At 42.1% G+C, this 144,179-nt stretch overlaps 12 protein-coding genes and 1 pseudogene across 12 annotated transcripts in view; 4 read left to right on the top strand and 9 right to left on the bottom strand.

The window, feature by feature from the left end:
• LOC130884315 (olfactory receptor 2A12-like) overlaps window positions 1–255 on the top strand; it is a 963-nt gene extending 708 nt beyond the window's left edge. The window contains exon 1 of the mRNA XM_057785427.1: window positions 1–255. This exon is cut by the window's left edge and continues 708 nt beyond it. Within this exon, the coding sequence (XP_057641410.1) occupies window positions 1–255 (255 nt within the window).
• Window positions 256–13,103: 12,848 nt separating this feature from the next.
• On the top strand, window positions 13,104–14,063 carry LOC130883974 (olfactory receptor 2A12-like). Its single transcript, XM_057784846.1, has one exon. The coding sequence runs from the start codon at window positions 13,119–13,121 to the stop codon at window positions 14,061–14,063; it is 945 nt and encodes a 314-aa protein (XP_057640829.1). The 5' UTR covers window positions 13,104–13,118.
• Window positions 14,064–22,648: 8,585 nt separating this feature from the next.
• Window positions 22,649–23,596, top strand: LOC130884007 (olfactory receptor 2B6-like). The gene has a single exon (XM_057784905.1). The coding sequence runs from the start codon at window positions 22,649–22,651 to the stop codon at window positions 23,594–23,596; it is 948 nt and encodes a 315-aa protein (XP_057640888.1).
• Window positions 23,597–31,516: 7,920 nt separating this feature from the next.
• LOC130883990 (olfactory receptor 2G3-like) lies at window positions 31,517–32,464 on the top strand. Its single transcript, XM_057784878.1, has one exon. The coding sequence runs from the start codon at window positions 31,517–31,519 to the stop codon at window positions 32,462–32,464; it is 948 nt and encodes a 315-aa protein (XP_057640861.1).
• A 4,699-nt stretch (window positions 32,465–37,163) lies between these two features.
• Window positions 37,164–38,126, bottom strand: LOC130884314 (olfactory receptor 2A12-like). Its single transcript, XM_057785426.1, has one exon. It carries the CDS (start codon window positions 38,109–38,111, stop codon window positions 37,164–37,166), a length of 948 nt encoding a protein of 315 aa, XP_057641409.1. The 5' UTR covers window positions 38,112–38,126.
• A 9,659-nt stretch (window positions 38,127–47,785) lies between these two features.
• LOC130884313 (olfactory receptor-like protein COR9) lies at window positions 47,786–48,801 on the bottom strand (annotated as a pseudogene).
• Window positions 48,802–52,844: 4,043 nt separating this feature from the next.
• LOC130883980 (olfactory receptor 2A12-like) lies at window positions 52,845–53,792 on the bottom strand. The gene has a single exon (XM_057784862.1). The coding sequence runs from the start codon at window positions 53,790–53,792 to the stop codon at window positions 52,845–52,847; it is 948 nt and encodes a 315-aa protein (XP_057640845.1).
• Window positions 53,793–69,862: 16,070 nt separating this feature from the next.
• Window positions 69,863–70,850, bottom strand: LOC130884016 (olfactory receptor 2A12-like). Its single transcript, XM_057784917.1, has one exon. It carries the CDS (start codon window positions 70,805–70,807, stop codon window positions 69,863–69,865), a length of 945 nt encoding a protein of 314 aa, XP_057640900.1. The 5' UTR covers window positions 70,808–70,850.
• Window positions 70,851–82,965: 12,115 nt separating this feature from the next.
• LOC130884002 (olfactory receptor 2A12-like) lies at window positions 82,966–83,953 on the bottom strand. Its single transcript, XM_057784898.1, has one exon. The coding sequence runs from the start codon at window positions 83,908–83,910 to the stop codon at window positions 82,966–82,968; it is 945 nt and encodes a 314-aa protein (XP_057640881.1). The 5' UTR covers window positions 83,911–83,953.
• Window positions 83,954–93,898: 9,945 nt separating this feature from the next.
• LOC130884312 (olfactory receptor 2D3-like) lies at window positions 93,899–94,858 on the bottom strand. The gene has a single exon (XM_057785425.1). The coding sequence runs from the start codon at window positions 94,841–94,843 to the stop codon at window positions 93,899–93,901; it is 945 nt and encodes a 314-aa protein (XP_057641408.1). The 5' UTR covers window positions 94,844–94,858.
• Window positions 94,859–109,314: 14,456 nt separating this feature from the next.
• LOC130884311 (olfactory receptor 2A12-like) lies at window positions 109,315–110,262 on the bottom strand. Its single transcript, XM_057785424.1, has one exon. It carries the CDS (start codon window positions 110,260–110,262, stop codon window positions 109,315–109,317), a length of 948 nt encoding a protein of 315 aa, XP_057641407.1.
• A 9,253-nt stretch (window positions 110,263–119,515) lies between these two features.
• On the bottom strand, window positions 119,516–120,478 carry LOC130884310 (olfactory receptor 2A12-like). The gene has a single exon (XM_057785423.1). It carries the CDS (start codon window positions 120,461–120,463, stop codon window positions 119,516–119,518), a length of 948 nt encoding a protein of 315 aa, XP_057641406.1. The 5' UTR covers window positions 120,464–120,478.
• A 10,488-nt stretch (window positions 120,479–130,966) lies between these two features.
• On the bottom strand, window positions 130,967–131,926 carry LOC130884009 (olfactory receptor 2A12-like). The gene has a single exon (XM_057784908.1). It carries the CDS (start codon window positions 131,909–131,911, stop codon window positions 130,967–130,969), a length of 945 nt encoding a protein of 314 aa, XP_057640891.1. The 5' UTR covers window positions 131,912–131,926.
• Window positions 131,927–144,179: the final 12,253 nt, after the last annotated feature.

Raw genomic sequence — 144,179 nt, 5'->3', positions numbered from 1 at the left:
AAATCCACCCAAGCCCGCTGCAAGGCGTTCTCTACCTGTGCTTCCCACCTGACTGTGGTCTCATTCTTCTATGGTCCAGGCACTTACATCTACATGAGGCCCAACTCCAGCTATTCCCCCGAGCGAGACAAGCAGATTTCACTCTTTTACAATGCCTTTAGTGCCTTGCTAAACCCAATAGTCTACAGTCTGAGGAACAAGGACATCAAGAGGGCATTTCTCAAGGTGATGGCACATGGTAGGGTGGACTTGTGAACCAGGATCCAGGAGACGTTGGAGTGGATTATCCACTTTTTTGGTAAAGGGACAGAATCTTAATTTTATTTAGCTGTCTGTGCATTTGACAAACATAGTACGTGGTAACTGGGACAAACCAATGTGAAACCAGGGTGACTATCTTGATTTACAGGCTACACAAATATATAATTCCTAACATGTCAGTAATCTTACTGGGTTATAAGTGTAAATAATCATTTGTTGTTCATGCTTGTAGCTGTGGGTTAGGAGTGACATTCTTTTCTCTCACATCCATCCTGAAGGAGGAACCTTATGTCCAACATGTCATCCTAGAACAGAAGGAAAGGAACAGTGGGCAAACTCACTATGACTGAGCTTCTCAAGAATGGCCTGTGTCTCTTTCTGCACATTCTCTCAGCCAAAAAGTAGTATGATTCAGCCTAACATCAGCAGGTGGGAAGTTTTGTTTTGTCTAGAGAGAAGCAATACACATTCTGTGTCCATGGTTTGATGTGTTAGTTTCTTTACTTAGGAATCAGCAAGTCATGTGCATTATGTTCCCATAACATGACAGCATACCTATAAACCAATACAAACATGCTAGCTGTGGATAGCACAGTAGAGACAGCAGAATGCTAAGTAGCACAACATGTGTTGTTAGGACAGAGGTAAGCTGAAAAGAGTGTGAGAGAGAGGTAATACAGCTCAGAGAATGAACTTCACATGTAAATTCAGTGTGGTCTATAGGGAAATCAGATATTGCCTCTTCTGTCAAAAGTGACAATGCTGGCATTGAAGGGAGCAGGGGTCTCATTAGAGCCTTCCCAACTTTTCTCCTCATAGGCAGCCACGAAGGGCATGTCCAGCTGTTGACTGCTGACTGCTGGCTTTCTTTCTACCCTTGGATGGGACTGGATTGCCTACTATCTCTAAAGTACCTCTTAACTGACCAATCAGCAGATTCCTCTATGATTCAGTGACTGAATTATTCTTTCTTAAGGAAGCCTCAGTCCTTCCAGTTCTATTCTGTGGTCAGGTATTTCTAGATAATGAGTACCCTTCATTTATAGTTAATAATCCTTACTATTGTTTACTGTAACATGAAGGCCTGCTTGTTGGGTTTCTGTCCTGCCCAGTTCCCACAGCTGGTAAGTCCCAAAGCAAATCATACAGAAAGTCTACATTAATGATAAGCTGATTGGCCCATTAGCTCAGGCTTCTTATTAACTCTTATAATTTATATTAACCCATTATTCTTATCTATGTTAGCCACATGGCTTGGTACCTTTTTCAGTGGGGCAGGTCACATCCTGCTTCTTCAGTGTCTGGACAGGACTGAGGAGAAAGTTTCCTTCTTCCCAGAATACTCCTGTTCTCATTGCTCTGCCTCTACTTCCTGTCTTGTTGTTCCACCTATACCTCCTGCCTGGCTACTGGCCAATCAGCATTTATTTAAAACATAATTGACAGAATTCAGAATTGTCCTGCACCATTCCCCCCCTTTAAAAAAGAAAAGAAAACAAGAACATCCATAGTCCATTTTTTGGGGAGTGTGGGCATAATATTCCAGGCTACTTCCTGCTGGTTGGGGGTGCCAATAATCTTATGAGGACCTAAAGAAAATTTTGAATTATGATCAAGTACTGACTAGAGTATCCTGTGAGTCTTGATCATCTCAGGCAACAGTCTTGAATCTGTTCTGGACGTAGAACTCAGATATCCAGGGCATCTGTTCCTACTGGAGATTTCTCAGGTGGTCTTCCTTGACCAACCTGATTTTTCTTAACTCAGAATGAATCCACAGCCTCTCATTTCCTGTGGAAACAAAAGCAAAATCTCTTCTCCAAAGGAACATACCTTTTGACTTCAATTTTGAAGTCAAGGTATTTTCAAAATACCGATCTTGGATTAATTTAGCAGCATTTATAAACAAATATCTTTTAGCAGCTGTTGCTCCTTCCTCAGCATTCAAACAATTCAAAGAGAGCATAATAACATACAGTATCCAGATTCTCTGTGTGTTTTCCATCTTTATGCAACTTTATTTTAAACTCTATTTTATTTTTAATTTTTGGCTCTTTGAGACAGGGTTTCTGTGTATCTTTGTCCTGGAACTCACTCAGTAGACCAGGTTGTCCTTGAACTCACAGAGATCCGCCTATCTCTGCCTCCCCAGTGCTGGGATTAAAGGTATGAGCTACCACACCTTGAACTCGCAGAGATCTGTCTGCCTCTGCCTCCCAGGCATTGGGATTAAAGGTGTGTGCTACCAAACCTTGAACTCACAGAGGTCCATCTACCTCTGCCTCCCAAGTGTTGGAATTAAAGGTGTATGCCACCACACCCAATTACTCTCTTTCTTTCTTTCTTTCTTTCTTTCTTTCTTTCTTTCTTTCTTTCTTTTTTATTTATTTTAAGGACTTTAGCCTTTTTCTTTTCTCTCCCAAGTCTGCATATAATTTTAACACACTGTAAACCATTTAGAGGTTTTCTTCATCTTTGAATCTCTCTTTACTGTATATCTCTCTTTTTCTAACCTCATGAGTCTTTAATTTGCTAAGCAATATGGAGAGGATTAAAGCCCATTTCTTAGCTTTCTGAGACTTCAGCCTCATGGTGGAGGTACCAGCAATAGCCATGTTTATTGCCACAACTCTATGGTGTTTCAAGGTCCTTGCCAGCAAGCAAGCTGCAACAGTGTATCCACAACACAACACTCAAATGCTCTCTCTGTAGTTGGACCTCCTGCCTCAAAGAGTCAGAGTTTGCACTGGCAGGATGGCTCAGAAAGCCAGCATTTTAAAAACAGTGCAGCTTTTTCCCTGCTGAAAACCAAAAAGCATGCAGTCAGCTTTTATCAACACCATTTAAGTGTTTCGTGGGAGGACCTTTTAAAAGAGCTACAAGGTTTTGCAGCTAAAGCTGAGTCAGGAAGCCTCTCTCATTTATGAAAGTGCTTGTCTCTAGTAAGCAGAGCAGATCCAAGAAATTGCTGCTATCAATAAGCCATGTTTTACTCTATTCCTTTCTGTCTAGAATTACTGCCCAAGCTTTCTCAGGATTTATGTGGATGCAGTTGTCCACACATTGGCACCATTTGTAAGAAGCAGGATGTGACCTGCCCTGCTGAAAAAGGTACCGAGCCATGTAGCTAACATATATTAGAATAATGGGTTAATATAAGTTATAAGAGCTAATAAGGCCAGGTGGTGGTGGCACATGCCTTTAATCTCAGCACTTGAGAGGCAGAGGCAGGTGGATCTCTGCGAGTTTGAGACCAGCCTGGTCTACAGGAGCTGGTTCCAGGACAGGCTCCAAAACCACAGAGAAAACCTGTCAAAAAAAAAAAAAAAAAAAAAAAAAACAAAAAACAACTAGCAGGCCCTCATGTTACAGTTTACTTATATATTTATTTTTGAGAATTATTCCATATCCTGGGCTAGCCTGAAACATTCCACATTTTGAAGATCATCTTGAATTTTCAATCTTTCTTCCTTCTCTTCCCCAGTGCTGGAATTATAGGATGGGAAACCACACCTGGGAGAAATTTTGCTTCTTTAATGATATCCTTTGTTTTATAAAAGTTTTTACTTTGGTAAAATGCAATTCATATAATTTTTTTTAAAAAAAGACAGATTCTCCTATGTAGCCCTGTCTCTTCTGGAACTCACTATGTAGACAAGGCTAGTATTAAACTCAGAGATCCTCCCATATCTGACCGTGTAGTGCTGGTGTTAAAGGAATTCTCCACTCTACCTGATCAAGCACTTTTATTTCTTGTTATTTTGCAGTAGCTCTAAGAAATTGGTTTTTTTATCCAATGTCATGAAAATTTACTCCTGTTTTTTTTTTTTTTGGTATGGTATGTGGCATAGGAATAATAGGATAAAAGGGTAGATTACTGATTCTACTTTTAAACTAAAAATAAACTATTAATCTCAAATATTTTACACTGGTATGGATTTCTTTATATTGATGCAAATATAAGTCTATTTTTGTTAGAAAATACTATATATGTTTTTACTCTCATTTAAGGTATTGTACCTGTGTAGCTCATATAAAAACGTAATGTAAAGTTCTAGTCCTTGATCGGTATTATTACAAACTATTTAGCATAATTAAGAAATGCAGGTTAGTAGTTAGTTATATTACAATCAAAATTATAGTCATATTAGGTATGTTTTCAAAGTCAAACAGATATAGTTTAGATAGATAGGTGGTCTTCAAACTTTTCAGAGACCTGTATAATATTTAAGATGTTTGAATAAAATAAGGATTTCATGACAGTGAGATACATCTGCTACGACAGTAACAAGCTATTTCAAAAAGGATGATATGCAACAAAAATCTCCATATGGAGTTTGCTTTCATTGTGACAAAGTTAGTCTCTCAGCAAGAAACTGCTCTTGCCTCGACTGTTTAGACCATACTGTCTAGATTGAACAAGCAGCATACAAAAGAGCTTTGGAAAGAAAATGAAGGACAGTCCTTTAAAAATTCCTGCTTTACAGAAAAGCCTATCAGATATTCTAGGCCAGTAGGCTGAATATGAATGCCCCAAGGTTACAGAGGAACCTTGGGAGGCTGTCCAAGCAGCCATCTGTTCCTGTCATTTCTATTGTTTTGGAAGTTGCTGCCTTGCACTTCCTGTTTATTCAGGTAACATTATACTCTGGTGTTTGATGCAGTTTCACACTAGATAGTTACAGTTTTATGGTTTTCTTTGTTACCAAATTCAGAAAAAAAACTTATAAAAGAGATATAAAGTTTATAAGGTTGAGAAACATAAAAGTTAAAATTATTTATCTAAGAAAATGTTTTAAGGTCTAAAAAGATATTTTTAGTTTTATAATACATGTAATAATAGAAAGTAGTTTAGGTATAAAACCTGGACTCACCAAGATAGGATTGATAATGGAATATTTTTTCTGAATTTGCCAAATGCAAATGGACTAGACATTGTGAATGTAATTTTAACTGATAGTTGTTCTTATTATGTATAGTTTTACTGTATTAGAGTTAAAACTATTCTTCTTTATTTAGACAGAAGGGGACATGTTGCATAATATTTAATCACACCACGTGAAAATGTGTCACTGTTTTATTCTGATTGTTTAATAAGGAGCTGAATGAGCAAAAGCTAGGCAGGAGAAGTCGTGTGAGACTCCAGGTAAAGATGGGGACTCTGGGTTATAATCTAACCCATGGGGGATTCACCAGTGAGACACTTAGGAAGTCAGACACAAGGTACTAAGAAAAGGTAACAAGCTGTGTGTCAAAATGTAGATTAATAGAAATGAGTTAATTTACATTATAAGAGCTAGTTGGAAATGAGCATAAGCTAAGGTCAAGCTTCCATAATTAATAAAAACTCTCCATGTCATTATTTGGGAGCTGGCAGTCCCAAAGAAAATCTGACTCGAAAGACTGATTTTAGTTAATTTCATGTCTAGTTAGGTTGGTAACCAAAATAACAGCCACAAGTATGTCTTGCTTACTGTGGTTCATCTTCCATAAAAGAAGGTAAGGTGCCCATTCCTACACAACTATTATTTACTTTTTTAATTTTTATTTTACACACCAATCCCAATTCCCTCTCCTTCTCATCCTCCCACTCCTCCCACCTTCTCACTACCCCACCTCACCCAACATCTACTCCTCAGAGAGGGTGAGGCCTCCCATAACAAGTTAACAAAGTCTGTCACATCGCTTGAGGCAGGACCAAAGTCCTCCCCACTGTATCTAAGCTGAGAAAGGTATCCCTCTTTAAGGAATGGGCTCCAAGGAGCCAGTTCATGCAGTAGGGGTAACTACTGGTTCCACTGCTAGTGGTCCCACCAATTGCCCATGCCACACAACTGTCACCCTCTTTCAGAAGGCCTCATTTGGTCTTATGCTGTTTCCTCAGTTGTCAGTCTGAGATCAGTAAGCTCCCACTACCTCAATTCAGTTGTTTCTGTGAGTTTTACTATCATGGTCTTGACCCCTTTACTTGTAATGTCATTCCTCCCTCTCTATGACTGGACTCCAGGAGATTGGCCCACTGTTTAACTGTTTGCTATTGCCTTGTGGATGGTTTCAAAAGTGAGAAACATGAATTCTTGCACTTTGTAATTATTTTTAAAGATTGTTAGGCCTTATCTTAGTCTCAAGATTACTGTGTGAAGAGACACTATGACCACAACAACACTTTTAGAGGAAGGCATATAGCTGGGTTCCTGCTTACAGCATCAGAGATTTAGTCCATCATTTACCATCATGGCATGGGTATTGTGGCATTCCTGTCACTGGAGAGGTAGCTGGAAGCTACATCTTTATCCACAGACAGAGAGATAGTGATCCTGGCATGGGCTTTTGAAGCCTCAAAGCCTACCTCCAGTGTTGCACTTTCTCCAACAAGGCCATGCCTCCTAATCCTTCTAATCCTTCCAAAGAGCTCCACAGTTTGGTAACTAAGTGTTCAAATATATGAGCCTGTGGGGCCATTGTTAGTCAAACAACTACAGGCCTCTTCAGAGACCCTAGCACTTTTTAATGAACTGGAGAATCCATTTGGCAATTTCAAAAGACTGACTGCTACAATTATGAGAGAGACATATTGAATTTGTGTATCTGTTTAGGGTGCACTGATACCTTAATGATAGAGACTTCTGTTACATGAACCACAGCCTTCAAATGACCTCATAAAATGAATTTAACATATACATACACACAAATTATGGTTATTATATACTTACACACACATTATATAATATATATTTTTTTATTATTTTTATTCTTTTTTAATTAAAATTTCACCTGTCCCCGTTCCCCATTTCCCTCCCCCTCCTCCCAAATATTGCCCCTCCCCCCACTCCCCTTTCCCTATCCCCACTCCTCTTCTCCTCCCCCCACTCCATTCCCCCTCCCTCTCGATACTGAAGAGCAGTACAAATTCCCTGCCCTGCGGGAAGACCAAGGTCCTCCCACTTCTATCTAGGTCCAGGAAGGTGATCGTCCAAACAGGCTAAGCTCCCACAAAGCCAGTTCATGTATTAGGATCGAAACCTAGTGCCATTGTCCTTGGCTTCTCATCAGCCTTCATTGTCCGCCATGCTCAGAGAGTCCAGTTTCAACCCATGCTTATTCAGTCCCAGTCCAGCTGGCCTTGGTGGGCTCCCAATAAATCAGTTCCAATGTCACAGTGGGTGGGTGCACCCCTCGTGGTCCTGACTTCCTTGCTCATGTTCTCCCTCCTTCTGCTCCTCATTTGGACCTTAAGAGCTCAGACCGTTGCTCCAAATTGAGTCTCTGTCTCTATCTCAATCCATCGCCAGATGCAGGTTCTAAGGTGATATGTAAGATATTCATCAGTATAGGATAGGATCATTTCAGGTTCCCTCTCCTCAGTTGCCCAAGGTACCAGCTGGGGACAACTCCCTGGACACTTGCAAGCCCCTCTAGAGTCAAGTCTCTTGCCAACCCTAAGATGGCTCCCTTAGTTAGGATATATACTTCGCTGCTCCCGTATCCATCCTTCCTATATCCTAACCATCCCAATCCCTCAAGCTCCTCCCATCCTCCCCTTCTCACGTTTCTCATCCCATTTCCCCTTAGCCCCAAGCCACCTCACCCGCTAGTTCCCAGTTTTTGCCCAAGAAAAATGTTTTTCTTTTGTTTTACCATACTTTTTTGTCTGATTCTACTCATAATTAAATGAGCACCTGTGTAGTGGTCCATAAATGAGGCATTGTTATCTGGGGGCCACTTAAGCAGTCCCTGGTTGTGAGAGCTGTGGATCTGCTGCCTTCTCTTCCTGAAGCTCACCATACTCACCTGCGGTCTGTGGGTCTTTCTGGTGCAGAATGGAACATCTAGAATTTTACTTCTCCTTCATGCTGACCTCTGGGTTGATCTCATGACCATTGTGAAATTGGCCCAGCTCTGAGGAACAGGAATATTTTTGGTTAGAGCAGAGGTACAGCCATTAGCTTGAACTCACACAATTAAGCATGTCATAGACATGGCAGATTCAGCCTCACCCAAGCAGCAAGTGGCCAGGCCCTGGCAATCATTCTACCATTCACTAAATGGGTAACATTTGTCAAATAACTCAAGTCTTCTGGTTCACTTATCATTATCTGTGCAATGGGCAGGTAGGGCCATGCTTGGGGATCTCTTTGGGCTGCAGTGATTTAAAACACCAGGAGCAGCCAGGATGCTATGTTATGAGACACCCAGAAAGAGAGAAGAACCACCACCAACATTGTTTTATTTTATTTTATTTTTCCTCTGACTTTTTTTTTTCTTTTGCCAAATAACAAACATGCTCTTTATGATACTTTGGGCTTTTTCATATTTCCAAGTTCTGTTCCCACATGTGACGGTTTCTCTGCCACTTTGTTGAAATCCATGTTTAATACAAAGGGTGTGTGTGTCTTTTTCCTTTTTGAGCTCCTCCCTATGATTCCATAATAAAATCTCAGTGACTAAAAACAACAGAGCATGGTAGCTGTGTCATTCCATATGTGACACTCAGTGACTTCTGTCTTTTTCTTGCTGAATCTGTTTCCTTATCAATCCTGGTTAAGAAAACTCTCTGCCTGGATTCGAATGTACTCAGAGCTGATGAGGATCAACAGGAGTGAGGAGATCTGGGGTCAGAGCTGTGGAACAAGGCTTAACAACAGCACTGCAGGGGCCAAGGTGCTTCTGATTAGTGATGATTGCCAATTACTAAGGTGTAAATGCACCCACCATGGCCAATGTCATGGTTGGAATGCATGCCTCTAACAGCAGTTGAGATTACATGTCATTATACAGTGTTTCAACCAGCAAATGCATCACACTAATCAACTGCTAGAACACAGAGCACAGGGAAACAGAGTTGCTCCTCAGGATGTGCTGCCTTTAAAATGCTGTGAGTCAGACTCTAGCCTCAGACATTGTCTTTACTCAGGTGTTATACAGCTAAGCCACAATCTTAAGCACTCTGTCTCTGTTTCCAAAACAATTTATTTGTCATTTCATAATTAACCTTTACTAATGGCTGTGTTCACAGGAATTCTAACCCTTTATCAATCAATCATACGTCACAGGAAGACTTTATATTCCAGTCTTCTCCTTTTGAATCCTTAAGAAACCAAGACACAGACATCAGGCAGGGATGAAGATTCCAAGTCAGGGAACAGTGGCCAGAACTTGTAGCAGGGTGGTGACATCATCACATTTATTTTCTGTTGGGGCCCGTGTGGGTCCAGCACAGATTCCCTAACCGGACTGGAACGGAGTCGCGAGGAATAATTAGACGCAGCTTGGGCCCCAACAATTTTCTAGCCAGCCTAGAAGGGAAGAGATTACTATTGGAATTCCACAAGAGAGCCAATTGAGGCAGAATAACAGCAAATTCAAGAGAACACACTCTAGAGCTTGATACATTTGGACCCAAATTCTTATTTGCATCTAAAAGGCAGGAGCCCCTCGGAGAGTCTTCTCACTGCAATCTCACGGAGATGTCACTGCTGACTCCCATGCTACTATGTCATGGTTGACTGTTTTTATTTTTTATATGTATCAGCATTTTTCCTATACAAACATTCACACATATATACATGCACACACACATATGTACAGCACATGTATGCTTGATCCTTGGGGAGGTCAGAAGAGGGTACTAGATCCTATAGAACTGGAAATATAGATGGTTTGAATTACCATGTCTCTTAAGGAAACCCAACTGAATTCTTTGCAAGATCAGCATTCATCTTTTTCTCATAAGCATCCTCCAACTCCCATTATTGTCATCTCTTCATTAGTACCAGAGGTTCTGGGTAACTTAGATAGAACGTGGCAGAGAAGGGAGGACTAAGATTTCTCCAAAGTAGTTGAGGAAAGAAGAAGACTGTGACTCAAATGTGGACTCATTGAGTGTTAGGACTCAGGGTTTGGGCAGTAAAAGAGGAGTCAGAATGAGAACTTAAGTTTTTGACCTGTGTGTCAGGCAACCAGATTCCTCAATTCGTCTAGAAAAGAGAAAAGTTCACACTCCTCCTCCTACGGGCTGTTTCCTCCTGCTCTATGCCCAAGGGTCTCCTTGTAGTGCTCTTGTCGACAGCATCCAGGGATCATCTTAGTAACCCTACTGGGAACAGAAATGGCCCTCTTCCAGCTCTGCTAGGAAGTTCAGAGAGGAGATATGATCATTAAACCTCAGCATCTGGTCCTACTGGGAATAGGTGATGTTCGAGCTAACCTTTGTTAAGCAGGATTGTACAGGCTGGGGCTGGCCTATTTACAGAGGAGGTGACAGATTCAGTCCCTCAAACTCTACAGCACCTTGGAATGTTTCTGTACATTCAGCTGCCTAGAATCCCATCACTCTGGACTCAGTTGCTTTATGGGGTTTCCTCATAACAGCAAGAAACTGCCACTCAGTGACACAATCCCTGCATTTACAAGTGGTAAGGCAGTCATTGATTTTTTTTTTTATGGGTAGGTTTCAGGCATCTATGGGTCTAGAGATAAAAATTAGTCAAGCATCCATCTCCAGGTCTTCTGTGCATACATCTCAAACTCCCCAGACCTCTTCCCTCATTGGCTGCTTTTCTTCTTTTTTTTTTTTTATCAACCTGTGTCCTTACTTCCTTCTTCCTTTCTCCTGTTTTTAAAGTAATAAATATTTACCGAATGTCTGTCTGTTTTAAGTCATGTTGAGACATAAAGATATGGAGTTCTGAGTTCGAAGATCTCAAGAGAAGCAAAAAGCCATATCCACGAGAGCACAGCGATGGTCAGTGTCTTTGAAGGATACACCACAGCGCAAAGGTCCAGCTTCATGCACTTTGTGGTCAAATAGTGATTTTTTGTTTCATTTACTTTGTTGTGGTGAAGGGGGTAGGTAGTCTGTTGTAACCTAGCTTGACTTAATGTTCTATATAGTGAAGAATATCCTAGGGTCCCTGAACTTAAACCATCCAGATATAAGCATATTATGTATGTTGAAGCTAACATATGTAGATTTTTTTCTTTTTCTGGTCTGAAACTCCATCCTGATATCTTTATCTGTGAGTCCAGCACTCATAGAATTGGGTCACCAACCTGCTGGGACACTGTAAGCAAAATCAAAGATAACTGGGCTGAAAAACCATAAGAAGCAATGGGTGACTAAATTGTATCCACGTACCACAGAAATTACGCCTCAAATTCTGTTTCTTTGAATCCTTCTACTTTCAGTACAGATCAGGGCCTCTCACATTCAAACAGGAAGGAAAATCCCATCAGGAGAGCTACTCTGTGACTAGCCATCCAGCTCTGTCCTAGGAGGGCTCTGGCCTGTGCTGAATCTCAATAGGCTCAACTTGATGGACAATGGACTTTGTCTTCCTCACCTCTTCACTTCAGAGCCTGTAAACCAGCATCAGAAAAGGTGATTGAGAGGCAGGCTCTGATGTCACACCCCCTAATCCTACACTTCCCCCACGCTGGGCTTGCAATCTGAAACAGACTGCTCCAAGCCTTAGGTTGTCACATAGAACACACAGGTGAAAACGCTTCTTTCTGTGAACTGCTGTTTTGTTAAAATAAAGTTAGTGGATCACTGGAGGGAATACATAAATTATCTAAGACAAATATTAGTTGATTTTGTTATTAGCAAGCTTAGGAAATCCCCCATACAGCCACCATCCATCAGAGATCATTTCTCCTTAGTTGTGTGGGATTTCAGTTAACAAGAGAGAGAAAAAGGGTTTGTCCAAGTGTTTTTATTGTCAAAATGATATCAGACTGCCCAGGATTCTTCAGATTGCAACAACCCAGTGAGCAAGAAATGCAGGTTGTATCTTACCTGTGTTAGGGTGGGAGTTTGTAGCACAAGAGGGAAGGATTCCTGGCCTTTCTGAGTCCTGCTGTGGTCACCATTCTGTGGCAGCACTGTGGGAGTGGTGGTTCCCCTCCATGATGAGACGCTAGGGGCATCTTAGTGTATGAGAGTGGCAGAGACACGCAGAATACTGGTAGGGCTTTAATGGGAATATTGTGTATAGAGAGGAGATGGAAGAGACGGTTGTGTGCTGAGGCTAGTCTCCACAGGGAAGGGGGTTTAGTATTTAATGATCTGTGCATCCCACTCAAATTACAGAGCATGGGAGATCATAAAAGGTTTCAGCAGGGGCAAAATAGGAGCAATATAGAAACTTTGAAAAATCACTGCAGTAATCACATGAAGAACTTGCTGAGGGGTGCTTTCTCAGTTGCTTTTACCTTGTTCCTAGAAACATGGTCTCTTAGTTAAATGCAGTCCCTTCATTTCAGCTAGAGTAGATAGCTTTCTTATTCTGGGGATCCCCTGTCTCTCCCTTCCTGAGATGGAATAAAAGTGTGAGACTGCGCACGTCATGTGTTATGTTCAGGTTCTAGGAGTTATGTGAAAAGATTAGCTATTCCTCATTCTCCTGAGAAATTTTTGTCATCAATTTCAGGTAAAGCTAGCCGGGTGGCGGGAAGTGGCCCGCCGGCCGCTCCTACTACTACACATTAGCATCATTTGATAGATGGAGATACTGAGACATTGGGAGGTTCAGTAACTTGAGAAGATGCACAGAAACTGAACAGTGTACTCCGAACCCACATCCCATCTTTTCTTAATTAAATACTACTGTTTTTATTTTATACATATGTGTTTTTGCCTACATACATGCCTGTAACCATGTGTGTGTCTGGCCTGTGGAGGTGAGAGGAGGGAGTCACATTGCCTGGAACTGGAGACACAGACAGTTCTGAGCAATCTGTCCTTGGAACAGCAGTCAGTGCTCTTAACCTTTGCGCCATCTCAATATCCGTTACCTCCCTGTTCTGCCTGTGTCAGGTGACTCTTAGATGAATATGATTCTCTTACAGGCTCCACCATGTGGATGATTCCAGGACACAACCAAACCTGGGTTTCTGAGTTCATTCTGCTTGGCTTCTCCAGTGACCCCACGACCAACAGCATCCTCTTCACTGTGTTCCTTCTCATCTACCTGAGCTCAGTCATGGGCAATGGACTCATCATCCTGCTGATCTGCATGGACACACATCTGCACACTCCCATGTACTTCTTCCTCTGTATACTCGCCATGTTGGATATGGGCTATGTCACTACCACCATGCCCCAGATGTTGGTGCATCTTCTTGCTCACTCTAAGACCATCTCCTTTGTTGGCTGCTGGCTGCAGATGTATGTGTTTGGTGCTCTGGCTTTAACTGAGTGTACCTTGTTTGTTGTCATGGCTTATGACAGATATGTGGCCATTTGCTACCCACTGCATTATACTGTCATCCTCAACTGGGGACTGTGCATACGACTGGCATCTGGGTCTTTAGCTTGTGGTTTCCTCTCTGCTTTGTTACATACATTCTTCACCATGAGTCTACCATATTGTGGACCCAACAAGGTCAACCACTACTTTTGTGAAGGCCCTGCAGTGCTTAGCCTGGCTTGCATGGATACTCACCTCATTGAGATGGTGGACCATGCCTTGAGTGTTTTTATGATTCTTACTCCAATTTCCCTCATTTTAGCCTCCTACATTCATATTGTCATGACAGTTCTCAAGATCAAGTCCAGCCAAGCCCGCTGCAAGGCTTTCTCTACCTGTGCCTCCCACCTGACTGTAGTCACACTCTTCTATGGTCCATCCTCTTACATCTACATGAGACCCAACTCTAGCTTCTCCCCTGAGCGAGACAAGCAGATCTCACTCTTTTACAATGCCTTTACGGCATTGCTCAACCCCATTGTCTACAGTTTGAGGAACAAGGACATCAAGAGGGCATTTCTCAAGGTGATGGCACATGGTAGGGTGGACTAGTGATCCAGGATCCAGGAGACACTGGAGTGGATTATCCACTTTTTGGTAAAGGGACAGAATCTTAATTTTATTTAGCTGTCCTGTGTATTTGACAAACATAGTACTTGGTAACTGGGACAAACCACTGTGAAACTAAGTTGACTATCTTGATTTACAGGCTACACTAAAATATAATTCTGAACACCTCTGTAATCTTACTGTTTTAGAAGTCTAAATAATCATTTGTTGTTCATGCTTGTAGCTGTGGGTTAGGAGTGACCTTCTGTTCTCTCACATCCATCCTGAAGGAGGAACCTTATGTCTAACATGACATCCTAGAACAGAAGGAAAGGAACAGTGGGCAAACTCACTATGACTCAGCTTCTCAAGAATGGCCTGTGTCTCTTTCTACACATTCTCTCAACCAAAAAGTAGTATGATTCAGCCTGACAACAGGATGTGTGAAGTTTTTTTTTTTGTGTGTGTGTGTGTGTGTAGAGAGAAGTAATACATGTTCTGTGTCCATGGTCTGATATGTTGGTTTCTCTACTTAGAAGTGAGCAAGTCATATGCATTACGTATCCTGGTGTAGTTTCCAGAACACAGCAGCATACCTACAAACCAACACAAACATGCTAACTGTGGATAGCATAGTAGAGACAGCAGAAGGCTGAGGCACTATATGCCAAGTAGCACAGCTTGTGTTGTTAGGACAGAGGTAAGCTGATAGATTGTAGAAGAGAGGTAATACATTCAGAGAATGAACTTCACCTGTAAATTCAGTGTGGTCTATAGAGAAACCAGATATTGCCTCTTCTGTCAAAAACGATAATGCTGGCAGTGAAGGGAGCTGGGTCTCATCAGAGCCTTTCCAAATTTTCTCCTATAGGCAGCAGCCAAGGGCATGTCCAACTGTTGACTGCTGACTGCTGGTTCCCTTTCCACCCTTGGATGGGAATAGATTGCCTACCATCTTCAGAGAACTTCTTAACTGGCCAATCAGCAGATTCCTCTATGAATGACCTATTCTTTCTTAAAGAGGCCTCAGGCCTTCCAGTTCTATTCTGTGGTCAGGTATTTCTAGATAATGGGTACCCTTCATTCATAGTTAATAATCCTTACTATTGTTACCTATGTATTTATTTTTGAGAATTCTCATATATCCTGGGCTAGCCTGAAACATTACACATTTTGAAGATTACCTTGAACCTTCAATCTTTTTTCCCTGTCCTCCCCAGTGCTGGGATTATAGCATGGGAAACCACACCTGGGAGAATTTTTGCTTTTTTGATGATATCCTTTGTTTTATAAAAGTCTTTACCTTGATAAAATACAATTCATATACTTTTAAATAAGTCAGATTTCCCCTATGTAGCCCTGTCTCTTCTGGAACTAACTATGTAGACCAGGCTAGCAATAAACTCAGAGTTCCTCCCACATCTGACCTACGAGTGCTGGTGTTATAGGAATTCTCCACTCCACCTGAGCAAGCACTTTTTTAATTTTTCCATTCAAATATTTACACTTCCTTCCCTCCTCCCAATCCCCTCCCACTCCCACACACCCCCTCTTCCCTCTTCCTTCCTGCTTGAGAGAGGGCGGGGAACCCTGCCCTGTGGGAAGTCCAAGGCCCTCCCCCCTACATCCAGGCCTAGGGAGCTGTGCATCCATATAGACTAGGGTCCCAAAAAGCCAGAACATGCCGTAAAAACAAGTCCCAGTGCCTTTATCAATGGCTTCTCAGTCAGCCCCCATTGTCAGCCACAATCAGAGAGTCCGGTTTGATCCCATGCTCATTCAGACCCAGTCCAGCTGGATTTGGTGAGCTCCCATTAGAACAGGCACACTGCCTCAGTTGGTGGACCAACCCCTCTCAGTCCTAACTTCTTTGCTCGTCTTCTCCCTCCTTCTGCCTTTCAACTGGACCTTGGGAGCTCAGTTCGTTGCTCTGATGAGGGTCTCTGTCTCTATCGCCATCTGTCGCCGGACAAAGATTCTATGGTGATATTCGAGATAATCATCAGTGTGATAGTGGGGTAAGGACAGTTCAGGCACCCTCTCCTCTGCTGACCAAGGACCTAGCTGGGAACATCCCCGTGGACTCCTGGGATCCCCTCTAGAGCCAAGTCTCTTGTCAACCCTAAAATGGATCTCTTAATGTAGATATCTTCTTCCCTGCTCCTATATCTGCCCTTCCTCCATCTCCACCCTCCCACTCCCCCAAGCTCTTGCCAGTTTTTCCCTTCTCCCTTCCCTCTCCTCCTCTCCCCTTCCCTCTACCTCACCCCCACCATTGCCCCACCCACATGCTCACAAATTTTGCCCAGCAATCTTGTTTGCTTTCAATTTCCAGGAGGATCTATATATGTTTTTCTTTGAATTCACCTTGTTATTTGGCTTCTCTGGGCTCTGAGCAAGCACTTTTATTTCTTGTTATTTTGAAGTAGATCTAAGAAATTATTTCTTTATCCAATGTCATGAAAATTTACTCCTTTTTTATTTAGATTTTGACCCTTTCTGAATAGTTTTATATGGTATGTAGAAAGGGCCCAGTTACATTCTTTTTCTTGTGAATATCCATGTGTGTGTTTTGACTTTCTCTTCAGACTTTCTTTGACCTCCAGGCCCCAAAGAATAACATGGAGCCATATTGCCCATTATGAAGCTTGGCTCTAAGCTTAGGCTTATTCTCAACCAGCTCTTACAACCTAATTCTATTTATCTAAATTCTGCCACGTGTTTTTTTTTCCTCTCTTCCATTCTGCATGTCTCACTTGCTCCACGTCCTAGCTGGAGTCTCTCTTGTGTACCTACCTTCATCTCAAGTTCCTCTCTTCCCCCAGAAGTCCTGCCTATTCTCTTCTGTCTAGCTATTGGCCATTCAGCTCTTTATGAAATCAACAGTAGGCACCTTACACACAAGGTGAACAAATATCCTGCAACATTTCCTCCTTTTGTCTAAGTAAGTGAAGTGTTTAACTCTAACACAGCAAGAAAAATTATCAAGTAGAAATTACATTCACAATGCCCAGTTCAGTAGTTTTAACATTTGTAGTAATTATTATCTATGCTGTCTTGATGAGTCCAAAGTTTTTTCCCTAAACCACTTCTATCATAACTTGTACTGCCAACCTAAAAATATCTTTTTAGACCTTAGAACATTTTCTTAGAAAAGCATGACTTTTTATGTCCTTCAATCACATAAACTTTACATCTCTTTTGGAAGTTTCTTTTCTAAATTTGGCAACCAAGAAAATGTAGATATAGTTGTCTAGTTATACAAAGGTACTACTACCTAGTCTTTATGCTCCATCAGCGACACTACATGGATAAAATTTTACCTGAGAAAACAGGAAGTGCAGGGAAGCAGCTTCAGCATGGGAGGAATGGGGGAGTGTGGAGGGAGAAGGGGAGAAGGGCAGTAGGGAGAGAACATGAAGGAATAGGATGGTCTAGTTGGGGGAAGGACAGAGAAAGAGAGCAAGGAAAGAGATATCTTGATAGAGGGAGCCTTTACGAGGTTAGATAGAAACCTGGTACTAGGGAAATTCCCAGGAGTACACAAGAGTGATATCATCTAAGACTCTAAGCAATAGCTGAGAGGGTGCCTGAACTGGCCTTTCCCTGTCATCAGGCCATTCCCTGATGATAATTGTCGTCATCAAACCTTCATCCAGTATCTGATGGAAGAGGTACAGAGATCCACACCTAATAACTGGACCAAGCTCCAAGAGTCCAGTTGAAGAGGGGGAGGAATAATAATAAGAGCAAAGAGGTCAAGACCATGATAGGGAAACCCACCAAAACAGTTGACCCGAGCTAATGGGAGCTCCCTGATTCCAGACTAACAGCTGGGGAACCTGCATAGGGCTGAACTTGGTCATCTGAATGTGGGGTTCAGTTGTGAGTCTTGGGCAGCAGGTGGGGCCACTGGCAGAAGTTTCTGTCCTGCTCAGTCCCACAACTTTTCAGTCCCAAATAAACACATGGAGGCTTATATTAATTACAAACTGTTTGGCTTATTGCTTAGGCTTATTACTAACTAGCTTTTATGACTTAAATTTACCCATAATTCTTTTCTATGTTTAACCATGTGGCTTGATACCTTTTATCAGTAAGGCATTCTCATCTTGCTTCCCCTACTTCTGGATAATGACTGCATCTCTGTCTTTCTTCTGATCCCAGAATTCTCTTAGTCTGGTTGCCTTGCCTATACTTTCTGCTTGGCTACTGACCAATCAGCATTTTATTAAACCAATACAAATGACAAATCTTTACAGTGCACAAGAGCATTATCCCACAGCAGTTTTCTCACCTCTAAGATGAGATTTTGGGAAGCATCTAGTTCAAAAATGCTTTTTCTTTGGAAGACCTAAATAGGGCCAAAAGAGTGACTGAAAATTGGGTCCTGGTGTTAGCTCCCTTGTGGTCCTTACCTCCAGGTGCCAAAATGGAGACTTGAGTTTAAGAACAAGTTTCTACATCCCTCCAGGAGTTCTGGACTCCCCTCCAGAGAGTTTCCTACATGATGATTGTACCTATTTGGAATCTTCCTCTGACTAATGGGATCCCTCAGGACTGGAAGGCCCTTGAGATAATACTGGGATCCATCTTGGCTCCAGCCATAGGGACTCTTTGATCCCTGACACCCATGAGCCTCATTAATACAACAGTCAGGGCATCTTCAAGGGAGCTGCTGAGACTCAGTGGCTCTGGAGAGTGACTGAAGTAGGACCCTCTTACAGCCCAGTACCTGGATTCTGGAACTGTCTAAGGCAGTTGTAAGACATGGGTATGAAGCAGAAGTGTACACTGCATCTGGACTCAGGAAGAGAAGATAGGTAAGGAGCTTAAAGATAAGATAAGGCCCTGAAAAGGCAATTCCCACCAGTCTACCATGAACCACTGCCCCAACACTGTGATACATCAGGATGGCACTGGAATACAGAGGTGGATTTTTTTCTCTGTAGCTGTGCACCATCAGGTAAGTTACTCTCTGTCTCGTTCCCCTTTCCTAAACCTTCTGAATAAAAGGAACTTGTAATGATAAACTAATATAATAGTAATAAATATTATTTTGAATACTCTCTTGCAGGCACCACATTAAACAAATTTCCATGTAATGCTTTAGTTAGTTATTATCAACACCCTTTGAGATAGGTTCTGACTTCTAGATGAGGGTAGAAACACAAGGAATTTAGGTAATTTCCCCCAGGCTACTCGGTTAATGATCAGTCAGGACTAGATCCCAGCTCCTGCTCTTTATGACATCCTATCTTTGGTGTAAGGTAGCCAGGTCAGGCCCAGGAAAAAGTTGCTTCTATTGGAGGAGAAGCTCATTTGAGAAATGTAAAAACTTTCAGCATGTTCTTGATAAATTTCTACAAATTTCCACAACATTTGAACAATGCTCAGATCGAACAAGGAGGGACTTAGAAATTCTCTCTGAAGATCACGCTTGAGCAAACCCTTGTATAAAGTGAGAGTGTGGCCCACAGAAAGATAATTTCCAACAGTGGAAACAGAATTCTTAAAAAGTGCAGAAACAGTAGCATTCTTTGAGTGAGGCTCTGCGAAGAGGGTGTGGCTGGAGTAGATGGAGAAGTGAGAAGTGGGAAGTGAGGACTGGGAAGTGTTGAGTGATCTTGAAGCACTCAGGACTTTGGCTTTTCCTGGTGACTCAACAAGCCACTATAGGGCCAGCAAGATGGCTCAGTGGGGAAAGGAGCTTGCTGCTAAGCTTTCTATTCAAGTTGATCCACTAGACCCACTTGGTGGAAAGAGAAAGCTAACTCCTGTGAGTTTTCCTCTGACCTCGCAGGTATGCTGTGGTATGTATGTTACCCCACATAAATGTGCACATGCACACACACACAGAGATAGATAGATAGATAGATAGATAGATAGATAGATAGATAGATAGAGAGAGAGAGAGAGAGAGAGAGATAGATAGATAGATAGATAGATAGATAGATAGATAGATAGATGATAGTAATACTTTTTAAAAGAGGCCACCATAGTAGTGGTGGTTGATACTTTAAAGTCAACATCTATTCTATAGCCCAAATTGGCCCTAAGCTCATGACTCTGCCTCTCAAGTGCTGGGATTGCAGGTGTGTGTGACCTCAGCCAGCTTCACTGGAGGATTTTAATAAGAGGATTTGCATGATGACCTTTTAAACACATTCATCCTAAATAACTGTGTGGAGAGAAGACTGTGGGGAAAGAGGATGAGAAATGGGAGTATTTGGGGGGTACTGCAACACTCCTGGCAGGAAAGGATAACAACTTAGGCAATGGTGGATGAGGTGGATGAGGTGGATGTGGTGGACCTGGTGGACGTGGTAGATGTGATGGATGTGGTGGACGTGGTGGACGTGGTGGATGAGGTGGACGTGGTGGACCTGGTGGATGTGGTGGACGTGGTGGACGTGGTGGACGTGGTGGACATGGTGGATGTGGTGGACATGGTGGACGTGGTGGATGTGGTGGATGTGGTGAGAAGTGATCTTTTTTTCTCATATTTGAAAGACAACCAACAATATTTTCTGATGTGTTGCACATGAAGTGTGAGAGAAAGAGAATGTTTGAAAGACTTTGGGGCTCTCTTGTCATTTTAGTCCCCTCCAAGGATGAAATCACCACTAACCGAGTTGAGAAAGGTGGAGAGAAGAACAGTACTGCAGAGGGCACTAGAAGTGTGGCTTAGGAAATGACATAACATTTTTCATTGCCACCCCAGGGGACATATTAAGAAATCAACTGTATCAATGGATTTAGATGGAACTACATTTCAGACTGATCAGCCTCAAATGGCTGCATTGTGCTAGCAGGTGAGTGTGGATTCAAATTCAGACCCCGACTGACCCCTGTATAGCAACATCTGGCCTCTAACACAAATGCTACCTTCATTTTAGGCTGAATTCTGCCCATGGTTTTATGAAGTGTGATTTTAACCTAAATCAGAAATAATCTGCTTTGTATTTTCTGTGCAGAATCTCAGCTACTGTAATTCTGATCCAGAGTTTGAGGGTTTTATATAAAAGAAACTCTTCATTTCGCAATCTGAAATGTGTGCTTTCTGTCCTCTAACACTACCTAGGTAGGTCAGGCTTTCCACACAATGACATCTAAAGTGGACATGCATTGTATTTGGGATCTCTGTGAAAATGGATGATGCAGGAGATAAACTTCACACAGTGAGAACATAGGACTTGGAGTTTGCTTCCTGGATTTGCCACATACCAGGCTTCAACTTTAATTCTTTGTAAAGGAAAATAGCGGCTCTGACCTCAGTGGGTTGTGGTGACAATCAGATAACATTACGTGAATCATTTATTTTTACAGTAATTCTTGATAAATGGCCATTTCCCCTTTCAGGACCTAGAAAAGATGGAAACAGGGGTGGTGGCATTCTATAGCAGGCATTTAAGAACCAGCAAAGGGAACAGAAAGAAGAAAAAGTTTGGTCAAGAATATCCTCTGTCACTAGGCTGCCAACCTCAAATTAAGGATTGAGTCCATGTTAAAGTGACCTGCAGCCACCCTTCACCTCTTCTGTGAAGAGGCAGAGCTGCCAGGGTCTCCTCACTCTTGCTTAAGGACAGTGTCCAAACCCACAGTGATTCCATTCCCAAGTCCGTGCCTTTCATCTTTTTGAGAAATATTAGAAGTCAGAACACTTCTCTGACTTTCAAAATTAAAGTCCCCGTGGTTATCATTGTGTGTTAATTTGTTCTGCGCACTTGTACTCCTGCAAAAAGGCTTGGGGAGGTAGGACAAGGGACAGCGCTTCAAAAGGAACAGAAGTCAGGGTAGGTTGTTATGTTTTGTTTCATTTGTAAAGTATCAGGGAAATTTTATTAAAAAGCAAATTGACAAGTAATACAGATCAGAAATACAATGTCACTCTTGACAGAGAGCCACACTTGAGGTCATTCAAAGAAGGTCAGAAAGTGTTTTTTCTTAAAAATATATGGCTTATGGGTTCTCTACAGAGTCAGAGAAGAAGAAGGGAGAGGGTTAAACAGGGTGCTAGCGATTTTGCCTTTTTTTTTTTACTTTCCTAGGTCTTCTTCTTCTTCTTCTTCTTCTTCTTCTTCTTCTTCTTCTTCCTCTTCTTCTTCTCCTTCTTCTTCTTCCTCTTCCTCCTCCTCCTTTTCCTTCTTCTTTTTACTTGTTTGTTTTACATTGCATCTTATAGTACCTACTTGTTTTGAAATAATGGCATTAGGGAACAACAGGCATGTCTAGCCTTCTCATTTTGACTGGTTTATGTTGTGCATGTGTGTGCATATGCATGTGTGTGCATATGTATGTGTGTGGCAGGGGTGTGTTCTTCAAAATAAGGCTTTTGTTCTATATAGCATCTCACAGGAACCTTGGTATTTATCGGGGATAGTTAGCTGGATAATCCAAAAAGTCCTTAGTGGAATTTCTACTAGGTACTTAGAGCTAGGCAAGGCCAATTTTGATAGACTACTCTCTGGGCATGGAGAGGTGTGTATTTTATCTTCAACTCCCTATCTATGGATTTCACATAGCATTCTATCATGGAGATTGCAAAGGAGTTAGTCATATGTCCTTCTCTTTTCAGAAGGAAGGCCATGCACAGTAGAGGCTGGAAGAATCACACCTCTGTAACTGAATTTATCCTCCTGGGCTTCTCCAGAAACCCCAGGACTAATTGGATCCTTTTCTTCCTCTTCCTTTTCCTCTACTTATTTACAGTACTGGGCAATGGGCTCATTGTTACCCTGATTAGGATAGACACACGTCTCCACACACCCATGTACTTCTTCCTCAGCATCCTCTCCCTGCTGGACCTCAGCTACGCTACCACAACAGTGCCCCAGATGTTGGCTCATCTAGTAAGCAAGAACAAGACCATCTCTTACACTGGGTGTGTGATCCAGATGTACATTTTCTTGACATTAGGCATCACCGAGACCTGGATTTTTGCAGCTATGGCCTATGACAGATATGTTGCTATATGTTATCCACTCCATTATGGAGTCAAGATGAGCCAGACCCTATGCATAACTCTGGTGGCCAGCTCTGCCCTTTGTGGTCTCATCTGTGCCCTCGTCTACACAGTCTTCGCAATGAATCTTCCTTACTGTGGTCCCAATGAGATCAACCACTTCTTTTGTGAAATTCCTGCTGTATTGAAGTTGGCCTGTGCGGACACATCTCTTAATGACCAAGTGGATTTTATCCTGGGTTTCATCTTGCTTCTTATCCCATTATCCCTCATCCTGGCCTCATATGTTCGTATCTTCATAGCCATTCTAAGGATTCGTTCCACCCAAGGGCGAATGAAGGCCTTCTCCACCTGTGTTTCACACATCACTGTGGTCACCATGTTCTGCATTCCATGCATGGTCATGTACATGCGACCTGGCTCGGAAGCCTCCCCAGATGATGACAAGAAGTTGGCCTTGTTCTATAATGTCATTTCTGCTTTTCTTAACCCCATTATTTACAGCCTCCGGAACAAGGATGTGAAGAAGGCTTTTCTCAAGTTAATTGGAAGGGGTGAGGACACTCAGTAGGCCATGGAGAGAAGCTGTCTGCAGTGCCTCTGGGCTCTTTTGTTTCACTGAGGTTCTTGGAGTGAATGAGAGAGGAGTCTCAGGATGAGGGAGACACAAGAAGAAAAAGCTTTTCACATCCATTTGCTAATGGATTCACTAGAGAAAGACTCAAAGAATTGTGCCCAAGATTAGTCATATCATTGACCTTTCATGACTTTGAAAAAGTCATATTGGTTTGGAACAGTCACCTCATTTCTCTGAAATTTAATTTCCAGCTGTCAAATGTGTTTGGTAATATGCATTGTGTCCAAATGATAGTAACCAATATTACATTTGTGTAACAGTTACTCAGTACTTATGCTTTCTTTTAGGGGTGGTTTTCATTTCCATTTTTCTTTTCTCATCCTCTGCCTCTTCCTCCTCTTTTCCTTGAGCTGGGGTCTCACTACATTGCCTAGGCTGGTTTTGAACTCAAAAGCTTAAGTAATTGGACTCCTGGATATCTGGACCAACAAGATGTGTTCCTCCCTGACTGACTGATAGATATTTATTGTTTTACTTCACATTTGAACTCTAGAGGTGTGTGATATCTCCTTCACACAAATAAAGACACTAAAATACAAAACACTAAATTTTCTAAATGTCATCAAGATGGAAAGCAACACACCTGATGTTTGAACCCAGGGACTAGTTCCAAGGCCCAGGCTCCTATGTATTACAAGACATAACTCTAAAATGTCCAAGAGAGAATCTGAGGCTTGGTTGAGACAATGATTGGCTACAACTGAGGAAAGAAAAAAAGACTTAAGAATATTGCTCTAGTTGGGCAGGATGGGCCATGCCTTTAATCCCAGCACTCCGGAAACAGAGGCAGGTGAATCTCTGTGTATTTTTGAAGCCAGTTTAGTCTACACAGAGAGTTATAGGACAGCCAGAGTTCGATGGTGAGGCCTTGTCTCAGAAAAAAAAAGGGGGGGTCTTATTCTCAGGTAATAACTGCAGGACCAGAACCTCGGAGTCTAGAGCTATGATGAGAAATCAGCCTTTCCTCGCCAGAGTTCTGCAGCTTGAGCTACTAGATTGTGCATCGCAATAGCAACATTTCTATCAATAGCTGGAGAGATGACTCAGTGGGTAGAGCAGTTGTTGCTCTTGCAGCGGACCCAGGTTCAATTCCCAGGACCCCACATGGTGACTCCCAACCATCTGTAACTCCGCTTTCAGGGGATCTGGTGCCCTCTTCTGGCCTCTGAAGGCACTAAGTATGCATGTAGTGCACAAACATGAAAGAAAGCAAAACATTCTTACATATGAAATAAAATAAATAAATCTTTCCTCTATTTTTTCTATTATTCTAGTTTAAAACAAATCATTAAAGTGCTTAGCAAAAAGTAACACAAGCAAATCTTTTAAATTAAGCATTCTTCATATAGACACAAGATTAAATTTAAAAATATCCCAGCTGCTTTTAACTGTTTTGAAAGAAGTTTTGTTTTTTTTTTCCCATGTGCCTTTTATTTTGATTTTTTTCTTATTGATTTTTTTGTTTTGATTTTTTTCGAGTGAGAAATAGCATGAATTTGGATGGGTAGAAAGTTGGATGAGTTGAAAGTAGGATCAAAATATACTGTATAATTTTAAACAATAAAAAATAGAAAAAACTAAAAAAGTTTTGCCTGTAGACCAAGAATGACTGAAAAGTTACAAAAGACCACTAAATGCTAAAGTGTGCTTTGTTCATTAATAGTTTTCTTCAGAAGAGAAAGCAACTGTGGCTTACAGTGCTGCTAATATTCCCCAAGCATTAAAGAACCCTGCTCTCAGGGTGACGTGGGACTTTCAGGGGGAAGTCTCCAGGGCAGGTTTACTGCCTGAGAAACTCAGCCTTGAAGGAGGAAAGCCCTGGAGAAGAGGAGCCTTGGTTTCCAAAAGATAAAAATAGAGTCGTGTGGAGTGCATGCTCATTGTGTTTCTTGGGGACTTATTAAGAAAAATGCTCTGGGGTCATCAGAGGGGCTTGCGAGGGGCATCTGTGGAGACAAAGGGGGATTTCTTCTTAGGATTCTCAAAGCACTGAAAACCCACAGTAGGCCCACTCAATTGTCCCACCTCTCAAGAGGTCCCCTGTGCTTGGGTCATCGACTTCTGAGGTGTCTGTATAAGTGGGGGATACCCACATCCCTCATTTTCCTAATGTCTTTTCACCTATTTATAAAATTGCCTTGTGAGTTTCTCCTGGAAGTTTTCTATTTATTTTCAGATCTTGAAAATTTAAGAACTCATAATACCATTCAGCTCTGGCCTCAGAAGAAAAAAGAACATCAACCTGTGAAATGGAGACTAGATAGCCCAGAGACCCAGGGTAGAACTAAACAATACTGTCCAAAAAAGAAGTCAATGAAATGACTCCTAATGATGTTCTGCTATACACATAGATCAGTGCCTTGCCCAGTTGTCATCAGAGAGACTTTCTCCTGCAGCAGATGGGAGTGTATGCCGAGACCCACAACCAGACATTATGGGGAGAGTGAGTCTAAATGGGGGTCTCCATTGGGTCCTTTTCCTCAGAGCCCGGGGAACCCTGCAGAATAGGGGGAGGAAAGATTGTTGGAGTCAGAGGGGATGGAGGACACCAGGAGAACATGGCCCACAAAATCCACTAAGCAGGGCGCACATGGACTCACAGAGACTGAAGGAGCAAGTATGGGGCCTGTATGGATCTCCACCAAGTACTCTGTGTACATGCTATGGTTGTTAGCGTGGTGTTTCTGTGGGACTCCTAACAGTGAGAGCAGCTGTACCTCTGACTCTTTTGCCTGATCTTGGAACTCTTTTCCTCCTATTGGACTGTCTTGGACAACCTGATATGAGGGTTTTGTCTTGTCTTATTGAATCTTGTTTTGTTCTGTTTGCTTGTTGTCTCCTGGAGGCCTGCTCTTTTCTAAAGAAGAAAGAGAAAGGAAGTGAATCTGGAGGGAGAGGAGAGCTGGACGGGGGGCTGGGAGAAGTGGAAGGAGGGGAAACTGTGTTTGAGATGTATTGTAAGAATATATCTATCTTCAATAAAAAATTTTAAAAAAGAAAGATCAGAAGAAATCTTAGAGTATAGCCTGCATCTTGTCCTTGAATCCCTTGACCAGGAAGAGCTGCTAAGATTTATCAAATACGATTGCATCAAGTGGCTGGGCTCTCTTTTCTCCAGTTCACGGTAGAACAAAAACAAAACAACAGCAACAAAGCAGTTACTTCTTAAAAAAATCATAACCCACTCAAAATTGAGACGGGGGCACGTGAAGGTCATTAGTCAGACCTAAATCACCGCAATTGTGATCTATCCACAGATAACACTGGCTTCCACCCTTATCAAAGAAACTTCCCTTTGTAGCAGTTGGAGGCCATCACAGAAAACCACAACTGGTCAAAATGCATCGAACTTATTGTAGGTTGTCCAGCCCCAGTCAATACACCTACAGTACAAACTCCACACACAAGGCTCAGCGGAACACCGTGGAAGAGGGAGAGGAAAGATTACCAGAACCAGAAACTAGAAAATTGCTGTGTGGTTGTGTCGCAGAATTGACAGGGAAGCTTTGCCCATGATACCTCAATGATATGGCTCCCTGTCTTATTTTTTTTTTAATAGGATCTCTCACTGAACTTCTAGCTCACCCATTGGCTAGGCTGACTGGCCAAGGATCTGTTTGTCTTTGATCCCAGCTGCCAAACATTAGGGTTAGAGATGTGATACCCAGATTTTACACTGATTCCTGGAATCCAAACTCAGGTCCTCCTGCTTGTTCAGCAAACACTTCAACAAGCAAGCCATCTCCCCAGCCCCTATTTTCATGGCTTGTGTGTCTTCTGAACCATGGGATACTCCAGGGCCCAACACAGCCTTTCTAAGCCCCGAGCACACCTTTTCATCACCTTTTCCTGGCACCCAAGCTCCCCGTACTCAAGACCCTTCGCTTTCCCAATCCATTGTCCTTTGGAACCCATGGCATCTTCATAGTCTACCTTGAAATCCAGTTGTGACAAATTTATGACCATTGGATGGATTAAACCCCTTGCAACATCACATCCAGCCTAAATTATATGCATATTTTACCACATCTACCTCATAGTGCTCATATTTGACCCTGTAACTGTCCTATACTGTTATTGCTTCCTTTGGTGTTGCGGACACTGAGGTGCAGAGGGTTGGTGTATGTCAACTATTACCATACTGTTAAGTGGTATAATCAGGATTTGATTTCACGTCTTCCTGGAATTTTGCTCTCATCTAGGGTATTTATCTATTGCCTCGTCTTGGGCCAGGCTTCATGAAGGATCCCTTTTTTGCTTAAGTCATATTCCTCTCCCCGCCTCAGAAAGCCAAAGTATTTCAGGGCTACAAAAATTCAGAACCCAACAAAGCCCAGTGCCCAGGAGAGCGTGATAGAGAGAAGAGACACTGGGGAGGCCGAGCGCAAGTGCCCCGGTGCTTGACCCACACAGCTCCTGAGAAACGTGGTCATTGTTTTTATGATCATGGAAAGCTTCCCCAACGTTTATGTCCAGGCTTCATCCTTACAAGTCTTCCCTGTGTACGAGTGCATGTTCAAACGTATATGCAGGTGCATGTGCCCACATGTATGGAGGCCAGATTGTAACCTTAGCTTGTTACCCAGGTGCTGCCTGTTCTATTTGGAGACATAGTCTCATTGTCCTGGATCTCACCAATAAGGCTAGGCTAGCTGGTGAGCAAACCCTAAAGATCCCACCGTCTCCGCTTCCTTGTCTGCTGAGATTACAAGTGCACGTCACCACGTCTGACTTTTCCATGGATGGGTTCTGGGCATTGAACTGAGCTCCTCATGTTGGTGCAACAAGTTATTTACCTGCTGAGCCACCTCCACAGGCCCTGCCCTTGCATTTCTTAGCCCATGCATTTACTCCACTTGATCTTCACACTGGACGGCAAAGGAGGAAAAGGAAAGGACTTAGCAACAGGGAACTTGGGCTTGGGAGGATCAAGGACGTTGGCTGTAAGACTTTCTGTGTCAAGGGATACTGTGAAATGTGTGCTCCAGGTCTGGGAGGGCTGACGTGGGACCCAGAGGACCTGAAGGCACAGAAGACTCATTAAGGAGCTACAGCTTCCTCTTCCCCGAGGACTAGGATCAGAATGTTAAAGGAAAACCTAGCCCTCTCCTGGCTCAGCCTTCACACAGAGCCTGGGTCAGGTAAGGAAGGGAGAGGGAGAGATAGCTGCCTGAGACTCACAGTCTTCACAGTCCTATTTGATGCACTCCACCTGTCCCCATTGCCCGCACCCCATCCCTCACCCCCACTCCAACCCCATCTGTTTGCGCCACAACTGTCTGCTTCCAATTCCTTTCTCACACCAAGAATTTCCACCCTGGTTTCTATTCTTCCCACTATCTCTGGTCACTGATGCACTGATGTCTCTGTGTGGCTCTCTCTCTCCCTCTCCCTCCCTCCCTCCCTCCCTCCCTCCCTCCCTCCCTCCCTCCCTCCCTCCCTCTCTCTGTCTCTGTCTCTCTCTCTCTCTCTCTCTCTCTCTCTCTCTCTCTCTCTCTTTCTTTGCATATCTTTAGTTGTTGTTTTGTTATTCAGTTACAACAGAGGAAAGTAGAAGGAGGAGGAGGCTGCGTCTGTGGAGATGAAGCTGTGGTCTCCCCCTCAGCGTTCCAGGGTTTGAATTCTTAGATTGAGATATAGGACAAGGGAACTGGTAGTGAAGGGAAAGATGGAGGTGAAAAGTTGCAGTGATGGCTTTAAATAGTGTATTTGAGGTTTTATGAGAGTCAGGAAGCTGGAGGCAGACACTGGAACTAGAAAGAAGCATACAGTGTCATTGGAGGACAGGGAAGTGGCAGCGTGGAGCCTGGCATCCTGCCATTCTCTCTGGGATGCCGCTGGTCTAGGTGGTCATAATTAGGCTGACTCCTTTACCTACCCCTGGTTCTTCTACTGATCTCTCTGTATCACCCTTCTCATTTTTGGTATCATATTCTGATCAGTTTTTTTAAAAAAAAAAACATAGACTGCATTAAGATGCCTAGGAGCTTCTGCAGTAGCTCAGGCACCAGGTTTAGGGGACACTGGAGAACAAGAGAAGGGACAAATGTGGCCAAGTCTTCTCTTCTCCCTTCTGGAGTGTGCTAGAGACTCTCCCACCTCACCATGGGCAGAACTGGCCGCAGGGCATTTTTGCAGGTGGCTATTTAGTTTTCATTGAATCTTTAATGGAGTCCAGAATCCCAGGACAGCTGAGCGCACCTTACAGCGCTCCCAGTAGCGTCATTTTACACTAAGTCTTCCTTCTTGATGTGACTCTCAACTTCATTTCTTGGAACCTCCAAGACTCTCTGGGACCACATGTAAAGGTACATCAGTGTCTCGACAAGACTTGTAGACTTACAGAGTTCTCTGGTTCTGGAATGCTCTTAACCTTTCAGTTCTATAGCAGAAATGTCCCTCTTTGTTTCACCTCTTTCCCACACATCATGGCCTCCAGATCCTTCTTCACAGTCTGTTTTGACTTTTCTTCAGCCTCCTTAAGGTACAGCCCAGGAATGAGAATGCTGTTCAGCATATGATCTGGCTACTGCAGACACAGACCATGGTACCAGATCTGCTCTATCAATATCCTTTCTCAATGATGGAGCCTCATGCTGTCCTTTTGGATTCTCTGTATACTGACTTGGTGCTTCCCAATAACCCGCTGTCTCACCCGGGGCTCACTATGTAGCTCAGGCTGCCCTTGAACTCCCTGTGTAACCCAGACAGCCCTGGAACTCAGCATCTTGTCTCAGGCTTCTGAGTGCTGGAATCACAGGTGTGTGCCACCACGAATGACCAAGGTTGGATGTTTCAGTTTCACGTGTTGCAGGGAGATTTTACACGTGTTCTGTAACATTTTTGGTGTTGGCATCAGTTAGTTGTTTCATCTAGTCAAGGCAAGGCATCTGGTTTTCAATCCCTGGGTCAGATCTTCCTCACTTTGTACACAGGCAGCCAGGAAGAAAGAGCCCTTGAGACTGGGCTGTGAGAATGTGGACCTGAGCTTTCTGACAGCCAGAGTCTCATGCGTCTGTGTCCACCTCATCCTCACCTCTGTCCCTTCATCCCTGTCCTGCTTGACCTGCTACTCAGGAAGCTTGTTATGCCTCACAGTGCTCCCTACATCGCTTCTCTCTCCTTTTGTTATCTCCTCTTTTGTTGTATACATGTTCTATCTCTTTTTCCACTTTAGCTACCTGCCCCCAGGTCTTGTTTCTGACTTCTCATCTCACTCATTTATAATCTAGTCCCCTCTCAGAACCCAGTGCGGTTGACCTCTGAATCAGAGGAGGCAGCTACTGTTCTGTCTTAGGTGAAAGTCAACTTTATAGAGTTCAACAGGGAGACTATCAGGGGATAAGAACAGGAAGAGGCAGAACTGTCGAGTTTGAGTAGCTCATCTAGAAGAAAGTGCCAAAAGCTTCCAGAGGGTCAACAAACACAGTTACAAGTAAAATTTACTAGGACCTTCCCTTGTTTATGAAGTCATACATCCTTCCCACTTCTCCAATGCTCTCAGATGTTCGCATTACCAAAAGAGAGGGCTCTGGATGGGAGACAGGCCTTCAGACAGGAGGGGGAGGGTTCGTCCTCATCCCCACTCTGTAGGCTGCACCAGGGAGATGAGAAGCAGTACAGTGTGTAAGGGTAGGTCCCAGGAGAGGGAAAAGACGGTGGTATTTGGGAGGATGATAAAGGAAAGTAGATGATGTTCTGGGGGCTCTGACTCAGCTAAATATTCCAAATTCAGACCTCAGTCTCCGAACTGACCTCAACCCCAAGGAGAATTAAGGTCTTAGGATAGGTGAAGCACCTACACATGGTCTAAGCTGGACCACTTTGTTCATTTCTTCCTGCAGTGGGAGAAGTATGCAGAGTTTCTCCTTGGAGAACCACAGCTCCGTCGCAGAGTTCATCCTTCTGGGCTTCTCCAGGGACTTCCAAGTTAATGTAATCCTCTTCAATGTCTTCTTTTTCCTCTACCTCTCGACACTTGTGGGCAATGGGCTCATTGTCACCTTGATCTACCTGGACTCCCACCTCCACACACCCATGTATTTCTTCCTCAGCGTCCTTTCCATGCTGGATATGAGCTATGTCACCACCACAGTGCCGCAGATGTTGGTGCATCTTGTCTGCCAGAAGAAAACTATCTCCTATTCAGGGTGTGTGGCTCAGATGTACATCTTTCTGGTGTTGGGCATCACTGAGGGCTGGTTATTTTCCGTCATGGCCTATGACAGATATGTAGCCATTTGCCACCCACTCCGGTACAAAGTTATCATGAGGCCTTGGCTGTGCGGAGCAATGGTGATCTTTTGTGGACTATGGGGCATCAGCTGTTCTCTGGTATATACCGTCTTCACTATGAGGCTGCCCTACTGTGGCCCCAATGAGATCAATCACTTCTTCTGTGAAGTCCCTGCTGTTCTGAAGCTTGCCTGTGCAGACACGTCTCTCAACGACCGAGTAGACTTTATCCTGGGTTTCATCCTTCTCCTGGTACCTCTTTCTTTCATCCTGGCCTCTTACGTCTGTATCTTTGCCACCATTCTGAGAATTCGCTCAGCCCAAGGTCGACTGAAGGCCTTTTCCACCTGTGCCTCCCATATCACGGTGGTCACCATGTTCTGTGGACCTGCCATGTTTATGTACATGAACCCTGGGGCCAATGCTTCCCCAGAGAGGGACAAGAAACTGGCTCTGTTCTACAATGTCATCTCTGCCTTTCTCAACCCCATCATCTACAGCCTGAGAAACAAAGATGTGAAGAGGGCTTTCCTCAAAGTGACAGGCTGGGGGCGAGCCACTGAGTGAGGTCACTAGAACACAGAGGCTGTAACTGGATCCCAAAGAACAGTCTGTGACCCTGACGTCTTATTGCTCCTCATCACATAGGGATGGGCAAGAATCTTTCACTGATGGTTAAGGAAGATGACATGTAAAGGTGGGTTATTGTATGATCTGCTGATATTCCAGAAGGTGGGCTGTTCTCAAGCATCAAGGAATCTACTTGGAGACAGAGTGCCAAGTGTCTGCTTCATTTCTGTTTCCAGGGCCAGCAGAGGCTCTGAATCACGTGAAGAATCATTAACATCTGCTGTTGTGTGACAGTGCCTGATAATGGGGCATATTAAATCAAGTCAGGGTGCTAAGACAAGGTAACTGAATCCATAGCTTTATGCCATTTTATTCAAGAGCAAGAAAAGTCTTCAGAAGGAGGGAAAGTGACCTCACTTCTCCTTTCATGGTGGTAAAATGTCCAAACAGGAACAGCTAAAGGAAGGAAAGGTTCTAGAGTACCATCCATCATGGTGGGTAACTGATGGCAGCAGGAGCCAAGGCAGCTGCTCACATTGTAGGAAGCAGAGGAAAAAGAATGCTTGTTCTCAGCCTGCTATCTCTTTTCATTCAGTACAAAACCTCTACGCGATGGTGCTACCTACAGTTAAGGTGGGTCTTCCCACCTCAGTTAAGCCAATCTAGATAACCTCTCAAGGCATGCCCAGAGGTTTTCTCCTAGGTAATTCCAGATCCCATCAAGCTGACAATATTAAACATCACATTAGGAAGAGGATATAGGGGAGCTGGAGAGATGTCTCAGTGGTTAAGAGCACTGGCTTCTCTTCCACAGGACCCAGGTTCAGTTCCCAGCATCCGTATGGCAGCTCACAACTGTCTGTAATTCCAGTTCCAGGGAACCCAACATCCATAACAAAACACTAATGCACATAAAATAAAAATAAATAAATTTAAAAAGGGAATAGGATATTGGAATTGGTCATTATCAAGGCATCACTGTCCAGGGCCTCAGGATGTGTGAAACCCCAACTCCCTCAGCAGACACTCCGGGTTCACAGTTGATGTTTCACCGGATTATATCATCAGGATTACAAGCTTGTACACTGTAGACTGACACCTTGTCTGTAGAATTGGGATGATGGTAATAATTATAGCAAACACCCACCTTCTGGGACTGTTGTGAGGTTAAGATAGGTAAGGGTCTCTGAATGATGCCTGGCATATTGAATCTCTGTAAAAGCATCACTGTTCTATTCCGTATCTATTCCTACCATCCCACTGTCAAGCAACATCTGAGACTCTCTCAGCCCAGGGAGAGCAGTCACTCTGCTCTTAAGAAAAGAATAGACAACGACAAGCTTAGCATTTGTTTGTGTTCCAGTCTGCTGTGTTTAGTTAGAAACTCACCAATTCAAGTCAATAAAACCCTGAAGAAAACCTGACAGTCCCACAGGTTGTTGCCTGAAGTTACCCTAATAATAACCAATTAGCATTGCTAAGAGATTTCATCATTAATATCCCACTTTTAATAAACCTTTGCTCAAATCTGGATTGAGTAGCAGTGGTGTTATTAAAGTATTTGATTTGAGAAGTTGCCGAGGCAGCAGGAATGGTGGTCGTGCGTATAATCCCAGCACCAAGGAAGCTGGGGTGAGAAGATCGCTGGATATTTTTTTTTCGCAGTATACAACCCCAATTTGTATCCCCATAGAGTCCCTGGCACCTTAAAGGAGGCATAGAGCAGTTTGCTCTAGAGAGTCTTTGGAAACCCTGCTGGACTTCCAGAGACATCTCACTCAGGGAAGCAGGCTGAATTTGAAGATGGTTTTTAAATGACTTTACCATCATTTTTTTTTTTTTGATATTTCAAGACAGGATTTCTCAGTGTAGCCCTGGCTGTCCTAGAACTCACTCTGTAGATCAGGCTGGCCTCGAACTCACAAAGATTCACCTGTCTCTGCCTCCTGGTTAAACGTATTAAACATATGTGCCACTCCCAAATTGCAAGGACAGAGAAAAGTAGTAGAACTGTTAGAGGAGTTGATTGTGTTGCCCACATGAGGGTGATGCCCTGCAAGACGTGGAGAGCTAAGGGATTTAATTAGCCCAGAGGACAGAGGTACTCAGAGTAAAGATGGGGCAGAATCAGGGGACTGCTGGAAAAGAGTGGGAGAGAGGAAATTCAGATCTCAGAGAGGGAAATGTCCTATTTACAAAGGTGCCCATGTAAGAGTGCTTTGATAAAGAGATCATGGATAAAGGGGAACATATTTTACTGGATCCAGGTCAAGATGCTCACCTCCTGTTTCAAAACAAAGCAAAGCAAAGCAAAACACCAGTGCCCAAGAGATGAGCACAAAGAATTAAAAAACCAAGACTTCTTATTCAGTGACTAAAGGATGGAGAAGGGCTCCCGAGATGTAGCTCCGTGGCACAGCACTTGCCCGGCATTCATGAGGCCCTCGGTGTAATCCACAGGACTGAAAAGAGACGAGTGGGCAGTTTGCTCACAAATGAGCTATAGATACACGGGAATGCTGAGTGAGGGAGCGGGAACGGCTTTCGCCAGGGACTAGCTAGAGATCTTCTAGAAGCTTGAGTTTCACCTTTGTAACTTCGTTCCTGCTCTGGGCTTCGAGTACACGGCAGCAAGTAAGATTTCTTAGCCTTAAATTGATGGAACTAGAAAAAGATCATTCTGAGTGAGGTAACCCAGACCCAGGAAGACAAACATGGTATGTACTCACTCATAAGTGGATATTAGGAGTAAAGTATAGGATAACCAAGCTACAATCCAAAGCCCCAGAGAGGCTCACAGATCTACAGTGAAATTGGTTAAGGAGAAGCGCCTGTGTGAATCCACTTTGAAACTAAAACAGCTGAAGTCTGGTGTCTGCAGGACATAGAAATGCATAGGTCACACCCACCTAAGAAAAATCAACCCTTCCTGCTGCTGGTCTGTTGATTTTTTTCCATCTGGGCTCCCAGCCATTAGAGAGTGCTATCTATATGCAGGGAAGATCTTGCTCCTTGGTTGATTGACCCACATGCCCAACATCTGTGGAAGCACCCCAAAGGCACACTGAAAAATATGCTTACAAATTTTCTCGGTGTCTCTCAACCCAGTGACATTGACAGGCAAGATTAGCCATCACCTCTGAGGTCAGCTGGTGACCTGTGCAGCATCTACTGATCATCTCTTTCTCTTCCTTGCTCACTGACAGCTATCTTCTTACCAAGTCCCCACATGGGAGAGAACAGAGAGACAGAGAATGGAGAACACCAGAGTCCAAGCAGGCTTTAGAGTCAGGGTATTAATTTTATTGATTAATAAAGTGAAATCCAAGCGAAGTAATTTGGCCAAAGTCATTCATATACTAACCATGACAGCAAAGTTGAGGTGAGAACCCAGGACCATTAATATCAAGTTTTGTGTCTTTGAGAATACAATGTGCAGTTTACCATATTTGCTCACAAACCACATTGATTTCATACACAAAGTCACATATCTAAGTTTCACAGGTTATACATACTATTGGCTTATTTTTGTGTTGGTAACACATACTGTTTATATACACTACCTTGTTAATATTGCTTGACACTCAACAGTTTCCATTACCATGTCACTTATATGAAACATGGTCAATGTTCCTCATTGCTTTATGTATGATAGTGTTTCTGTGGCACAATGATAGTTTACATTATCTCTAGTCCTTACTGTCCGTGTTGCTTCTAAGTAGGAAGAAAATATCATTGAGTGGTTTGCCCCTAGGGTTGACCACACAACTTGTGGTAATCAAAAGGATGGGTGTAGACAATATGTCACTTTTGAGAAGCCGTGAGTCATGATGAGTTTAGTGCACGCTCCCTTCTTCTGTTATAGAAGAGTGTAGTCCTCATAACAGCTAATGCTTCAGGGTGGGTGCTAGAGAACCTACACTCCCGACCTACAGCTAACAAACAACATGAGCAACAAAAAAACCTTTGCAGTTATAATATGTAGGCAAAAGTTTCTGTCCCACAAGCCACTCATAAGTAACCACATAGAGGATTAATAGTAATTATAAATGCTCAATCCATAGCTCAGGCTTGTTACTAACTTACATTTTAAATTAACCCATATTTCTTATCTATGCTCTGCCACACGGCTTGGTAACTTTTCTCAATATGGCATGCCCATCTGCTTCTGTCTCTCTCTTCTGGTGACTCCAGACTCCACCCTTCTTCCCCCAGCATTATTCTAGTCTGGCTCACCTAGCCAGTCTCTTCCTCCCTAGCTATTGGCCAGTCAGCTTCATTATTAAACCAATTACAGTGATATATATTCACACAATGTAATCGAACATTCCACAGCTATAATCCACAGAGATTATTGAGGATTTTGGTGCTGTACCTTAGTGTAGTCTGTTAACCAAAACAGACACTTTGGTTTCAAGGTGGATTATGTATGTACTAAGAAGGCCAGTTACGTAAATAAAAACACTGTCTCATTCTTTTTATTTTTTTTATTTTTCGAGACAGGGTTTCTCCGTAGCTTTTTTGGTTCCTGTCCTGGAACTAGCTCTTGTAGACCAGGCTGGCCTTGAACTCACAGAGATCCGCCTGCCTCTGCCTCCCGAGTGCTGGGATTAAAGGCGTGCGCCACCACCGCCCGGCTCACTGTCTCATTCTTAAACATTGAATACTCTACCTCCAGCTTCTCCTAGATTCTGGTTCACAAGTTCAGCCTACCATTTGCCATCACCTTGAGAAATGCCCTCTTGATGTCTTTGTTCCTCAGACTGTAGACCACAGGGTTGAGCAAGGCAGTGAAGGTATTATAAAAGAGTGAAATCTGCTTGTCTCGCTCAGGGGAGAAGCTAGAGTTGGGTCTCATGTAGATATAAGAAGCTGGACCATAGAAGAATGTGACCACAGTCAGGTGGGAGGCACAGGTAGAGAAAGCCTTGCAGCGGGCTTGGCTGGACTTTATCTTCATAATTGCCATGACAATATATATATAGGAGGCTGCTATTAGAGAAATTGGGGTAACAACAACAAAAACACTCAATACCAGGTCTACTATCTCAATGAGATGGGTATCCATGCAAGCCAGGCTACGCACTGAAGGGCCTTCACAGAAATAGTGGTTGACGTTGTTGGGTCCACAGTATGGCAGACTCATTGTGAAGAAAGTATGTAACAAAGCAGAGAGGAAACCACAAGCTAAAGACCCAGATGCCAGTCGTATGCACAGTCCCCAGTTGAGGATGACAGTATAACGCAGTGGGTAGCAAATGGCCACATATCTGTCATAAGCCATGACAACAAAGAAGGTGCACTCAGTTATACCCAGGGCACTAAACACATACATCTGCATCCAGCAGCCAGCAAAGGAGATGGTCTTAGAGTGAGCAAGAAGATTCACCAACATCTGGGGCATGGTGGTAGTGACATAACCCATATCCAATACGGCGAGAATACAGAGGAAGAAGTACATGGGAGTGTGCAGCTGTGTGTCCAGGCAGATCAGCAGGATGATGAGCCCATTGCCCATGACTGAGCTCAGGTAGATGAGAAGGAACACAATGAAGAGGATGCTGTTGGTTGTGGGGTCACTGGAGAAGCCAAGCAAGATAAACTCTGAAACCCAGCTTTGGTTCTGCTCTGGAATCATCCACATGGTAAGGCCTGTAAGAGAATCATATTTGTCTATGTGTCACTTGTCACATGCCAGCTACACAGAAAGAAAGGGGAGATACCTTCTGGAAAGATGGCTCAAAGGTTAAGAGCACTGACTGCTGTTGAAGGGGATCAGACAGCTCAGAGTTGTGTGACTCCAGTTCTAAGGCATTTGATTCCATCCTCTGGCCTTCACAGGCAAGACATACACATGGTACACAAACATGCATGTACACAAGTACGCATACACATAAAATAGCAAACAATAGTTTTTAATTGAAAAAAAAGAAAGACCAGGGTATGGGTTCTGAGCACTGTTCAGTTTCTGTGCATTCTTCTCAAGTTACGGAACCTCCCAATGCCTCAATCTCTTCATCAGCCCAATGGGGCCGATGACACTCTTGCCTCTGGATTATGATCAGTATCTAAATCATCTCATATAACTCCTGGAAATGCCATGTAACACACGACATGTGATATGCAGCCTCACACTCTCATTCCAGCTCTAGAAACGCAGAGACATTGGATCTCCACAGTAAGAAGGCTAGCTACACTAGATGAAATGATGGGCACTGGGTTCAACTGAGAGACCCTGCCTCAAAGAACAAGGTGAGTGCAATCGAGGAAGAACCCCAGATCAGTCTCCTACCACACATACAGACACACAGACATACACACTCACACTCTCACACACATACCACAGATACATGCAAAAACGGAGTAAAGAAATAGATGAAGATGACAGAGCAAACATCAGTCACACACAGGCCCTCACACAGGTAGTCCTGTGAGTAATGAAAGAAGGTCATGTGTGCAGTGCACTGGAGACACTGTAGTCTTCCCATGGAATGCTGATGGATCCTGTGGATCTGTGAGGAGATAAGTTATTTCTTCCTTTTTCACTCTTACCTCCCTCTGCATGCAAACAATCAGTTCCAAGTGTGCTGTGGGTTTGTGAGGTAAATCTGTAGCAACCAAATTTGTTTTTTACTTTCATTTTTTTTGAGACAGCATTTCTCTGTGTAACAACTCTGGTTGTCCTGGAACTCATTTTGTAGACCAAGCTGGCCTCAAACTCAAGATATCCTCCTGACTCTGCTTCCTGAGTGCTGGGAATACAAGTGTGCAGCAACACCCTCTGGCTACAACCAATATTTTTCTCCCCTCCCCCCTTTTTTGGTAATTTCTTTTCTTTTCTTTTTAAAATAAAAATAAACCATCTTTTTTCATTTTACATACCAATCCCAATTCCCACTCCCTCCCCTTCATACATCCCCTCCAGCTACCTACCACGCACCCACCAATCTATTCCTCAGAGAAGATAAGGAACATTGCGTTGGAAAAGGTCCAAGGTCCTCCCTGCTTTACCTAGGCTGAGCAAGGTATCCATCCAAAGGGAGTAGGTTTCAAAAAGCCAGCACAAGCAGTAGGGATAAATCCTGGTGCCCAGCCATACAACTCTCACCCACATTTAGAGGGCCTAGTTTGGATCTATGCTGGTTCCTTCCTTGTCCGGCTGGAGTTGGCGAGCTCCCATTAGCTCAGGTAAACTGTTTTAGTAAGTGTTCCCATTATGGTCTTAACCTCTTTGCTCATATTCTCACCCCTCTTACTTTTCAACTGGACTTTGGGAGCTCAGCCCAGTGGGACTAGCAAGAAACCTGGTTCTAGAGAAATTCCCAGAAATTCACAAGGATAACCCCAGATAAGACCCCAAGCAATAGAGAAGAGGGTGACTGAACTGGCCATGCCCTGTGGTCAGATTGATGAATATATAAAATGTTACCATAGAACCTTCATCCATCAACTGATGGATTCAGAGGCAGAGACCAGCAGCAGAGCACTGCAATCAGATTTTTAACATCCAGTCTCATAAATTTATTTATTCTCTTATAGTAAGCAAAGGTAAGATGTCTTCAAGGCAAGCCTTTTCTCTTATGCCACCACCTCCTGCCCCTAACCCAGGCTGAATACATCCTGCATTCTTGTTCACTGGCGATTAGAATCTATGGAATCCTAGAGGGATCTGATACCAGTTTTGATGCCAAACAACATGGACAAAACTTGCTTCTTCTGTTAACTGAGTCCCCATACAACTAAGAAAGAATTATCTCTGTTAAGAGTATGGCTGTATGTGTGATTTCCTAATGTTTGTAATAACAAAAACAAGTAACATTTATTCGGTAGTTTGTATATTCCAGCCATTGTTCCCCTAAATTTAGCTCAGCATCACAACTCACTCAAGGAAGTATTTTTACCTGTGTGTTATAGGTGAACCTACAGCCTGGAGAGGGCAGCTTGTTCCAGATTACAAGGTGTGAGGAAAGTGTGTCTTTAGATGGTTTGTTGCTAGAGCCTGGCTCTCGGTCACCTTCTCTGCTTCTAGCACACAGGCTCTGAAGTGGAAGAGGAGGAAGGCAAAGTCTTCACATCGTCCGTCTAGTTGAACTTTTTGAGACTCAGAACAGGACAGAGCTGAATGATTAGCAATAAACCTGCTCTCCTGAGGCAATTTTCCCTCCTGTCTGAATGTGGGAGGCCCTGGGATATACTGAATGTAGGAGGATCCAAGAAAAGAGGATTTTAGGTGCAATTTCTATGGCATGGGGACACTGCTTAGTGACCCACAGCATTTTATGGTTTCCCAGCCCAGTGATCTCTGACTTTGCGTACAGGGTCCCACCAGGCCAGCTGTGAGCCCAGCAAAACAAACAAGGACTTAAGGATTGAGTTCAAAGCAAGAAAAAGCTACACATGCCAGCCCCAACCTAGGAAGTCAGCATCTGGAAGGTTGAGGATGAGGAGTCCAAGGAAATACTCAACTATATAGTGAGTTTGAGCCCAAATGAGGCTAGAGCAAACTCACACCTTCTCCCCACTCCAAAAACAAAATCATGATTGCTCTGCCCACAAAGTGCATCGAGCTCTGACCCTGTGAGTGGGGAGACTCCTTCAAAGACACTGACCACCACTGCTCTCTCAGGGACATGACTTTCTGCTTCACTTGGGATCTTTGGTCTTAGGATTTCATATTCTTTGTGTGTCAACATGATTATAAACAGAAAAACGGACTATAAATATTTATTACATTAATTAATGAAGAAAGAAAAAAGGAAAGCAAAGATAGAAGGTTGAGAAGAAAGGAAAGAGGAGCAGGAAATGAGGGAAGAGGTCAGGGCAGTTAGATATGTATGGGCAGGGGACCTGGAGATGGAGGGCTGGACTAATGATTATCTCTAGACCCACTTGCCTGAACTCCATCCACAGGTAAAATACCAGGGACCCTCTCACCACTTGTAAATTCAAGGACTGTGTCACTGGGTGTTTCTTACTCCTATGAGGAAGCCCCATAAAGCAGGTGAGTCCAGAGAGCTGGGATTCTAGGTAGCTCAATCTCCAGAAAAACTCCAAAGTGCTGTTTGAGGGAAGGAATTTCTTGCTTCTTATGCAAGTAGACCAGCCCTGACGCCTGAAGATGGCGACTATAAAATCCTGCTTAACAAAGGCAAGCTCAGACATCCTCACCTCTTTCCAGTGGGACCAGATGCTGAGGTTTTATGACACTGCCTCCTCTCTGAACCTCCCCAGAGGAGCTAGGAAAGGACCATTTCTGTTCCCACTAGGGATGCTAAGATGATTCCTGGATACTGTCAACAAGAGAACTACAGGGAAATCCTTGGGGACTAGAGCAGGCAGAGACAACCCACAGTAGGAGGAATGGTGACCTGTTCCCTTTTCTAGACTTATTGGGGGAACAACAGCAGATCAAAGGGGAGAAGGTGGGACATGATCACCTGATAGACAGGTCAAGGTTTTAAATTCTCATTCTGACTCCTCTTTTACTGCCCAAACCCTGAGCCCTGACCCTCAATGAGAGCAGAGTAGAGTCACACTCTTCTTCCTTCCTCAACTACCTTGGGGCAATCAAAGTCCTTCATTCTCTGCTGTGTAATATCTGAGCAAGCTATCTGCTGTGGAATAGTCTTTTTGTACTCTATGCAGATGTGTCATTCAAATTAGTTTAATAAAAAGCTGAATGGCTAAGAACTAGGCAGGATTTTGGGGGCAGAGAGGATGCTGGGAAGAAGAAGGGCAGAGATGTTGAGAGTCAGAGAACAAGAAAGACATGTAAGAGGAGAGGAAAAGAGAGGAGCAGTGTGGTAGCACACAGATTAAAAGATACGGGTTAAGTTATCAGAGCTAGTTAGAAGCAACCTAAGTTATTGGCCAACCTTTCATAATTAATAATGTGTTCATGCCATGATTAGGGAGTTGGCTGAAAAGACAGAAAAAAACTTGCAACAGTTACGCATCCACTCTGGTGCTAATGAAGAGCCAACAGCAAGGGGACCTGAAGGGTGGTTATGAGCAGAAGAGGATTTCCTGCTCTTTCAAAACACCCAGTTTCGTTCCTGGCACTTAGCATGGCAGCTCACAACCATCCATGTCTCCAGTTCTAGAGGATCTGGTGCCCTCTTCTGACCTTCCCAGGGACAAGGAAAGAATGTGCTGTATGTATGTATGTATGTATATGCCTATATATATGTATGCAAGATGCTGATACACATAAACACACTAGTCAACTATAATATAGTAACATGGGAGTCATCAGTGACATCTCTATGACAGTGGAGTGAGAGAACTCTCCAAGGGACTGGTAACTCTTAGATGCAAACAAGAACTTGTGTCCAAATGCATACAACTCTGGAACATGTTCTCTTGAACTTGCTGTCATTCTGCCTTCATTGTATCTCCTGTAGAATTCCAATAGTCACTTCTTCCTTTCTAGGCTGGCTAGAGGAATAAAACGTGATGTCAGCACCCTACAACGAGTACTGGTCAGTGTTATATTTCCAGCCCTGCCTTCTGTCTGTGTCTTGGTTTACTAAGGATTCAGAAGGAGAAAACTGGATGATAATGTCTTCCTGCTGAGAGTGATTGACTGATAAGGAGTCAGAATTCCTGCAAGCTGCTCCTTAAACACAGCCAATACTTAATTACTAAATGACAATTAAATAAATTGTACTGGAAACAAAGCCAGAGTGCCTAGGAATGTGCTCAGCTGTATAGCACCTGTGTAAATAGAATGCTTGAGGCTAGAGTTTGAATCATAGAATTAAAATAAGTAAAGGCAACAAAATCTCTGAACTCTGCACATCCTGATGAGTAATCCCATTTTCCTGTGCTCTGTGCTCTAGCAGGTGTTTAGTGCGATGCATTTGCTGGTTGAAACACTGTATAATAACATGTAATCTCAGCTGCTGTTCAGTGACATGTGTTGTAACCCTGACATTGGCCACCTTTGTAATTGGCAATCAGAACTAATAAGAAGCACCTTGGCCTCTGCAGTGCTGCTGCTAAGCCTTTTTTCCACAGCTCTGATCCCAACTCTACTCACTCCTGTTATTGATCCTCATCAGCTCTGAGAGGCAGTCGAGCCCAACAGAGATTCTTCCAGGTTCAGAGTGAAGCAGACAAAACCCATTAAATGTCACATATAGAAACAGCCACTCTGGTTCTGGTGAGTTTAGTCTTGGATATTTTATTACAGATTATTGGTTGAACCTCAAAAAAGAGAGGCCAATGTGAGTGTACATGCACGTGCATGTGTGTGTGTGCATGCGCACACTCACACACACATCATTTAAGTTAGACATGAAGGTCAGCAACATGTAAGAAAAGCAGTCACATTATAGAGACATGTAAGTCAAGGCCACTCATTCATTTCCTGGCCCCCCCAGACCTGAATAATCATACAGAAACTTGATTAATTTCAATACTATTTGGCCGATGTCTCAGGTGTATTTCTAGCTATCTCTTACATCTTAAAGTAGCCCATTTCTATTATTTTGTATTTTACCACGAGGCTCATTTTTGTTACCTCTTGCTTCTTATATCTCTGTTTGGATTTTTTTGACTGGCTTTACTCTGTTAAGCCATTGACCAAAACAGCTTTATTCATTAACCAATAAAAAACACATATATAGAAGGACATCCCATATCTGGAGCGTTCTTAGAAAAAGTGAAAAAGACCAAAACTCCACAGAAGGTATATATGGGATCTGTCAAAGAAAAAGTGAGAGGAGATTTAAAAATATGGTGATGGAGGAGGGTCATTTGTCTATGTGTTACTTTCATTGGTTAATAAAGAAACTGCATTGGCCCTTTGATAGGACAGAAAATTAGGTAGGTGGAGTAAACAGAACAGGATGCTCTAACCAAAATGCTTCTGCTGCTCAGAGCTGGGCCTACTCCACAATGGTCATGTAATGACTCCAAAAGGTCAGCATAAACATAAAAATCAAACTCTAGAGATTTCATTGTGCACTAGAAGGACCCAAAGGTCTAAAGGAGAAGATAGTGAGCTTGGAGAAAGGAGAAGCCAGCAGATCCACAGTTCTCACAAGCAGGGACTCCTTAATTGGTCCCCAGATGACAATGCCTCATTAAGGGACCATGTGAAAATTGGCTCTTTTGGTGAGATGAGTATTTCAAAAATTTTCTGGTTTTGTATCTGGAGAAGGAAGTGAAGATGACCATGAATAGTGAGAGGATGGCCTGGGAAAGGGGCTGACAGGTGTCTGCAGAGAATGCCATCCCATCCACTTAATTCTTCACATCCTTTCCTCTTGAGGACACCTTTGATGGGGATCCACATGAGACAGAAACATCTTACCATTCTTATCTATCTCTGAGAAGGCTACCCACAGGTCTGTCCATACTCATTCTATCCAATTTTACTATTATATTCCATGGATGTTAATGACCATGTAACCAAGCCATGGCCATCATGTGCTCATCAACATAGACTCTTTCCTGGAAGACATTCCTCTTTCTAAACTAGATGTCATGGATAGTGCTCTGTTTCCTAGAAGGGTTTCTTCTCATTACTGGTTTCAGGCACATCCTGAAACAGGACACAGTACTCTCATGGCCACTGTCATGTGGGGCACACATGTCACACAGAACTGTGTATAAAGTCAGCATGAGTTTGTTCCTTTTCCTTAGTCCTCCCTAGGCATCTGCCCTTGAAGACCACAGGCTCAGGCTTTGGAAGGGATGCATCTGGAGTAGACTATTTGGACCACCTCCTCATGTAACCTACTTGTGCCTTCATGAACTGCTAGAGATATCTCTGTATACACTGATATTTGCTGATGTTAGATTTATGACTCAGTACATTGGTACCCAGTTCATTTTAGACATCAATGAGAAAAAAATAGTGATAAAGGATACAAAAGCATTTCATCCTTTAATATATATATAGTATATCTATATCTATATCTATATCTATATCTATGCATATATACAGTATATATCTATGTACATATATAACACACACACATGTTAGCACCACCTGTTCAAAGACCAGGTAAATTACTAGAATCCTGGGAGTTGTAGTTCTTGGAAAATATCAAAGTCACATGGGAAAATATGGTGCCTGTATTGTTTCTTTCTCAAAAGCCACTACAACAGGTATCCTGTGGTCATTACTGGGAATTCCAGAGATTGGTCCTGACCAAAGTCCATCTTGGTCAGTGTTTAACTAAAGGTTCAAAATTGTACAACTGATTTTTTTCTTGTGGATCTCAGGATTAATATTTGGAAACCCCAGTGAGAAAATAAAGACCATTGCACCCCAAATTCTGGAGCTAGGCTCTTCACTCTGGCTCTGGCAACCTTCCCTTGTCTTGAACAGTCTTGCTGAAAAAAGGAGATAGCAAGAGTGGTTTTGTTTTGTTTTGTTTTGTTTTGTTTTTTGGAGGACTCTTTTTTGGTATGTCATGGGTGCCTTTTTAAAGCTAGCTTCCTATGCCATTTTCTTGTGCCTGGTTTTTGGATTCTGGTTGTGGGGTATTCTATCTGGGAACATGGAGGACCTGTTGAGGTCTGTGCTTCCCCAGTCAGGGCAAAGGGATATGTCCCATGACCCACTGGTAAGTTCTGGTTAATTGAGAATTCAACCAGAACTACCAGATTCTCTGTTCTGATCTTGGAGCCCTGAGGAACCCCTGGTGACATGGGAGGCCAATATGCTTGATGAAGAATGTAATGTCTAGGGCTTGTGGGCAGCTTTGAAAAACCCAAAGTCCCTGAATGGAAGCCAGGAGCTGCTTTACCTCAGGAGCACTGTGCCTGTGGGAATTGGATTCAGGGGCAGTTACAAAGGCACCCCCACCCCGAAATTTCTCTGCACTTTCTGACCATTGAATCTGATGTAATAGAGACTCAAATGTGATTTGGGAATGGATAATATTAGAGTTATTTATGCTGTCCTACTTTATTGAAAGGCTGCCCGTGGAAATTGGTTATGACACCTTTTTTCAGACCCAGGCATGCTTCAAGTCTCTATGTCCATGATAAACAAGTGTGACAGGGAAAAAAAGCAGAACAGCTAAAGAGATTATTGGTTTATACATTTATTGGATATGGTTAAAAATCTGTAATATCTGTAACAAAAGTTAACTTGAACTTCATAACATGGGGTTGAGAGAAGTCTGTGTATAGTTAATCTTAAAGAAACTACATGGCATGATTACACCTGGGATATAAGCAACATGCGGCATGCTACCTTAGGCGGCCATCTTTGCTAGGATTGCAACAGAAGGATATCCTATGGATTCTCTGCCATCTTGATTAAGGGCAACCACGTGGTATGGGCCTGCTAAGGAGACAACAGGTCTGTAAAGATGCTTTAGAACTGGACTAGGATTGTTGTATGATAATTCCTCTCCTGTCTTAAAAATAAGGTTCATGAAAGATGGGATTTAAAAACAATGCTTTTTAAGTTAGGTATTTTAAGCTGTACCTTCATGTGTTCATATACAAAATAATAGCTTGCTGGCAGCCAAACTTTGTAACATAAGTCACCCAGGTGGTATTGGTTTGAGAGATAGGAAATTATCTGTACTGTTGGAGCTTGGTTTTGTCTTGTGCAGGTTATGGTTGTGCTCTGTGTCTTTACTCTTTAAAAAAAGTACTTTATTTTCAGAGATGTTAAACTTCTTTAAGAAGTAAATTTTGGAGTTTTACAGAAAATTTAAACTGAAAAAACTGGATGTTTTTAAGGAACTACTTTTAAATTTATTCATGTGTATAAGGCTATGGGACATTTTAAACTTATAAGTTATTTTATTATAATGTCTTTATTAATATGTGATTTTGAGATTGTCCACTGTATCATTCCTTCTGTTCTAGGGTGACATTCAGGATGAATGTGAAAGTAAAAAGGTCACTCCCAACCTAGAACTACAAACTTGACGAACAGATGAATCTTTGGAGGTATAATCCAGTAAGATTACTGAGATGTTTGGAATTGTACCTTAATGTAGCCTGTCAATCAAGACAGTCACCTTGGTTTCACAGTGGTTTGTCCCAATTATCAAGTACTGTGTTGGTTCAAATGCACAGGGAGGTTCATAAATACAGACACTCCCTTTTCCTTTTTTTTTTTTTTTTTTTTTTTTTTTTTTTTTTTTGGTTTTTCGAGACAGGGTTTCTCTGTGGCTTTGGAGCCTGTCCTGGAACTAGCTCTGTAGACCAGGCTGGTCTCGAACTCACAGAGATCCACCTGCCTCTGCCTCCCGAGTGCTGGGATTAAAGGCGTGCGCCACCATCGCCCGGCTACTCCCTTTTTCTAAAATACTGCACTCTGGCTATTCCTGGATCCTTGTTTTAGTCTACCCTACCGTGCCCTCTCACCTTGAGAAACGCCCTCTTTAATGTCTTTGTTCCTTAGAACGTAGACCACAGGCTTAAGTGAGGCTGTGATGCCATTGTGAAAGAGGAAGATCTGCTTGTCTCACTCAGGGGAGTAGCTGGAGTTGGAGTTCATGTGGATGTCAGTGGCTGGACCATAGAAGAGTGTGACCACAGTCATGTGAGAGACACAGATAGAGAAAGACTTGCAGCAGCCCTGGGTGGACTCAATCTTCAGAATTGCCATGACAATATGAATGTAAGAGGCCACTATTAGAGAAATTGGGGTAACAATCACAAAACACCCAAGACCAGGTCTACCATCTCAATGAGGTGGATATCCATGTAAGCCAGGCTACACACTGAAGGGCCTTCACAGAAGTAGTGGTTGACTTTGTTGGGCCCACACTATGTCAGACTCATGGTGAAGAATATATGTAACAAAACAGAGAGGAAACCACAGACCAAAGACCCAGCTGTTCACTATATGCATAGTCCCCAGTTGAGGATGTCACTATAATGAATTAGGTAGCAAATGGCCACATATCTGTCATAAGCTGTGACAGCAAAGACGGTGCACTGAGTAGTAGCCAGAGCAGAGGCCTTCACAGTGAGTGGAGTTTGCAGAAAGAACAACTTTTATGGATGACCTTGCAGACCTCAGGAACCATACAGGGACCCTTGTGAATGAGTGCACCCAGCAGCTAGCTGCACTAGAGAAATTGAGGGTGTTAAGCAGGTGGCTGGATGTGCAGAGTACTGGTTTCCATGACAATGCCCAAGGCTGCAAATTGAAATGCACCCTAAGCAGTCTAGTCAGAAACTCTCCACCCATGCGTTTCCCAGAACCACCATCTCTCACCAGTCACCTGCTCTTCTCTGCTCCACTCCTCACTCCACTCTTCCCCAGCTCTGTCTCCAGCAGCATAATCAATATAGGTCACTCCTCCCAGGTTCCGATGCAGAGTCCTTCTTAGGTGCTCCACATGCATTGTAACTCTTTAAGGGGGAGATCCTTCATTCACACATCCTGAGTCCCCTGGGAGTCCCAGCATTCAATCCCACATTTTCCCAGTCATTCCTCCTAAAGTCAGCCCTATAATTGGACATTTTTAGTATGATGGTTTTTATTCTTTTGACTCTTTTTGGGTGCCCACCACTTAGTTCCCAAATAAATCACATGGAATCTTATTTTTAGTTATAATTATCTGGCCTTAGCTTGGCTTATTTCTTGCCAGATTTTCTTAACTTATGTATCCTGTCTACCCTTTGCCCTTGGGCTTTTCCTATTCTCTTACTCTGAATTTCTGTGTAACTGGATGACTGGCCCCTGATGTCCTTCTCCTTCCCTGGCCACCTCTCCTCTTTCCCCGAATTTCTCCTTCTGTATATTCGCTCTGCTTGCCTTCTCCACCTATCCTTTCTCCTACTTTGCTATTGGCCATTCAGATCTTTATTAGATCATCAGGTGTTCTCGATAGGCAAAGAACCACAGCTTCACAAAGCTAAACAACTGAAATACAAACAAAACTACTACACCTTAACATAATACTCCCCACCAGAGGTTATCATTCCTCAGAGTGTAGCACGCCTCCAATCAGCATCTCAGGATCCTCATGGACCCTGCCTCTGCCCTGTCCTGTGATTCATCTCTGCCTCTCCTACATATTCTACATGCCTATGAGGGCCTTCCTCCAGCATGTGTGTGTGAGTGTGATGTGAGGGCGGGGGAAGAGGTGGGAGGGAATGTTCAGTGTGTAGCCCTGACCAGCCTGGAACTCTGTATGCAGACTAGGCTGGCCTCAAAATCTTAGAGATCATCCTGTCTCTGCCTCCACAGTGCTGGGATGTGGGTCACCACTCCCAGCAGCCCTCAGCTATTTGAACAAGGGGAAGTCATGTCCTAAATTAGACTTATCCTTGTTTATTCTGCTCTTTCTATAGCCAGGTCCTTCTCATCCTTAAGTATCAGTTAAACACGAGTTCCTTAACTTCAAGACCTTACGTGTTCACTCTTGATATTCACGTTTCTGTCCTCCATTCTTCTCTACCAGAGAACCCTGTCCATTCACTTAACAGACTACATCCTCATTTCTAAACAATTGATTTGATGTGTGTTTCCAGCTCATATCGTGTTGCTGGTGGAAATCTGTCAGCTCAGAGGTAGGTCTACAGTGAAACAGGCTAAGAAGAAGTGCCCTTGTGAATTCACTTTGAAGACTAAAGCAGCTGAAGTCTGGTATCTGCGGGGTATGACAATAGTATAGGTCACACCCACCCAAGAAAAATAAAGCTTGCCTGCTGCTGGTCTTTTAGTTTTTTTTTTTTTTTTTTTTTTTTTGTTGTTGTTGTTGTTCCATCTGTGTTCCCAGCCATTAGAGATTGCCACCTATATGTAGGGAAGATCTTTCCCTGATGTGGAATTCCCCTCTGTTTGCTATGAATACCATTGGTTAATAAAGAAGCTGCTTTTGGTCAAGGGCTTAACAGAATATAGACAGGTTGGAAATGATATACAGAGAGAATAAGTGGAGATAGCAAGACGTAATGTAGTCGCCAGAGAAGGAAGAGGCAAGCCATGCACTGGTACTGGCAAACTACAAGCTGTGGTAAAATATAAAATGATAAAAATGGGTTAATTTAAGATGTAAGAGCTAGCTGAAATACACTGAAGCTATTGGCCAAACAGTATTGCAAATAATATAGTTTCTGTGTGATTATTTTGTGTCTGGACAGCTGGAAACAACTGAGCAGCCCCCACTTACAGAATGGTGCCCAATGTGGGGCTGACTACATCCACATGAAACCTGAGAAAGCTTGTAAGGAGTTCTAATCACAAAAGAACAGAGTTAAGCATGGCTCCTTGGTAGCTGCCATTTTTTTTCAGATGGGCTCCGTTTGCTGGAGGCAAACAGGGGTGCTGCAGCTCCTTTAAGAGAGGTCTTCCTGATTTAGCTTTAGCAGAACAGCCCCCCACACACACATTTTGAAAAGGCAGCTTCATGGTTTGTGCTAGTTGCAGGGACAACTTTGGCTCTTTCAGTAGGATGAGCACTTAAATGGAGTCTGTGAGCAGCATGCTATAGTTGCTTAATGGTGACACAGACCCGCTGCAACCTTGGAGCTGGTGCAATGTGCATGGCTCTCGGAGACAGTGAACATGTCTCAGCCATGTTGGACTGGGCAGAGCAAACAGGTGGTGCCATGGAGTTGGTCCTAACCACATCTACTTAGCATTTAAAAAGAAAAGCACTCCTGGTCACAAATGAACACACAATAAAGACAAATCCATATGGAAAAGGCATCTAAATGGGTCACAGTGTTGGATAAATGTATGTAGGCTTGGGAGAGAGAAGAAATAGTTATAAAAAGAAGTAAATGGTTTTTTTAAAAATAAATAAATAAAACAAAGTCTTCAAAGAGGCAGAGTACAGCCAGTCATAGATTAAAGGAGTAAAGAAAAATAAACTATGCAAACATGGAAAATAAACATAGAGTCTGGATTATGTATATTGTGTTTTCTTGAATTTTTTGATTGTGAATGAGCTAAGTACAGAGAGACATTTCATTTTACAGACTACTAAGCTAAACCAACATAAATATTTTAAAGTTATCTTGAAATCAAAATTTGAGTCTAATGATGTGTTGCTTTGGAAAAGAGGTTTTACTTTTGTTTCTTCAGAGATTCCTTCCAGACTAATATGGTTTGATGTAAGAGCTATTAAGCTATTGGTCAAACAGTACTGCAAATAATATAGTTTCTGTGTGATTATTTCATGTCTGGGTGGCTGGGAATGAAGGAGGAGCCTCTGAATACATTGCCCCTTGGGTGATTGACCCACATGCCCAAGGCCTGTGGAACACCCCAGAGGTACACTGAGAAACGTGATTATAAATTTTATAACTGTCTCACAACTCAGTTACATTGACAGACAAGATTAGCCACCACCTCTGAGGTCAGCTGGCAGTATGAGCAACATCTACTGAGCATCTCTTCCTCTTATTGGCTCACTGACAGCTACCTTCTTACCAAGTCCCCACATGGGAGAGAACAGAGAGAAGAGAATGGAGAACCCCAGAGCCCAAGCAGGCTTTGGAGACACAGTCAAGGTGTTAATTTTATTGATTAATAAAGTGAAATCCAAGCGAAGTAATTTGGCCAAAATCATTCATATACTAACAAAGTCAGCAAAGTTGAGATGAGAACCCAGGACCATTAATGTCAAGTTTTGTATCTTTGAGAATACAATGTGCAGTTCACCATATTTGCTCACAAACCACAATGATTTCATGCACAAAGTCACATATCTAAGTTTCACAGGTTAGGCATACTATTAACTTATTTTAGTGTTGGTAGCACATACTGTTTATGTATACCACTTTGTTAATATTGCTTGACATGCAACAGTTTCCATTACCATGTCACTTACATTAAACACAGTCAATGTTCCTCATTGCTTTCATGTATGACACTGTTTCTGTGGTACAATGATAGGTTACATTATCTCTGTTATTTACTGGCCATCGTAGAGAAATGACATATACCAGACTATTCCATGCAATCCTAATTGCTTCTAGGTAGGAAGAAAATAGCATTAAGTGGTTTACCACTAGGGTTGACCACATAATTTGTGGTAATAAGTGAAATGGATGTAAACAATATGTCACTTTTGAGAAGCAGTGAGTCATAATGAGTCTTGTGCATGCTCCCTTCTTCTGTTATAGAAGGTGCAGTCCACATAACAGCTTCAAGGTGGATGTGAGAGAAGAGAAGGTCACTCCCAACCTACAGCTAACAACATGAGTAACTAATGAGCATTTTCACTTATAATTCACAAAGATTATTGAGGTTTTTGGTGTTGTTTCTTCCTTAAAATAGCCTCCTAACAAATACAGCCACTTTGGTTTCACATGGTTTGTCTACCTACTGTTAAGTACTATGTTGGTTCAAATGCACAGGGCAGTTACATAAATAAAGACACTGTACCTTCCTTAAATAGAATATATTCTACTCCAGCTTCTGCTGGATCCTGGATCAGTAGTCCACTGTACTATGCCCAATCACCTTGAGAAATGCCCTTTTAATGTCTTTGTTCCTCAGACTGTAGACCACAGGGTTGAGCAAGGCTGTGAAGACATTGTAAAAGAGTGAGATCTGCTTGATTTGCTCAGGTGAGTAACTAGAGTGGGGTCTCATATAGATATAAGAGGCTGGAACATAGAAGAATGTAACCACAGTCAGGTGGGAAGCACAGGTAGAGAACGCCTTGCAGCGGGCCTGGGTGGACTTGATCTTGAGGATTGCCAGAGCAATATGAATGTATGAGGCCACAATGAGAGAAATTGGAGTAACAACCAACAAAACACTCAAGATCAGGTCTACCATCTCAATAAGGTGGGTATCCATGCAAGCCAGGCTACGCACTGAAGGACCTTGACAGAAGTAGTGGTTGACCTTGTTGGGCCCACAATATGGCAGACTCATGGTGAAGAATGTATGTAACAAAGCAGAGAGGAAACCACAGACTAACGACCCAGATGCCAGCCGTATGCACAGTCCCCAGTTGAGGATGACAGTATAGCGTAGTGGGTAGCAAATGGCCACATATCTGTCATAAGCCATGACAACAAAGAAGGTGCACTCAGTTATACCCAGGGCACTAAACACATACATCTGCATCCAGCAGCCAGCAAAGGAGATGGTCTGAGATTGAGCAAGAAGATGCACCAACATCTGGGGCATGGTGGTGGTGACATAACCCATATCCACCATGGCGAGTATACAGAGGAAGAAGTACATGGGAGTGTGCAGATGTGAGTCCAGGCAGATCAGCAGGATGATGAGCCCATTGCCCATGACTGAGCTCAGGTAGATGAGAAGGAACACAATGAAGAGGATGCTGTTGGTGGTGGGGTCACTGGAGAAGCCAAGCAGGATAAACTCAGAAACCCAACTTTGATTCTGCCCTGTAATCATCCACATGGTGAGGCCTGTAAGAAAATCACATTCATCTCTGAGTCACCTGACACAGGCCAGCTATAGAGGCAGAAATGGAAGACACAGGCTGGTGAGATCGCTAAAAGGTTAAGAACACTGACTGCTGTTTCAGGGAACCAGATTGCTCCGAGCTGTCTGTGACTCCAGTTCCAAGGATTTGACTCCCTCTTTGACCTCAACATGCATGACACATACATGATGCACAAACATGCTTGTAAACAAAAACCTACATTCATAAAATGAATAAAATGGTACTTTTGAATTAAGAAAAGAAAGACTGGAGTATGTTTCTGAGCACACTGTTCAGTTTCTGTGCATACTTCTCAGTTACTGAAACTTCCCATGCCTCCGTCTCTTCATCTATCAAATGAGGCTGATGACACTCATGTCTCCATCTTATGATGACTATCTAAAGCATCTCACATAACTCCTGGAAACACCATGTGACACATGACATGTCATATGTAGTCTTATAGCTTCATTTCACCTCTGGGAAAGTAGAGATTGGGATGCTGAGAGCATGCAGGCTAGCTACACTAACTGAAATGATGAGCTCTGGGTTCAATTGAGAGACCCTGCCTTAATGAATAAGTGGAGAACAATTGAGGAAGGATCCTGTTAATCTTTGAACATGCACTCAGGCGTGTATGTGCGTGCACACACACACAGAAAGAGAGAGAGAAACTCACATACTCCATAGATATGCAAAAAGAGAGTAAACAAGTAGACAAAGGAGACAGAGTAGCACACAGAATCATGAATAATAATAATATAGTTCATGCATACAATGCACTGGAGACACAGCAGTCTTCCCAGGGAACACTGATAGACAAGTGAGCAGGAAAATTCTTTCTTCCTTTTCTACTCTTATCTCCCTCTGCATATAAACAATCAATTCCAGATGTACTGTACATGTGAGTGTTAAATCTAAAGCAACCTATCTTTTAAAATTTTGGTTTTTTGAGACAGGATTTCTCTGTGTCACAGCTCTGACTGTCCTGGAACTCATTTTGTAGACCAGACTGGCCTTGAACTCGCAGAAAGCTACCTGCCTTTGCCTCCTGAGAACTGGGATTACAGACATGTGCTACCACCATTTGGCTGCAACTAAATTTCTAACATCAAGCCTGATAAATATTTCTATCCTCTTAGAGTAAGCAAAGGCAAGATTTCTCCAAAGGAGAAGTTTCCATGGAGGAAAAAAGCAATGATAATCTAGAATAAGGAAAAAAAAGAACTACTCAAAATATTTATACAAAGATGTAGAAAAAAACATAAACATAACAGCAGAGGCTCCGATAGAACAGTGAACCACATTTAAAGGGCATTTCACAGGCAGCTAGTGAGCACTGAGGAGGCTGAGGTTCTCAGCATCATTACATCTGGAAACTACAAAAGAACAGCACAGCGCCAACGCCCACCTCCTCTTCTCAGTCTCACACCCCCACACCCCTGCCAGCCTGGCTACAATAACAGAACCCAGCATGAACAAGAGTAACTGAATCTAATGAGAGAGTAAATATAAATGATCCCTTTAGTATGTGCCTGGCCGTGTTCCCTAAAGTTGAACATATTTAATGCTTTGCTCAACAATGTAGGTGTCAACTATATTTCTGAGACAATCTGTGAACATCTAGGCACATACAAATGTATGCTCAAGGAAAGATAAGTAAAGGAAATTTCCTAACACTGTTCAAAATTGCCTGAACTAGGGTGTCACTCATGTTAACCAACAAGATAATGGATAAGGTGGGAATACCTTTTGATGGGAGCAGAAATATGAAAGAGACTCCTAGACATCCTCAGTCTTCTCTTTCCCTGTCCCCATCCCCTCTCCTATTGAGTCTACTGCTCATAACCCTGACAGCTCTGTTCTTTCCACCCAGGTCAGGAGCTCATCATCTCTCCCAGCATTTCTCCATCAGCATCTTCAAGTGTCTATGCCTCTAACATTTCCTGCATTGATACAGTCTTATTTATGCCAATTTAAAATTGCTTTAATATAATATACTTTGGTCATATCTCTCCCCTCCCCCAACTTCTTCCAGATCTTCCCCACCCAAGTTCATGTTTCCTCCCCTACTGTCTCTTTCAAGACAAAACAAACAACAAAAATGAAAAAAAATAACTAAAAAATAAAATCAAAACAAAAGTACTAAAAACAAAGAAAATGTGGAGTCAGTTTCCTGTTGGCCAACTACTCCTGGCATGTGGCCTACTCTGGAGGGTGACCAATACATACAGTGACATTCTATTGGGGACAACTGGTTTTCCCTTTCATAGCGGGTATCACTGCAAACTGCTTCAGTTTTAGGGGCATGCGTGTTCACTTCCCTTTTCTCTGTGTGAACCCTTTGTCTTCATCAACACGTCCGTTATGTTTCTGTTGCAGCAAATTTTCAAATGTTCCACACAATCTTACCTGGACACTGCTGGAAGCCTTTTAAGGGTCCCATGCCCTGTCCTCTGAGGTGGGTGCACAGGCCATTCCTAAACTGTTTATATGTGGAGACTACACCCAGGCTCGTAACTGTCTCCTCCATCTCTCCCCCCTCAAATCTCCACACAAGTCCTCCTGGTATCCTGCATTCTTTTCCTCTCTCACGCCTGAAGAGATTGCTTAGATACTCATCATGGAGGAGGGAAACCAACACCTGCACTGTGTGGCCCACACCGTGTCCACAGCAGGACTCAGCTTGGCCAGGAAGCTACCACCCCAGACCCTGACAAAGGTAGGGTACACCCTGCAACCTTGTTCATTGGCTGGTTACAATCTGGAGAATCCTAGAGGAATCTCATATCAATTTTGACATCAAACAATGTGAACAAACTTTTCTTCTTCTCCCGTTAACTGAATCCCCACAGAACTAAGAAAGAATTATCTCTGAAAGAATATGGCTTTATAGGTGATTTCCTAAAATTTGCAATCACAGAAAACTAGTATTTATTAAGTAATTTGTATATTTTAGTCATTGTTTCCCTACATTTATCTCCACATTCCAACAGTTCACTGAAGGAAGTATTCTTACCTGTGTGTTATAGGTGAACACCTAAGGCCTGACGCAGGAGCTTTGTTCCAGATTACAGGGCATGGGCAAGAGGGAGTTTATGTGGTGGGATGCTAGAGCCTGACTCTTGACACCTTCTCCGTTTCTAGCACACAGGCTCTGAAGTGGGGATGTGAGGAAGCAAAGTCTTCACATTTTTCACCTAGTTGAACTTATGGAGACTCAGCACAGTCCTCCTGGGACAGAGCTGGAAGACTAGCCACAAACTAGCTCTCTGGATGGGGTTACCCTTCCTGTCTGAAACTGGGAAGTCCTGGGCTGTATTGAATGTAGAAGGATCCAAGGAAAGAGGATTTGAGGTGTGATTTCTATGGCATGGGGACACCGTTTAGTGACCCACAGCCTCTTATGTTTTCCCAGCACAGTGTCCTCTGACTTCAACTACAGTGACACACCAGACCTGTTGGCCCAAGTCTGTGAGCCCAATGCCACAAACATCATGATTGGGTTCCAAGCCAGAAAAAGCTACACAGTGCAGCCCCAACCTAGGAAGGTTGAGGATGAGGAGTCCAAGGAAATATTCAACTTTATAGTGAGTTTGAGGCCAAACTAGGCTACAACAAGTTCACACCTCCTCCCAAAGGAAAAGCCAAAACAAAATCATGATTTCTTGGCCCACCAAGTGCATCAGGCAGTGACGCTGTGTGTGTGAAGACTCCTTTAAAGACATTGATCACCGCTGTTCTATAATGGATATGGCTTTCTGCTTCACTTGAGGCTTTTGAGCTCAGGACTCCATAGTCTATTTCTTGATGTGATTTTAAAGAGATGAACCTGTAAATAATTATTAAATTAATAAACAAAGAAAGGGAAAAAAAGCAAATTACAAAGCTGAGAAAATAAGTAAGAAGAGTAGGCAATGAGAGAAGAGGTCTGGGGAGTTTGAGATGTATGCACAGAGGATATGGAAATGGATGGCTCGACTAATTATTATCCCTAGACCCACAGATGCCTGAACACTACCCACAAGTCAAATACATCTTACCACTTGTAAATCCAAGGACTGTGTCACTGACTAGTTGTTTCTTTCTCTAATAGGAAAGAGACTAAAAGGTGAAGGCCCCTAAGTTCAGAGAGTTGGGATTCTTGGCATCTCAATCTCCAGAAAAATTCCAAGGTTCTGTAGAGTTTGAGGGGCTAAATCTCTCACTTCCTCTGCAAGTAGGCCAGTGCTGGCTCCTGAAGATAGTGACTATAAAATTCTGCTTAACAAAGGTAAGCTCAGACATTTTCACTTCTACCCAGTGGGTCCAGATGCTAAGGTTTTATGGCCCTGCCTCATCTCTGAGCCTCCCTAGGAGAGCTGGGAAAGGGCCATTTCTGTTCCCAGTAGGGATGCAGGATGATGCCCAGATGCTGGCAACAAGATTACTACCAGGGAGACCCTTGGGGACAGAGCAGGAAGATACAACCCACAGGTGGAGGAGTGGTGACCTTTTCTAGACTAATTGGAGGTATGAGCAGATCAGAGAAGAAGAGGTGAGACCTGGTCACCTAAGACACAGGTCAAGGACTTAAGTCCTCATTCTGATTTCTCTTTCATGCCCAAACCCTGAGCCCTGACACTCCATGAGACAATGTTTAAGTCACAGTCCTCTTCCTTAACTACATTGAGGTAAATCAAAGTCCTCCCTTCTTTGCTGTATAATATCTTCACAAGTTGTCTGTTGTGGAAAAACCATTTTTACATTGTGAAGATGTGTCTCTTAGACTGGTTTAATAAAAAGCTGAATGGCCAATAGTGACGCAGGGTTTTAGGGTAGAGAGGATGCTGAGAAAAAGGACAGAGATGTCAAGATATGGAGAAAAAGCAAGACATACAGGAGGAGAGGTAACAGTCATGTGTCACATGGAGCACATAGATGAAAATATATTGGTTAATTTAAGTTATAAAAGCTAGTTAGAAATGGGCCTAAGCTATTGGCCAAATTTTCATAATTAATAAAACGTCTTCATGTCATGAATGGGAGCTGACTGGCAGGACAGGATAAGACTTGTAACACTTACCCAGACACTCTGGAGCTAATGAAGTATAGTTGGAGGCTGCTTGTTCATTTCCTGGCTGCCCAGACCCGAAATAATCACACAGAAGCTATATTAATTGCAATACTGTTTGGTGAATAGTTTAAGTGTACTTCTAGCTAGCTCTTACATCTTAAATTAACCCAATTCTATTATTTTATATTTTACCATGAGGTTTGTGGTTTACCAGTACCAGTGCTGTGACATCTTTCTCCTCCAGTGGCTACACGGTGTCTTCATGACTCTGCCTACTTTCTCTTCTATCCCTATCCCTGCTTGGAATATTTGCTTTACTCTATTCTGCCCTGCTGGTTTAAATAAATAAAGCAGCTTTATTCATTAGCCAATGATTCACAGCATACAGAGGGCAATCCCACATGAATGAAGAGTCAACAACAATGGGGGCTGGGCTATGAGAAAAAGTGAACTTCCTGCTCTTTCAAAACACCCAGTTTGGTTCCCAGCACCCAATATCACAGCTCACAACCATCTATAGCTCCAGTTTTAGAGGATCTGGTGCCCTCTTCTGACCTCCCCAGGGACCACAAATGCATGTGCTGTATATGCACACATGCATGCAAAATGCTCATTAAATAAACAAACTAAAAGAGTAAAGCACGACATAGCAACATGGAAGTCAGCGGTGACATCTTTATAACAGTGGAGTAAGAAGCCTCTCTGAGGGGCTCATGTTTCTTGGATGCCAATTAGAATTTGAGTCCAAATACATCTAACTCTGGATCACGTTCTCTTGAACTTGCTGTCATCCTGCCTCAGTTGCCTCTTTTGTATAATTCTAACAGTAACCTCCTTCCTTCTAGGCTGACTAGAGGAATAAAATATGGTGATATCCAAACCCCGCCACAAGTTCTAGCCAGTGTTCCCTGACCTCACATCTCCATCCCTGCCTTCTGTCTGTGTCTTGGTTTCCTAAGGATTCAGAAAGAGAAGACTGGATGATAAAGTCTTCCTGGTTAGAGTGATTGATTGATAAGGGGTTAGAATTCCCTTGAGCTGCTTCTTAAACACAGCCAATAGTAAAGGTTAATTATAAAATGACAATTACATAAATTGTATTGGAAACAAAGAGTCCCTAACAATGTGGTTAAGCTGTATAGCGCCTGAGTAAATAGAATGCTTGAGGCTAGATTTTGAATCTTAGCATTAAAAAAGTAAAGGCAACAAAATCTCTGAACTCTGCAGTCCTGATGAGCAATTACATTTTCTTGTGCTCTGTGTTCTAGCAGATGGCCAGCTGCCTTCTCCTTTCTGAAAGTTCACCATCTTCTACTTTAGGCCTGTGGGTTCACCTACTGCAGGTGGAAACTCATTTAGTGTGATGCATTTGCTGGCTGAAACACTGTATAATGACATGTGATCTCAACTGCTGTTCAGTGGTATGTATTGCAACCATGACATTGGCCATGATGGGTGTATTTACACCTTAGTAATTGGAAATCAGCACTACTTAGAAGCACCTTGGCCCCTGCAGTGCTATTGCTAAACCTTGTTCTACAGCTCTGACCCAAGCTCTCCTCACTCCTGTTGTTGATTCTCATCAGCTGTGAGAGGCAGTCGAGTCCAGGCAGAGATTCTTCTCCACCAGGATTGATAAGAAAACAGATTCTGAGAAGAGGAAGACAGAACCCATTGAATTTTGAACGTTGAATGTCACATATCGAAACAGCCACCTTGGTTCTTTTGGGTTTAGTTTTGGATATTTTATTAAAGATGTATTGGTTGGAGCTCAAGAAAGACACAGACACAGAGACACACACTCCACTGGAGTCAGGCATGTATGCCAGCAACACGGCAGCAAAGTAGTTACATGCTAGAGACATATCTTGGAAAAAAATGGAAAAGCTCAAAGTCCCACAGAATATTTTGTTTCTGTTAAAAATAAAAAGACAAAGAAGATTTAAAGTACATGGAGGTTGGGGGAATGTTACAGCTTTCTGAGTGAGGACATAAAAAAGTAGGCAGACACATCCAAGCCTCATGAATGGTACAAGTGACTGCACACCCTGTTTTTTTTTTTTCTTCTTGTTTTTCGAGACAGGGTTTCACTGTGGTTTTGGACACCCTGTTTTTTGTTTTTTGTTTTTTTTTTTTAAGAGTGCAGCCCCCAAGAGTTTCCCAAGTATGATCCCACATACCATTTGCACAGATAAATGAGTAATGACCCACAAGACATGAGAAATTTGGTAAGGGTCACCCAGCTAATGAATGGTAGAACCAACTCCAGGGCCAGGCCACTCGCCTCTTGGGTGAGGCTTAATCTGCCATGTCTATCACATATTTGTGTGAATTCTGGATAATGGCTTTACCTCTGCTCTAACCAAAAAGCTCCTGTTACTCAGAGCTGGACCTATTCCACAATGGTCATGGCACCAACCAAGAAGTCGGTATGGCAGAAATGTCAAACTCTAGAGGTTTCCACCTATACTAGGTGGACCCACAGACCTGAAGGAGAAGATGGTGAACTTTCAGAAAGGAGAAGGCAGCTGATCCTCAGCTCTCAAAACCAGGAACTTCTTTTTTAAAAACGATTTTAATGAGCTATAGTTTTTTTCCTTTTATCCAAAGGATGCTCAATTGTGCTCAGCTATGTTCATAGCAGCATTGTTTGTCATAACCAGAATCTGGAAACAACCTAAATGCCCCTTGACCGAAGAATAGATAAGGAAAATGTGGTACATTTACACAATGGAGTACTACATAGCAGAAAAAAAGTAATGACATCTTGAAATTTGCAGGCAAATGGATGGATCTAGAAAACATCATATTGAGTGAGGTAACCCAGACCCAGAAGGACAAATATCATATGTACTCACTCATAAGACCAGGAACTTCTTAATTGTCTCCTAGCTGACAATGCTTCATTAATGGAGCATGTAAGAAAATACTCCTTTGGTAAAATGAGTACTTCAAACAGTTTTCTGATTTTGTATTTGGAGAAGGAAATGAAGATGAATGACCATGACAAGCAGTGAGAGGATGGACAGGGAAAGGAGCAGACAGGTGTCTGCAGAGAATGCCATCCCATCCACTTAATTCTTCATATCCTTCCTGTTGAGGACACCTTTGATGGGGATTCACATGAGACAGAAACATCTTACCATTCTTATCCATCTCTAAGAAGGCTACCCACAGATCTCTCCACACTCATTCTCTCCAATTTGATTTTATATTCCATGAATGTTCGTGACCATGTAACCAGCCCATGGACCACAATGCACTCATCAATATAGACTCTTACCTGGAAGACATTTCTCTTTCTAAACCAAAAGAACAACAGATGTCATAGACAGTGTTCTCTGCCCTGGAAGCGTTTCTCCTCACCACTGTCTTCAGGCACATCCTGAAACAGGACATAGAGCTCTGCTGTCCACTATCAGGTGGGGCACTCATGTCACACAGAACCATGTGTAACGAGCATGAGTTTGTTCCTCTTTCTCAATCCACAATAGGGAACTGTCCTTGGGGAACCACAGGTTCAGGCTGTGGAAAGGGTGTAGCCAGAGTAGATCACCTGGGCCACTTCCTCATGTAACCTACTTGTGCCTTCATGAAAAGCTAGAAATATCTGTGCACTTTGACATTTGAAATGAAAGCTTTGTGATGCCCAGAAAATTATGGAATATTCATGAAAAAAATGATTAAAGGATACAAAAGCATTTTATCTATTAAAATATATTTTATATATGTACATATATATATTATATATATATATATGAGTACTGAGTTCACATGGTCATTTGAAGATATGTGGTGCATGTACCAGAAGGACATAACATTAAGATGTCAGTACATCTTAAGTAGATACACAGACCCAATGCACTTCCATCATAATCCTAGCAGTAACTCTTGAAATTGCTGGATGGACCTAAAGTTCAATGGGCAGTGCAAGGGACTCAGAAGAGGCCTGTGGTGGTTTAATAGTAATGCCCCTATAGGTTCATTCTGGGGAATATGACATTTAAATCTCTAATTTTAAAAAGACTTTTTGTAACAGAGAGACAGGTTAACTCCTAGCAGCAACCTCTTCTTCCAAAGAAGATGGATGGGAACAGAAGAACTTACACCTGTAACTTGCTTCAGAAGTAGCAGTGCTAGCTACTGACCAAACCTGCCTTTTACCTCAACTGCTGTAAACTTCTGCAGACTGTGGATAACAGGATACTGAGGAGGAATCAACTACTTCATTGCCCAGGGCAAGGTAAGTTGGTCTTCCTACAAACTCTTAATCCACAAGATCTTCTGAAGCCTGGCAGGCCCTGTGTTGCCAGCCAGAAGATGAATGTTGCCCTGAAGCCTCTGCCCTCAAGGACCATGGAGGACCCTGGTGTGACTGTCTAGGCAGTCAATCAAGTAAGTCTCTGTCATTCATTAAGTATTAACTCAGGTAAAATTTTATCCTTCTTAAAAACTCTGATGCAGTTTGAGAGCTTGGAGGTTTGTCAGTTTAAAACCTCACAAAACAGGTTTCAGCATAACTTCTTATCATGTTTAAAGAAAAGGTGTTTAAAGACACAAAGCTCAAGGTGTGAGGATCTAAGAACGTTTTAGGGTCTAAGAATGTGTTTCAGGGTATGAAAATGCAAGTTATTAAGGTGAGTAATGCAAGTTATAAAGGTCTGGGGATGAGAATGTTTCAGTGTACAAGAGAGTGACTTAAATGAAAGTTAGGAAGGTCTGAGAGTACAAAGCTTAAGTGATGACAAAGACAAGTGATTCGAGATGTTTGAAAGAGTAAAACATGTTCCAGATTTCTCTGTTTCACTATGCTACTGCTATATTTAGGACTCCAAGGGTCCATAGTCTTAACATCAATCAAAATTCTGATAAGCCATTAATCTAGTTCTGTCAGGATACTACTACTACCATAACTGCAAGATCAAGATTTTAAATTCTCTTTGGCCATTTTCTAACTATAGAAGTAAAAGATAATTTTCATTGTGCAAAAGTCATTTGTCACCATCATTTCTGACATGAGTACACTGCCATTTCTAGAACACAAATTTCAGCACAGATTATAAACAGTGGAAATGGTAATGTATCTAAAACTTATGTTCTCACAAACTCAAAGAATTATTTTAAGTTCTAGGGGTTTGACGTGGAAGATTCACCTTGCACAGGTCAGATGCATTCCTCCCTCAATGACCAGACCCTAAGAGCCCAACTCCTCCCATCTTTCCCCAGTCTTGACACCCTCCCACTCAATCACCAGGACCTAAAGAAATACAATTTCTTCCCCTAAGCTTATTCTTGTCCTCTGATCTGCCAACATCTTGCCAGGCCTAAGAGGTGCCAGAGAGCTCCATGGAGCCTGAACAACAGTGAAACCACCAGTTACCTCAGGATGTGACAGCATCCAGCTTTCTCTGGTTCCCCCAAAGATAGTTGATGCTCCCCAGGTCAGTAGGAAGCAGTCTTGAGGACTTGACACCCTCATTTCCTTAACCTGTCATGCCAAGCTCCTTACTTTTTTTAATAAAAAAGAAGGAAGAACAGTTAGCATCAGGGCACACATTGGACCTGCCTCTTGGGAATCTGGCATAGTGTGTCACACCCTACACAACGCCTGTGTGCATGGCAGACAGTACCCTGTCCCATTAAGAGATAAGCTCCACCCATTCCTGTTCTCTTCCTTTCCTGTCATTTCTCTAAAGAGGGAAGTAAGTCTTTGCCTCTCTAGCTCCCACTCTTTCTCTTCCTTTCTGTCTCTGTCTCTCTCCCTTCCTCTCCCTCTACCCTCTTCTAAATAAACTCTGCACTCCATATGTGTCTGCATGGCAATTTGTCTCCTGCCCACAATCCGCCAAGGGGCCCATCAGGGTCCCACTTATGTAATAATCATAACAATTCTTATTTAATTAAAGGTTGCTTTAAATTTGGTTCAAAACTGTGCAACAGGTTTTTCTCTTGTGAATTTCAGGATTAACATTTGGAGACCACCAGTAAAATAATAAAGACCATTCCACCCCAAATTCTGGAACTAGGCTCTTCACTCTGGCTCTGGGAGCACCCTCCTCTTGAACAACCATGCTGGAAAAATGAGATAGCAAGTAATTTTTTTTTATGGAGATCTTTTTGGCACATCATGGATGCCTTTTTACAGCTAGCTTCCTTTGCCACTTTCTGCCTGGTTTCTAGATTCTGGTTGTGGGGTACCCTATCTGGGAACATGGAGAACCTGCTGAGGTCTGTGCTCTCTCACTCGGGGAAAAGGGATATGTCCCATGACCCACTGATAATTTCTGCTTAATTGAGAGTTCAGCTAGAGTCACAAGATTCTCTCACCTGATCTTGGTGCCCTGAGGAACCCCAGGTGACATCAGGGCCAATATTATTGAACATATCAGAGAGATCCAGCATACGGTGTTGGTCAGCAGGATTCCAATGTCTAGGCTGCACATCTGAGCTGAGGAGCCATAGGGGCATTCCATGACATTGGATTTGGGGGCCAAAGGAACTCAGATAGGCCCAGCCTCTTTCGGGGTCCTAGCACCTGGGTTGTATGAGAATACAAGGAGACTTTCTTTTGGTCAAACTGGTGGACCACTCAAGCAGAAGGTGCCATCTACTAAGCGTCATTGTCTCATGCTCTCTGTTGCCATTTGTCTCTGTGTTCTGTTGTCACTTTGACTCTGTGTCTTATCTTGTGGAGAACCTGTTGTTATTATTCTGACTTAGGGAGACTGGATAGACAACTGGCAGGACTGATAGGCTGCTCCAAAGGTCCCCCCTATAAGGGCAGAGTTTTGGAGCATGGGATTCAATGGCAGTGTGTAGGGTGCAGAATGCAATGTCTGGGGCCAGTGGGCAGCTTTGAAGAACCCGGGGTCCCCACAAGGAAGCCAGGGGCCAGCTCCACCTCAGCAGAACTGTGCTTGTAGGAATTGGATCCAGGGGCAGCTACAAAGGCACCCCCATCCCAAAATTACAGCACTGGAGGAGGTGAGGAAAGTTTTGTCCGTCTGTTTTGAGTGTATGTGAGTGGCCATGGCAGGCTGGTTTCTGAGTGTTCTTGATGAGTAATCCCACTGTGCTGTTTCTCTGACTGCTTATCACCAGGGCTCAGAAATTATCTCTGCACTTTCTGATCACTGGATCTAATGTAATAGAGACTCAAATGTGATCTGGGTATGGATAATATTAGAGTTGGTTATGCTGTTCTACTTTATTGAAAAGATGCCTGTGGATATTGGTTATGACTCACCCTTTTTTCAGACTCAGGCATGCTTCTAAAGTATCTATGTCCAGGGTCAAAAAGTGTAACAGGAAAAAAAGAAAAAAGCAGAACAGCTAAAGATTATTGGCTTATAAATTTATTTGGTATCATTAAAAATATGTAATATCTGTAACAAAAGTTAACTTAAGGGAACCACGTGGCATGATTCAATTTGGGGATATAAGCAACATGTGACCGGCCACCTAGGCAGCCACATGGATAACAGCCATCTTCGCTAGGTTTGCAGAAGAAGACTATCCTATGGCTTCACTGACATCTTGATTAAGGGTAACTATGAGGTATGGACTGACCAAGGAGACAACGTCTCCAAAGATGCTTTTGAATTGGGATAGGATTGATGTATGATAATTTCTCTCTTGTTTTTAAAAACAAGGTTTAGAAAAGATAGGAATTAAAAACAATGCTTGTTTAATGAGGTATTAAAACTGTACCGTCATGTGTTCATGTACATAATCATAGCTTGATGACAGCCAAACTTTGTAACACAAGGGTCACCCAGATAGTATTGTTTGAGAGACAGGGAATTGTCTGCACTGTTGGAGCTTGGTTTTGCCTTGTGCAAAAGGTTATGGTTGTTCCCTGTGTCTTCACTCTTGAAATTAAAAAAGTACTTTATTTTGAGAGATGTTAAACTTTTTTGAAAAGAAATTTTGGAGTTTACAGAACATTTAAGTTAAAAAAAAAGCTGGATGTTTTTAAGGAACAGCTTTTAAAAAAATTTATGTTTATAAGGCTATGGGACATTTTAAATTTATAAGCTATTATAATGTCTTTAGTTATATGTCATCTTGATAAATGGATAAATAAAAGATGAAAATTAGGGCCACAGCTCTGAGCACCAAATATTAAACACTAGAGACTGAGGTATTTCTATCTCGTCATGCAGCAAGATGACGACCTAAGTAGACTGGCAAAAGGTCTATCCTTGCCTAAGTTCTATTCAGACAAACAGAGACTTATTTAAGAGTGTATGCCTAAGGTGAATCCATGAGTTCGAGGCTAGCCTTGTCTACAGAGTGACTTACAGGGCAGCCAGGGCTGCACAAAGAAACACTGTCTTGAAAAACAAAACAAACAAACAATTGTATCCCTAACCTCATTGATTTTGCTAACATTGCTAAACTGAAACTACTCTGGTACACTGAGTCATACAATAAACTTTTTTATTCTATAAAGGTATAATATATATACTATTATACCAAGTATACTATCTAAGGACCAAGACAATGAAGTTGCCAATCTCTCTATGGATTGTATTCATGATTTGAATTTCAATTCAGAAACTTATTTTTATTATAAACTGTTGAAGATGATATAGATCTGAACATATAGCTTGGTGTAACTAGTTACAGGAAAAGTTTCGTTTAGTCTCCTGTATATGTTATCAAGGTATAGCCTAAACAAGTACCTAAAACACAGGCAAGTGTTCTTTAGCTCAGAAATAGTTTGTTGATAATAGTTCTCAAACTTGTCAGAGATCTGGTGAATCTGGCATTTATGATGTTTAAACTTACTATGACAGACAGAAACTCCAAGATCTTATAGTGACCCTCATGGTCTCCAAGAAGATAATGGGCACAGTGATAATGACTCCACCTGGATTGTGATAATGCTAACCACTTGGAAAGATTGCTCCAATGCCTAGTCAGTTGCCAGTCCCGACTGTGGTCAAGCATGACACTGCAGAGTTGATTGCCCCACTTTGTCTAGACAAAGTAAGATCAGTCCCCCACATTCCTCCTCCACAGGAAAAACCTCTCATCTTCTGGACCTGGTGGCCAAAACCTAATGCTGTCCTGGTACTTCTGCTCCCAATGCCATGGAGAACACAGAAAACTGGGATGAATGTACAGATATTTGACTATGGACTTGTCTCCATCATTTTAATTGATGCCCAGGCCACTTGGATTATACTTCCTGCTGTAGTAATCCTTTTTAGATATCTGTTGGCATTGATGGCTGGACTGGAGCTTTGCCAGTCAGGCAGCAAGAGACAACCAGCTCCTTCCCCCAAGGCTGTAGCCACCTTGTTACTTCACTTAGAGCTACTAGGTCTCTTGTTAAGAAAAAAATAGACAGAATTGCCCCGCTAAAAGGTTTCACATGAAAGAACAAATAGGTTTCAGGTGTAACTTTTCAATAAAGGAATACGCCTTGCAATGACTGTTCTCAAGAATAACTTCTCATGTCTCTGGTAAGTTATTATATGGAGAGAGAAAGGTTTAAAGTTCATACAAATTCTGAGGGTCTAAGAATTTACAGGTGTGTAAAATGCCAGGTGTAATGGTATAAGAAGGAAATTTAAGGCGTGTGAAAACTGGGAATTGTTTCAGAATTCTTTCCTCTTCTAAGCTGCTGTTGTATTAAGATTTCAGAAGTTCAGCATTTTAACATTGATTAATGGATTCTGATAAGCTGGCACAGCACTTCATTCATTCACAAGCTCAAGATTTTAAATATTTTATTTGTTTTTTAAATATAGACTGAAAAGTGATTCTCATCAGGCTAAAATTATCTTGTCCAATCAATATATCTGACTCTCTGGACAAAGGAAAAAATGTTCATGCTTTTAATCAAAGCCTATATGATTTTTGATGGTACCCAAAGGTATGAGCCTATTTCAGATATTTTACAATGTGGATTCCAATAATGATTAATGCTAACATATCTAGAAATTTTACTTTTTGTGAGCTAAAAATTCATGTAAGCTTCATGGGGTTAAAGAAGTCATAAGACCTGGACCCACCTGTCATAGGTCAATGGACTCCTGATAAGTACAGTCTGAGCTCCCCCGCTTGTCTGTTCCTGAGGATGGGATCCCTCCGCTAGTCTTGGGGCTCTTTCTCTTCCCTAATTTCTAGAACTATGGGCCTGAAAGTTACAAATGCAAGGTTTTCCTCTAAGTTCCTAAATTTTAACTTCTGTCCCCAGTCTATATTTGTATCAGCAGATTTCCACTAGGCTGACAGACATTATCCAGCAAGCATGTGTGGACTGCAAGTTGCTGAGCTCTGGACTTGGTGAAAGCTGATGTGAACCAGGCCAGCTGATGTGATTGTTCCCTGTCTCTTTAGCTGTGGCAGGGTACCAGATGATTCTCATGAGCGCTCCATTTCCCAGCCTTTGACTAGCATTTCAGCTTTCCGAGTTCCTGACGAATATGCCCTAGTTTCAGCTGGAAGTAGCTCCAGAAGAGAGTACACATCCCTCCCTCCCCTCAACAGGTGAAACACTAAGTCAAAACTCCCTGGCATAGGAGACAAAATGACTACTTATAATGCCAATTGGCATACTAGGAAAATGGGCACAGATTTATCAACAAGTAGATTCGTTAACTGAAATAGTTCCACAGTATGATAGGGCATTTGGCCTGCTTTGTACAGAACAAATATGTATTATATATTCTTAAGAAAAAATTCTTTTTATACAAATCATCCAGAATTATAATCTGGACATATAAAAAATTACAAAAGGGGACATGAGATGAATGACTATGGCCCCATCAATTTCCCAGTTCCTTCGAGATAATAATTCTGACGTCAGCCATCACAGGGCATTTGGCCCCTATGTTTCTGCTTTCAAATTTAGCTCAAAGTTGGGGTTTGTCCCAATTAGTAAAAGTTACCTTGGTTGAAAGGCACAGACCAGTTACATAAGACACTACTATCCCTGTGAATATTCCACTCCATCTTCTCCTGGATCCTGGTTCACTAGTCCACCTCATTGTACCCTATCACCTTGAGAAATGCCCTCTTGATGTCCTTGTTCCTCAGACTGTAGACCACAGGGTTGAGCAAGGCTGTGAAGGCATTGTAAAAGAGTGAGATCTGCTTGTCTCGCTCAGGGGAGTAGCTGGAGTTGGGTCTTATGTAGATGTAAGAGGCTGGACCATAAAAGAGTGTGACCACAGTTAGGTGGGAGGCACAGGTAGAAAAGGCCTTGAAACGGGCTTTGATAGACTTGATCTTGAGAACTGCCATGGCAATATGAACGTAGGAGGCCACTATGAGGGAAATTGGAGTAACAACCACAAAAACACTCAAAATCAGGTCTACCATCTCAATGAGATGTGTATCCATGCAAGCCAGGCTACGCACTGAAGGGCCTTCACAGAAATAGTGGTTGACTTTGTTGGGCCCACAATATGGTAGACTCATGGTGAAGAAAGTATGTAACAAAGCAGAGAGGAAACCACAGACTAAAGACCCAGATGCCAGTCGTATGCACAGTCCCCAGTTGAGGATGACAGTATAATGCAGTGGGTAGCAAATGGCCACATATCTGTCATAAGCCATGACAACAAACAAGGTACACTCAGTAGTAGCCAGAGCACCAAACACATACATCTGCATCCAGCAGCCAGCAAAGGAGATGGTCTGAGATTGAGCAAGAAGATGCACCAACATCAGGGGCATGGTGGTGGTGACATAGCCCATATCCAACATGGCAAGTATACAGAGGAAGAAGTACATGGGAGTGTGCAGATGTGAGTCCAGGCAGATCAGCAGGGTGATGAGTCCATTGCCCATGACTGAGCTCAGGTAGATGAGAAGGAACACAGTGAAGAGGATGCTGTTGGTGGTGGGGTCACTGGAGAAGCCAAGCAGGATAAACTCAGAAACAGTAGTTTGGTTCTGTCCTGGAATCATCCACATGGTGGAGCCTGTAAGAGAATCACATTCATCTATGTGTCACCTGACACAGGCAAGCTATAGAGGCAGAAATGGAAAATACAGGCTGGTGAGATGGCTCAAGGTTAAGAGCACTGACTGCTGTTCTAGGGAATCAGACAGCTCAGAGCTGCATGACTCTAGTTTCAGGTGATCTGACTTCCTCCTTTGGCCTCCACAAGCATGACACACACATGATGCACAGATATGCATGTAGGCAAATAGGTATATACATAAAATAAATAAAAATAATAATACTCTTTAATCAAGAAAATAATGGCAGAGATGTGGTTCTAAGCACATTGTTCAGTTCTGCCTATTCTTCTCAAGTTACTGATCTCCCCAATGCCTCAGTCTCTTCACCTATAAGATAGACTGATGACACTCACTTCTCAGGATGATGATGACTATCTAAAGCATGTCACAGAACTCCTGGAAACAGCACATAACACATAACAGGTCATGTGCAGTCTCATATTCTCATTCCAGCTCCGGTTAGCAGAGGCATAGGATCCCCAGAATAAGAGGACTATCTACACCTACTGAAATGATGAACACTGGGGTCACCTGGGAGACCCCGACTCAATGAATAAGGTGAGAGCAACTGAGGAAGGATCCCAGGTCAGTCTCTGAACACACACACACCACAAACATATGTAAAATAGAGAGTAAACAAGTAGATGAAGAAGACAGACCAATGTCAGTCAGACACAGGCTCACACACAAATAGTCCTATGGATAACACAGAAGCTCACATGTGGCAGGCACTGGAGACATTATAGTCTCCCCCAGGGAATGCTGATGGATCGTGTGGACCTATGAGCAGGAAAGTTACTACTTCTTTTTTTCTCCTACCTCCCTCTGCACACAAACAATCAATTACAGGTGTAATATTGCTTTTAAGTGATAAATCTAAAGAAACTACATTTTCAGATTCAATCTAGATAAATATATCTATTATTTTAGGGGAAACAAAGGTAAGATTTCTTTAAAAGAACATTTCCCTTCAAGAAAAAAGTAATGGTAATCTAGAATAAGCAAAAAAAATACTCAAAATGTTTATACAAAACTTAAAAAACAGAAACATAGCAACAGATGTTCTAGTAGAGCAGTGAACTGTATTTAAAGAGCATTTCACAGGCAGCTGTCCAGTGAGCACTGAGGAGGCTGAGGTTCTCAGCACCATTACATCTGGAAACTACAAAAGAACAGCACAGCACCAATGCCCACCTCCTCTTCTCAATCTCACATCACCACACCCCTGCCAGCCTGGCTACAATAACAGTTTATATACTAGTGACTAGAATAACTAGATCCAAATGAAGAGTAAATGAAATGATCCCTTTAGTGTGTGCCTGGTTGTGCTCCCTAAAGTTGAATACATTAATGCATTGCCCAATAATATAAATATCAAGTGTACTTCTGAAAAAATATGTAAGCACATAGACACATGCAAATACATGCTCGAGGAAAGAAATGCAAGGGAAATTTCTAAACACTGCTCACAATAGTATGAACTAGGATGCCACTCATGTTAACCAGCAAGACAATGACTACGGTGGGAATTGTTTTTGATGGGAGTAGAAATATGAGACTTCAAAGCATCTTCAGTCTCCAATTTCCCTGTCCCATCTCCTCTCCTGACCAGTCTATTGCTCATAACCCTCACGGCTGCCCTTCCTTTCCACCCAGGTCAGGAGCCCATCATCATCTCCCCTGGCATTTCTGCCTCAGTGTCTCCATGTGCCTCCTGCCTCTACATTTTCCTCCAACACATTCTTTAGTTTTTCTTTAACTTTTAAAAATGATTTTCATATAATGTACTTCAATCTTATCCATCCCCTCCTCCAAATTCTTCCAGACCCTCTCCACCTAACTTTATGTCCTTTCTGTACTATTTTTTTAAAACATAACAAACTACAGAAATTGAAAGAAAAAACTAAAAGCAAAACAAAAATATCAAACGGAAACCAAATCCCTGGAGTCATTCTCCTGTTGCTTAGCTGCTCCTGAACATGCATCCAGGAGTAGAGTGTCACTGATTAGCACAGCAACACTGATTGTCCCCTTTCTGACAGGGATCAAATGCAAATAATTTCTTCTTTACGGGCAGAACTTTGTCTCCACTTCCCTTTCTCAGTGCTGGGCATTTTCTTCCTCCACATGTTCTTCACGTTTCATGCAAGGGTTTTTCAAAGTTTTCCCTTTTGCTCCTATCTGGACTGCTGAAAGCCTTTTATGAGCTTCCATGCCTGTCATTTGAGGCAGATGCACAGGTCATTACTAACCTGCTTGCTCTGTGAAGCCTCAGCTTGAAACTGTCTCTTCCATCTCCTGTCTCTCCATTCACAAATCCCAATGCATGCACTCCTGGTATCCCGCATACCTCTGTTTCTCTCAACATTAAGAAGTTCCTAGCTTCTCATCATGGAGGGGACCACCCCCTGCACCATGCCGTCCACACTATGACCACTTCAGGACTCAGAGCAGCCAGGAAATCTTCCCTGATTTGTGCTACCACTGCCAACCCAAATCCAGATAGGATACATTCTGCATTTCTTGTTCATTGGCTGGGGGGATTCTAATGGGGTCTGATATCAATTTTGACACCAAACAACCTGGACAAACTGTTTGTTACTCTCTTGTTAACTGACACCCCACACAGTGTAGAAAGAATTATCTCTGATGGAATATGGCTCTGTGGGTAACTTCCTAAACTTTACAACAATAAGAACAACATATATATATTTATATATTTATAATATATTTATATATACATATATACATATATATTTATATATAATATAAATATATATCTATATGTTTTATATATATATATATATATATATATATATATATATATATATATGTTTGGATTTTCGAGACAGGGTTTCTCCGTAGCTTTTGGTTCCTGTCCTGGAACTAGCTCTTGTAGACCAGGCTGGCCTTGAACTCACAGAGATCTGCCTGCCTCTACCTCCTAAATGCTGGGATTAAAGGCGTGAGCCACCACCGCCCGGCCCAACAACTAATATTTTTTGGGTAAATTATATATCCTACAATTTGTTCCACTACCTTTAGCTTAAAATCACAACAGTTCACTTGTTGGGGAAACTGTTAGTTCATTCCCAGCTGCTCAGACCACAAAATAATCACACAGAAATCTGTATTAATTTAGACAGAAAAGTAAAGGTGATGTGGGATTCCGGGATTCCCCTCTGTATGCTGTGAATACCATTGGTTAATAAAGAAGTTATTTTGGGCCTATAGACAGGGTAGAATATAGCTAGGCAGGAAAACTAAATTGAATGGTGGGAGAAAGAAGACAGAGTCAGAGAGAAGTCATGCAGCCCTGCCAGAGACGATGCCAAACAGAACGTTACCTGGTAAGCCACAACCACATGGTGATACACAGATTAATGGAGCTGGGTTAGTTTAGGATGTAAGAGCTAGTTGGAAATATGCTTAAGCTATTGGCCAAATAGTATTGCAAATAATACAGCTTCTGTGATTATTTTGGTTCTGGGTAGCCGGGAATGAACAAGCAGCATCTCTGCCAACATTCACTGAAAGAAATATCCTGTGTGTTATAGGTGAAAACCTACAGCCTGGAGAAGGCATCTTATTACAGATTAAAATCTCGACATGAGAGACTTGGGAGTTTAGGTGGTGTGACTTCAGAGCCTGTCTCTCAGTCACCTCTGCTTCTAGCACACAGACTCTGAAGTGGGGAGGAGAAGAAGATAAAGTCTTCACATTGTCCATCTAGCTGAGCCTATTGAGACTCAGGACCGGCCAGAGCCCTTCTAGGACAGAGCTGGATGGCTAGTCACAGACCAGCTCTCATGAGATTTCCTCTTGTGTCTGAGTGTGGGAGGCCCTGGGATGTACTGAATGTAGAAAGATCCAAGGTAAGAGAATTCAAGGTTTGATTTCTATGACATAGGGACACCATTTAGGGATCTGCAGCCTGTTATGGTTACGTCACTTACAGCGTCCCAGTAGGATGGTGACCCAATTCCATGAGCCTTGGACTTACATATAAAGACATCAGGATTGGATTACAAGTCAGAAAAATCTACGTGTATTAGCCGTAACCTAAAGTATGAATCTAGATGGTTTAAGAACAGGTGTTCTAGAATATACTCGAATATATAGCAAGATTAAGCCAAGTTAGGTTAAAGCAGTCTAACCACCAACCTTCGCAAAGCAAAATAAAATAAAACAAAATTCATTCAGCTGTAATTCTGTGGTGTGTGAAAACTTCTTTCAAGACATTGATGATCACTGCTCTCTCAGGGATATGGCTTTCGATTTCACTTGGGATCTTTGAGCTCAGGACTCCATATTCTTTATCAACATGATTTGAAACAGAAAACCTATCTATAGATATTTATTGAACTATTACCAGGAGTAAGGAAGAAGAAAGTAAGGACACAGGGTTGAGAAAAAGAAAAAAGGGCAGGCAATGTGGGAAGAGGTTTGCGAGTTTGAAATGTATGCACAGAGGATCTGGAGATGGATGGTTAGGCTAATTATTATCTCTAGACCCACTTTCCTGAACCCCACCCACAAGCTAAACACCAGTGACCACTTTACCGCTTGTAAATCCAGGGACGTTGTCACTGATGGCAGTTTCTAGCTCTTAAGGGGAAGCCCCATAAAACAACTGATTCTTGATTCTTGGCAGCTCAGTCTCCAGAAACATTCCAAGGTGCTGTAGAGTTTAAGGAACTGAGTCTTTCACTTCCTCTACAAGTAGACCAGCCCTGGATCCAAAAGATGGGCCCTATAAAATCCTGGTTAACAAAGGCAAGCTCAAACATCTTCACCTCTTCCCATTGGGATCAGCTGTTGAGGTTTTATGACCTGCCTCCTCTCTGAGCTTCCCCAGGAGAGCTGGGAAAGGGCCATTTCTCTTCCCTGTAGGGATGCTAAGATGATTCCTGGATGCTGTCAACAAGAGCACTACAGGGAGACCCTTGGGGACAGAGCAGGAGGAGACAACCCACATGAGGAATAATGGTGACCTGTTCCCTTTTCTAGACTAACTGGGGACTAAGAGCAGCTCAGAGAAGAGGAGGTGGGATCTGGCCACCTGATTACACAGGTTTAGAAATTAAGCTCTCATTTTGATTTCTCTTTTGCTGCCCAAACCCTGAACCCTGACACTCAGTGAGTCTATGTTTGAATCACAGTCGTCTTCCTTCCTCAGCTACCTTGTGGCAATCCCAACCCTCTCTTCCTAGCTATGTAATATCTGAGCTAGTTACCCAGTCACTCTGGTGCTAATGAAGAGTCATCAATAATGGGACTGGAGGGTGGCTATGAGACAAAGTAGATTTACTGCTTTTGCAGAACATCCAGTTTGTTTCCAAGCACACACATGGCCCATTACAACCATCTATATCTCCAGTTCTAGAGGATCTGGTGCGCTCTTCTGACCTCCCCAGGAACCACAGATGTATGTGCAATATGTACATTCCTGCATGAAAAATGCTCATATAAACAAACTAACAGAGTCAACCATGACATAGCAATATGGAAGTCAGCACTGACATCCCCATGACAATGGAGTGAGAAAACTCTCTGATGGGCTCATGTCTTTTAGATACAAATGAGAATTTGGGTCCAAATATATCAAGCTCTGAAGTACATTCTTTGAACTTGCTATTATTCTGCCTCGGTTGCCTCTTCTGTAGAATTCCAATAGTAACCTCTTCCCTCTAGGCTGGCTAGAAAGTAAAATGTGGTGATGTCAGCCCCTTCTCACAAGATCTGGCCAGTGTTCTATCCCTGCTTCTGTTTGTGTCTTGCTTTCCGAGGATTCAGAAGGAGATGACCAGACAAAAAAGACTTCCTGCTGAGAGCAATTGATTTATAAGGGGCTAGAATTCCTGTGAACTGCTCCTTAAACACAGTCAATAGTCAAAGTTAATTATAAAATAACAGTTAAATAAATTGTATTGGAAACAAGACAGTGTGTAGGTATGTGACTCAGCTGTTTAGCCTCCAAGTAAATAGAATGCTTGAGGTTAGAGTCTGAATCATAGCATTAAAAAAAGTGAAGCCAACAAAATCTCTGAACTCTGCACATCCTGATGAACAACCCCATTTCCCTATGCTCTGTGCTCTAGCAGTTGTTTAGAGTGGCATCTTTGCTGGTTGAAACTGCTGTTCAGTGGCATGTGTTGCAACCATGACATTGGCCATGATGAGTGTATTTATACTTTAGTAATTGCCAATCAGCTCTGATCAGATGCACCTTGGTCCCTGAAGTGCGATTGCCAAGCCTTGTTCCACAGCTCTAACCTCAGCTCTTCTCACTCCTGTTGCTGATCCTGATTATCTCTAGAAGGAAGTGGAGTCCAGGCAGAACTTCTTCTCTCCCAGATAAAGAAACACATTTATAGAGAAGCAGACAGAACCGATTGAGCATCACATATAGAAACAGCCATCCTGGCTCTGTTGAGTTTAGTCTTAGATATTTTATTATAGATTTTTAAGGATGGGCTCAAGAGGAGAGAGGCACACAGACCATTTGCATTAGACATGGAATTCAGCAACATGGCAGCAAAGCATAATAGGAACAGAACTTGAAAAAATGACAAATCCCAAAGTCTCACAGAAAGCAAATTTGGTATCTGGCAAAAGTAAAAGACAGAAGAGTGAACAAAAACCTAGGGTAAGGGAGGAATGATACACCTTCTGGTGAAGACTCCAAAAGGCAAGCAAACATAGCAGAACTCATGGCTGCACCTGAGGGACTGCACACCCTCTCTTTTTAAAGGACTGCAGCACCAAGATATTGTCAAGAATGGTCCTACCTGCCCATTGCACAGACAGTGTACAAAGACCCAGAATATCGGAGTGATTTGGCAAAAATCTGTCAGCTAGCAAATGATAGAACTAACTCCAGGGTCTGGGCACTTGCCTTTTGAGTGAGACTGAATCTGCCATGTCTATCACATGTTTAATTGTGTGAGTTCAACCTAATGATAGTACATGGAGTCTAACAAAAAAAAAAAAAAAACCCACTACTGCTATTCAGAGCCTGGCCTACTCCATGGTGGTCATGTTACTACCCCAGAGGTCAGCATGAAGGAACAGTCAAACTCTAGAGGTCTTCATCTGCACTAGGTAGACCCACAGGCCTAAAGGAGAAGATGGTAAGCTTGGAAAAAAAGAGAAGACAGCAGGCCCATAGCTCTCACAACCAGGGACTTCTTAATTGGTCCCCAGCTAACAATGCCTCATTAATGGACCATGTAAGAATATACTCATTTGGTAAGATGAGCACTTCAAAATGTGTTCCGGTTTTATATCTAGAGAAGGAAGTGAAGATGACCATGACAATCAGTGAGAGGATGGCCTGGGAAAGGAGCACACAGGTGTCTGCAGAGAATGTCACCCCATCCACTTAATTCTTCACACCCTTTTCTCTTGAGGACACCTTTGATGAGGATCCACATGAGACAGAAACATCTTAACATTCTTTCCATTTCTAAGAAGGCTACCCACAGATCTTTCCACACTCATTTTGTACAATTTACTATTATACTCCATGGATGTTCATTACCAATGTAACTAGCCCATGGACCAAAATGCACTCATCAATATAGACTCTTACCCTGGAGAAATTTGTTCTTCCAAATCAAATGACATGGATAGTGTTCTGTCCCTGGATGGGTTTCTCCTCACTTCTATCTTCAAGCACATCCCAGAAACAGGGAACAGTGCTTTGCTGGCCATGTTCAGGTTTGACAGAAATGTCACATATTGTATTATGTGTTACCATTATGAGTTTTCTAACTTTCTTTTCTTCCTCAATTTACAATAGGGAACTGATCATGGGGACCACAGACTCACCTGTGGAAGGGAAGTAGCCACGAAGACCACTTGGGCCATTTGCTTGTATAACCTACTTGTGCCTTCATGGACTTGGAGATAGCTGTGTGTCCACAGTGACATTTTATCATAACAACTTTGAGATCCAGTAAATGTATGCTCAGTCAAGTATGAGGTGACAGTCCAAGCAGCCAACTGCCCCTGTCTCCTCCATAGTTTTGGAAGTTTCTTGCCATGTACTCCCTGTTTACTCAGGTAAAATTTTATCCCATGGGTAGCTGATGGGGGTTAAAGACTCTGTAGTTACCTGTTTGTATAACTAGATAGTTATAGCTACATTTTTTTTGTTACCAAGTTCAGGAAAGAAACTTACAAAAGAGATGTAAAGTTTATGAGGTTGAGAGTCATAAAAACTTACATTTTTTTCTAAGAAAAATATTTTAAGGTCTAAACATTTATAGGTTTGTAATAAAAGTCAAAAAAGAAATGGTTTAGGTATAAAACTTTGAATTCATCATGATAGGATGGAAAATAATTTCTCTGCATTTGCCAAATACTAACTGATTGGACACTGTAAATGTAATTCTTTCTTTTCTTTAAAAATGGTGTACATCTCCTTATTTTCCAGTCTATCAAATATCATTGTTTATATTGTTATCCAATAATCCTAACTTTTTATTTTCACATTTGTATTAAATAATTTACTTTTCATTTTACATACCAACCCCATTTTCCCCTCCCTCTCCTTCTCTCACCCCTCCAACCCCCCACTTCCTACACCCATCTACTTCTCAGAGGGGGTAAGGCCTCCCTCAGGGAGTCAACGAAGTCTGGCGTACCAACTTAAGGCAGAACCAAGCCCCTACCCTCCACATTAAGGCTTAGCAAGGCATCCCCATATAGGGAATGGGCTCCAAAAAGCCAGTTCAAGAACCTGGGATGCTCCTGCCAAGCCCCTCCACCAACAGATAAAGCCACATAACTGTTAGCCACATTCAGGGGGTCTAGTTCAGTCACAGGCAGGTTCCTCAGCCATCAGTTCATAATCTGTGAGCATCCCCTAGCTCAGGTCAGTTGTGTCTGTAGTTCTCTCCATCTTGCTCTTGACCACACTCCTTGTTCACATAATTCCTCCTCCCTTTCCTCAACTGAACTCCAGGAGCTTAGCCAAGTACTCGGCCATGAATCACCATATCTGATTCCATCAGTTACTGGACATAGGTACTGTGATGATAATTAGGATAGTCACTAATCTGATTAAAGGGAAAGGTCCTTTCAGACACCTTCTCCACTATTGCTAAGAGTCTTAGCTAGGCTCATCCTTGTGGATTACCAAGAATTTCTCTAACACCAAGTTTCTGCCTAACTCCATAATGGCTCCTTCCATCAAGATATCTCTTTCATTACTCTCCCCTTCTGTACCTCCTGCAACTCTGTCTTCTTGATCCTTCATGTTCCCATCCTCTCCCGTCTGTCTCCTTCCCATTTAACCAGAAGATCTTAACTATTTTCCTCCCTGGGACTCCACATGTGTGTCCCTCTTAGGGTCTCCCTTTGCTCAAGATCCTTAGCCATCAGTTAAATGCAAATTAAAATGACTCTGAGATACCATCTTATACCTATCAGAATGGCTAAGATAAAAAAAAAACACTGCTGGCATATTATGTTGGAGAGGATGCAGAGTAAGGAGTATTCTCATTTATTGATGCACAAACTTGTACAATCACTTTGGAAATGAGTATGGTGGTCTCTCAGAAAACTGGTAATCAATCTACCTCAAAACTTAGCAATACCACTCTTTGACATATAATGAAATGATGCACAATCATCCACAAGGATGTTTGTTCAACTATGTTCATAGAAACGTTATTTTGTAATAGCCAGAATCTAGAAACAACCTAGATACCCACCAACTGCAGAATAGATAAAGAAAATGTGGTGCATTTACAAAATGGAGTACTACGAAGCAGTAAAAAGCAATGGCATCTTGAAATTTGCAGACAAATGGATGGAACTAGAAAAAAATCCTGAGTGTGGTAACTCAGACACAGAAAAGCAAACATGGCATGTTACTCACGCTTGCATGTGATGTGTAAAGCAAAGGATAACCAAACTCTAATCCACAGTCCAGAGAAGCTAGGTAAAAAGGAAATGTAATTCTTATTTAATAATTGTTCTTATTGATATAGTTTTATTGTGCTAGAATTAACATTTCCATTTAACTTAGATAAAAGGGAGAAATGTTGTGAAATATTTGATCACTTTATTTGAAAGACATCTCTTTATTGGTTTAATAAGACCTGAATGACCAATAGCTAGGTAGGAGAGAATAGACAGGATATCTGGGGAAAGAGAGGAACTCTGGATGAATTCAGGCTCACAAGGAAGATGCCGACAAGATGTGAAACATGTCAGACAAACAAGATAGAAGAGATGTAAAAGGCAACCTGGAAAAATTCACATTAATAGAATCAGTTAAATCCAGATTAATAGAATCAGTTAATTTAGGTTATGAGAAGTAGTTGGGGAATAAGCCAAAGATAAAGGACAAACTTTCATAATTAATAATAAGGCTCCATGTCATTGTTTGAGGGCTGGCAGTCGAAGAAATTTTGAAGAAAAAGTCTGATTGCACACATGGATATCCACATGAAGAAGAATGTAACTGGGCCCTTGCCACACACCATACAAAACAATTAATTCAGAAAAAATCAAAATCTAAAAGAAACTATAAAAACAAAACATGGGAGTAATTTTCATGACATTGGATAACGAAACAATTTCTTAGCTCTACTACAAAACAGCAAGAGAGAAAAGTGCTTGGTCACGTGGAGTGGAGTATTCGTATAACACCAGCACTAGGTCAGATGTTGGAGGATCTGTGAGTTTGATGCCAACATGTTCCACATCGTGAGTTCTAGAAGAGACAGGGCTACTCAAGGAGAATCTCTGTTTTTTAAAATATATGATTTGCATTTTACCAAATATCATCAAAGGATATCGTCAAAGATGAAAAATTCTCCTAGGTGTGGTTTCCCATCCTATAATCCCAGCGCTGGTGAAGACAAGAAAGAAAAACTGGAAGTTCAAGGTTATCTTCAATAATGTGTAAAGTTCCAGGCTAGCCCATATTTACAAGAATTCTCAAAAACAATTCTAAGAGTAAACAATAGTAAGGAATATTAACGATGAATGTAGAGTACCCATTATCCAGAAATATACCAAAGAATAGAACTAGAGGGCCTGAGGCCTCCTTAGGAAAGAATAGTTCAGGCACTAAATCAAAGAGGAATCTGCTGATTGAAGTTAAGAGCTTCTCTGAAAGCCGGGTGGTGGTGGCGCACGCCTTTAATCCCAGCTCTCGGGAGGCAGAGGCAGGAGGATCTCTGGGAGTTCGAGGCCAGCCTAGTCTACAAGAGCTAGTTCCGGGACAGGCACCAAAGCTACAGAGAAACCCTGTCTCGAAAAACAAAAAACAAACAAACAAAAAACAAAAAACAACAAAAAATAAAAAGCTTCTCTGAAAATGAGAGGCAATCCATTCCCTCCATCAGAAAATGCTAGAAAGGGAGCCAGCAGTCAGCAGTCATGGTTGCACATGCCCTTGGCTGCTGCCTATGAGGAGAAGAGTTGAGAAGGTTCTGATGAGAACCCAGATCCCTTCACTTCCGGCATTGCAGCATTTGACAGAAGAGGCCATCAGGTTCCCCATAGACCACACTGAATTTTTATGTGAAATTAGTTCTCTGAGCTATATTGGTTCTGTTCCACAATCCATCAGCTTACCTCTATTCTGACAACACTGCTGTGCTACTTAGAATACAGTGCCTCAGCCTCTGCTGTCTCTACTATCATGCTATCCACAGTTAACATGTTTTGTGTTAGTTTGTATGTATGCTTTTGATTTCTAGGAGCTATATCAGGTTACAAAATGCACATGACTTTCTGCCTTCTAAGGAGAGGGGTCAATATATTAAACCATAGCCACAGAGCTTGTATTACTTCCCGCTACACAAAAACTTCCCACCTTCTGTTGTCAGGCTGGACCATACTACTTCCTTTGGCCAAGAGAATGTGTGGACAGAGAAGCAGGTCACTCTTGAGAAGCTGAGTCACTGTCAGTTTATCCACTGTTCCTTTACCTCTGATCTAGGAGGTTATGTTGGATATAAGGTTCCTCCTTCAGGATGGGTGTAAGAGAACAGCAGGTCATTCCACAGAACAATTAAATCAAGATGCTTTTCCTTTACCAAAAAGTGGATAATCCACTCCAGCATCTCCTGGATCCTGGCTCACTAGTCCACTCTACCATGTGCCATCACCTTGAGAAACGCCCTTTTGATGTCTTTGTTTCTCAGACTGTAGACCACGGGGTTAAGCAAGGCAGTGAAGGTATTATAAAAGAGTGAGATCTGCTTGTCTCGCTCGGGGGAGTAACTGGAGTTGGGCCTCATGTAGATGTAAGAGGCTGGACCATAGAAGAATGTGACCACAGTCAGGTGGGAGGCACAGGTAGAGAAAGCCTTGCAGCGGGCTTGGGTGGATTTGATCTTGAGAATAGCCATGGCAATATAAATATAGGATGTCATAATGAGGGAAATTGGAATAAGACACATAAGAATACTCAAGACCTGGTCAACCATCTCAATGAGATGTGTATCCATGCAAGCCAGACTACGCACTGAAGGGCCTTCACAAAAGTAGTGGTTGACTTTGTTGGGTCCACAATATGGTAGACTCATGGTGAAGAATGTATGTAACAAAGCAGAGAGGAAACCACAGACCAAAGACCCAGTTGCCGACTCTATGCACAGTCCCCAGTTGAGGATGACAGTATAATGCAGTGGGTAGCAAATGGCCACATATCTGTCATAAGCCATGATAACAAACAACATGCTCTCAGTAGCAGCCAGGGCACCAAACACATACATCTGCATCCAGCAGCCAGCAAAGGAGATGGTCTGAGATTGAACAAGAAGATGCACCAACATCTGAGGCATGGTGGTGGTGACATAGCCCATATCCAACATGGCGAGTATACAGAGGAAGAAGTACATGGGAGTGTGCAGATGTGTGTCCATGCAGATCAGCAGGATGATGAGCCCATTGCCCATGACTGAGCTCAGGTAGATGAGAAGGAACACAATGAAGAGGATGCTGTTGGTCGTGGGGTCACTGGAGAAGCCCAGCAGGATAAACTCAGAAACCCAGCTTTTGTTCTGTCCTGGAATCATCCACATGGTGGGTCCTGTAAGAGAGTCACATTCATCTATGTGTCACCTGACATAGGCAAGCTATAGAGGCAGAAAGGGGAGATCCAGCCTGGTGAGGTGGCTAAAAGTTTAAGAGCACTGACTGCTCTTCCATGGACTCAGACAACTCAGAACTATCTGTGCCTCCAATTCCAGGTAAAGTGACTCCCTCCTCTCACAAGCACAGGTCAGACACACATATGCTCACAAGCATGTATGTAGGCAAAAACACATACACATAAAATTAAAACACTTTTTAATTAGGAAAAGAATGGTTGGCATGTGAGTTCTAAGCATTTTTCTCAAGTTACTGAACCTCCCAATGTCTCAGTCTCTTCACCTATCAAATGTGTCTGATGACAAAAATGTCTCAAGAGAGTGAGGAATATTGAAAGCATTTCACATAACTCATGGAACCAGAATATAACACATGACATGTGTGCAGTCTCACAGTCTCATTCTATCTCTGGAAGGCAGAGACGGGATCTGCAGAATAAGACAGCTAACTACTGAAGTCATGGGCACTGGATTCAACTGAGAGACCCTGTCTCAAGGAATAAGGTGAGTGCAGTTGAGAAAGAACACCATGTCAGTCTCTCAACACACACACATACACGCATGCATACATACATAAATACACACACATACATGCATGCATACATACATAAATACACACACACATACACGCAAGCATACATACATAAATACACACACACACACAGGTACTGCAGACATATGTAAAAGAGGGTAAGCATATAGATGAAGGAGTCAGAGCTAATGTCAGGCAGACACAAGCTCTCATGCTTGTAGTCCTATGGGCAATGATAGAAGTTTGTGCATAATACAATGGAGATTCTGTAGTCTTCCCAAGGAATGCTGATGGATCATGGAGTATGGTAGCAGGAAAGTCACTTATTCTTTTTCCACTCCCATCTCCCTGTGTACAGAAACATTCAATTCTAAGTAACTCTAAAACATCCATTATTTTATTTATATTCAAGCATGATAAATACATCTATCCATTATTTTGGGGGAAGCAAAGGTAAGATTTCCTTAAAAGAGCACTTTCCTTTAAGGGAAAAATAATGGTAATTTAGAATAAGCAATGGTACCCAAAATACTTATAGAGAGAATTAGAAAAGCACAAACATGCTCCCACAGAACAGTGAACCACATTTAAAGGGCATTTCACAGGCAGCTGTCCAGTGAGCACTGAGGAGGCTGAGGCTCTCAGCACCATTACATCTGGAAACTACAAAAGAACAGCACAGCGCCAACGCCCACCTCCTCTTCCCAGTCTCACATCACCACACCCCTGCCAGCCTGGCTACGATAACAAAATCTAGTGTTCACAAGAGTAACTGGATCCAGTGGGAGTGTGAATCAAAATGATCCTTTTAGTGTGTGCCTGGTTGTGTTCCCTGATGTTGAACACAGTTGATGCATTGCCTAGCAGCAGAAACATCAAGTATATTTCTGAAACAACATGTAAACACAAAGGTTCCTACAAACACATGCTCAAGGAAAGACATGTACAGGAAATTTCCTAAGACTACTCAAAATAGTCTGAACCTCAGCACCACTCATGCTAACCAGCAAGATAATGGTTAAGGCAGGAATTGCTCTGATGGGAGTAGAAACATGAAAGAGATTCCTAGACATCCTCAGTCTTCTCTTTCCCTGTCCCCATCCCCTCTCCTGACCAGTCTACTGCTCATAACCCTCACAGCTGTCCTTCCTTTCCTCCCAGGTCAGGAGCCCATCATCTCTGCCAGCATTTCTGCCTCAGCATCTCCATGTGTCCCTTGTCTTTTAATATTCCTCCTCAATACAGTCTTTTCTTTTTTTGAATTTTTAAAATTTATTTTCATATAATATACTTGGATCATATCCTTCCCTTCCCCCAACTTCTCCCAGACTCTCTCCACCCAACTTTGTGTTTTTTTAACCTCTCATACTTTCCTTCAAGACAAACAAAACAATCTACAGAAATTAAAAAAATAAACTAAAAGAAAGAAAAAAATCTACCACATCTATGGAGCCAGTCTCCTGTTGACAAACTGATCCTGAGCATGCGTCCAGTCATAGACTGTAACTAGTATGCATAGTGACATGCTATATAAGAAAATTGATTGTCCGTTCCTGATAGGAATCAATTGCAATTAAATTATTATTATTATTATTTAGTGGCAGAGTTTTGTGTCCACTTCCCTTTCTCATTGCTGGGCATTTGTCTTCCTCAGCATGTTCTTCATTTGATTTCTGCAGTGGTTTTTCGAAGTTTCCATATCGCTCATGTCTGGCTGCTGTTAAAAGCCTTTTATGAGTTCCCATGCTCTGTCATTTGAGTTGGATGCACAGGTTATTACTAAACCACTGCCCTGTGGAGGCTAGCCTCAGCACAGAACTCTCTTTTATCTTCTCTTTCTCTCTCCACACACAAATCCCCATGCATGGGCTCCTGGTATTCTGCATGCCTCTGTCTCTTTCATACATTAAGAATTCCCTAACTTCTCCTGGAGGGGATACTCCCATGTTCACTGTGTTGCTCAATCCGTGACCACAGCAGGACTCAGATAGTCCAGGAAGCCTTCCCTGTTGTGCTACATCCTCCACCCTAACACAGGTAAGATGCAACCTGCATTTCTTGCTCACTGGGTGGTTGCCATCTGAAGAATCCTGGGCAGTGGGGGTTCTTACATCAGTTTGACAACAAAAAGACCTGGGCAAACCCATTGTTTGTGTCTTGTTAACTGAAACCCCACACAACTAAGGAGAAATGATCTCTGATGGGCGGTGGCTGTATGGGGGATTTCCTAACCTTTCTAATAATAAAATCAACTAATATCTATTTTAGATAATTTATGTGTTCCATCCAATGATCCACTAACTTTAGTTTAACAACACAGCAGTTCTCTTGAGGAAGCGTTTTTACCTGTGTGTTATATGTGAAATCCTAAGGATTGGAGCAGGCTGTTTCAGATTGCAAGCTCAGCACGGTGGAAGTGTTAGTTTAGGGGTGTGACATCAGCCCCTGCCTCTCACTCACCTTCTCTGCTTCTGACTCACAGGCTCTGAAGTAGGGAGGTGAAGATCAAGTCCATTGTCCATCAAGTTGAGTTTATTGAGATTCAGCACAGGCCAGAGCCCTCCTAAGACAGAGTTGGACAGCTAGCTATAGACTAGCTTTTGTGGAGCGATTTTCTCTCTGTCTGAATGTGGGAGGCCCTGAGCTGTACTGAAAGTAGAAGGATCCAGGGAAATAGGATTTGAGGCATAATTGCTATGGCATGGGGAAACAATTTAGTCACCCACAGTCTGTTATGGTTTCCCAGCCCAGTGATATTTGATTTTGCTTACAGTGTCACGGCAGGATGGTGACCCAATCCTATGAACCTAGGAGTCACAGATAAAGATATCAGGAGGGCGTTGTACAGATAAAGATATCAGGAGGGCGTTGTAGGCAACCCTCACCAAAAATCTATATCTATTAGTATTACCCTACAAAGCCTGAATCTTGACGGTATAAGATCAGGGGTTCTAGGATATACTTGATTATAGCAAGATTAAACCAAGCTAAGCTATAGTAGACTAACCATTTCCCTTTCCTTCCCTTCCCTTCCCAAAACAATATGATTTCTCTGCCCACAAAGTGTATGAAGCTGTGCCTCTGTGGTGTGATGTCTTTTTCAAAGACATTGACCTTCATTGCTCTCTCAGGAATATGACTTTCTGCTTTACTTGAGATCTTTGAGCTCAGGTCTCCATACCTTTATGCCTCAATATGATTTAAAACAGACAAACAATCTGTAAATATTTATTAAATTTAAAAAGGGAGGAAAAGAGAAGGAAGTAGGACACAAGGTTGAGAAAAAGAGCAAAGAAGAGCAGCCAACAAGGGCAGAGTTCTGGGGAGTGTGAGATGTATACACAGAGACCTGGAGATGGATGGCTTGACTATTATCTCCAGACCCACAGATGCCTGAACCCTGCCCATAAGAAAACCATCAGTGGTCACCTTACCACTTGTAAATCCACGGATTGTGTCACTGAGTGGCAGTTTCTTGTTGTTATGGGGAAAACCCATAAAGCAACTGAGTACAGAGTGATAGGATTCTAGGCAGCTCAGTCTCCAGAGAAATTCCAAGGTGCTGTAGAGTGTGAGGGACTGGGTCCCTCTCTTTTTCTGAAAGTAGGCCAGCCCCGGCTCCTGAAGACTTTACCCATAAATTCCTTCTTAATAAAGGCAAACTCAGACCTCTTCATCTCTTACCAGTGGGACCAGCTCCTAAGGTTTTATGACTCTGCCTCCTTTCTGAGCTTTCCTAGGAGAGCTGAGAAAGGGCCATTTCTGTTCCCAGTAGGGATGCCAAGACATCCCTGGATGCTGTCAACAAGAGCACTACAGGGAGACCCTTGGGTGGCAGAGCAGAGGGAAGCAATTCACAGACGTAGGAGTGGTGACCTGTTCCCTTTTCTAGACTAATTGGGGGAATAAGAGCTGTTCAGAGAAGAGGAGCTGGGACCTGGTCACCTGATACACAGGTCAAGGACTCAAGTTCTCATTCTGGTTCCTTTTTTACTTCCCAAAACCTGAGCCCTGACACTCAATGATATCATGTGTAAGTCACACTCCTCTCCTTCCTCAACGACGTTGGGGCAGTCATAGTCCTCCTTTCTCTGCTGTGTAATATCTGGGCAAGTTACCCAGAACCTCTGGTGCTAATGAAGAGATAAGAAGAGTGGGAGCTGGAGGATGCTTATGAGAAAAACAGGATTTGCTAATCTTGCAGAACATTAAGTTGGGTTCCTAGCACAGACATGGCAGTTCAAATCATCTATATTTCCAGGGACCAGAAATACCTGTGATGTACATATGTATGTATGTGTGTATGTGTGTATGTGTGTATGTGTGTATGTATGTATGTATGTATGAATGTATGTATAGGTAAAATGCTGATACACTTAAAAAAACAAATAAAAACAGTCAACCATGACATAGCAGCATGGAAGTCAGCAGTGACATCTCCATGAGATTGCAGTGAGAAAACTCTCCAAGGGGCTCCTGCCTTTTAGATGCAAGTAAGAATTTGGGTCCAAATATATCAAGCTCCTGAGTATGTTCTCTTGACCTTGCTGTTATTCTGCCTCAGTTACCTCTTCTGTGAAATTCCAATAATAATCTCTTCCCTTCTAGGCTGGCTAGAAAATAAATGTGATGATGTCACCGCCCTGCTACACGTTCTGTCCAGCGTTCCCTGACTTGGAATCTCCATCCCTGTCTGCTGTCTGTGTCTTGGTTTCCTAGGTATTCAAAAGGAGAAGACTGGACTATAAAGTATTCCTGTTGAGCATGATTTATTGATAAGGGGTTAGAATTCCTGTGAGCTACTACTTAAACACAGCCAATAGTAAAGGCTAATCATGAAATGACAAATAAATTGTATTGGAAACAGAGACAGAGTGCCTAGGATTGTGGCTTAGCTGTATAGCACCCAAGTAAAGACAATTTCTGAGGCTAGAGTTTAAATCATAGCATTTTAAAGGCAACACAAGCTCTGATCTCTACACACCCTGAGGAGCAACTCCATTTCCCTGTGCTCTGTGTTCTAGCAGTTGTTTAGTGTGATACCTTTGCTGGTTGAAACACTGTATAATGACATGTAATCTCAACTGCTGCTCAGTGGCATGTGTTGCAGTCATGGCACTGGCCATCATAGGTGCATTTACACCTTAGTAGTTGGCAATCAGCACTAATTAGAAGCACCCTGGCCCCTGCAGTGCTGTTACTAAGCCTTTTTTCACAGTTCTGACCCCAACTCTCCTCACTCCTGTTGTTGATCCTCATCAGCTCTGAGAGGCAATCAAGCCCAGCATAGATTTTTCTACACCTTGATTAATAAAGAAACAGATTCACAAAGAAAAAGACAGAAGTCATTGAGTATCACATATAAAATGACACAGCCACCATGCTCTGTTGGTTTTAGTCACTGAGATTTTATTATGGAATCATAGAGAGGGACTCAAAAGGGAGAAAGAAACACAAAACATTTGTATTAGACATGGATTTCTACAACATGGCAGAGAAAAAGTCACATGTGGAGACAGAAATTGGAAATGTGAAAAAACCCCAAGCCTCATAGAAAACATATTTGAGATCTGGCAAAAGAAAAAAAAAAAAGGTCAGAGGAAAAATGTAATAAAATGATAATAAAATGAAAAAAGTGTTATTGTTGGTTCTTCTGTCTTTCTGGGTGAGGACTCAGAAAGGTAAGCAGACATAACATGGCATCATGGTGATTTAAATAACTGCAGTACGAAGAGATTCCTAAGCATGGCCCTACCTGCCCATTTCACAGATAGTGAAAAGTGACCCAGAAGACATGAGTTATTTGACAAATGTCACTCATTTAGTGAATGGCAGAACTATCTCTAGGGCCTGGCCACTTACCACTTGGTGAGGTTGAATGTGCCATGTCTATGGTATGCTTAATTGTGTGAGTTCAAGCTATTGGCTGTACCTCTGCTCTAACCAAAAATTCTTCTGCTACTCAGAGCTGAGCTAGTTTCACAATGGTCATGAGACCAACCCAGAGGTCAGCGTGAAGTAAAGGTAAAACTCAAGAGGTTCCATTCTGTATCAGAAGGACCCACAGACCTAAGGAGAGGAGGGTAAGCTTCATGAAGAAAAGGCAGCAGATCCACAGCTCTCACAACAGGGACGCCTTAACTGGCCCCCAGATGTCAATGCCTCATTAATGTATCACTACATGGCTGCTCATTTAATTATGGATAGCATCAGAAAAAAAGGATGGTAAAACAAAACAGAAACATTTTTCTCTATCAATATATATTTTTTTCTATATGTATCTAAATAAATAATAGCTTTAATGTGTGTATATGTGTGTTTTATGGGGGTGATTAATTTCACGAAGTCATTTGAAGATAATGGTTCATGTAATAGAAGACTATATCATTAATGTGTCAGTACACCCTAAATAGATACAAAGATTCAGTGTTTCTCTCTTATAATTTTAGCAGTCTTTTGAAATTGCCAAATGGGTCCTCGAGTTCACTGGAAAGTGCGAGGGTCCCTAAAGAGGCCTGTGGTTGTCTGACTAACAATGGTTCCACAGGCTCATATATTTGAACACTTAGACTTTTCTTGACAGTGAGGCATGTCCACTTCTGGTAGCATCAATTACTTCAGAGTGGTTAATGGTTTTGAATAAACTCGTTATGGGAATTTGCTTTCAATTGGAAAAGGCTAGTCATTTGGGTAAGAAACTTCTTTTGCTTGGACTGCTCTTAGTGTGCTGTATGAAATGGATGTGCAGGACCCACAGAAAAATGGCTGCTAAACTATCCAAAAGATGGGATGTTCTTTCAGAGTTCCTGACTCATGAAAGAGTCTACCAGACATTCTGGAGGATACTGAATAAAGTGACTGACAAACTGTTAATATAGGTTAAACAGTCTTCCGAATTTCCTGCTTCATAGAAATGTTTGCCAGATACTAAGTCCTGTAGGCTAAAGATGAATGCCCCAACATTGCAGAGAAACATTGGGTGACTGTCCTTGCAGCAAGATGTCTCTGTCAATTCTAAAGTTTTGGAAGTTGCTTACAATGTGCTTCTTGATTACTTAGGTAATATTATACCTTTCTGGAGTCTTTGATGACGTTGAAGAAGATAGTGATAATTATAATCTTACTTAGTTATGATAGAGGATAAAATAGATACAAAACTTTAGGCTCACAAGGATAAAATAGATGATAGAAAATTTTCTTTATTTTTGTCACATATGAATAAACTAAATATTACAAGTGTAATTCTTATTTGATACCTGTATTATTATATGTAATTTTACTATGTTTAATTTAAAACCTTCCATTTTAATTAGACTGAAAAAGGAAAATGATGTGGGATGTCCTTCTGTATATGTGTTGCATTTATTCATTGATGAATGAAGCTGTTTGGGTCAATGACTTAACAGAGTAAGGTCAAGTGGGAAATCAGAACAGAGATAAAGAAAGACAGAGAAAGAGAGGGAGGGAGAGAGAAGTAGAGAAAGTAGGCAGAGTCAGAGAGATACCATGTAGCTGCCTAAAGAGAAGGATGCTGGAACCCTACTGGTAGGACACTACCTCATGGTGAAATGGGTTAATTTAAGATGTAAGAGCTAGCTAGAAATACACCTAAGTTATTGGCCAAAAAATGTTGTAACTAATATTGTTGAAATGGGAGCGGCGGGGCTGCTTCCCACCGCCACCGGGCTAGCTTTACTCGAAATAATTACACAGAAACTGTATTCTTTTAAACACTGCCTGGCCCATTAGTTATAACTTCTTATTGGCTAGCTCTTACATATTGATCTAACCCATTTCTAATATTCTGTGTAGCACCACGAGCTGGCTTACCAGGAAAGATCTTAACCTGCGTCTGTCTGGAGTGGGAGAATCATGGCGACTCACTGACTCGGCTTCTTTCTCCCAGCATTCTGTTCTGTCTACTCCACCCACCTAAGGGTTGGCCTATCAAATGGGCCTAGGCAGTTTCTTTATTAATTAACCAATGAAAGCAACAGATTAATACAAGACCCACCTCCATCATAATATAGTTTCTGTGTGATTGTTCAGTACTGGGCATCCAGGAAATGAATGAGCAGTTTCCATCAACATAGGTTCTGTTCCACAAACTATCAGCTTATTTCTGTCCTGACAACACCTGCTGTGCTACTTAGAATAGAGTGCCTCAGCCTCTGCTGTCTGTACTATCATGTTATTCTCATCATGTTTTTGGGTGGTTTGTAGGTTATGCTATTGTTTCTGGGAATTATATCAGGTAACATAATCTATGTCTCTTGCTGCCTTCAAAGTACAGGAACCAACACAACAGACCATGGCAAAAGACCTTGTATTAATTCTCTCTAGACAAAAAAAACTTTCTACCTCCTGTTCTCAGGTTGGACAATACTGTACTAAACTTTTTTTTAGGGTCAGCAACCAGCACCCAAATCATCACACAGAGACATCATATTAGTTCTGATTGCTTGGTTAGTTTATGCTCATTTCTGACTAGTTCCTTTAACTTAAATTAGCCTGTTTCTCTTTATCTACTATTTTTCTCAGGCCTTTTTAGTTTTCTTTACTTCTGTATATTTAAGATTCACTTTTTCTTGTATCAGCTAGCTAGTGGCAGCCTGGCTTCTATTCTTGTATGTGTACCCCTCTTCTTCCTTGTTCTCTTTCCTCTTCTTCTCTTTCATTCCTAAATCTCTCCTCCTACTTATTCTTTCTGCATGCAAAGATTGCCTTTCCTTTTCTGCCTTGCTATTGGTCATTCAACTTTTTATTTGAATAATCAGGTGCCTAAGGCAGGAAAGGTAAAATAAATGTACCACATCTTTACATAATTAAACAAATGCCGGATAAACAAATGTAACACATCATAACATCATTTAGCATATACAGCAGAAACAAATGTAACACACCTTTACACAGTTAAAACAATATTCTACAGAATAAACAAAAGTACTATATCTTACCCAGTTAAAACAATATCCCACAACACCTTGCTAATTGCTTTGGCCAAAAAATGTGTGCACAGAGGAGCAGGTCACTCTTAAAAAGCCAAGTTATTGCGTGTTTGTCCATCGTTCCTTTTTTTCTGCTCTAGTATGACATGTTGGGTATAAGGTTTCTTCTTCAGGATGGATGAGAGAGGACAGAAGGTCATTCCCAACCTACAGCCTTAAAGATGAGAAACAGATGAATCTATTCTGCTATAATCCAATAAGATTACTGATGTGTTTGGAATTATACCTTTGTATATCAATCAAGGCAGCCACCTTGGTTTGTCCCAATTATGAAGTGCAATGTTGGTTCAAATGTACTTATCAGTTACACACAATAAGTAAACTGTCCTTTTCTTAAATAGTGAATGATCCACTCCAGGTTCTCCTAGATTCTGGTTCATCAGCCTGCCTTACTATGCCCTATAACCTTGAGAAATGCCCTCTTGATGTCCTTGTTTCTCAGACTGTAGACCACAGGGTTGAGTAAGGCTGTGAAGGCATTGTAAAAGAGTGCTATTTTCTTGTCTTGCTCAGGGGAGTAGCTGGAGTTGGGCTTCAAGTAGATGTAAGAGGATGGACCATAGAATAAGAAGACCACAGTCAGGTGGGAGGCACAAGTAGAGAAAGACTTGCAACGTGCTTGGTTGGACTTGATCTTGAGAATTGCCTTGGCAATATGGACATAGGAAGCCACAATGAGTGAAATTGGGGTAAGCCCCATAAGAACATTCAAGACCTGGTCCACCATCTCAATGATGTGGGTATCCATGCAAGCCAGGCTACTCACCGCAGGACTTTCACAGAAATAGTGGTTGACCTTGTTGGACCCATAATATGGCAGACTCATCGTGAAGTAAGTATGCAACAAAGAAAAGAGAAAACCACAGGCACAAGACCCAGTTGCCAACCATATGCACACGGCCCAGTTGAGTATTACAGTATAACGCAGTGGGTGGCAAATGGCCACATATCTGTCATAAGCCATAACAGCATAGAAGGTGGCCTCTACCATACACAAAGCACTAAACACATACATCTGGAGCCAGCAGCAAGCAAAGGAGATGGTCTGAGAATGAGCAAGAAGGTGCACCAACATCTGGGGCATGGTGGTAGTGACATAGCTCATATCCAACATGGCGAGTACACAGAGGAAGAAGTACATGGGAGTGTGCAGATGTGTGTCCATGCAGATCAGCAGGATGATGATTCCATTGCCCATGACTGAGCTCAGGTAGATGAGAAGGAACACAATGAAGAGGATGCTGTTGGTTTTGGGGTCACTGGAGAAGCCAAGCAGGATAAACTCAGAAACCCAGCTCTGGTTCTGCCCTGGAATCATCCACATGGTGGAGGCTTTAAGAGAATCACATTCATGTATGTGTCACCGGATACATGCCAGCTGTAGAGGCAGAAAAGGAAGATACAGGCTGGAGAGATGACTCAAAAAGTTAAGAGCACTGACTGCTGTTGAAGCGGATCAGAAAGCTCAGAGCTGTGTGACTCCAGTTCCAAGGAATCTGATTCCATTCTCTGACCTCCACTGGCAAGACACACACATGTTGCACAATCAAGTATGTAGGCAAATATCTATACACATAAAATTAAAGAAATACTTTTTAATTAAGAAAAGAAAGGCTAGCATGTGGGTTCTGAGTACACTGTTCAGTTTCTGTGAAGCTTCTCAAGCTACTGAACCTCCCAATGCCTCTGTCTCTTCTTCATCTATCAAATAAGGCTGATGACACTCATAAACTATGATGGACACATCAGGATTATGATGGACATCTAATGCATCTCACAGAACTAACTCGTCTAAATAACATGTAACACATGATATGTTGTATGCAGTCTCACACTCATTTCATTTTGGGGAAGGCAGAGACAGAACAAGAGGGCTACACTAAGCTACACTAGGTGAAATGATGGGCACTGAGTTCAACTAAGAGACCCTGTCTCAGTGAAAAAGGAGAGAGCAATTGAGGAAGAATCCTATCAGTCTACAACGACACCACAACACACACACACAAACACACACACACAAACACACACACACAGATACATGCAAAAGAGAGAATAAACGAACAGATGGAGATAGCAGAACAAACATCAGTCAGACACAGGCCCTCACACATGTTGTCGTATGACTAGTGACAGAAGGTCACGTGTGCAGTGCACTGGAGACACTGTAGTCTTCCCAGGGAATGCTGATGGATCGTGTGTATCTGTGAGGAGATAAGTTCTTTCTTTCTTTCTTTCTTTCTTTCTTTCTTTCTTTCTTTCTTTCTTTCTTTCTTTCTTTCTTTTTTTTTAACTGTTACCTCCCTCTACATGCAAACAATGCATTCCAGGTGTACCGTGGAGTTGAGTGGTAAATCTATAGCAAACAAATTTGTTATTTACTTCGGTTCTTCAAGACAGGGTTTCTCTATGTAACAGCTCTGGTTGTCTTGGAACTCACTTTATAGACCAGGCTGCCCTCGAGCACAAGAGGTCTGCTCACTTCTGCTTCCTGAGTACTGGGAATACAGGCATGCAGCACAACCATCTGACTGCAGCCAAATTTTTAGCATCAAGCATGATAAATATATTTATCCTCTTAGGGTAAGCAAAGGTAAGATTTCTTTAAAGGATACTTTCCTTGGGGGAGAAAACCCTCTGTAAGCTAGAATAATGCAAAAACAAGTACTCAAAAGTTTATACAAAGACTTAGAAAAAACAGAAACATAAAAACAGATGCTACAATAGAGTAGGTAAAAATATTTAAAGGTCACAAGGCAGCTGTCTGGCAGCACTGATGAGGCTGAGGTTCTCAGCACCACTGCTCTTCTGGGAGTTGCACGAGAACAGCACAGCACCAACGCCCACCTCCTCTTCTCAGTCTCGCACCCCCGCACGCTTACCAGCCTGGCTACAATAACAGTTATCTAATATTGACAAGAGTAATTGGATCCAGTTGAAGAGTAAATTCCAATGATCCTTTTAGTGTGTGCCTGGCTGTGTTTACTAACACTCTATACATTTAATGCTTTTCCCAGCAGTACAAATCCCAACTTTATGTCTAAAACAAAATATGAACACATAGTCATATATAAACATATATTCAAGGAAAGACATGTAAAGAAAATTTCCTAATGCTGCTCAATAAAGTCTGATCTTGGTCACCACTCATATGTTAATCAGCAAGACAATGGTTAAAGCAGGATTGCTCTGATGGGAGAAATATGAACAAGACTCCTAGACATCCTCAGTCTTCTCTTTCCCTGTCCCTATGCCCTCTCCTGACCAGGCGAATGCTCAGAACCCTCACAGCTGTCCTTCCTTCCCCCCCATGTCTGGAGCCCATCATCTCTCTCAACATTTCTGCACCAGTGTCTCCACGCACCTATGCCTCTAAATTTCCCCCCTCAATACAGTCTTATTTATTTTAATTTAAATAATTATTTTTATATAATATAATTCAGTCGTATTTTCCCCTCTTCCAACTTCTCCCAGATCCTCTCCACCCAACTTCAAATTCCCTTTTCTCCCATTCTCTCTTTCAAGAAAAACAAACAACAAACACTATTTTAAAATTAATAAAAAAGAAAATCAAATCAAAAAATACTAAAACAAAACAAAACTCAAATGTGGAGTCAGTTTCCTGTTGTCCCACTACTCCTGGCATGTGGCCTGTTCTGGAGGGTAACTGATACATATATATAGACATTCTATAGACAACTGGTTTTCCCTTTCATAGCAGATATCACTGAAAATTGATTCAATTTTAGGTGCAGGAGCTTGTTCAGTTCCCTTTCTCGGCAGTTCCCTTTCTCAGTGCTGGTTCTTTGTCTGCATCAACATGTTCTCCCTGGAACTGCTGTAGCAGCAATTGTTCAGAAATTTCACATTCATCCTATATGGACCAGTTAAGATCTCCCACGCCCTGTCCTTTGAGGAGGGTGCAGAGGTCATTCCTAACCTGCTTGCTCTGTGGACACTGAGCCTCAATACACAACTTTCACCTCCATCTCCTCTTCCCCATTCACAAATCTCCATAAAAACACTCCTGGTATCCCGCATGCCTCTGCCTCTCTCATGTTAAGAAATCGCCTAGCTTCTTATCATCATCATGAAGGGGGAACCACCACCTGTACTGTGTTGCTCACACTGGGGCTACAGCAGGACTTAGCTAGGCCAGGAAGAATTCCCTGTTATGCTACCACTTCCTGTCCTAACCCAAGTAGGATACATCCTGTATTTCTTATTCATTGGCCGGTTACAATCTGAGGTGTTCTAGAGGGGCCTGATATCAATTTTGAAACAAAACAACATGGTCAAATCTTTCTTTTCCTGTTAACTGAGTCCTCACACAATTAAGGAAAAATTTTCTCTGATAGAATATTTCCGCATGGGCCATTTCCTAAGCTTTTTTAAATAAAACAATAAACTAACATTTATTGAGTAGTTTGTACATTCCAACCATAGTTTCCCTAATTTTTGCTCAACATAACAATTCACTGAAGGAATTATTCTTACCTATATGTTATAGGTGAACACCTAAGGCCTGGAGAGGGCAGTTCATTCAAGATTACAGGGAATGGGGGAAATGGGTGTTTGGGTGCTGTGATGTCAGAGCCTGACTCTCTGTCACCTTCTCTGATTCTGGCACACAGGCACTGAAGAGGGAGGTGAAGAAGGCAAAGTCTTCACATTGTCCATCTAGTTGAACTTAATGAGACTCAGTCAGTCCAGAGCCCTCCTAGGACAGAGTTGGTAGTCAGGCAACAGACCAGTTCTCCCAATGAGATTTCCCATCCTGTCTGAATGTGGGAGGCCCTGGGATGTACTGAATGTAGGAGGATCCTAGAAAAGAGGACTTGAGGTGTGGTTTCTGTGGCATGAGACACCAAGTATTGATCCACAGCCTGTTATGGTTTCCCAGCCCAGTGGTCTCTGACTTTGCTTACAGTGACACACCAGGATTGCTGGCCCAATTCTATGAACACAAAATCACAAACAAAGACATTATAATTGAGTTCCAAGCCATAAAATGCTATACATTGTAGCCCAAATCTAGGAAGCCAGCATCTGGAAGACTGAGGATGAGGAGTCCAAGAAATACTCAACTATATCTGAGTTTGATGCCAACCTAGGGTACAACAGATTCACACCTCCTCCCAAAGGAAACATCAAAACAGAATCACAATTTCTCTGCCCACAAAGTACATCAAGCTGTAACTCTCTGTCTGGGAAGGCTCCTTAAAAGACATTGACCACCACTGCTCTGTAATAGATGTGACTTTCTGCTTCACTTGAGATTTTTGAGCTTAGAACTCCATAGTTTTTATTTCTAAACACAAATTCTCTGTAAATATTTATTAAATTAATAAACAGAGAAGAAAAAAGGGAAGTAAAGACATAACAGGGAGAAAAAGATGAAAAAAAGAGCAGGCAATGATGGGAGAGGTCTGGCGAGTTTGAGATGTATGCACAGATGACCTGCAGATGGATGGCTTGATTAATTATTATCTCTAGTCCCACAGATGCCAGAACCCCACCCACAGGCCAAACACCAGTGACTCTCTTACCTCTTGCAAATCCAAGGAATGTCTCACTGAGTGCCTCATATGAGGAAGTCCAATAAAACCAAATAATTCAGAAAGTTGGGATACTAGGAAGTAGCTCCAGAAAAATTCCAAGATGCTGTAGAGTTTAATGGACTGAATCTTTCACTTCCTCTGCAAGTAGGCCAGCCTTGACTCTTAAAAATTTTACCCATAAAATCTTTCTTGATAAAGGTAAGCTCAGACATATTCACCTCTTCACAGTGGGAACAGATGCTGAAGTTTTATGACCCTGCCTCCTCTCTTAACCCCAGGAGAACAGGAAAAGGGCCATTTTTGTTCCCAGTAGGGTTGCAAGGATGATTCCTGAATGCTGTCAGCAAGAGCACAAAAGTGACACCCTTGGGAGCAGAGCAGGAGGAAACAACCCACGGGAGGAGGAGTGGTGACCTGTTCCCTCTTCTAAAATCACTGGGGAATCACAGCAGCTCAGAGAAGAAATGCTGGAACATGGTCACCTGATAGACAGCTCAAGGACTTAAATTATCTTTCTGATTCTTCTTTTACTGCCCAAACCGTGAGCACTGACACTTAATGAGACCACGTTTGAGTCACAGTCCTCTTCCTTCCTCAACCACCTTGGTGCAATCAAAGTCCTACCTTCTCTGCTGTGTAATATCTGAGCAAGTTATCTATTGTGGAATAACCATTTTTATACTGTGAAGATGTATCACTTGGATTGCTTTATAAAAAACAACTGACCAACCAGTGTCTATGAAGGATTTTGGGGACAGAGAGGACACTGAGAAGAAGAAGAGCAGAAATGTTGAGAGAGAGAGAGAACAAGCAAGATACGCAATAAGAGAGGTAGCAGTGATGGGATAATTGGCAGCACACAGATGGAAAGATATCGGTTAAGTTATAAGAGCTAGTTATAAGCAAGCCTAAGCTATCAGACAAGCTTTCATAACTAATAATTTGTCTTCGTGTCATGATTTGGGTGCTGGCTAGTGGGACACAGAATGACTTGCAAGGTTACCCAACCTCTCTGGTGCTAATGAAGGGTCAAACAACAATAGTGATTGGAGCATGGTCATGAGCAAATTGGATTTGCTGATATTTCAGAACACCTAATTTGGTTCCCAGCATATAATATGGAAGTTCACAACCATCTGTATCTCCAGTTTTAGAGGACTTGGTGCTCTCTTCTGACTTCCCCAGGGACCAGATATACATGTGCTGTATGTATATACATACATTCATATATATGCAAAATGCTGATAAACAGAAGCAAACAAACAGAGTTAACCATGACATTATAACATGGAATTCACGAATGACATCTCCATGACAATGGAATGAGAAAACTCTCTGAGGGCTTCATATCTCTTGGATACAAATAAGAATTTGAGTCCAAATGTATCAAGCTCTGAGCATGTTCCCTTGAACTTGCTGTCATTCTATCTCAGTTGCATCGTCTGTTGAATTCCAATAGTCACCTCTTCCCTTCTTGACTGATTAGAAAATAATTGTGATGATGTCATCACCTACAATGACTAGTGATGCATGTTCCCTGACCTTGTATCTCCATTCCTGTCTTCTCTCTATGTCTTGATTTCCTAAGGATTCAGAAGGAGAAGACTGGATGACAAAGTCTTCCTAGAGTGATTGATAAGGGGTTAGAATTCCTGTGAGCTGCTCCTTAAACACAGTCAATAGTAAGGTTAATTATGAAATGACAAGTAAGTTGTACTGCAGAAAAAAAACAGAGTGCCTAGGAATGTTCTCAGCTGTATAGTGCCTGAGTAAATAGAATGCTCAAGTCTAGAGTTCACATCATAGCATTAAAGAGTAAAGGCAACAAAATCTCTGAACTCTGTACATCCTGATGAGCAACTCCATTTTCCTGTGCTCCGTTGTATAGTGTGATTCATTTGCTGGTTAAATACTGTGTAATGACATGTAATCTCAGTGGCATGTGTTGCAACCGTGACATTGGCCATCATCGGTGTATTTACACCTTCGTAATTGGCAATCAGCACTAATCAGAAGCACCTTGGCCCCTGCAGTGCTGTTGCTAAGCCTTGAGCCACAGCTCAGACCCCAACTCTCCTCACTCCTGTTGTTGATCCTCATCAGCTCTGAGAGGCAGTCGAGTCCAGGCAGAGCTTCTTTTCCACCAGGATGTATAAGGAAACAGATTCAGAGAGAAGCAGACAGAAGTCACTGCATGTCACATATGGAATGACACAGCCACCATGCCCTGTTGTTTTTAGTCACTGAGATTTTATTATGGAATCATAGGGAGGGGCTCAAAAGGGAGAAAGACATACACACCACTTGTATTAAACATGGATTTCAACAACATGGCAGAGAAACCATCACATGTGTGTCAGAACTTGGAAATGTGAAAAAAACCAAAGTCTCAGAGAAAGCATATTTGGGGTCTGGTATAAAAAAAAATCAGAAGAAAAATAAAATAACATGAAGCAATGTTGTTGTTGGTTTTTCTGTCTTTCTGGGTGAGGACTCAGAAAGGTAAGCAGACATAATATGGCATCATGGCTGTTCCTGGTGTTTTAAATCACTACAGCATAAAGAGATTCCCAAGTATGGTCCTACCTTCTCATTGAACAGATAGCAAAAAGTGAACAGAAGACATGAGTTATTTGACAAATGTCACTCATTTAGTGAATGATAGAATTATCTCCAGGACCTGGCCACTTGCCACTTGGGTGAGGCTGAATCTGCCATGTCTATGACATACTTGTGTGAGTTCAAACAAGTGGGTGTACCTCTACTCTAACCAAAAATGCTCCTGCTGCTCAGAGCTGAGCCAGTTTCACAGTGGTCATGAGATCAACCCAAAGGTCAGCATGAAGTAAAGGCAAAATTCAACTCAAGAGGTTCCATTCTGTATCAGAAGGACCCACAGACCTAAGGAGAGGAGGGCGAACTTCAAAAAGAGAAGGAAGCAGATCCACAGCTCTCACAAGCAGGGACTCCTTAATTTGGCTTCCAGATAACAATACTTCATTAATGGACCACTTATGGATAGCATCAAATAAAAAAGGATGATTAACAAAACAAAATCATTTTTCTCTATCAAAATATATATTTTCAGTATGTATCTAAATACATAATAACTGTAATATGTGTATGTGTGTAGTAATTAGGAGCGGCGGGCTAAGTTCCTGGCACCCGGCTGCCCGCACGGCTAGCTTTACCCGAAATAATTACACGGAAACTGTATTCTTTTAAACACTGCCTGGCCCATTAGTTATAACCTCTTATTGGCTAGCTTTTACATATTGATCTAACCCATTTCTAATATTCTGTGTAGCACCACGAGCTGGCTTATCAGGAAAGATCTTAACCTGCGTCTGTCTGGAGTGGGAGAATCATGGTGACTGCCTGACTCGGCTTCTTTCTCCCAGCATCCTGTTCTGTCTACTCTGCCTACCTAATTTTCTGTCCTATCAGGGCCAAGCAGTTTCTTTATTAGTTAGCCAATGAAAGCAACAGATAGATACAAGACCCACCTCCATCATTTCCCCTTTTTCTGTTTAAACAAAAAAGAAAGGCGTTCACTTTGACATAGTAAAATTACATATAACAAAACAGTTATCAAGCAAGAATTACAGTTACAATATTTATAACTATTTTATCCTTTATCATAACTAAGGAAAACTATAACTTTCTATCCATTCTTCAACTCCATCAAAGACTCAAGAAGGATATAATATTACCTAAGTAAACAAGAACTAAGAAACTTCAAACTCTAGAAATGACAGAGACATCTCGCTGCCTGGACAGTCACCCAAAGTTCCTCTGTACTGTTGGGGCATCCATCTTCAGCCTACAGGCCATAGTATACAGAAGACATTTCTTTAGGCAAGCTAAACCAGAATGGATATCAGAGTGGCGCCCAGCGTGGTAACAAACTCCATATAAAAGCTGAGAGGGCTTGAAAAGGAGAAAGAGAGAATTTAAGACACTCTTCGCTGTTTGTGGGTTGCGTGCCACAAAGAAATTGTCCTGACTCAGCAGCAGGAAAAAACTGGCTGTTTTAAAATGCCGGCTTTCTGGGCTGTGCCGCCATTGTGATCTCTGCCTGGCTCCTGCAGGAGACAGAGCTTTTGAATGGAGCATTTGGAGTAAAGTGCTACGGCTTGCTTCGTGGCAACTAGACTCACTGTGTGCCTAAAAGGAAGTCATTGCGTGCTGTGGCTCAGAGGCACAAGCAGCTCCACCACGCTACTGGTGCAATGTGCAAGGATCAGAGGCACGAGCGGCTCCGCCATGTTGGACCAGGCGGGGCAAGCTGGTAGTACCTGTTTTTGACCTAGGAATGTCACAGCTTAGATTCTTAAGCGCTTAACAATTTAAAAATGCAAAACAAAGTGCTCATAGATAGTAAAAAAAAATTACAGATTCACAATAGGACAGATTCAGACCACTAAATGGATCACAATGTTGAATGAGTGTACGCAGGCTTGAGAGAGAGAAAAAAAAATAGAGAGAGAGAATAAAGTTAATGCCCTTAAAAAAGGGGGGGGGGTAAAGTCTTTAAAGAGACAGAGTACAGATAGTTATAGATTAAAAGAAATAAAGAAAAATAAGCCATGTAAAAATGGAAAATTCACAGAGAGTCTGGATTATGTACATTATGTTTTCTTTAAGATTTTTGACTGTGAAGGAGCTAAGTACAGAGAGACATTTCATTATATGGGCTACCAAGTGGAACCAGAACGAATATCATGAGGGTATGACTTCAGAATTTGGGTCTAAGGATATGATGCTTTGGAAAGGGTCTTCTTTTGTTTTCACAGAGGATGAGACCCTGTGGATCGCTTCTATCCCAATATGGTATGATAGACCACGCCCTCCTGAAAGGTTGCTGTGAACACCTTCAGAAAATTACTTCATTCAACTGCCAACTGAGATGAACCTGGCACACAGGTTATACCATGAAAGACCTAATTAACGACACCCCCATTCAGCAGGAAGCAGTTTGGAGAGGAAAAAACTGCGCCCATATTCCCAGATATTGTTTATAAATGTTCTTTTATATTTAAAGGGGGATATGATATAGATATGAATAATTTGCATTGGTATGGATTTTAAGGTCAATTTTGTTATATGTATATGTATTTCTGATCTTGATTAAGGTATTGTGATTGTGTAGTTCATTTAAAAATGTAATGTATAATTAGGAAATATAGGTTGCTAATGGATAATCATCAATAATAATAAAGCTTGTAGTCATGTTAGTTAGATTTTCTATATATGTAGAGATATATTTCAGTTAGATAGGCATTCTTCATATCTTTCAAAGACTGCAGAATATGGCATTTAATGTTTTAATAATTTAGGGCTTTTTATGACAATGAGACATGTCTGCTCCTGACAGCACCAGTCTACTTCAAGAGGAAATGAGCATCAAAGAGGCTCCTTATGAAGTTTGATAGCCATTTGGGCAAGAAACTGCTCTTGCCTGGACTGTTGCATAAACTGGACACAAAGAACCCACAGAGAGAGGACTGCTGAACTTGCCAAAAGGTGAGATGGTCTTTCGGGGTTCCTGATTCATAAAAGAGTCTGCGAGACATTCTGCAGGACACAGCAGATAGTGACTGAACTGCCTTTAAAATTTCCTGCTTCATGGAAATGTCTGCTGGATACTATGGGCCTGAAGGCTGAAGATGGATGCCCCAACGGTACAGAGGAACTTTGGGTGACTGTCCAGGCAGTGAGATGTCTCTGTCATTTTTAGAGTTTGGAAGTTACTTATTTCTTGTTGGCCTAGGTAATATTATATCCTTCTGGAGTCTTTGATGGAATTGAAGAATGGTTAGTTATAGTTTTCCTTAGTTATGATAAAAGATAAAATAGATATAAATATTGTAACTGTAATTCTTTTTTTTTTTTTTTTTTTTTTTGGATTTTTCGAGACAGGGTTTCTCCGTAGCTTTTGGTTCCTCTCCTGGAACTAGCTCTTGTAGACCAGTCTGGCCTCGAACTCACAGAGATCCGCCTGCCTCTGCCTCCCGAGTGCTGGGATTAAAGGCGTGTGCCACCACCGCCCAGCTTGTAATTCTTGCTTGATAGCTGTTTTGTTATATGTAATCTTACTATGTTAAAGTGAAAGCCTTTTTTTGTTTGTTTGTTTAAACAGAAAAAGGGGAAATGATGGAGGAAGGTCATTGGTTAATAAAGAAACTGCCTTGTCCCCTTTAATAGGGCAGAAAATTAGGTAGGCGGAGTAGACAGAACAGAATGCTGGGAGAAAGAAGCCGAGTCAGGCAGTTGCTATGATTCTCCCACTCCAGACAGATGCAGGTTAAGATCTTTCCTGATAAGCCCGTTTGTGGTGCTACACAGAATATTAGAAATGGGTTAGATCAATATGTAAGAGCTAGCCAATAAGAGGCTGGAACTAATGCGCCAGGCAGTGTTTAAAAGAATACAGTTTCCATGTAATTATTTCGGGTAAAGCTAGCCGTGCGGGCGGCCAGGTGCCAGGAACATAGCCCGCCGCTCTTATTACAACATATGTGCATGTTATAGGAGGGGATTGATTTCACAAGGTTATTTGAAGGCTTTGGTTTAAGTAATATAAGGCTATATCGTTAAGGTGTCAGTACACCCAATATAGATACAGAGATTCAATATGTCTTTCTTATAATCTTAGCAGTCAGACTTTTCAAATTGCCAAATGGATCCTAAAGTTTTTTGGAAAGTGCCAAAGTTCCTGAAGAGGCCTGTGATTGTCTGACTAACAATGGCCCCACAGGCTCATATATTTGAACACTTAGTTACCAAACAGTGGAGCTCCTTGGAAGGATTAGAAGGATTAAGAGGTGTGGCCTTTTGGAGAAAGTACATCACTGGAGGTAAACTTTGAGGTTTCAAAAGCCCATGCCAGGATCACTGTGTCTCTGGCTATGGATCAGGATGTAGCTTTCAGATACTGCTCCAGTGACAGGAGCGTCACCATACCCATGCCATGATGGTAAATGATGGACTAAACCTCTGAAACCATCAACAGCCACCCAGCTACGTGTCTTCCTCTAAAAGTGTTGTCGTGGTCACAGTGTCTCTTCACACAGTAATCTTGTGACTAAGACAACACCTAACAATCTTTAAAAATAATGACAAAGAACAAGAACTCATGTTTCCCACTTTTGAAACCATCCACAAAGTGATAACAAACAAAAAAGATGACACCAGCCTGAGACTGACATGGAATTCAATAGACCAAGATTTTCACTCCAGACAGAAGCACTGAAATGTATTGACTAATCTTTTGGTCAGGTACATAAAGAGTGTTCAATGGGGAAAGAATAATGTTTTCCAAAAATGTGAAGGAGACACATGGATATCCACATGACAAAGAATATAATTGGGCTTTTGCATATTTTATATACAAAAGTAGTTCTGAATGAATCCAAACCTAAAAAACTTTAAAAACAAAGTACAGGAATAAATTTTCATGATACTGGATCAAGAAACAATTTCTTAGATCTGAGATCTACTTATCAAAATGACAAGGGATAAAATTGCTTGGCCAGGTTGTGTGGAGTATGCCTTCAATCCCAGCAATCCTAGGATAGAACCTAGAGCATCTCTTTTGGTTTGAAGCCACTTGGTCTATATAGTGAGTTCCTGAACAGCCAGGGATACCCAGCATGAATCTTTCTTTTTTAAAAAAAAAAGTGTATTACTTGAGCTAAATAATTTAACTACTCTCTTTCCTTCCTCTCTTCTCCTTTTTCACCCTACCCCTTCCACCCCTAATTCCCAGTTCTCTGGAGCTGTGGATTGTAGTCTTGTTATCCTTTGCTTTCCTTTATATCTTCTATCTACTTATGAGTGAGTATATACTGTGTTTGTCTTTCTGAGTTATGTTTCTTCACTCAGGATTTTTTTTCTAGTTCCATCCATTTGCCTGAAGATTTCGTGATGTCACTGTTTTTTACTCCGTAATACTCATTGAGTAAATGTACCACATTTTCCTTATCCATTCTGCAGTTCATGGGCATCTAGGTTGTTTCCAGGTGTTGCCTATTATGAATAATGCAGCTATGAATATTGTTGAGCAAGTGTCCTTGTGGTATGATTGAATATCCTTTGGGTTTATGTCCCAAAGTGTTATCATTGTGTCTTGAGGTAGATTGATTCCCAATATTCTGAGAAACCGACATACTGATTTCCAGAATGGTTGTGCAGGATTGCATTCCCAACAGCTACCTTAAAAAAATATTATCAGAAGAGTAAACAGTAGCTGTGTAGGAATGGAAACTATACCTTCTATTATGGAAGATGAACAATATTAAGCGAGACACACTTGTGACTTTTATAGTTGGTTCCCAACTTAACTAGACAAGAAATTAACTAAAATCCTAAAATGGAGGTCACAACTGAGACAAATGTTTTCCTTAATTCGGAGGTAAAAAGACACAAAAAATCCAGATACCAAGGCTTAAAGATGCATACCTTTAACCCAGATCCAGAGGCTGGAAGGCACACACTAAATTGGGTTACACCTTCTTGGAAGCATATAAAAGGACTTGGAAGAAGGAATCTGTTGCTCTTTGCCTGCTTGTTGTTACCTTGCCTTGTGGTGAAATGGGTTAATTTAAGATGCATGAGCTAGCTAGAAATACACCTAAGCTATCGAGCAACAGTTTTGTAGCTAATATAGTTTCTGTGTGATTATTCAGGTCTGGGCATCCAGGAAATGAATGAGCAGTCTCCATCAACATTGGTTTTGTTCCACAAACTATGAGCATATTTCTGTCCTGACAACACCTGCTGTGCTACTTAGGATATAGTGCCTCAGCCTTTTGCTGTCTCTACTAACATGCTATCTACAGTTAGCATGTTTTTTGGTGATTTGTAGGTATGCTTTTGTATGTTATTTTCTGGAAACTGTAGCAGGTTATGTAATGTATGTCACTTGCTGCCTTCAAAGAAGAGGAGTTAACATAACAGACCATGGAAAAAGACCTTGTATTACTTCTCTCAGATGAAAAAACTTCCCACCTCCTGTTCTCAGGTTGGACAATACTGTACCAGCCTTTTTCTTTGAGTCAGCAACCAGCTCCCAAATTATCACACAGAGACTTCGTATTAGTTCTGATTGTATGAGATCGTATTAGTTTATGCTCATTTCTGGCTACCTCTTTTAACTTAAAAGTAGCCTGTTTCTCCCTTTCTACCATTTCCTCCGGCCTCTTCAGTTTTGTTTCCTTCTGTATACTTCATTTTCACTGCTTCTTGTATCAGGTAGCTGGTGACAGCCTGGCTGCTGTCTTGCACGTGTACCCCTCTTCCTCCCTGTTCTCTTTTCTCTTCTTGTCTTTCATTTCTAAATTTCTCCTCCTACTCATTTTTTTTTTCTGCCTGCAAACATTGCCTTTCCCTCTTCTGCCTTCTCAATGACCATTCAACTATTTTGTTTTGTTTTGTTTTTTGTTTTTTGAGACAGGGTTTGTGTAGCTTTGGTGCCTGTCTTGGAACTAGCTCTCTTGTAGACCTGGCTGGCCTTCAACATACAGAGATCTGCCTGCCTCTGCCTCCCAAGTGCAGGAATTAAAGGTGTGTGCCACCACGCCCTAAATTGACCAATCAACTTTTTATTAGACCAATCAGGTGCCTTAGGTAAACAAGGTAAAACAAATGTAACACATCTTTACATAATTAAACAAATGAAATACAAGCAAGTGTAATACCTCCTTACATCATTTAAGAAATGCAACACAAACAAATGTAACACACTTTTGCACAGTTAAAATAATATTCTATAGCATAAACCAAAGTACATATCAGCACCTAGTTATAACAATACTCCACAGTGCCATGCTTTGGCCAAAATATGTGTGAACAGAGAAGCAGGTCACTCTTGAGAAGCTGAGTCATTGCAAGTTTGTCCATTGTTTCTTTCCTTCTGCTCTAGTACAAAATGTTGGATATAATGTTCTTCTTTCAGTATGGATGTGAAAGGATAGAAGGTCATGCCCAACCTACAACAACAAATATCAGGAACAGATTAATCTATTTTGCTATAATCCAGTAAGATTACTGATGTATTTGGAATTATACCTTAGTGTAGATTATCAATCAAGGTAGCGACCTTGGTCTCACAGTGGTTTGTCCCAGTTACTTAGTACAATGTTGGTTCAAATGCACAGGTCAGTTACATATAATAAGGAAACTGTCTTTCTCTTAAATAGCGAATGATCCACTCCAGGTTCTCCTAGATTCTTGTTCAGCAGTCCACCTTACCATGTCCTATCACCTTGAGAAATGCCCTCTTGATGTCCTTGTTTCTCAGACTGTAGACCACGGGGTTGAGCAAGGCTGTGAAGGCATTGTAAAAGAGTGCTATTTGCTTGTTTTGCTCAGAGGAGTAGCTGGAGTGGGGCCTCAAGTAGTTGTAAGAGGATGGACCAAAGAATAATGAGACCACAGTCAGGTGGGAGGCACAGGTAGAAAAAGCCTTGCATCGTCCCTGGGTGGACTTGATCTTGAGAATTGCCTTGGCAATATGAACATAGGAAGCCACAATGAGGGAAATTGGAGCAAGACCAAGAAGAACATTCAAGATCTGGTCCACCATCTCAGTGAAGTGGGTATCCATGCAAGCCAGGTTACGTACTGAAGGACCTTCACAGAAATAGTGGTTGACTTTGTTGGGGCCGCAATATGGCAGACTCATTGTGAAGAATGTATGTAACAAAGCAGAGAGGAAACCACAGGCATAAGACACAGTTGCCAACCATAGGCACAGTCCCCAGTTGAGGATGACAGTATAATGCAGAGGGTGGCAAATGGCCACATATCTGTCATAAGCCATGACAACAAACAAGGTGCACTCAGTAGCAGCCAGGGCACTAAACACATACATCTGCATCCAGCAGCCAGCAAAGGAGATGGTTTTAGAGTGAACAAGAAGATGCACCAACATCTGGGGCATGGTGGTGGTGACATAGCCCGTATCCAACATGGCGAGTATACAGAGGAAGAAATACATGGGAGTGTGCAGATGTGAGTCCAGGCAGATCAGCAGGATGATGAGCCCATTGCCCATGACTGAGCTCAGGTAGATGAGAAGGAACACAATGAAGAGGATGCTGTTGGTCGTGGGGTCACTGGAGAAGCCAAGCAAGATGAACTCAGAAACTCTAGTTTGGTTCTGTCCTGGAATCATCCACATGGTAGAAGCTGTAAGAGAATCACATTCATTTATGTGTCACCTAACATGTACAGTTATAGAGGCAGAAATGGGAGATACAGGGTGAAGAGAAGTCTCAAAAGTTAAGAGCGCTAACTGCTTTTGAAGGGGACCAGACAACTCAAAGCTGTGTGGTTCCAGTTCCAGGGGATCTGATTCCATCTTCTGACCTCCACAGGTAAGACCACACATGGTACATGAACATGTATTTAGGAAATACCTATATACATAAAATTAAAAATACTTTTTCATTAAGGAAAGGAAGGCTGGGGTGTGGGTTCTAAGCACACTGCTCAGTATTTGTGCATCTTCTCAAGTTCCTGAACCTCCCAATGCCTCAGTCTCTTCATCTATCAAATAAGGCTGATGACACTCATTTCTCATGATTAAGATGAACATCTAAAACATCCCACAACCTCCTAGACACAAATGTGACACATGGTATGTCATATGCAGTTTCATACTCTCATTCCACCAGAATTAGGCAGCTAGCTACACTAGATGAAGTGATGAACAGTAGGTTCAACCAAAGATGCTCCCTCAATGAATAATGTGAGAGCAACTGAGGAAGGATCCTGTCAGTCTATGATCACACACACACATACACACACACACACACACACACACCACAGATACATGAAAAACAAGAATAAATAGATTAAGATGACATCTAAAACATCAGTCAGACACAGACCCTCACACATGTTGTCCTATGAGTAATGACAGAAGGTCATGTGTGCAGTGCACTGGAGACACTGTAGTTTCCCAGGGAATGCTGATGGATCATGTGGATATGTGCAAAGATAAGTTATTTCTTCCTTTTTACTGTTGCCTTGCTCTGCATGCAAAGAATCCATTCCAGGTGTACTGTGGGTTTGAGTGGTGAATCTATAGAAACCAAAGTTGTTTGTTTACTTTGGTTCTTCAAGACAGAGTTTCCTAGTATAACATCTCTGGCTGTCATGATACTCTAACTTTATAGAAAAGATTAGCCTCAAACTCAAGAGCTCTCTCCACCTCTGCTTCCTGAGTTTTGGGAATACAGGCATGCAGCCAATGGTCTGGCTGCAACCAAATTTTTAGCATCAAGCATGATAAATATATTTATCCTCTTAGTGTAAGCAAAGGTAAGATTTCTTTAAAGGACACTTTCCTTGGGGGAGAAAACCTTCCATAAACAAGAATAACAAAAAAAACAAGTACTCAAAATTTATACTAAGACTTAGAAAAAGCAGAAACATAAAAACAGACGCTACAATGGAGTAGGTAATCATATTTAGAGGTCACAAGGCAGCTCTCTGGGAGTTGCATGAGAACACCACAGCACCAATACCCACCCTGCTCTTCACAGTCTCGCATCCCCACATGCCTACCAGCCTGGCTACAATAACAGTTATCTAATATTGACAAGAGTAATTGGATTTAATTGAAGAGTAAATTAAAATGATCCTTTTAGTATGTGCCTGACTGTGTTTACTAACACTCTACATATTTAATGCTTTTCCCAGCAGTACAAATATCAACTATATTTCTGAAACAATATGTAAACACATAGGTGCATATAAACATATGCTCAAGGAAAGACATGTAAAGGAAATTTCCCAACACTGCTCAAAAGTGTCTGATCTAGGTCACCACTCATGCTAAACAGCAAGACAATGCTTAAGGGAGGGATTAATTTTATGGAAGTCGATATATCAAAGAGACACTTAGACATCCTCAGTCTTCTCTTTCCTCGTCCCCACCCCTTCTCCTTACCAATCTACTACTCATAACCCTCACAGCTGTCCTTTCTTTCCACCCAGGTCAGGACCCATCATCTCTCTTGGAGTTTCTGCATCACTGTCTCCATGTGCCGATGCCCCTAAATTTTCCCTTTCAATAAGTCTTATTTATTTTAATTAAATAATTGTTTTCATATAATATTCTTTGATCATATTCTTCTGTTCCTCCAGTTTCCCCCAGATCTTCCCCACCAAAGTTCAACTTCTCTTTTCTCCCACTGTCTTTCAAGAAAATCAAACAACAAAAATTAAAAAATTAATAAAAAAGAAAATCAAAACAAAAAGTACTAAAACAAAACAAAACCCAGATGTGGAGTCAGTTTGCCTGTTGGCCAACTACTCCTGGCATGGGGCCTGCTCTAAAGGGTGATTGATACACACACTGCTATTCTATTGGGGACAACTGGTTTTCCTTTTCACAGCAGATGTCACTGCAAACTGCTTCATTGTTAGGTTCAGGAACTAATTCACTTCCCTTTCTCAGTGCTGGCCTATTGCCTGCATCAACACGTTCTCCAAGTTACTGTTGGCAGCAATTTTTCAAAAATTTCACATTGGTTCTATCTGGACCAATTAAGAGCTCCTGTGCCCTGTTCATTGAGGAGGGTGCAGAGGTCACTCCTAGCCTGCTTGCTCTGTGGACACTAAGCCTCAGTACACAACTGTCACCTCCATCTCCTCTCCCTCATTCACAAATCTCCATGAAAGCTCTCCTGTTATCCTGCATGCCCATGCCTCTTTCGTATGTTAAGAAATCGCCTAGCTTCTTATCATCATCATGAAGGGGGAACCACCACCTGCACTGTGTTGCCCACAATGGGGCCACAGCAGGACTCAGCTAGGCCAGGAAGTCTTCCTTGTTATGCTACCGCCTTCTGTCCTAACCCAAGTAGGATACATCCTGCATTTTGAGTAGCCATAGTTCCCCTAACTTTTGCTCAACATCACAATTCACTGAAGGAAGTATTCTTACCTATATATTATAGGTAATATATATTACCTAAGGCCTGGAGAGGGCAGTTCGTTCAATATTACAGGAAATGGGGGAAATGAGTGTTTGGGTGCTCTGATGTCAGCACGTGTCTCTTAGTCACCTTCTTCGCTTCTGGCACACAGGCTCTGAAGTGGGAGGTAAAGAAGGCAAAGTCTTCACATTGTCCATCTAGTTGAACTTATCGAGACTCAACAGAGATCAGATTCTTCCTAGAATGGAGTTGGATGGCTATCCACAGACGAGCTCTCCTGATGAGATTTTTCCTTACATATGAATGTGGGAGGCCCTGGAATATACTAAATGTAGAAGGATCCAGGAAAAGAGGATTTGAGGTGTGATTTCTGTGGCATGGGACACCATTTAGTGATCCACAGCTTGTAATGGCTTTCCAGCCCATTGTTTACTGACTTTGTTTACAGTGACACACCAGGACTACATCATTAAACATTAGAATTAAGTTCCAAGCCAGAAAAAGCTACACAGTGCAGCTCCAACCTGGGAAACCAGCATCTGGAAGGTTTAAGATGAAAAGTTCAAGGAAATACTCAACTATATTTGAGTGTGATGCCAAGCTAGGATACAACAGACTCACACCCCATCCCAAATGTAAAACCAAAATAAAATCATGATTTCTCTGCCCACAAAGTTAACCAAGCTGTGACTCTGTGTGTGGGAAGGCTCCTTCAAAGACATGGACCACCACTACTCTGTAATGGATATGGTTTTCTGCTTCACTTGAGATTTTGAGCTCAGGACTCTATAGTTGTTATTTTAAACACAATTTGAAACCGACAAACTCACTGTAAATATCTATTGAACTTATAAACAGAGAAAAAAGGGAAGTAAAGACATAACAGTAAGAAAAGAAGAAAAAAGAACAGGCAATGATAGGAGAGGTCTGGGGAGTTTGAGATGTATGCACAGAGGACCTGGAGATGGATGACTTGACTAATTATTATCCCTAGACCCACAGATGCCTGAACCCCACCCACAGGCCAAACACCAGTGACCATCTTACTATGTGTAAATCCGAGGACTGTGTCACTGAGTGGCTCTTATGAGGAAGTCCCATAAAGCCAATTACTTCAGAGAGTTGGGATACCAGGAAGCTCAATTTTCTGAAAAATTCCAAGGTGCTATAGAGTATGAGGGACTAAATCTCTCACTTCCTCTGCAAGTAGGCCAGATCTGGCTCTTGAAAATTTACTGATAATATACTGCTTAACAAAGGCAAACTCAGTCATCTTCACTTCTTCCCAGTGGGATCAGATGCTGAGGTTTTATGACCCTACCTCCTCTCTGAGTCTCCCCGATAAAACAAGAAAAGAGCCATTTCTATTCCCAATAGGGATGTAAAGATAATTCCTGGAGGCTGTCAACAAAAGCACTAAACTGAGACCCTTGGGAGCAGAGCATGAAGAAACAATGGACTTGTTATTCTGCTTCAGCTGCATCTTCTGTTGAATTCCAATAGTCACCTCTTCCCTTCTTGACTGTGATGATGTCAGCCCCTACAATGAGTACTGATCAGTGTTCTCTGACCTTGTATCTTTATTTCTGCCTTCTGTCTATGTCTAGGTTACTAAGGATTCAGAAGGATAAAACTAGATGATAAAGTCTTCCTGGTTAGACTGATGGATCGATAAGAGGTTAGAATTTCTGTGAGCTGCTCCTTAATGCATTAAGGAAACGAAGCAATGAAATCTCTGAACTCTGCACATCCTGATGAGCAACTCCATTTTCCTGTGCTCTGTGCTCCATCATTTATGTAGTGTGGTGTCTTTGCTGGTTAAACACTGTATAATGGCATGTAATCTCAACTACTGTCCAGTGGCATGTGCACAGATAAATGAGTAGTGACACAGAAGACATGAGCAATTTGACAACTTGTGAGTAGTAGAACCAACTCTAGGACTTGGCCACTTGTTTCTTGGGTGAGGCTGAATCTGCCATGCCTCTCATATGCTTAATGTGAGGGTTCAAGCTAATGGCTCTACCTCTGCTCTAACCAAAATGCTTCTGCTACTCAGAGCTGGGCCTATTCCACAGGGGTCATGGCATCACCCCAGAGGTCAGCATGAAGAAAAGTCAAACTCTAGAGATTTCATTCTGCACCAGAAGGACCCAAAGGCCTAAAGAAGATAGTGAGCTTGGAGAAAGGAGAAGCCAGCAGATCCACAGCACTCACAAGCAGGAACTCCTTAATTGGTCCCCAGATGACAATGCCTCATTAATGGACCATGTGAGAATGGGTTCATTTGGTGAGATGAGTATTTCAAAAGTTTTCTGGTTTTGTATCTGGGGAAGGAAGTGAAGATGACCATGATATACAGCGAGAGGATGAATAGGGAAATGGATAGACAGGTATCTGCACAGAATGCCATTCCATCTACTTAATTCTTCACATCCTTTCCTTTTGAGGACACCTTTGATGGGGATCCACATGACACAGAAACATCTTAACACTCTTATCCATCTCTAAGAAGGCTACCCACAGATCTCTCCACACTCATTCGCTCCAATTTTGGATGTCCATGGATGTTAATGACCCTGTAAGCTGCCATGTGCCACAATGCACTCATCATCATAGACTCTTTCCTGGAAGACATTTCTTCTTCTAAACCAAATGTCATGGATGGTGTTCTGCTTCCTGGAAGGGTTTCTTCTCATCACTGGTTTAAGACACATCCTGAAACAGGAAAAAGTGCTCTGATAGCTACTATCATGTCAGACACACATGTCACACAGAACCATGTGTAAAATCATCATGTATTTTCTCCTCTTTCTAAATCATTCCTAGGGAACTACCCCTGGGGACCAGAGGCTCAGACTTCTGAAGGGATGCATCTGGAGTAGACCATTTGGACCACTTCCACATGTAACCTACTTGTGCCTTTATGAACTGCTAGAGATATCTGTGTGTGCCAACTGACAATTGCTGATGCTAGTTTTATGACCCAGTACTTTGGCACCCAGTTCATTTTGGGCACTGATAAGGATACAAAAGCATTTTTATCCTTTAAAATAAAATTTTGTGTGTGTGTGTATATATATACAGGGTATATATCTATGTACATATATACATAGTACATATGCACACATATTTTCATAGTCTATTAATGCGCACATATAGTATATATATATACTTGTGTATATGTACATGTATATATCCGCATATATATTCTATTACACATAGAATATATATTCATTTAAATATATATGGGCACTGAGTTCACATGGTAGTTTGAAGATATGTGGCTCATATATCAAAAATGTATAACAATAACATGTCAGTACATGGTAAGCAGATGCACAGATTCATTGCACTTCTGTCATATTTCTAGCAGTCACTCTTTGAATTTGCCAAATGGATCCTAAAGTTCTATGGGAAGTGCAAGGGACTTAGAAGAGGCTTGTGTTATTTTGGATAAGAATGAACCCATAGGTTTACATATTTGAATGCTTAGTCACCAGGGGGTGGATCTCTTTGGAAGGATTAGAAGGATTAGGAGGTGTGGCCTTGTTGGAGGAAGAGTGTCACTGGGGGCGGTCTTTGAAGTTTCCAAAGTCCATGCCAAGTCCAGTATCTCTCTGCCTGTGCATCAGGATGTAGCTCTCAACTAATGTTCCTTTGCCATGAATTCTGCCATGCCCTTGCCATGATGATAATGGACTAACCTTTTGACACTTTAGACAAGCCCCCAATCACACTCTTTCCTTTCAAAGAGTTGCTGTGGCCATGATGTCTCCTCTGAGCAATAAACCAGTGACTAAGACAAAGTCAATGTTGTAAAAGGACAAAATACAAGAGCTCATATTTTCCTTTTTGAAACCATCCCCAAACCATAGCATACCAAAAAAATGACACCAGCCTCAGATTGACACAATATTTAGTAGACCAGAATTGTCACTCCAGATACTACCACTAAACTGTATTGACTAAAGATTTTAGATAAGGACATGAAGATAATTTGCTAATATTTACCTAAAATATGAATGAGATACATGGATATCCTCATGAAAAGGAATGTAATTGGGTTTTTGCTACATATTATAAGACCCAGGTTAACCTGTTAGCCCCACTTGTTCAAACACCAGGTAATTTCCTAGAATGCAGAAAGTTGTAGTTTTGCAAAATATCAAAAAGTCACTTGGGAAAATACAGTGACTGTATTATTTTGTCCTTAAAATCCCCTCCAAAAGGTGTCTCAGGGCCACTCACTAGGAATTCCAGAGATTGATCCTGACCAAAGTTCATCTTGATTAGCATTTAATTAAAGGTTGCTTCAAATTTGGTTCAAAATTGTGCAACTGGGTTTTCTCTTGTTGATCTCAGGATTAGCATTTGGAGACTTTGTTGAGATAATAAAGACCATTCCACCCCACATTCTGGAGCTAGACTCTTTATTCTGCCTCTAGGGAATGCCCAACTCTTGAACAGTCATGCTGGAAAAAGTTGATAACAAGGTTTTTTTTTTTTTTGTGGAAGAATCCTTTTTTTAGCTAGTTTCCTATCCCACTTTCCTATGCCTGGTTTCTGTGTTCTGGTTATGGGTTACCATGTCTGGGAACATGTAAGACCTGTTGAGGATATGCCCCACGACCCATTGGTAACTTCTGGTTAATTGAACATTCAGACAGAGCCACCAAGTTGTCTCTCCTGACCTTGGAGCCCTGAGGAACCCTTGGTAAGATTGTGGGCTAAAGGTCTGGAACATAACAGAGAGGCCCAGCACATGGGTGTTGGTCAGCAGGGTTTCATGTCTAGGCTTCCCAACAGAGCTAAGAAATGAAAGGGGCATTCCAAGTCACTGTAGGCTAACCTGAAGAATTTGATACACCCAGCATGGATTTGGGAGTCAAGGAACTCAGAAGGTTTCGATCTCTGATGGATTCCCAGTACATGGGTTGTATAATAATACAAGGAGACTTTCTCTTGGTCAAATTGGTGGTTGTCTGAAGCAGAGGGCGTCAATTGCTAAACGTCATTGTCTCATGCTCTCCATTGCCATTTGTCTCTATGTTTTCTGTTGTCACTTGGACTCTGTGTCTTGTCTTGTGGTGCACCTGTTGTTATGTATTCTGACTCAGGGAGATTGGATAGACAAATGACAGGACTGATATGCTGTTCCAAAGGTCACTCCTAAAATGGCATGTTTGGGGGGCATGGAATTCAATGGCAGTGTTTTGGGTGCAGAATGCAATGTTTGGGGCTGGTGGGTAGCTTTGAAAAACCCAGGGTCTCTACAGGGAAACCAAGGGCCAGCTCTACCTCAGTACCACTGTGCCTGTGGGAGTTGGATTCAGGGGAAGCTTCAAAGGCAACCTCACTCTGAAATTATAGCATTGGAGGAGGTGAGGAAAGATTTGTCCATCTGTTTTGAATGTATGAATTTGGCCACTGCAGGTTGGTTTCTGAATATTCTTGTTGAGTAAGCCCACTGTGCTGTTTCTTTGGCTGCTAATTGCTAGAACTTAGAAATTATCTCTGTGATTTCTGGCCATTGGATCTTATGTAACATAGTAAGACCTATACAATATGAACAGTTGTCAAATAAGAATTACATAAAGTATTCAGTCCTTTTGTATTTGGGAAATTCAGAGAAAGTACTCCACTATTAATCCTATCTTGGTGATTCAAAAGGTTTATGCCTAATTTACCTTCTGTCATAACTAAGGAAAGCTGTATCTCTAAATATCTAGTCCTCAACTCCATCAAAAGTCCTAGAATGATATAATATTACCTGAGGAAACAGGAAGTGCAGTACAAAGCACTTCAAAAGTGACATCAACATCAGGCTGCTTGGATAGTCACTCCAGATTCCTCTGCAAAATTGGAACAACTATATTCAGCCCACAGGCTTAGAATATCTGACAGAATCTGCTATGAAGCAAGAATTTTGAAGGATTGTCCTACCTAGCATTAGCAAAGCACAGCTGTCATTTTCCTATGTACTCTGCAGAGTGTCTGGCAGACTTTTATATAAAGCAGAAATTTTGAAGCATTGTTCTGCCCCCCTTGTTTTTGCAAAGTCTGACAGTCTTTTTCCCATGTATCCTGCTTTTCCAGTTTATACAGCATACTGTCAGCAGTCAAGACAAGAGCAAAAGTTTCTATGTCCAGTGACTAACTTTTCCACAATGAAAGCAAACACCATATGGAGTTTCTTCAATGCCCATCTTCTTTTCTGATATAAATTGGTATTACCAGGAGCAGATGTGTCTCACTTTCATGAAAAGTCCCATGTTAACAAAACATTTTAAATACCGTGTTTTTTAAGTCATTGAAGTGTTTGAAGAGCATCTATCTATCTAAAACAAATCTTGTTTCAAAGTTGTTTATTTCAATTACCAAATACAATGTTGGTTCAAATGCACTGGTCAGTTATATACAATAAAGAAACTGTCCTGTTCTTAAATAGTGAATGATCCACTCCAGGTTCTCCTAGATCATGGTTTAGCAGTCCACCTTACTATGCCCAATCACCTTCAGAAAGGCCCTCTTGATGTCTTTGTTCCTCAGACTGTAGACGACAGGGTTGAGCAAGACTGTGAAGGCATTGTAAAATAGTGAGACCTGCTTGTCTAGCTCAGGGGAGTAGCTGGAATTGGTCCTCATATAGATATAAGAGGATGGACCATAGAAGAATGAGACTACAGTCAGGTGGGAGGCACAGGTAGAGAAAGCCTTGCATTGTCCCTGGGTGGACTTGATCTTGAGAATTGCCTTGGCAATATGAATGTAGGAGGCCACAATGAGGGAAATTGGAGTAAGACCCATAACAACAATCAAGATCTGGTCCACCATCTCAATGATGTGGGTATCCATGCAAGCCAGGCTACGCACTGCAGGGCCTTCACAGAAGTAGTGGTTGACTTTGTTGGGACCACAATATGGAAGATGCATGATGAAGAAAGTATGCAATGAAGAAGACAGGAAACCAAAGACACAAGACCCAGCTGTCAACCGTATGCACAGTCCCCAGTTGAGAATGATAGTATAACGAAGTGGGTGGCAAATGGCCACATATCTGTCATAAGCCATCACAACAAAAAAGGTTCCCTCTGTTATACCCAGAGCACTAAACACATACATTTGCAGCCAACAGTTAGCAAAGGAAATGGTCTGAGAGTGAGCAAGAAGATGCACCAACATCTGGGGCATGGTGGTGGTAACATAGGTCATATCCAACATGGCAAGTATGCAGAGGAAGAAGTACATGGGAGTGTGCAGATGTGCGTCCAGGCAGATCAGCAGGATGATGAGCCCATTGCCCATGACTGAGCTCAGGTAGATGAGAAGGAACACAGTGAAGAGGATGCTGTTGGTGGTGGGGTCACTGGAGAAGCCAAGCAGAATGAACTCAGAAACCCAAGTTTGATTCTGCTCTGGAATCATCCACATGGTGGAGCCTGTAAGAGAATCACATTCATCTATGTGTCACCTGTCACATACCAGCTATAGAGGCAGCAAGGGGAGATAAATGCTGGTGAGATGAAAAGATGAAGAACACTGACTGCTATTGGTCCTTTTGAAGGGGACCAGAAACCTCAGGGCTGTGTGACTCCAGTTCCAGGGGATCTGATTCTATCCTCTCTCACACACAGGCAAGGCACACACATGGTACAGAAATGTGTATGTAGGCACAAAGCTATACACATTAAATAAAAATACTTTTATTTAAGGAAAGAAAGACTGGGGTGTGGGCTCTGAGCACACTGCTCAGTTTCTGTGCACTCTTCTCAATGTACTGAACCTCCTAGTGCCTCAGTCTCTTCATCTATCAAATGAGGCTGATGACACTCATGCGTTAGGATTATGATAAATATCTAAAGAATCTCACAGAACTCCTGGAAACAACATGTAACACATTATATGTCATATGCAGCCTCACACTCTCATTTCAGGTCTGGGAAATCAGAGACAGGAGTTCTCTGGAATAAGGCTAGTAATACTAGATGAAATCTTGGGCACCTGGAAGGTGTGAGACCCTGCCTCAATGACCAATTGAGGAAAGATTCTGCCATTTTCTAAATACACACACACACACACACCTCAGATACATGCAATAAAGAGAGTGCTGGCCCTTTGTCTGCATCTACACATTCTCTTTGGGACTGTTGCTGCATTTTTTCAAAAATTTCACATTGATCCTATCTGGACCAATTAAGATCTCCCATGCCCTGTCCTTTGAGGAGGGTGCAGAGGTCATTCCTAACCTGCTTGCTCTGTGGACACTAAGCCTTTGTACACAACTGTCTCCTCCATGTCCTCTCTCTCATTCACAAATCTCCATGAAAGTACTCCTGGTATCCTGCATGCCTCTGCCTCTCTCCTATGTTAAGAAATTGTCTTGTTTTTTAGCATCACCATGAAGGGGAACCACCATCTGCACTGTGTTGCCCACACTGAGGCCACAGCAGGACTCAGCTCAGCCCCAGCCTGGAAGCCTTCCCTGTTATGCTACTACCACCTGCCCTAACCCAAGTTGAATATAATATGAAGAATCCTGTTGGGGACTGTGGACCCCAGACCCTGAATTTCTTGTTTTCCTTTACTCTGAGCAGCCTGCAACTGCTTTGAGCATGAGACCCTGATGACAGGGGAGTGGGTTCTGGTGAGCCTGCAACTGAAAGATCCGAGAGCTAGAGTGTGGCCAGAGCCCTATAAAAGCTTCCCCTGAGCACAATAAAGTTGGCATTCTTGGCACTCTTGTTGCAAGGATATCCCTGTCTGTCTGTCTGTCTGTCTGTCTGTCTCTGTCTGTCTGTCTCTGTCTGTCTTTGTGTGTTTTTAAATCTTAAGCCAATTCCCATAGCGTGTAGTGTGAAGACTGCAGAACGGGTATAATTTTGCAGAATCCCAGAGGGGGTTTGATATCAATTTGGAGAGCAAACAACTTGGTAGAACTTTGTTCTCCTGTTCACTGAGTCTCCTCACAACTAAAAGAGAATTATCTCTGATAGAGCATAGCTGTATAGGTGATCTCCTAACCTTTGTAATAACAAAATCAACTAACATTTATTGAGTAGTTTGTATGTTCCTGTCATAGTTCCCCTAATTTTAGCGCAACATCACAATTCACTGAAGGAAGTATTCTTACCTGTGTGTTATAAGTGAGCACCTAAAGCCTGGATAAGGCACTTGTTCCAGATTACAAGGCATAGAGGATATGTGTGTTTAGGTGGTGTGACACCAGAGCCTGTCTCTTAGTCCCTTCTCTGCCTCTGGCACACAAACTCGGAAATGGGGAGGTGAGGAAGGCAAAGTCTTCACATTGTCCCTCAGTTTGAACTTGCTGAGATTCAGCAAAGGCCAGAGTCCTCCTAGAAGAGAGCCTGAAGACTAGCCCAAGACTAGCTCTGCTGAGGAAATTTCCTTTCCTGGCTGAAAGTGGGAGGCCCTGGGCTGCACTGAAATTAGAAGAATCCAAGGAAAGAGGATTTGAGCTATGGCACAGGGAAACCGTGAACCACAGCCTGTTATGCTTTCCCAGCACAGTGGCCTCTGACTTTGTTTGCAGTGTTCCACAAGGCCTGCTGGCCGAAGGCTGTGAGCCCAACACCACAGACAACATCATGATTGAGTTCTAAGCCAGAAAAACCTACACAGTGTAGCCCCAACATAGGAAGTCAGCATCTGGAAGGTTGAGGATGAGGAGTCCAAGGAAATATTCAACTTTATAGTGAGTTTGAGGCCAAGCTATCCTACAGCAGTCTTACACCCTTTCCAAAAGGAAACACCAAAGCAAAATCATGATTTCTCTGCCCACAAAGTATATCAAGCTGTGACTCTGTGTGTAGGAAGGCTCCTTCAAAGACTCTGACCATTACTGCTCTCTCGGGGATATGGCTTTCTGCTTCACCTGAGACTTTTGAGCTCAGGACTCCATAGATTTTTATTTCTAAACACAATTTGAAACAAACTAACTCTTTGCAAACATTTATTAAATTAATAAACAAAGAAAGGAAGAAGGAAAGTAATGACACAATATTGAGAAAAAGAAGAAAGAAGAGTAGGTAATGATGGGAGAGATCTCGGGTGTTTGAGATATATGGACAGAGGACTTGTAGATAAATTGTTTGACTAATGATTATCTCTAGATCCACAGATGCCTGAACCACACCCACAGGCCAAATACCAGTGACTACCTTACCACTTGTAAATCCAGGGAATGTGTCACTGAGTGGCTCTTATGAGGAAGCCCCGTAAAGCAACTGAATTCAGAGAGTTGGGATTCCAGGCAGCTCAATCTCCAGAAAAATTCCAAGGTGTTGTAGAATTTAAAGGACTGAATCTCTCACTTCCTCTGAAAGTAGGCCAGCTCCAGCTCCTGAAGACTTTACTCATAAAATCCTGCTTAACAAAGGCAAGCTCAGACATCTTCACCTCTTCCCAGTGGGACCAGAGCTGAGGTTTTATGACCCTGCCTCCTCTCTTAACCTCCCCAGGAGAACTGGGAAAGGGCCATTTCTGTTCTCAGTAGGGCTACAAAGATGATCCCAGGATGCTGTCAACAAGAGCACTACAGGGAGACCCCTGGGACAAAGTAAGAGAAAACAGCCTACAGGTGGAGTAGTGGTGACCTGTTCTCTTTTCTAGACTAATTGGGGAATAAGAGCAGCTCAGGGAAGAGGAGGTGGGACGTGTTCACACAGGTCAAGGACTTAAGTTATCTTTCTAATACTTCTTTTACTTCCCAAACCCTGAGCCCCTGACACTCATGAGACCATATTTGAGTCACAGTCCTCTTCCTTCTTTAACTACCTCAGGGTAAATCAAAGTCCTCCCTAATCTGCTATGCAATACCTGAGCAAGTTATCTCTTGTGGAACAACCATATTTACACTGTGAAGATGTGTCACTTGGATTGATTTAATAAAATCTTTACCAAGCCCGGCGGTGGTGGCGCACGCCTTTAATCCCAGCACTCGGGAGGCAGAGACAGGCGCATCTCTGGGAGTTCGAGGCCAGCCTGGTCTACAAGAGCTAGTTCCAGGATAGGCACCAAAGTTACAGAGAAACCCTGTCTTGAAAAACCAAAATAATAATAATAATAATAATAATAATAAATAAAATCTTTACCAGTCAATATCTAGGAAGGATTTTTAGGGCAGAGAGGATGCTGGGATAAAGAAGGGCAGAGATGCTGAGTGATGAAGAACAAGCAAGATATGTAAGAGGAAAGGTGGCAGCAATGAGCCATGTGGCAGCACATAGATAGAAAGATATGGGTTAAGTTAAGAGCTAGTTTGAAGCAAGCCTGAGCTATAGGTCAAGCTTTCCTAACTAATAATTCATCTTCGTGTCATGATTTGGATGTTGTCTGGTGGAACACAGAATTACTTCCAAAGTTACCAACTTACACTCTGGTGGTAATGAAGAGTCAACAATAATGTGTGCTGGAGGGTGGTTATGAGCAAAATTGGATTTGTTGCTCTTTCAGAACACCCAGTTTTGTTTCCATTGTACAACATGGCAGCTCATAACAATATATATCTCCAGTTTTAGAGGCTCTTGTGACTCCTTCTGATGATACACAGAGATAAACAGAGTCAACCATGACATAGTAACATGGAAATCAGTAGTGACATCTTCATGAGAGTGCAGTGAGAAAACTCTCTATGGGGCTCCTGTCTTTTAGATGCAAGCAAGAATTTGGGTCCAAATATATCAATCTCTGTGCATGTTCTCTTGAACTTGTCATTATGCTTCGGTTACACCTTCTGTTGAATTCCAATAATCAGTTCCCTCTTCCCTTCTTGGCTGGCCAGAAAATAAATGTGGTGATATCAGCCCCTACAATAAGTCCTCACCAATGTTCTCTGGCCTTGTATAGCCATCCCTGCTTCTGCCTCTGCCTCTGTCTTGATTTTCTAAGGATTCAGAAGGAGAAGACTGGACAATAAAGTCTTCCTGCTGAGAGTGATTGATTGATAAAGGATTAGAATTCCTGTGTGTTGCCCCATAAATACAGCCAATAACAAAGGTTAATTATAAAATGACTATTAAATAAATTGTACTGGAAACAAAGACAGAATACCTAGGAATGTGGTTCAGCTGTATTGCACCTGAGTAAATAGAATGCTTGAGGCTAAAGTTGAATCATAGCATTAAAAAAAATTAAAGGCAACAAAATCTCTGAATTCTTCACATCCTGATGAACAACCCCATTTTCCTGTGCTCTAGCAGTGTTTAATGTGGTGCACTGGCTGACTGAAAACTATATGACACGCCATCTCAATTGATGTTCAGTGGCATGTGCTGCAACCATGACTCTGGCCATCTTGGGTGTATTTGCATCTTAGTAATTGGCAGTCAGCACTAATCAGAAGCACCTTAGGTACTGCAGCGCTGTTGCTAAGCCTTGTTCTACAGCTCTGACTCCATCTATTCTGACTCCTGTTGTTGATCCTCATCAGGTCTGAAAGGCAGTTGAGTCCAGGCAGAGATTCTTCTCCACCAGGATTGGTTAGGAAAGGGGTTCAGAGAGAAGCACACAGAACCCACTGAGTGTCACATGTATACTATGTATAATGACACAGTGGCTCTTTCGTGTTTAGTCTTGGATATTTTATTACAGATTTATTGATTGAAACTCAAGACACACACACACACACACTATTTGAGTTGAACATGGATATCCTGGCAGAAAAGCATTCACATGATTGGGACAGATCTTAAGGAAAGTGAAAAAGCCCAAACCCGAAGTTTCACAGAAGACATATTTGGGATCTGTCAAAAGAAAAAAAACACAGAGGAGATTAAAAAATATATAGGGTGAGGAGAACATTACACTTTTTTGAGTGTGGACACAAAATATAGGCAGAAATATCCAAGTCTCATGACTGTACATCTTGGTTTTTTTTTTAAGTGAATGTAGCCCCGGGAGGTTGTCAAACATGGCCCTACCTGATGATTGCACAGGAAAATGAACAATGACACAGAAGACATTAACTTTTGGCAAAGGTTACCAAGCTAGTGATTGGTAGAACCAACCCCACGGCCTGGCCACTTGCCTCTTGGGTGAGGCTGAATCAGCCATGTCTATCACATGCTTAATGTGTGAGTTCAAGGTAATGGCTGTACCTCTCTCTTAACCAAAAAGGCTCCTGCTGCTTAGACCTGAGCCTACTCCATAATTGTCATGGGACTACCCCGGAGGACAGCATGAAGTAAAAGTCAAGATCTGGAGATTTCTTTCAACACCAAAAAGACTCACAGGCCTAAAGAAGAAGATGGTAAGCTTAGAGAAAGAAGGCAACAAATCCACAGCTCTCACAAGCAGGGACTCCTTAATTGGCTCCCAGCTGACAATGCCTCATTGGTGTGGGAAGTCGTTCTGTATACGTATTGCTTTTATTGGTTAATGAATAAAGAAACTGGCTTAGCTTGTGATAGGACAGAGTAGAGCTAGGTGGGTGAAGGGGGGAATAAACTGATTGCTGGAAGAAAGAATGCAGAGTTGAGAGATGCCATGTAGCCCCCAGAGGGGAAAGACATGAGCTGCCATCTGGAACCTTGCTGGTAGGCCATGAGCCTCATGATAGAGTAGAAAATAATGGAAATGGGTTAATTCTAGATGTAAGAGTTAGCTAGCAATAAGCTTAAGCTACTGGCCAAACAGTATCAAAATAACATGGTGTCTGACTGATTATTTTGAGTCTGAACAGCTGGGAAAAAACAAGCAGCCTCCTACTATAACTCATTAATGGACTGAAAGAAAGAAATTGAAATTTATGCGCTGGCAATGCTGAAGCATGCATGGGCGGCCCGTATATGGTGGTTCTGTTGAACTTGTCCATATTGGGTTTTAGAACCTAAGTTGATGAGGACGACTGACCAGGTCTCTTTCTCAAGAGGGCACCAGATCTCATTACAGATGGTGTGAACCACCATCTGGTTGCTGGGAATTGAACTGAGGCCTTTAAAATTTCCTGCTTGATGGAAAAGTCTGCCAGATACTATGGGCCAGTAGGCTAAAAATGGGTGCCCACAATGATACAGGCAGTTCTCTTAACCACAAAGCCATCTCTCCAGCACCTCATTAAAGTACCATGTGAGATTTGGCTCATTTGGTAAGATAAATATGTCAAAAAGTTTTCTGGAGACAGAAGTGATGATGACCATGACAAGCAGCGAGAGGATGAACAGCGAAAGGGGCACACAGGTGTCTGCAGAGAATCCCATCCCATCCACCTAATTCTTCATATCCTGTTCTGTAGAGAACACCTTTGATAGGAATTCACACAAAATAGAAGCATCTTAACATTCTTTCATTTCTAAGAAAGCTACCCACAGATCTCTCCACATTGAGTCTATACAATTTTATTTTTATATTCCATTGATTCAGTTTCCCTGAAGAACCAGAGGTTCTCTTTTAGCGGGAGAAGCACTAGTGTCAGGCAGGGGAGCACCCTCCCTATGGAAATGGGACTGGCAGTCTTTTTCCAATGATAATCATTTTGGAAACAAGGGCATAGTGTAAGAGGCACTTTTTGATTTGTATCTTGAATTAAAGCTATGGTGTTTGGGCTTACTTTATTTCCTCTTTTAAGGGAACAAAATTTACTGATATGTCCAGTTTGTCCACATAAATAGCATCTAGGATCCATGCTACCTTGATTAGACTTGTATCTATCTTGTTTAGTTAAAAATTGAATGGTTGTTTGTCTCTGTAACACAGCTGCTATGGCCACACCTTGAAGGTAAGAGGGGCTAACCTCAGCACATGCTTTCATGGAATCGGAAATGCTCCCAGATTTCATTTGTCTCATTAGAGATTGGCAAGTGCGAGACACATTTTCAAATGCCAATTGTTTTAGTATGATATCTCTTGCTTCTGGGCTGAGGACCACTCTCTCCACAGCCTCCATTAGTATAGCAATACATTCTGCAAACGGCTTTGGTTTCCATCAGTGAGCCCATTGGTATTGGGATCAGCTGTGAGTAATTGCTTCTATACTCCTCTGGCCACTGAGCTGGGCCAGTGAGCATAGTTCGTAGAGCTCTAGGGACAGGATGCAGCAGGTCTATGCTGCCATTAAGCAAGCTGTAGCAATCGGCCCACCAACCCCATTTAAGTTCAGGACCTCCAGAAAGAACCAGAGATTCATGCTGTCAACACTGCCCAGGAAGCTGTCTCTTAAAGAAGCCCAGGCAGTTTTTGCTGCTAATGCTGAGTCAGGAAGCCTTCTCTTAAAGGAGCCGTACCTCTGTTCACTGCCAGCAAACAAAGCCTATCTGAAAAAAGAAAAATGCAACTTCCAAGAAACTGTACTTGGCTCCCATTTTTGTGGGTCAATAAGCCCTTTTTTTAAAAAAAGCTTTTTTAGGTCTTATGTGTATCCACACCCCATATTAGGTGCCATTTTGTAAACAGCCGCCCAGACCCAAATAATCACACAGAAACTATATTAATTATAACACTGCCTAGACAATAGCTTAGGCATAATCCTAGCTAGCTCTTACATCTTAAATTAACCCATTTTATTAATCTGTGTATCACCATGAGGCTTTGGCCTACCGACAAAAGCTCCAGCATCTTTCTCCTTCGGCAGCTGTATGACATCTCCCTGACTCCTCCTACTCTCTATATATATCTCTTCCTATATATCTCTTCCATCCTGAATACATTCTGCCCTGCCATAGGTCAAAGTTGCTTTATTCATTAACCAATAAAAGAAACACATATACAGAAGAACATCCCACATCATCTTAGCATATAATGTCTCAGCATTCTGCTGTCTCTACTATCATGCTATCCACAGTTAGCATGTGTTGTATTAATTTATAGTTATGTTCTGTGTTCTGGGAACTATATCTGGCTAAATAATACATGTTACTCGCTTCCTTCTAAGTAGAGGAATCAATATATCAGACCATGGCCACAAAACATGTATCACTTCCCTCATGTATTACTTCCCTCTAGACAAAACCTTCCCACCTCCTGCTGTCAGGCTGGACCATACTACTGCTTAGACCAAAAGAATGTGTGAACAGAGAATCAGGTCACCCTTGAGAAGCTGAGTCATTGAGTTTGTCCACTGTTCCTTTTCTTTTGTTCTAAGAGAGCATGTTTGATATCAGGTTCCTCCTTCATGATGATTTGAGAGAACAGAAGATCACTCCAAACATACAGCTACAAGCACAAACAAATAATGAATGTCTGCCCCCAAGGTCCAGGGAAGTGGGCAGCACCATAGTGGACAAATATATGACTGAAAGATGATAATGATAAGAACATACAGTCGAGAGATGGGAGAAAAAGAGAAGGGTAGCAGTTCCTGTGTTGTGGAGGACTGGAGACTTGGTGGTGAGGAACAGGTCAATATGAGGAGCCTGTGTAGCTACCTGAAGCAGTGGTTTTTGTCCAGCCTAGGCTACTGCCAAGGGCCATGTCTGGATACCTGGTTCCACAGTAGCCAGAGTCTGTGTCACTGTCTGTGACCTGAGTTAGCTCCAAGGGCTATGCTGATGTTTATGGTCTGGACTGCCTCTTGAAACCATGTTGATGTCCAGGAGCCATGCTGCAACCATGGGCCATACTGATCTGAGTGGTCTGTGCCACTGCAATCATGGAGATGTCTGGGCCCATGTTGCCACAGGGGACACTCTCTGGGTCTGACATCCAATGGTAGACATGGTCTGTGTTGATGACTAAGGCCCAGATTACCACAAAAGGCCATGCAGATGTCCATGCTCTGGACTACCACCTGAAGACATGCTGATGATGTCTGCGTTCCATGCTGAGCTTGTAGCACTTTCACTGGCTCCAAGATAGCTGGTCCCACCCCTTACTGACCTGTAGTACCAGCGCTGATGGAGGCATGAGAGCTGGCTTCACCATTTGAGGCATGGGCACAGGAGAACTAGTTTCTCTCTTCAATGGCTGCCACCAAAAGGAGAGCTGGCCCTGCCCCTTGCAGGCTGATGCTCACAAAAGATCTGGCCTAGCCTCTCACCAGGAGTTCCAAGGTATCCTAGGAAGTGGCTTGTGGGGTTTTGGCCTTACCCCTCATGGGATTAGGGAGAGCTATCCTTCTTGGGAAGAGGCCTGGTGAACTTTCAGGCTGACCAAATCAGCTACTACCCAGACCCAAATTCAGGGCCTTAAATAGTCCCACCCTAACATCTACCACATCTATAAGCTACTGAGTATCTTAAAGAGGCCTGTCCTGTGGAACCATAGACACAGGATCTCCATGACTCTGGTCAACAATAGAATATCAGAGTAGAGTCTAGGTGAAGATTCAGTATTGATGCTGGAACAGAAGCCAGAGGCCTTGAACAAAAACAATGACTCCTTGCAATGAACATTTGTAAGTAAATCTGTATGGAAAAGATATTATACTGTGTGACACACTGCAGCTTCCATTGCCACTACGACAAATGAACGTGTGATGGAGATGCAGGAAGGACAGAGGAGCAGAGTGGTACAGTACTGCAGAGCAGGAGATGCAATGGCTGTGACTGGCGTGAGATAAAGCTGAGACCGATAGAGAAACAGGTCGTTACACATAGGGGTTGGTGAGATACTGGTTTTTTTATTTCAATTTTAATTTCTTATTTTCTTTTGAAGAAAACTTGAAAGGGTAGAGGGCAGATATGGAAGGACTGGGAAATGATGGCTGGGGAGCATAATGTACAATTCCCAAAGAATGAATAAAAATATGTTTAATAATAATAAATGTCTGCATGTACAATCCAGTAGAATTACTGAGGCACTTTGAATTATACCGTAGTGCAGCCCATCAATCAAAATAGCCACCATGGTTTCACAGTGGTTTGCCCTGCTTACCAATTACTATGTTGGTTCAAACACATAGATCAGTTACATATAATAAAGACACTGTCCCTTTCTTAAAAATTGAATACTCTAATTTTGCTTCTCCTATTTCCTGGTTCACTAGTCCACCCTACCATGCCCCACCACCTTGAGAAATGCCCTCTTGATGTCTTTGTTTCTCAGACTGTAGACCACAGGGTTGAGCAAGGCAGTGAAGGCATTGTAAAAAAGTGAGATCTGCTTGTCTCGCTCAGCAGAGTAGCTTGAGTTGGGCCTCATGTAGATGTAAGTAGATGGACCATAGAAGAATGTGACCACAGTCAGGTGGGAGGCACATGTAGAGAAAGCCTTGCAGCGTCCCTGGGTTGACTTGATCTTGAGAATTGCCTTGGCAATATGAACATAGGAGGCCACAATGAGGGAAATGGGAGTAACAACCACAAAAACACTCAAGACCAGGTCTACCATCTCAATGAGATGTGTATCCATGCAAGCCAGGCTACGCACTGAAGGACCTTCACAGAAGTAGTGGTTGACTTTGTTAGGCCCACAATATGGTAGACTCATGGTGAAGAAAGTATGTAACAGAGAGAAAAGGAAACCACAGATCCAAGTTCCAGCTGCCAACCATATGCACAGATCCCATTTAAGGATGACAGTATAACGAAGTGGGTGACAAATGGCCACATATCTGTCATAAGCCATGACAACAAAGAAGGTGCACTCAGTTATACCCAGAGCACCAAACACATACATCTGCATCCAGCAGCCAGCAAAGGAGATGGTCTGAGAGTGAGCAAGAAGATGCACCAACATCTGGGGCATGGTGGTGGTTACATAGCCCATATCCAACAGAGAGAGAATACAGAGGAAGAAGTACATGGGAGTGTGCAACTGTGTGTCCAGGCAGATCAGCAGGATGATGAGTCCATTGCCCATGACTGAGCTCAGGTAGATGAGAAGGAACACAATGAAGAGGATGCTGTTGGTCATGGGGTCACTGGAGAAGCCAAGAAGAATAAACTCAGAAACCCAACTTTGGTTCTGCCCTGGAATCATCCACATGGTGGGGCCTGTAAGAGAATCACATTCATGTATGTGTCTCCTGTCACACTTCAGCTATAGAGGCAGAAAGGGAAGACATATGCTATAGATATGGCTCAGAGTTAAAGAGCACTGACTTCTGTTCCAGGAACAGACAGCTCAGAGCTGTTTCATAACTGCCTGTGACTCCAGTTCCAGGCCATCTGACTCCCTCTTCTCACTCCACATTCCAGGCACACATGTGGTGCATAGACATGCAGGTAGGAAAAGAAAACCCATATACATAAAAGAAAAAGATAATATGTCTAATTAAGAAAAGAAAGGCGAGAGTGTGGGTTCTGAGCACACCGTCCCATTTCTGTGCACTCTTCTCAAGTGAGTAAAACTCCCAAGGCTGCAGTTTCTTAATCTATTAAAAGAGGCTGATGACACTCATGTCTCAGGATTATGATAAGTATCTAAAGCATCCCACAGAGCTCCTCGAAATATCATTTATCACATGACATGTTGTATGCACTCTCACCCTCTCGTTCCAGCTCTGTGAAAGCCGAAACAGGGGATCCCCAAAATGAGAAGGCTAGCTACACCAACTGAAATGATGAGGACTGAGGTCAGCTGAGAGTCCCCGCCTCAATGACTAAGGTGAGAGCAACTGAGGAAGAATCCTATGTCAGTCTCTGCCTACATACACACACATACACACACACACATACTCACACACACACATACACTACAGATGTATGCAAAATAGAGAGTAAACTAGTAGATGAATAAGACAGAGCAAGTATCATTCAGATGCAGGCCCACACAATAGTCCTATGGGTAATGACAGAATGTCACGTGTGCAGGGCACTGGAGATCCTGTAGTCTTCCCAGGCAATGATGATGGACAATGTGGATACGGGAGCAGGAAAATTCTTTTTTTCCTTTCTTACTCCTAGCTCCACCTGCACACAGAAATCAATTCTGGATATACTGTGTGTTTGAACTTTAAATTTAAAGCAGCCAATTTTTTGGAATCAAACCTGATAAATATATTAACCCTTTTAATGAAAGCAACGGTAAGAATTCTTTTAAAAGAGCACTTTCTGTGGAGGGGAAAAATAATGGTAATCTAGAATAAGCTAGAAGTATTCAAAATATTGATACAAAGTATTATAAAATATGTAATAAAAACAGAGGCTCCCAAAGAACAGTGAAGCACATCTCAAGGGCATTTCACAGGCAGCTATCTCATGAGCGCTGAGGAGGCTGAGGTTCTCAGCATCATTACATCTGGATACTACAAAAGAACAGCACAGCACCAACGCCCACCTCCTCTTCTCAGTCTCACATCACCACACACCTACCAGCCCGGCTACGATAACAGAATCTATTGACAAGAGTTACTGAATCCAACAGGAGATTGGAATCAGAGGAAGTACAACTGATTCCTTTAGTGTGTGTTTGGCTGTGTTCCCTAAAGTTGAACACATTTAATGCATTACAAATATTAACTATATTTATGAAACAATATGCAAACACAAAGGCACATACAAACACATGCTCAAGGAAAGACATGAAAAGGAAATTTCCTAACATTGCTCAAAATAGCCTGAATCACTCATGTTAATCAGAAAGACAATAGTTAGAGCAGGAATTGCTTTTGATGAGAGTAGAAATATGAAGAATACTCCGAGACATCCCCAGTCTTCTCTTTCCCTGTCCCCATCCCCTCTCCTGACCAGTCTACTGCTCATAACCCTCACGGCTGCCCTTCCTTTCCACCCAGGTCAGGAGCCCATCATCTCTCCCCTGGCATTTCTGCATCAGTGTCTCCATGTGCCTACACCTCTAAATATTCCTCCTTCATGACGGTCTTTTATTTTAATTTTTTATTTTTTTATTTATTTTAATTTTTTAAAAATACTTTCAGTTCTGAATTTTTGGAGCCCACTCTTTCTGGAGGGATGTTGAAGGAACTGCAGGCTGCATTCCTGCCGCCCCAGCTCCCGGCCGCCTGGCTAGCTTATGCCCCAAAATAACAACACACAAACTGTATTCTTTTAACACTGCTTGGCCCATTAGCTCTAGCCCTTACTGGCTAATTCTCATATCCCGATCAACCCATCTCTAATAATCTGTGTAGCATCAGTCTTACTGGGAAAGATTCAGCATGTCTGACCTGGCGGCTTGCTTCATTGCGTCTGCTCTGGAGCTGCCCTGCATCTGCCCGGGAGAGCTTCTTCTCGGCTAACTCTCACACCTGGGCTAGCCCATTTCTAATAATGTGTGTAGCACCCCAAGATGCGCTTACAGGGAAGATTCTAGCCTACGTCCATCCTGAGTTGGAGCTGCCAGGGGAGCAGCTGCATGGCATCTGAGCTCACTTCCTCTTCCTCCCAGCATTCTGTTCTGTTTACTCCACCCACCTATGTTCTAACCTATGAGGGCCAAGCAGTTTCTTTATTTTTTAAACCAATGACCTTCCTCCATCATTTCCCCTTTTTCTGTTTAAACAAAAAAAAAAAAAAACAGGAAGGCTTTAACTTTAACATAGCAAAATTACATATAACAAAACAGTTATCAAGTAAAAATTACAATATTTACATCTATCTTATCTTTATCATAACTAAGGAAAACTATAACTATAACTAACTATTCTTCAACTCCATCAAAGACTCCAGAAAGATACAATATTACCTAAGCAAACAAGAAATAAGCAACTTTCAAACTCTAGAAATGACAGAGACATCTCGCTGCCTTGACAGTCACCCAAAGTTTCTCTGTACCGTTGGGGCATCCATCTTCGGCCTACAGGCCCATAGTTTCCAGCAGACATTTCCATGAAGCAGGAAATTTTAAAGGCAGTTCAGTCACTATCTGCTGTGTCCTGCAGAATGTCTCACAGACTCTTTCATGAATCAGGAACCCCGAAAGATCATCTCACCTTTAGGCAAGTTCAGCAGTCCTCTCTCTGCGGGTTCTTTGTATCCAGTTTATGCATCAGTCCAGGCAAGAGCAGTTTCTTGCCAAAATGGCTATCAAACTCCATAAGGATCTTCTTCGATGCCCATCTTCTTTTTGAAGTAGATTGGTGCTGCCAGGAGCAGAGTGTCTCATTGTCATGAAAAGTCCTAAGTTATTAAAACATTAAATAGCATATTCTGTAGTCTTTGAAAGATATGAAGAATGTCTATCTAAAATATATCTATGTACATCTAGAAAATCTAACATGATTACAAACTTGACTATTATAGATAACTATTCATTAACAACTTATATACATAACATTTTTACATGCGCTACACAATCACAATATCTTAATCAATATCAGAAATACATATACATATAACAAAATTGACCTTAAAATCTATAGCAATGCAAAGTATTCATACCTATATCATCTCCCCCTTTAAATGTAAAAGAACATTTATAAACAATATTTGGGAATATGGTCGTAGTTATTTCTCTCCAAACTGCTTCCTGCTGAATGGGGGCGCTGTTAATCAGATATTTCAGGGTATAACCTGTGTGCTAGGTTCATCTCATCGTCAATTGAGTGAAATAACTTTTTGAAGGTGTTCACAGCAACCTTTCAGGAGGGTGTGGTCTATCATACCATATTGGGATGGAAGCAATCCACAGGGTGTCATCGTCTGTGAAAACAAAAGAAGAATCTCTTTTCCAAAGTATCATATCCTTAGATCCAAATTCTGAAGTCAAGGTATTTTCAAAATATCTATGTTGGATTAGTTCAGCAGCATTTATAAACAAATATCTTTTAGCAGCTGTTGCTCTTTCCTCAGCATTCAAACAATTCAAAGAAAGCATAATAGCATACAGTATCAAGATTCTCTGTGTATTTTTCATCTTTGTGCAGCTTTGTCGGTAGAGCATGAGACTCTTAATCTCAGGATCGTGGGTTCGAGACCCACGTTGGGCACCAAAATGTAACGGCGTAAACGAATGCAGACAGATTGTAAAAATATATACAGCTTTAATGGGGAAATAGACTTACAGAACCACCCAATGTTCCCGTGGAGACCAGGAAAGCAGAAGCAAGTGCTGCGAGCACGGCTCGCCAGATTTATAGGTAAACATTAGCCGGAGGCAAACACTGTAGGGACTTATCCCTACAGAGGGATACTTTGTTCAGCCTAGATATAGTGGGGAGGGGCTGAGTCCTGCCTCGAAGCAATGTGCTAGGCTTTGTTGACTCCCCGTGGGAAGCCTTACCCTCTCTGAGGAGTGAATGGGGGGCTATAATGGGGAATTGGTGGTGCAAAGGTGAAGGAAACAGGAGGAGGGAAGGGCTCCTATCTGGCCCCTGGTAAAATCCTTTAACAACTCTCAATACCTGTCAATTCAGTCAGATGCACAGGTCATTCATAACCTGCCTGCCTGTCAAGACCCAGACTCAGCACACATCTGTCTCCTCTGTCTGCCATCTCTCAGTGCACAAATCGCCATGTAAGCACTCCCAGAATCCTGCATGGCTGTGCCTCTCTCATACCTTAAGACACATGCCTAGACTCTCATCCTATAGAGCAGATCACTCCTGCACCATGTTGCCCACACTGCAGCCACAGCAGGACTCAGCTTAGCCAGGAAGCCTTCCCTGTTATGCTAACACCTCCCACTCTAACCCAGGTAAGAGACATCCTGTATTTCTTGTTTATTGACCAATGACAATCTGAAGAAGGCTAGAGGGATCTGATATCAATTTTGACACCAAACAACTTGGACAAACCCTTTGTTACACTTTTGTCAACTGGAACCCCACACAACTAAGAAAGAATTTTCTCTGATAGGCTATGACTGTATGGGTGATTAACTGATTTATTTGGGTAAATTATACATTCCAGCTGTTGTTGCACTAACTTTAGCTGAAAATTGAAACAGCTCAGTGAAAGAAGTGTTCTTACCTGTGTGTTATGGGTGAACACCTAAAGCCTGGAGAGAACAGTTCATTCCACACACAATCTCTGCATGGAAGAACCAGGAGTTTAGGGGGTGTGTCATCAGAGCTGACTCTCAGTCACCTTTTCTGCTTCTGGCACACAGCCTCTGGAGTGGGGATGTGAGGAAGGCAAAGTCTTCACTTTGTTCATCTAGCTGAGCTTACGACTCAGCAGAGGCCAGAACCCTCGTAGGACAGAATTGGATGGCTAGCCACACACTGGGTCCTCTGAGGAGATTTCCCCTCCTGTCTGAATGTGGGAGGCCCTGGAATGTATTCAAAGTAAAAGGATCCAAAGAAAGAGCATTTGAGGTGTGGTTTCTAAGGCACTGGGACATGATATAGTGATCCACAGCCCTTTTTGGTTTCCTAGCCCAGTGGCCTCTGACTTGGCTTACAGGGACACACCAGGACTGCTGGCCCAAGTATGTGAGCCAATGATGCACAGATGAAGACATCATGATTGATTTATATGCAGTAAAGTCTACACATCAAAGTTCCAACATACAAAGTCAGCATCTATAAGGTTTAGGATGAGGTATCCAAGGATATACTTGAATACATAGAGAGTTTAATGCCAGGCTAGGCTACAGCAAACTCACAACATCCATCCTCCCAAAAAAACAATCATGATTGCTGTGTCCACATGTATCAAGCTATGTCTCTGTGGTGTGGGGTCTCCATTAAGGGCATTGACCATCACTGTTCTTTCGTGGATACGGCTTTCTGCTTCACTTGAGATCTTTGAGTTCAGAAATCCATATTCTATGTTTCTCAACTTGCCTTGAAACAGACACTCTGTAAATATTTATTAAATTAATAAAGGGAGGAGGAAAGAAAGAAGTAAGGACACAAGGTTGAGACAGAGAGGAAAGAAGAGCAGGCAGTAAGGGAAGAGGTCTGGGGAGTTTGAGATGTATGCACAGAGGTTCTGGCTGGCTTGACTAATTATTATCTCTAGACCCACTTGCCCGAACCACACCCACAAGTCAAACACCAGTGACCATCTTACCACTTGTAAATCCAAGGACTGTGTCACTGACTAGCTGTTTCTTTCTCTAATGGGAAAGAGACTAAAGCAACCGAGTCCAAAGACTTGGGATTCTAGGCAGCTCATCTTTCAGAAAAGTTCCAAGGTACTGTGGAGTTTGAGGGACTGAATCTCATTGTTCCTCTGCAAGTAAGCCTGCCCTAGCTGAAGATGGCACCTATAAAACACTGCTTAACAAAGGCAAGATCAGACATCTTCATCTCTTCCCAGTGGGGCAAGATCCTGAGGTTTTATGGCCCTCCTCTCTGAGCTTCCCTAGGAGAGCTGGGAAAGGGCCATTTCTGTTCCCAGTAGGGATGATGAGATGATCCCTGGATGCTGTCAACAAGAGCACTAAAGTGAGGCCCTTGGGGGAGAAAACATCTCACAGAGGTATAACTGGTGACCTGTTCCCTTTCCTACACTAATTGGGGAATAAGAGTAGTTCAGAGAAGAGAAGGTGGGACCTGGCTGGTCACCTGATACACAAGTCAAGGACTTAATTTCTCATTCAGATTCCTCTTTTACTGACCAAACCCTGAGCCCTGACACTCAATGAGTCCACGTGTGAGTCACACTACTCTTCCTTCCTCAACCATAGTCCTCCCTTCTCCAGTGTGTGATAGCTGAGCAAGTTAACCAGAAACTCTGGTGCTAATGAAGAGTCATCAACAATTGAGGCTGGCAGGTTGGATTTGAGAAAACAATATTTGCTGGGTTTACAGAAGACCTGGTTTGATTCCCAGCACTAACATAAAAGCTCACGGCCATCTATATCTCCAGTTCTAGAGGACCTAGTACTCTCTTCTGATCTCCCAAGGAGCATACATGTGGAATATACACATAGGTGCAGACAAAACACTCATATATATAAACAGAAAAACAAACTCAAAATGTCAACCATGATATTATAGGTAGATTTTTCTTTGGACCAAGTGCTACAAATAATGACATGGAGATTAATATTAATTACAATAGCTTGGGCTTAGTTTAGGCTTGTCCCACTAGTTCTTATAACTTAAATTAAGTTACTTATGCATTTTACCATTTGATATATTTTTTACCTTTCTTTCATTTTGTGTGTCTGAATCCCTGTGTTTCCATGGTATCTCTTAGTACCTCAATTGTCCTCTTCTTCTCTCTGCCCAGAAGACTTACCTGCCTAGCTACTGGCCATTCAGCTTTTTATTATACTGATCACATTAATGCCTCTTCACAGTGTACAAATATCCCACAATATGACATACCAACATGGAGTCAGCAGTGACATCTCCAGGCCAGTGGAGTAAGAAAATACATAGGTCATGTCTCTTAACTGTAAATAAGAATTTGTGTCTAAATATATCAAGCTCTAGAGCATGTTCTCTTGATCTTGGTGTTATTCTGCCTCGGCAGCCTCTTCTGTAGAATTTCAATAGTAACCTCTTCTCTAATGGCTGACTAGAGAAATAAAATGTGATGATGTCAGCACCCTGTCCCAAATACTGGTCAGTGCTCCTTGACTTGGAATCTTCATCCCTGCTTGCTGTGTCTTGGTTTCCTAAGGATTCAGAAGAAGACTGGACTATAAAGTCTTCCTGGTTATAGTGGCTGATTGATAACGGGTTAAAATTCCTGTGAGATGTTTCTTAAACTCAGCCAATAGTAAACATTAATTATAAAATGACAATTAAATAAATTTTATTGGGAACAAAAACAGAGTGTCTACGAATGTGTTTAACTATATTGCAACTGACTAAATAGAAGGTTTGGAGCTAGAGTTTGATTCATAGCATTAAAAACATGTAAAGGCAACCCAGGTTCTGAACTCCACACATCCTGATGAGCAACTCCATTTTTCTGTACTCTCTGTTCTACCAGTTGTTCAGTGTGGTGCATTTGGTGGTTGAAACGTTGTATAATTAATGATGTGTAATCTCGACTGCTGTTCAGTGGCATGTGTTGCAACCATGGCATTGGCCATGATGGGTGCATTTACACCTTAGTAATTGCAATCAGCTCTAATCAGAAGCACCTTAGCCCCTGCAGTGGTGTTGCCAATCCTTGTTCCACAGCTCTGACCCCAACTCTCTTCACTCCTGTTGTTGATCCACAACAGCTCTGGAGATGTGGTGGAGTCCAGGCAGAGATTTTCCTCCCCCAGGATAGATAAGGAAAGAGGTTCAGAGAGAAGCAGACAGAACCAATTGAATGTCACATGTAGAATGACACAGTCACCCTGACTTTGCTGGTTTTGGTCATTGAGATTTTGTTACAGATTTATGGGAAGGGATTCAAGATGGAAACATACACACTATTTGAATTAGATATGGATGTCATCAACATGACAGAAAAACAGATACATGATAGAAATCAGGACTCAAAAAGGTAGGTAGATATGGCTGGGCCACATGGCTGCTCCAAAGGACTGCACATGCTGTATTCATTAATGACTGCAACACTTAGACATTCCCAAGAATATTTCCACCTGCCCATTGCACAGATAAAGGAACAGTGACCTGGAAAACATGAGCAATTTGGCAAAGATCACCCAGCTGGTGAATTGGTAGAACCAACTCCAGGACCTGGCCACTTGCTTCTGGGGTAAGGCTGAATCTGCTCCTTGACTATCAGATGCTTAATGTGAGAGTTCAAGATAATGGCTCTAACTCTGCTCTAACCAAAATGTTCCTGCTGCTCAGAGCTGGACCTACTTCACAGAGGTCATGGGGTCACCACAGAGGTCAACATGAAGAAAAGTCACACTCTAGAAATTTCATTCTGACTCAGGTGTACCCACAGACCTGAAGGAGAAGACGGTGAGCTTTGAGAAAGGAGAAGGCAGCAGATCCACAGCTCTCACAAGCAGGGACTCCTTAACTGGCCCCAGATGGCAATGCCTTATTAATGAGCCATGTGAGAATTGGCTCATTTGCTAGAATGAGTACTTGAAAAAGTTTTGGGTCTGGAGAAGGACCCAGAGGGTAAGAGCAAGAGGTCGTGCTGTTACTAAACAATGAGACAATTAAAATGGTCCCTTAGGACATTGCTATGAATCTCCTAGCGAGTTTCATGTGTGTTTCCTCACCAGATACTCACAGCAGGCCTAGATGGTAAATCTATGGTTCCCATTTCATAGACGAGGTGAATATGATGACAGACACTGAGCCTTTGTCATGGCCAAGACTAGGAGAGTTATTGATGCTGGTTTAAAGCATTTTGGTGATCTCTGAGTTAGAAAGGCTCTGTGAAACCAGCATAGACATCTCTTTACTTTTAGAACCTTGAAAACTAAGTCCTCCAAATAAAAGTGTTTCTCAAGCAAGTGGGATAATCTGTGAGAGCCTGGAACCTTCATGTGTGGCCTTGCAGCTGTGAGTCCTACCCATCACCCCAGGATTCCCCTCCTGGCTGTGGGCCTTATCCATCACCTCAGGATCAACCTTCTGCTTTGTTGTCCAGCAATCTGAAAGCTCTCCCTGCTGTCAAGCAATAGCTACCTGTCACAGGAGCAACCTGTATATGTGTTCAGCATTCAGGGTCCTGTGATTAGAATTTCAAGGCTCTGGGGACTGTGTGAGATAACATAGGGACACAGAGATCTGACAAACAAGAGGATGTTCAGAAGAATACTGATGTCAACAAAAAAAGAGAAAACAGTATATAAGGATGATGGTGATGATCACAGCAATTGTGATAACTACGAATGTGACTTTTGTCAGTGTTTGCTTAAAATAAGTCATTTCACAGCCAAAACATTTATATTAATTGTAGTGCTACCCTTGATTCCAAGGTCAGGAAACTGGTGTAGAGTTTGTAACATACCAGCATCTACAGGCAAAACTTTGCATATTAAGGTGTTACACTTGGTGTGGGATGCTGTGTTTAACAAGCAACTCTCCATAAGAACAGGAACAAAGGAGAGTGAAGCCAGGCCTGCTTCTAAGGCAGTTGGCAGCCACAGTGCTGAGCCCATGCATAGCCTCCTTCTCTGACACCTGAGCCTGGTATTCATTAGTTCACTGCGCAAGTTAATAGTTATGGTCCTTGTGTCTATGATAAAATACCCAACACAAGACACTTGAGGAAGGGTTGATTTAGACTGAGAGTCTGAGGTCATAGTCAGTAATGGCAGTAGGAACAGACTCAGGGTCACATTGCATTCCCAGTCAGGAAACAGACAGATGGATGTCCTTCCTCTGACCACTCTGTCCTTTTACACTTTATAGGACCCCAGACCCTGGAAAGGTGACAACCACATAGAGCACCCCATATCAGTTAAGCCTTTCTGGAAACACACTCACAATATCCATGGTGATCCTAAACCCACAAGAGCTGACAGTGAAAATGACCATGATAAGGAGTGAGAGGATGACCAGGCGAAGGAGTTCACAGGTGTCTGCAGAGAATGCCCTTCCTTCCACACAAGTCTTCATAGCTTGTCCTCTTGAAGACAACTTTGATGAGGATTCAGATACAACAGAAATCTCTTAATAGTCTTTCCCATTTCTAAGAAGGATACCCACAAATCTCTCCACACTCATTTTTTGCCAGTTTCACAATTTCTGACTCTGCTTCTTCACAGAGGGATGGTTGCTGCATTGGTACATGAGGCTGGAGGGAGCAGAAGTAGAATAAAGGATTCCACTGGCTGTTTTCAAAAGCTTATACCAAGGGCACTGTCTCTGCTTGTAGATCAGAATGTAGCTTTCAGTGTCATGAGTGCCACCATACCTCTACCATGATGATAATTAATGAACTAAACCTCCAGAAGTGTAAGCAAGTCCCTAACAACATGATTTGTTGTAAGGAAGCTGCTTGTTCATTTTCTGGCTGCTCAACCCCAAAATAATCACACAGAAACCATATTATTTAAATCACTGCTTGGCCCATTAGCTCTAACTTCTTATTTGCTAACTCTTACATCTTAATTTAACACATCTCCATTAATCTATGCATTACCATGAGGTTGTGGCCTACCAGCAAAGTTTTAGCACATCTGTCTCCAGCACTGGCTCCATGGCTTCTCTCCAACTCTGCCTCCTTTCTCCCAGCATTCAGTTTAGTTTTCCCCACTTACCCTATCAGGTCAAGCCAGTTTCTTTATTAACCAATGGTACTCACAGCATACAGAGGGGAAGACCACATCACCTCCCCTTTTCTGTTCAAATAAAAAGGAATGTTTTAAATTTAACATAGTAAAATTACATATAACAAAACAGTTATCAAGCAAGAATTATAGTTACTATATTTATATCCACTTTATCTTTCATCCTAACTAAGGAAAACTATAATTATAACTATTCTTCAACTCCATAAAAGACTCCAGAAGGATATACTATTACCTAAGTAAACAGGAAGTGCATTGTAAACAACTTCCAAAACTCTAGATTTGGCAGAGACATCTCGCTGCCTGGACAGTCACCCACAGTTCTTCTGTATAGTTGGGGCATCCATCTTAGCCTACAGGCCCAGAGTATCCTGTAGACATTTCCATGAAGCAGGAAATTTTAAAGACAGTTCTGCTTATATTGGCAGTTTGTCAGTCACTTTCTTCTGTGTCCTGCAGAATGTCTAGCATACTCTTTTGTGTAGTAGGAACCCCAAAGGACCATCTCACCTTTACGCAAGTTCAGCAGTCATTTCTCTATGGGTCCTGCATGTCCAATTCATCGAGCAGTTCAGGCAAGAGTAGTTTTTTGCCCAAATGGCTAGCAAACTCCATAAGGAGTCTCTTCAATGCCCATCATCCTCTTGAAGTAGATTGGTGCTGGCAGAGCAGATGTGTCTCATTGTCATGAAAAGTCTTAAGACCTTAAAATATTTTAAATGCCATATTCTGAAGGTCTTTAAAAGGTTTGAAGAATGACATTCATCTGAAATACATATCTGTCCATTTAGAAAAGCTAACATAACTACAAGCTTGACTATTATAGATGATAATCCATTAACCTATATTTCTAAATGAGCTTCACAGACACAATACCTTAATCTAGAGTAGAAACAGACATATAACAAAATTGACCTGAAATTTTTATCAATAAACCAGGATCCATACCCATGCAAATCTCTATAGTAGATCCCCCTTTAAATGTAAGAAAACATTTATAAACAATATTTGGGACTATGGATATAGTTCTCTCCAAACTGCTTCCTGTTTTTTATTGGGCAAAGTAATTTTTGAGGGGTGTTCAAGGCAATCTTTCAGAGGGTCTTTGTCCACCAAACCACATTAGTCTAGAAGGATTCTATGGGTTCTCTTCCTTTGTGGAAACAAAAGAAAAATCGCTTTCTTTTTCTTTTTCTCTGAAAGAAAGCATCTTTCCCTTACCAAACAA

This window comes from Chionomys nivalis, chromosome 11 (genome assembly GCF_950005125.1).
Source record: "Chionomys nivalis chromosome 11, mChiNiv1.1, whole genome shotgun sequence".
Taxonomy (NCBI): Eukaryota; Metazoa; Chordata; class Mammalia; order Rodentia; family Cricetidae; genus Chionomys; species Chionomys nivalis.
Note: the sequence above shows the minus strand (reverse complement) of the source record. Positions and strands in the feature narration are given on the sequence as shown.

Excerpts from the sequence above, each read along its gene's own strand:
- LOC130883974 (XM_057784846.1), top strand. The coding sequence starts at position 13,119 with ATGTGGATGATTCCAGGACACAACCAAACCTGGGTTTCTGAGTTCATT.
- LOC130884007 (XM_057784905.1), top strand. The coding sequence starts at position 22,649 with ATGCACAGTAGAGGCTGGAAGAATCACACCTCTGTAACTGAATTTATC.
- LOC130883990 (XM_057784878.1), top strand. The coding sequence starts at position 31,517 with ATGCAGAGTTTCTCCTTGGAGAACCACAGCTCCGTCGCAGAGTTCATC.
- LOC130884314 (XM_057785426.1), bottom strand. The coding sequence starts at position 38,111 with ATGTGGATGATTCCAGAGCAGAACCAAAGCTGGGTTTCAGAGTTTATC.
- LOC130883980 (XM_057784862.1), bottom strand. The coding sequence starts at position 53,792 with ATGTGGATGATTACAGGGCAGAATCAAAGTTGGGTTTCTGAGTTTATC.
- LOC130884016 (XM_057784917.1), bottom strand. The coding sequence starts at position 70,807 with ATGTGGATGATTCCAGGACAGAACCAAACTACTGTTTCTGAGTTTATC.
- LOC130884002 (XM_057784898.1), bottom strand. The coding sequence starts at position 83,910 with ATGTGGATGATTCCAGGACAGAACAAAAGCTGGGTTTCTGAGTTTATC.
- LOC130884312 (XM_057785425.1), bottom strand. The coding sequence starts at position 94,843 with ATGTGGATGATTCCAGGGCAGAACCAGAGCTGGGTTTCTGAGTTTATC.
- LOC130884311 (XM_057785424.1), bottom strand. The coding sequence starts at position 110,262 with ATGTGGATGATTCCAGGACAGAACCAAACTAGAGTTTCTGAGTTCATC.
- LOC130884310 (XM_057785423.1), bottom strand. The coding sequence starts at position 120,463 with ATGTGGATGATTCCAGAGCAGAATCAAACTTGGGTTTCTGAGTTCATT.
- LOC130884009 (XM_057784908.1), bottom strand. The coding sequence starts at position 131,911 with ATGTGGATGATTCCAGGGCAGAACCAAAGTTGGGTTTCTGAGTTTATT.